The sequence below is a fragment of the Heterodontus francisci genome, chromosome 11 (genome assembly GCF_036365525.1).
Source record: "Heterodontus francisci isolate sHetFra1 chromosome 11, sHetFra1.hap1, whole genome shotgun sequence".
In the NCBI taxonomy this organism is placed as follows: domain Eukaryota; kingdom Metazoa; phylum Chordata; class Chondrichthyes; order Heterodontiformes; family Heterodontidae; genus Heterodontus; species Heterodontus francisci.
The window spans coordinates 107,217,979-107,341,853 of NC_090381.1; the positions used below are offsets into that span (position 1 = coordinate 107,217,979).

Below are 123,875 nucleotides of genomic sequence, written 5' to 3' on the forward strand. Positions count from 1 at the left end.
GTGAGGAAGAAAGACAAGTTTGGCAAGTTTCGGGAAGCTTGGATAACACGGGATATTGTGAGCCTAGTCAAAAAGGAAAAGGAAGCATTTGTAAGGGCTGGAAGGCTAGGAACAGATGAAGCACTTGAGGAATATAAAGACAGTAGGAAGGAACTTAAGCAAGGAGTTAGGAGGGCTAAAAGGGGTCATGAAAAGTCATTGGCAAACAGGATTAAGGAAAATCCCAAGGCTTTTTATACATATATAAAGAGCAAGAGGGTAACCAGGGAAAGGGTTGGCCCACTCAAGGACAGAGATGGGAATCTATGCGTGGAGCCAGAGGAAATGGGTGAGGTGCTAAATGAGTACTTTGCATCAGTATTCACCAAGGAGAAGGACTTGGTGGATGATGAGCCTAGGGAAGGGAGTGCAGATAGTCTCAGTCATCTCATTATCAAAAAGGAGGAGGTGTTGGGTGTCTTGCAAAGCATTAAGGTAGATAAGTCCCCAGGGCCTGATGGGATCTACCCTAGAATACTGAGGGAGGCAAGGGAAGAAATTGCTGGGGCCTTGACAGAAATCTTTGCATCCTCATTGGCTACAGGTGAGGTCCCAGAGGACTGGAAAATAGCCAATGTTGTTCCTTTGTTTAAGAAGTGTGGTAAGGATAATCCAGGAAATTATAGGCCGGTGAGCCTTACGTCAGTGGTAGGGAAACTATTAGAGAGGATTCTTCGGGATAGGATTTACTCCCATTTGGAAACAAACGAACTTATTAGCGAGAGACAGCATGGTTTTGTGAAAGGGAGGTCGTGTTTTACTAATTTGATTGAGTTTTTTGAGGAAGTGACGAAGATGATTGATGAGGGAAGGGCGGTGGATGTTGTCTATATGGACTTTAGTAAAGCCTTTGACAAGGTCCCGCATGGCAGACTGGTGCAAAAGGTGAAGTCACACGGGATCAGAGGTGAGCTGGCAAGATGGATACAGAACTGGCTCAGTCACAGAAGACAGAGGGTAACAGTGGATGGGTGTTTTTCTGAATGGAGGGATGTGACTAGTGGTGTTCCGCAGGGATCAGTGCTGGGACCTTTGCTGTTTGTAGTATATATAAATGATTTGGAGGAAAATGTAGCTGGTCTGATTAGTAAGTTTGCGGACGACACAAAGGTTGGTGGAGTTGCGGATAATGATGAGGATTGTCAGAGGATACAGCAGGATATAGATCGTTTGGAGACTTGGGCGGAGAAATGGCAGATGGAGTTTAATCCGGACAAATGTGAGGTGATGCATTTTGGAAGGTCTAATACAGGTGGGAAGTATACAGTAAATGGCAGAACCCTTAGGAGTATTGACAGGCAGAGAGATCTGGGCGTACAGGTCCACAGGTCACTGAAAGTGGCAACGCAGGTGGATAAGGTAGTCAAGAAGGCATACGGCATGCTTGCCTTCATCGGTCGGGGCATAGAGTATAAAAATTGGCAAGTCATGTTGCAGCTGTACAGAACCTTAGTTAGGCCACACTTAGAATATTGCGTGAAATTCTGGTCGCCACACTACCAGAAGGACGTGGAGGCTTTGGAGAGGGTACAGAGGAAGTTTGCCAGGATGTTGCCTGGTCTGGAGGGCATTAGCTATGAGGACAGGTTGGATAAACTCGGATTGTTTTCACTGGAACAACGGAGGTGGAGGGGCGACATGATAGAGGTTTACAAAGTTATGAGCGGCATGGACAGAGTGGATAGTCAGAAGCTTTTTCCCAGGGTGGAAGAGTCAGTTACTAGGGGACATAGGTTTAAGGTGCGAGGGGCAAAGTTTAGAGGGGATGTGCAAGGCAGGTTTTTTACACAGAGGGTGGTGAGTGCCTGGAACTTGCTGCCAGGGGAGGTGGTGGAAGCAGATACGATAGCGACGTTTAAGAGACATCTTGACAAATATATGAATAGGAAGGGAATAGAGGGATATGGGCCCCGGAAGTGCAGAAGGTGTTAGTTCTGGCAGGCATCAAGATCGGCCCAGGCTTGGAGGGCCGAATGGTCTGTTCCTGTGCTGTACTGTTCTTTGTTGTTCATGTTAAAGGCATTATGTAAATACAACAGACAGTTTCCAATGATTGAGAGGGCGAGAATGAGGAGTCATGTATAATATTAAATGGTAGAGATTTGGAACTTTTTTTTATTACCTACAGGCAGTGTTTCCAACTCTGAACGTATTCCTGAAGGTTTCATCACATGAGCTCCAACTGCCCCACTTGGTCAAACAGTCCTTTTTCCACCCAATCTCCAATATTTTTGTAACTAATAAAAGAAAGTGTTCAAAGAAAATGGGGGGGGGGGGGGGGGTGGGCGAGGTGGGGGAAGACACTTTCTTTTCATGTTGCTGTGATTTTTCTCTGCTTTTACTCGCAGCAATGTCCAGGAGATTGATCTTAATTCTTGCAAACTCCAGGGCAATCCTGTCGGGTTGGCAACCCTACAACACTGGGTTATGAGGCTATAGCATGAACGACTGGAGTTAGTAGCGACCAATTCAATATTGAAGAATAGGTTGGATGGGTGTATGAAGGAAAGGGAATTGAAGGGATCTAAAAATAGGGTGGGCAAAAACGACTCGGACTACGGCTTATGCAGAGGAAAAAGAGCAATGTGGACTGGATAGACTGAAGAGTCTGTCTCAGTGCTGTCATTTCCAAATAATATATTTGAGAGAATCACAGGAGCTGAGAGCAGCCAAAATAGAGATAGAGCACAGAGCTCCCCTGACTGACCTCATTAGCATATATATGAGGTCTGGGGGAACATTGCAGAGCTGAGTTCCAGCTTTTTCACAGGAAATGCATGCCAGGTCAGACTTGTTTATATCCGCTTTGAGTTATAATAAACTTGAGTATAAAGGCAAGGAATGCTGTGTTGATGCTTCCCATTTCTCAGGTGTGAAACATTAGATACCCAGAGAGATGTATCTAATCAAGTTTTTCTCTTACAATGGCAGCTTATTTCATAGTAATGCATTGAATTAAACCAGCAACAGCACTTCAAGGATAAGATGTATGGCAGTTCTATAGGACTGGCAAGCAGTTAGTTATAGAAAAGTAAAACCTTCAACTAATATAAATGATACATGATATAACCAAAGTACTGATACAGCCCAAGGAAAGGAGGAATATTCATGATCAATGCACTTGATTCCACTGCTTAAATCAAACTTTCTGTTAAATATTCATTTAAATTCAAAACAGAAAGGGACTAAGGAGATTACTGGAGAATGAAATGTTCATTCAATTGACACAAATGATAATATTCAGATTTTCCCACAGAAATTCATGCATTTTGTTAATATTTTCCTGTATTATTTTGTCCTACCCTCAGATCTGTATAAAAGGTTGAATGATTTTAAATTCTCAACTGCACAGACATCAAGTCAAATACAACTGGCTTACTGACAAAACAGTCAGTAATTAATAAAGCAAAACCATTTCAGTAAAGTTGGTTTTCAAATCGCTGAATATATTTCAGACACTGTAATTAAGAATCCTTCATCTCCTACACTACAGGTTTCTGAAATTTCCAGCATTGACTGCATAAGTCTACAGGGACAGAAAGGTCCTGAGTTAAAATTGACAGTAACACTAGAAGCTCAAAGCTTTATGAGTGTCTTTATTGATTAGGTGAAAGAAAGAATTTGCATTTAGTACCTTTCCATGGCCTCAAGATATCCTAAAGCATTTTGTAGCCAATAAAGTACTTTTTGAAGTGCAATTACTGTTGTAATATAGGAAACACAACAGCCAATTCGTGAACAGCAAGCTCCCACAAACGGCAATGAAATCATGACCAGATAATCTGTTTTTTAGGTGTTGGTTGAGGGATAAGTGTTGGCCAGGGCATTGAGAGAACGCTCCTGCTTTTCTTCTTAATACTGCCCGGAGATCTTCTACATCCACTTGAGAGGATAGACGGGGCCTCAGTTTAAGGTCTTATCTGAAAGATGGTACCTCCGACAGCGCAGCACTCCCTCAGTACCGCACTAGAGATTTGCACATCAAATCTATGGAGTGCGACCTGAATCCATAACCATCTGATACAAACTTTAAAATAGTTGTAGTGTAGAAAACCGCATTACTATGGAGAAAGAGACAGGGTAAATTGGGGAGTGGGACCAATTGGATAGCTCTTTCAAAGAACTGGCACGAGCACAAAGGGCCGAATGGTCTTTGTGCTGCATCATTCTGTAAGAAATAAAATAATACAACTTGTCATTAGGTGGCAGTAACGCTGCAGCTGTGAATCCATTAGAGAATCTCCTTTAACGGGACCACATCTCACCCCTCAGTTTTATCTCTTGTAGTTAGATTTCCACAGGGCTCTTTTCTTCCCAACACAAAATATTTCACTGCAATTTTTTTTTGACATGAATATTCTGGATCAGTGGCAAAATTGGCCACTTGTTAGATCTGGGAGAATGACTTCACAGCTGCAGTGTTGCTGCCATCTAGTGACACATTTTATTACTTTATATCTTACAGTACAGGGGGAGTCATTCAGCCCTTCGTCCCTGTGCTGGCTCTTTGAAAGAGCTATCCAATTGGTCCCACTCCCCTGACTCTGTCCCTGTAGCAATGTGATTTTCTCCCCTTTAAATATCTGAAAGTTACTACTGAATCTGTTTCCAGTGGCTTTCAGCCAGTGTATTCCACATCACCATGACTTGCTGTTGAACATTTTTTTGCCTGTTCTCCCCTCTAGTTCTTTTGCCAAAAGTGCTTAATTTTTCCATATTGCTTTATAAACAATCCATTCAGAATATTTTTTTTGAATGATCCGAGGTTAGAACTTTAGTTAGGCCACACTTAGAATATTGCGTGTAATTCTGGTCGCCACACTACCAGAAGGACGTGGAGGATTTGGAGAGGGTACAGAAGAGGTTTACTAGGATGTTGCCTGGTCTGAAGGGCATTAGTTATGAGGAGAGGTTGGATAAACTCGGATTGTTTTCACTGGAACGACGGAGGTGGAGGGGCGACATGATAGAGGTTTACAAAGTTATGAGCGGCGTGGACAGAGTGGATAGTCAGAAACTTTTTCCCAGGGTGGAAGAGTCAGTTACTAGGGGACATAGGTTTAAGGTGCGACAGGAAAAGTTTAGAGGGGATGCGCGAGGCAAGTTCTTTACACAGAGGGTGGTGAGTGCCTGGAACTTGCTGCCGGGGGAGGTGGGGGAAGCAGGTACGATAGCGACGTTTAAGAGGCATCTTGACAAATACATGAATAGGATGGGAATAGAGGGATACGGTCCCCAGAAGTGCAGAAGGTTTTAGTTTAGGCAGGCATCAAGATCGGCGCAGGCTTGGAGGGACGAATGGCCTGTTCCTGTGCTGTATTGTTCTTAGTTCTTTGTTATTTTATTAACTACTTTGAAAGTTACTTCAGGTTACTTTGTTACTTCATGTAAGGGGGAGTGGGGGTTGGGGGGTTGGTGGTTTCAGGCGCACTATTGTTGGTTCTACCACGACAGACTCAGCAATCTGACGTGAGCCAGTTTGGTTCACAATACTCCTGAGCGCTGTTGATAATGGATGGGGCGGGAATTCCTGGATGGACAATCAGGGGGGAGTCTAACGATGCCTTGTGTTGGTTAAGCCTTGATTCTTGCAGCTAAGTTCTCTGGGCTTAGGTAAGTGCCTGTGTCCCTTTAGGCATCCCTGCCAGACTGAAAGATGTTACTTTGAGGGTACATCTTCTGTCTTCAGTAATGATATTGGCCCAAGAATTTTAGTTTAGATAGCTACTGAATTAGCTTGAAATTGCACCTTGATGTGTTATTTATCAACAACAAGGTCAAAGATTGTCATAACATAGTCACTCATTTTCTTTTAACTACAGAGGACTAGATTGCTTCCTGTTTTTGATGAGTGACTAATGGAATCCAGCATGAAGTGTTTGACATTTGCCAAAGGTGAAGGAACCTCTGACACAAACACCTCCTGCTAAAACAAACAGCAACATTCTACTAACCATTCTGCTAGTCTGTTTAGAATCAAACCTTGAATATTTGCTTCATAAATGCTGGATTTTGCTGGATAAATGCATCATCCCTTTTGTTAGATTTTTGGCTTTTATCTGTAGCCACAATAGAATTTATATTCTACTTCTGAAATCTGCAGAGAAAGATAAAGGATGAATTGTAATCTTCTGAGCAAAGTAAATCCAGAAATTACATTTGGTTTAAGAAATGCCTGTCCTCATAACAGGAGAGGTGTGGTTGGACAGGCACTACAACATGGAGAGCTCATTAACTCTTAATGGTGAGCATTCAGGTCACATGCCAACTTTCGAAGGTGGAGCAAGTTTAGATCGCATGACTATACACATTGAAAAGGAAGTTATGTAAATTTTATGCAATGGCAAATATACAATTTCAAAGCTGTTAAATTAAGGCAGACTCAATTGTAATGAAAGACTTGCATTTATGTAGCATCTTTTGTGACCTCAGGACATTCCAAGGTGCTTTATAGCCGATAACGTACTTTTGAACTGGTAGTCACCGTTGTAATGTAGGGAACGTGGTAGCCAATTTGTGCAGAGTTAGTTCCCACAGATAGTAATTAAATAAATGGCCAGATAATTTGGCTTTGGCAATGTTGGTTGTGGGATAAATGTTGCCCAAAATACCCTTTTTTAAAATAGTGCCTTCGGATTTTTACATCACCTAAGAGGGCAGATGGGTCTCGGTTTAATACCTTATCTGAAAGATGGCTCCTCTGACAGCACAGCACACCCTCAGTACTGCACTGAAGTGTCAGTCTGGATTATGTGCTCAAATTTCTGGAGTGGGGCTTGAACTCATCTGATTTAGAGGCGAGAGTGATACTATACAGCCAAGGCACATCTATGGACCTCACTGGACCTGTGATAGAGAATAAAACATTCATGGAAGGTCTCACCCTGTGACCATTCTCCATTCTGACTGGAACATCCCAAACCAAAGTGGCACCAAAGTGACCATTATTAAACATAGCACACCAAGTGGTGAGGATGTGGAACTACAATTTATTATAAATTTCTAACATAATATAGTTTTGAAGATACAGTACTGCAGTTAAACATAATTACATTTTACTTTTTTGGGTCGACAAATATTGGGGGTTGGAGTAAAACAAGTTTCAATTTGCATTAGGACTTGAAAGACAGGAGTGATTGTCCTTGTCCAGCCTACAGCCATCCAAGAACTCTGCATTCTTCCCAACCTGGCTTTTGTGCATCTCTGGGGGTGGTGGGGGGGGGTGGGGGGCAGGTGAGGGGGGGCTGCTGGTGGAAGCATTCCAGATTTCCACTACCATTTGTATGAAGTGCTTCCGGACTTCACCCTTGAACGACCTAGCTCTAAGTTTAAGGTTATGCCCCTTTTTCTGAACTCTCCCAGAGGAAAGTGTTTCTATCCTATCAAATCCTTTAATCATCTTAAAGGCTGATTATTCTCAATAATGCTAATTAGAACTTCCGATTGTAAGTAAAGAATGTAGTTTAGAGACACCATATTGACCCTCACCACCCCAACAGCGCAAAGCTCAGGTCATTTTCATCAAAAGCAGATCTACCCAGTAAGGTGTCTCAAAAGTGTTGCAAAGAGATGTCAACATTCAACACGCTTGCTTGTGACGACAACAACACCAGGAGAAATGCTTAGCTCAACTAAGAACAAGCAGTGCACATTTCAGCTACATAAGCAGTGTTGTTATTCCTTACCTGTAACTAGTTGTAAGTGATTTACTGCAAAGCATATTATATCTGCCACAGAAGAAATCACAATTTTTGTTTAATCCTGTGGCATTGCTCAAGGGAAGTCAGAGGATATGTTGTTTGATATGGACAGGAGAATTATATCGTACAATGGTGAGCACAGAAACAGATGTATGCCAATCAGCTAGTGAACAGGTACAGAAAATAATTAAAAATCAGAGTTCACTTGCCAACCAATCAGCACTTTCTTCTCATGCAGTTGTTGTTTTCCCTTACATTGGTTATTCTTGTGGATTGTTCTGATGAGTGCAAGACGAAAAGCTTTGACAACATGTCTCTATTTTCAGCAATTCTCAAGTTCTGTACTGCCAAATGACTATTAAAAAGTCTATTGGAATTTAAAGATACAGCACTGAAACAGGCCCTTCGGCCCACCCAATCTGTGCCGACCAACCACCCATTTATACTAATTCTACATTAATCCCATATTCCTACCACATCCCCACCTTCCCTCAATTCCCCTACCACCTACCTATACTAGGGGCAATTTATAATGGCCAATTTACCTATCAACCTGCAAGTCTTTTGGCTTGTGGGAGGAAACCGGAGCACCCGGAGGAAACCCACGCAGACACAGGGAGAACTTGCAAACTCCACACAGGCAGTACCTGGAATCGAACCCGGGTCCCTGGAGCTGTGAGGCTGCGGTGCTAACCACTGCGCCACTATGCCGCCCATAATCTTCCATATTCAAGGGAATACAAGCCTAAAGAGTTAAGCTATTTGAAATATTTATGATTAAAGGATTTGATAGGATAGAAACAATTTCCTCTGGTAGAAGAGTTCAGAAAAAGGGGCCATAACCTTAAAATTAGCATTGGGTCATTCAAGGATGTCAGGAAGCACTTTATACAAATGGTAGTGGAAATCTGGAAATGTTCCACCACCACCCCCCAAAAAAACTGTTGAGACAAGGAGTCAATTAAAAATTTCAAGACTGAAATCAATAGATTTCTTTCTTAGGCACAGGTATTAAGGTTTACAGAACCAAGGCACAATAGGCTGAATAAACAACTTCTGTGCCAAATGATTCTAAGGCAGGTAGATGGAGTTAAGATACAGGTCAGCCATAATCTAGTTCAATGATGGAATAGGCTTGAGGTGTTGAATGGCCTAACCCTGTTCCTAGGTTCAAGTCTGATCCAACATTCAGTGAGGTTATCTTGTATCTCAACTCAATTTTCCTGCTTTACCTCCATATCCTGTGATAGCATGCCATGAAAAATACATTGATTTCAGTCTTGAAACCTTCCAATTATCCCATGTTTTGTGTGGTGTAAAAATGCAATATTCCAGCTAAAACTTATATTTATAGTGCTTTTAACATAAAATGTCCCAAGGCACTTCACAGGATTATAATAAAAACAAAATAGGACACTTAGCCACACATGGAGATATTAGATCAGATGACCAACAGCTTGGTCAAAGAGCTTAGTTTTAAGAAGTATCTTAAAGGAGGAAAGTGAGGTAGAGAGGCAGAGATGTGCTGGGAAGGAATTCCAGTGCTTGGGGGCCTAGAGAACGGAAGGCACGACAATACAATGCTGGGGTGATTAAAATCATGGATGCTCAAGAGGACAGAATTAGGTGAGCACAGAGATCTCAAGGTTGTGGTGTTGGAGGAGATTACAGAGTTAGGGAGGAGCGTCATGGAGGAATTTAAAAACAAGAATGAGAATTTTAAAATCAAGACTTTGCTTGACTGGGAGCCAGGGTAGGTCAGCAAGCATTGGGGTGATAGATGAACGGGATTTGGTGTGAGTTAAGACACAGGCAGAAGTTTGGATGACCTCAAGGTTATGGCTGGTAGAATGTGGGGGGACCAAACAGGAGTGCATCAGAAGAGTCAAGTCTAGGGGTAACAAAGGCACGAATAAGGGTTTCATCAGCAGATGAGCTGAGACAGGGCGAAGTCTGACGATGTTATGGAAGTGAAAAGACAACTGGAAGTGAAAAGACGGTTTTAGTGATGGCACAAAAAAGTAGTCGGAAGCTCATCTCAGGATAAAATATTGTGAACATATAAAAATTGTAATCATGAATGCAAATTGCACATTTCAGGATCTGACTATTTTTCCACAGAAAGGGTTTGTACATTGTGTTACATTCAAGTGGAGTGTTTTAAATTAAACCAGGCTCTCAGGTTTAGAATTCTCTTACATTATATACTGCAGCTGCTGAGGAGTTTATGTTTCAATGGATCAGAAGATGCGTTTATACAACTGAGGACAATAGGTAAATTCCTTATCTCGTTTCTGGCTTATTTATTTATTTTTTTTAATATTTTTTTTATATTTAGAGATACAGCACTGAAACAGGCCCTTCGGCCCACCGGGTCTGTGCCGACCATCAACCACCCATTTATACTAATCCTATATTCCTACCACAAACCCACCTGTCCCTGTATTTCACTACCACCTACCTATACTAGGAGCAATTTATAATAGCCAATTTACCTATCAACCTGCAAGTCTTTTGGCTGTGGGAGGAAACCGGAGCACCCGGAGAAAACCCACGCAGACACAGGGAGAACTTGCAAACTCCACACAGGCAGTACCCAGAATTGAACCCGGGTCGCTGGAGCTGTGAGGCTGCGGTGCTAACCACTGCGCCACTGTGCTTCCCACAAACATCTACACCTATTGTTCAGATGACCTACTTATTTCACTGCAGCATAGGGTATCTCCTGTGAATCCATTCTGGTGGAGGTAGTGAGTTTCATTGACAGTAAAAGGGGAAGGAAAAGCAAGACTTGCATTTATATAGTCTTTTTCATGACCGGAATGTGTCCCAAAGTGCTTTCCAGCCAATTAAAGACTTTTTTTTAAACCCTTAGTCACTAATGTAGGAAAAACCAGAGCTGATTTGCATACAGCAAGGTCCCACAAAAAGCAATGATAGCAATTTTTGTGATATTGATTGAGTTATAAATATCAGTTAGAACACTGCGGAGAACCCCCGCTCTTCCTCAAAATAGTCCTGTGGGATATAATACTCCAGAGAATACAAGTTTCAATCCAACCATGGCAGTTTGAGAATTTCAATTCAGTTTAGAAAATCTGGAAATAAATAAACTTGTATCAGCAAAAATGACCATGAAGTTGTTGGATTGTTGTAAAAACCCAACTGGTTCACCAATATCCTTTTAGGGAAGGACACCTGCCCTCCTTACTCTCATCTATGTACGACTCCAGATCCACACCAAGGTGGTTGAAACTGCCCTTTGAAACTCAGTTGTATCATAGTGTGCGTGTTCAAGAACGACATACCACTTTCTCAGGGCATCTAGGGATGGGCAGTAAATGCTGGCCTTACAAGTGATGTCCACACCCCAAGATATGAATAGGTCAGGTAGCAGCTGTGCAGAAACAGAAGTCAGTCATTGTCACAGGTCCAAGAATTGCACCAGATCCTGAGGGTCTCAGATCTGAAGCATCGAATGACTTGAACTGTTGCTCCACAGATGCTGCCTGACCTGTTGAGTATTTGTATCTTGTTCTGTTTTTATTTTCAGATTTCCAGCATTTGTAGTATTTTATTTCCTGCGATCACACCGTCTCACTGTAAACATAATCCACATCCAAAGACAAAATATTTTCCCTCCTTGCAGGCTGGCACATCCAGTCGTGAATGGTGGTGGACAGTTAAACAACTAACAGAAGGAGGAGGGGCCACAAATATCCCCATCCTCAATGATGGCGGCACAGTGGTTAGCACCGCAGCCTCACAGCTCCAGTGACCCGGGTTCAGTTCTGGGTACTGCCTGCGCGGAGTTTGCAAGTTCTCCCTGACCGTGTGGGTTTCCTCCCACAGGCAAAGACTTACAAGTTGATAGGTAAATTGGCCATTGTAAATTGCCTGTAGTGTAGGTAGGTGGTAGGAGAATTGAGGGAAGATGGGGATGTGGTAGGGGACATGGGATTAATGTAGGATTAGTATAAATGGGTAGTTGATGTTCGGCACAGACTCGGTGGGCCGAAGTGCCTGTTTCAGTGCTGTATCTCTCTATGACATCAGATCTAGCAATTAAGGAAAAAGTATTTGGGGGTTCTTATTTTAATGAATACAAGGAACACAGTGGCGCAGTGGTTAGCACCGCAGCCTCACAGCTCCAGCGACCTGGGTTCAATTCTGGGTACTGCCTGTGTGGAGTTTGCAAGTTCTCCCTGTGTCTGCGTGGGTTTTCTCCGGGTGCTCCGGTTTCCTCCCACAGCCAAAACAAAACTTGCAGGTTGGTAGGTAAATTGGCCATTATAAATTGCCCCTAGTATAGGTAGCTGGTAGGGAAATATAGTGACAGATAGGGATGTGGTAGGGATATGGAATTAGTGCAGGATTAGTATAAATGGGTGGTTGATGGTCGGCACAGATTCGGTGGGCCGAAGGGCCTGTTTCAGTGCTGTATCTCTAAAACTAAAAAAAACTAAAAACTAAATACAAAGCTGCCACTCCACTGGCCTCCAAGACATCTGCGACTTTCCATCATCACCTTCCTTAATTATTTCAGACGCAGCAGGCAGCTCACAGTGAATTGATGGTAGACAAGGAACAAAAGAGAGTTTAAGGTACGGTAAGGAATTTAATGGGGAAAAAATACAAATGCTTGGACTATGTAAAAAGAACAGCCATTGCATCTAATGAACACAGTCACAGAAATAAATACTGTCTGCAAAACAGAAACTAGAAAATTCGAGCCAGAACATCTGAAACTGATACAAAAAGCATTTTGTGTTTTATTTGCTTACCAGGAATGATTATGATGACAGCATGACAGAGGGCACTGGGCATTCTGACAGCACCCAAACACTACACTGCAGCGGAGTGCAATTTCATTGGTCTGAACATCTCATAAGTACAGGTACATGAGTAAATTGTCTTCAATGTAGGGACCCTCAATCGTCAACTAATCATCCTCAAGATTACTTAACTTTGCTCCCTCTTTCCCTTCTGCCTTAAGTTTACGGTGACAATAAGGATTTGCCTTTGCTGTCCTTTTGCTTTCTGCCTAATATACAGGATTTCTCTGCAGAGGGGTTTTGGGCAATTCATTTATTTTGCCAGCGTTATATCATTGGTTTAATATTGCGTACAGCTCGTTAATGTGCCAGCTGGATTAGTGCAGAGGGCACGGAGTTCCCGCAACCAACCAGCTGATCTGTACCAAAAGCCCAGAAATCAGAATTCTAATGGAAACCTCTTGGGCTATCAGCCTAAATCGTGCTCCTTTGAAAGGTGAGTTTCCTACAATGTCACTAAGTTCACTGAAAGACCAAGGAGGGGAGAAGTTTCCAAAGCTTGAATCGAGTCCTTCTTTGCAGCATATGGTCCAGTCACTTGGCGTTAAATATGCATTTGAGATAACTACAATTGTCTGGCATTTCACGAAGAATTGCGGAACGAGGCTGCAGCCAGTCTGTCCGTTGCCGGATATCAGTTTTATGTCGGCAGCTTTTACCCCTCTGACGCTGTCTAGATTGCCTGTCAGATAGCTGAGTTGAAGCAGTGATGGCGAAGGGGATCGAGACCAATCCCCAGTTAGGCCCTGATCAGCTGTAACACAAGGTCAATGTAAATTTCTGCACAACAGCCAGGCAAACACACTAAATGCATTAACATAGGGGGAAGTCCTTAAATGTCAACTGAAAGCAAGACTTCTTTTTACATAACGCCTCAACATTTCTCAGAAAAATTCTGAAGTGCTTGAATTGCTAAACACATTACATTAGTAAGTTGTTGTGATGTGGCTATGTTCAGCAGCCAATTGGTGGACAGCAAGATCCCACAAATGGCACTGAGGTGGACGACCAGTTAAATTCTCTTACCAGCTACGTTGGTTCAGGGAAGCATGTTGGTCACGGCACTAGGAAAACTGTACTATTCTTTGAATAGTGGGATATTTAATGTCCAACTGAAACACAGGCAGATTAACACCTAATCTCTGGCAATGCCGCACCCCACTAAATATTACAGAACCAGCCTAGATTATGTGCTCAAGTCTTGCGGTGGAGCTTGAGCATTGCTCGAGGAAGAGTCTAGCTTGGGGTTTACTCCTAGCCCAGGATATACATTGGTGTATTCAAAGCAGCACTAACAGCAGAAGCCGTGATCAATTTAACCGTTGAATCGTGTGGCTGACCCCCACATACTATGGCACTATTGGACAAAGGCCGCTGGAGCTACGACCTCTGATGTTCCTTGGTAATGTTGGTGCAAGGCATCTATGAAATGCTGAAATGGTAGCACTAAGGACGTGGCGATCTGAATTGCTCAGTGCACCTGCAGTCATTGGTGAGGCAAGGCCCACCTACAGGCAGGACAGAACAGGATGTCTGAAAGTCAAAAATTAGCAAATTAACGTGATCACATGGAAATGGAGGCCAAACCCAACTTGAATTAAAAAAATAAGTCTTTAAAACTCCATGTATTAAATTATAAGGATTGCACAAACTAGGGATGTATTCTCTGGAATTTAGAAAGTTAAAGGATAACTTCATCCAAATTTTCAAGATATTAAGGGGAACTGATAGGGTAGACAGAGAGAGAGAGAAACTATTTCCACTGGTTGGGACTCTAGGACTAGGCCTTTCAGGGGTAAAATTAGGAAGCATTTCTATGTGCAGAGAGCAGTAGAAGTTTGGAACTCTGTTCCGCAAAAGTCAATCAATGCCAGATTATTTGTTAATTTTAAATCTGAGACTGATAGATTTTTGGGAATATGGGCAAAGGAGGGTATATGGAGTTATGTCGCAGATCAGCCATGATCTCATTGAATGATAGAACAGGCACGAGGAGCTAACGGTCCTACTCCAGCTCCTATCTTTAGGCTCACAGCTTGAAATGGACCTCACTGATCTCAGGCAGTTGAACCATGGGGGTATCTCAACTGAACCCGGACATCGCGAAACTGACGGGATCATGTCCAACACTGGTTTTACCTGTGCCAACGAGCCAACCCTGCTCGATTGGCCCAATTTCACTCCCCATTGAAATCAACGAGAAGTAATATTGAGCTGAATGTAAAACAGAGATTCTACCGGATCCCTTGAGATTGCCGCCTAGCGAGTTAGGTTAAAATCACCCCATGGTTTCTGTTAGTGGCAACAAAGGAGACGACTCAGAAGGAGATACAAGGAGGGTGATTCAGGTCAATCGTCCAAAAGTCCATCAAAGGGGCAGTCGCCCCTCTGATTTTCCCGTGCAACAGATTACGGTGTCTATTAGTCAATTTTTTCCTAGTTGTACTAAGTCTCAGTGCTTTTGGTTTGTCATTTTGTTATTAATAAACCTTAATTGGATACAAAAGAAAAATGACGTAGTGGACTGCCGTTTCACCCTGGATCAGCATCAGATTTAGCACATGGCATGAAGCCTTCCTCTCTATCACTTAGTTATGCAAAAAAAAGTTTAGATTTTAGAGGAAGTATCGCCAATCACAAAATTAATAGACTGCAAACTGAAGAGAAAATGAAAAGGAATGCAGGTGCTGGAAGTAGACAGCAGACGCTTCAACATTTGTAAGGAGAAAGAAAGGGTTCACATTTCAGGTATAATTCCTGGTCAGTACACACAGTTCTGATGAAGGGCCTACACCTGAACATTACTCTTGATGCTATTAGATCTGCTGTGTATTTCCTGTTTTTACTCTAACTTACTTATCCTTATTTTCAGTCTTAACAAAAGAAAAGTCCAACCTCTGAACTTTTCTGGGATGGGGAGGATGGGAATGCTTTCAGTTTCAACCTAGAATTGGAAAGCACATTTGCTTTCTGTTCAGAAGGACGACAAATGAAGAATGAAGCTATCCAGCGATGCCTCCTTGGATCAGCAATGTGCCACACGCCAGTAACCAGCTACTGCACCCTTAAGTTAGGTCTACACTCTATAACACTTTTTAACACACCAGGCATTTTATTCTATGCGTACAGGCCAACGCAGTCTTACCAATGAAACCCTTGGGCATATTCTCCAAAAGATCTGTTCAGTTAGCCATAAAATGTTAATGACACAAAACAACTCTGTACTTGTGAGCTACAATATGGCATTTTAGGCTCAGCCCTGAACCCCTCTAGAAAATCGATTACAGGCATTGCAGTTTCAGTAGCTCTGGAATCGGGGTGTGTAGTTCTTTGCGCTGGCGTTGTCTTGTGTGGTTATCAAGTCTATGATTGCTGACAGGACGGCACAGTCTTTCGATCGATTATTCCAATCCACAGGTCGGGGTTTCTTGATCTTCTCTTGCAGAAGGGCATCTAGTTCCTTCTTCAGATCCTGTGGTGGGAGAAAGGCCTCAGCATGAATTCATGCGTACATTAAACAGTGTGAGCCTACAATACACAGTGTGCTTTTACCTACAGACCTGATTAATATTCAGCTGTATTTGGCCAGAGGAAGTTATGTTGAACTAGCTTTTCTTTCATAAGATGCAATCACTAACGAGAGGAAAAGAACTAAAGACCTTCCAGAGGTTCCTTATAGTGTCGGAAAAGCAAGCTTATGTGATTCTGCCCATGTGCTTCTTGATGAGATAGGTGCTGAGTTGTGCTGACTTCTCAGTGGCTAAGTGAGTTGCCTCTGTGTTACTGAGCCAAACAGACCAAGTCAGTCCCAGGCTGGCAAAGTCAGCTGGTCTCAAACAAGTGTTGTGTTGCGAATGCTACAATCAGCCACCATGTCGCCAGGCTAAGGAAAAGTGTGGGGAAAAGAAAGCCTCTATCCACCAAGCATTTTTAACTCCTTAACACTATCCAGTGACCCATGCAAGGACCCATGTGTGTGAATTTCAAGTGAGGATAGAAGTGGGCTTGGAGGTGACACCCCTCATAGTCAAACAGCCCACTGATGCCAAGTTTGTGAAGAATGATCAACTACGGCAAGATGTAGAGCACCTGATGAACCACATCCCAAACAAGAGTTGGGTTCAGCACCTTCAGGAGATGAAGGGAGAAAAAGGGAACAATCTGAATAAATGTAGGCATGTTGGTGTGATTGGTTGGGTCTCCTAAACATGGTTTACACAGTACAGCAATAGCAGTGATTTTGAATTTTGTTCTGTTCTCGAATCACTATCAATCCTGCTGGATTTTGGTTTCCACAAAAAAAAAAGACACAAGGGCGGCACAGTGGCGCAGTGGTTAGCACCGCAGCCTCACAGCTCCAGCGACCTGGGTTCAATTCTGGGTACTGCCTGTGTGGAGTTTGCAAGTTCTCCCTGTGTCTGCGTGGGTTTCCTCCGGGTGCTCCGGTTTCCGCCCACATGCCAAAGACTTGCAGGTTGATAGGTTAATTGGCTATTATAAATTGCCCCTAGTATAGGTAGGTGGTAGGGAAATATAGAGACAGGTGGGGATGTGGTAGAAATATGGAATTCGTGTAGGATTAGTCTAAATGGGTGGTTGATGGTCGGCAGACTCGGTGGGCCAAAGGGCCTGTTTCAGTGCTGTATCTCTAAACTAAACTAAAAAACTAAACTATGATGTAATTCCCAAAAGTTCCAGGGAAACTTCCAGCATCCCATGTAAAGACAGACAGAATTTGGCTAGTTCAGTCATTGCGACCCTGGCTGTAACACTCAACTCCAACTATAACCTTTACCAGATATGTAAAGTGCAAAGTAAAATTGACTGTTAAGGCTGAACCAGCAGCTGGCTTGAGGATTCATACATTAGGCTGGCAGCGCACATCTTACGATCAGATTGCAAAGGCTATAATTATGACGAGTACAAATCAGCTCGAATGGGACTTTGATACCTAATGAGGGATATGATTACCCATTTGTACAGTGTGCCTTTGCTTCTCATTGTTTCACACTTCAGGGATAAGTATAATTTAATTAATATAATGGAGTGTTTTTCTGTGGCCGTCACAGAGATAATGCTGTCCCATATTACATCTAGTGGAGTACTGCATTCAAATTCTGGGCACCGCACCTCGGGAACGATATATTGCCTTGGAAGGGGTGCAGCAACAATTCACCAGAATGATACTGGAGCAAAAAGGATTAATTTATGAGGACAAGCTGCATAGACTAGGCTTGTATTCCCGTGCGTATAGATGGTCTAATTGAAGTATTTCTGATGATTAAAGGAGTTGATAGAGTAGATAGACAGAAACTATTTCCTTTGGTGGGGGAAGTCCAGAACAAGGGGGCACAATCTTAAAATCAGAGCCAGGAAACAAAGGGTAGTAGTCGACAGACATTTTTGTGAATGGAAAGCTGTTTCCAGTGGTGTTCCATAGGGCTCTGTGTTGGGTTCCTTGCTGTTTGTGGTATATATTAATGATTTGGACTTAAATGTGAGAGGCATGATTGGGAAATTTGCTGATGACACAAAAATTGGCCATGTAGTTGATAGTGAAGAGGATAGCCGTAGACTCCGGAAAGATATCAATGGTTTGGTTGAGTGGGCAGCAAAGTGGAAAATGGAATTCAATCCAGAAAAGTGTGAGGTAATACATTTGGGGAGGGCAAATAAAGCAAGGGAATACAAAAGAAACGGGAGGATATTGAGAGGCATAGTAGGCCCTGAAAAGTTGGTCAAGGAACGCTTTATACCCAGCATGCTCTAAGGCAGCTAAAGATAAGTGCAGAACTTGGTGAAGTAAGCTAACAGACATGTCGAAGCTTGTGGTTAGGGATATGTGACCGTTAGACTAGACTGTTGAACAAGAACAGATAAAAGAGGTATAAATATAAGGGAGCGAATGGTGGTTATTGTAAACAAGTCTGGACTTCTGTCCAGGTGGCTAAATGGCTAATGCTTGCCAAAGATGAGATAATGCTTGAAGATTTGTGCAAAACAAGATCATGTGAGTCATGGGTTGAGCAAGGAGCTTTCAAAGAATATATAAGGGTTAACACTGGAGGATATTCTCAGCGAGAACCCGGGAACTACTCTCGATGGTAGGACCCTGAGTCTGGAGGCTCAGTGATCAACTGTGACAACAGACTGATCACCTCTGTGTTGATGGGTAGTATCTTGTACAAGAAGTGAGACGTGTACTTATTTGGTTTCTAAATAAAACCGTTGTAAGCATTTGTATGCTTTAAGTGATCTTAGTACCAATAAAGTGGTTATATGAGACTTTGGTTTTAGCGTATCTTTGTCTGTCACATCAGTTGATACTCTGCAAAGGAAAAGGGTCAACACCTTGGAGTGCATGTCCACAGGTCCCTGAAGGTGGCAGGACAGGTAGATAGAGTGGTGAAGGCGGCATATGGAATGCTTTCCTTTATTGGCCGAGGTATAGAATTCAAAAGCAGGGATGTAATGCTGGAACTGTATAAAACACTGGTTAGGCCGCAGTTGGAGCATTGCGTACAGTTCTGGTCACCACATTACAGAAAGGACATAATTGCTCTGGAGAGAGTACAGAGAAGATTTACAAGAGTGTTGCCAGGGCTCGAAAGTTACCAGCTATGAGGAAAGATTGGATAGACTAGGGTTGTTTTCCTTAGAACAGATGAGGCAGAGGGGTGACTTAATAGAGGTGTACAAAATTATGAGGGGCCTAGATAGAGTAGAGAGGAAAGACCTGTTTCCCCTAGCAGAGAGGTCAATTACCAGGGGCACAGATTTAAGGTGAGTGGCAGAAGGATTAGAGGGGACATGAGGAAAAACTTTTCACCCAGAGAGTGGTGGTGTCTGGAATTCACTGCCAGGAATGGTGGTGGAGGCAAAAGTCCTCAATTCTTTTAAAAGATACCTGGACACACACCTGAAGTCCTGTAACCGGCAAGGCTATGGATCAGGTGCTGGAAGGTGGGATTAGATTGGGTGGCTAGCTTTTTTCTTCGGCTGACACAGACACGACGGGCTGAATGGCCTCCTTCTGTGCCGTAATTTTTCTATGGTTCTATCATCCACATTTAGCTGCAGACAGATGTTTATATAACGGATCTAGATGAATTCTGTTCACTGTGATTGCAGATGGCAGGTCTGAGATTGTTTTCATGCAGAGTATTTTACTGATCGCCTCCCCTGCCTCCTTCCTGTTGGGGTTTGGTTTCACAGGCACTGAATCCCCAGAATCTCCCTCGAGTAATGTCAGCTGTTAAACTGAGGAAGAGTAGCATCGCGGCCTAAGCCCGATTATTCTTCTCACTCAATGACCAAAACACAAGCACTTGCCACAGGGAATCACTGGCTATTAATCAGGAGCAGAATCCTGCCTGATTTTCATCTTCCTAACCCAGGGCATGGTTGTGTTACTGGACTAGTATTACAAAGTATTTATGGCACAGAAACAGACCATTCAACCTAGCAGATTCACGCTAGTACTAATGCTCCTCCTACCCCTTTTCATCTAACCCCATTAATATACGCTTCTATTCCTTTCTCCCCCAAATGCTCATCAGGTTTTCCCTTAAGTTTATCTGTGCTAGTCACCTCAACTGCTCCATGGGGTACAGGGTTCTACATTTTAAACATGCTCTGGGGAAAGAAGTTTTTCCTGAATTCCCTATTGAATTATTAGTGACTATCTTATATTTATGGCCCCTAGTTCTGGTCTTGCCCGCAAATTGAGTTCTCTCTATGCCTGTTCTATCAAACCACGTTCATCATCTTCAAGGCCTCCATAAGGTCACCCTTCAGTCTTCTCTTTTCTGGAGGAAAAAAAAGAGCCTTTCCACAGAATATGGGAATGGGACTATTTGGATAGCTCGTTCAAAGAGTCAGCACAGGCAGGATAGGCCGAATGGCCTCCTTCAGTGCTGTATCATATGAAAATGAGAGTTCAAATCCCACCATGGTAGTTTGAGAATTTGACTTCAGTTGCAAAGGAACCTGGAAGTAAAACGCAGAATAATCAGTAAAAATGACAATGAAGCTGTCAGATTGTCTTAAATAACCCAACTGCTTCACTAGTGTCCTTTAGAGAAGGAAACCTACCGTCCTTCCCAGTCTGGCCCTATATGTGACTCCAGTCCAACGCCAACGTGGCTGACTCTTGTGTTCTGGTGATTTAGTGAACAAGTCAGTTGTATGAGGGCAATAAATGCAGTCCTACCAACTAAATACCCACTAAAGACCTGCTACCCGACCCGAACCCGACGACGTGTCGGATTCGGGTCGGGTCGTACTTCCGGGTCCGGCATTCGGACTCAGGTCGGACACACTCTGTCACAGGTAAGTGACTCCACAGTTAATTTAATTTTTGTACTAGAAAGGTGGTTTTATTACAGTTATTTTAAGCTTGTGCAGATCAGCAACAAAACGAAAAATGGAAGGTAGGTTAACTGATGGTCGGGTCGACTTGGGTTGGGCGCGGGAAAAAAATGGAAGGACTCAGGCCGGGTCGGGCTCGGGTAAGACGTGGTTCTGTCGGGCTCGGGTCGGGTTTTTTTTTTTTGCAGACCCGAGCAGGCCTTTAATACCCACATCCCACAATTAAGAAAAACCCGTATTACTCAGCTACCTGTAAGCTTAGGGAATTGAACAATCGGGGAGCTCCTATTTAAATTAACCATCAGTTAATAATCTCAGAATCTTGCAGCATAGAAAGAAGGTCATTCAGCCCATTGTGCCTGTGCCAGCTCTTTGAAAGAGCTATTCACTTAGTCCCACAGCCCCCCCAGAGCACTACAGGTTTTTCCTTTCCAAGTATTTATCCAATTCCCTTTTGAAAGTTACTACTGAACTTGCTTTCACTACCCTTTCAGGCAACATATTCCAGATTGTAACAACTCACTATGTTTTAAAAAAAAGTCTGATCTCTGTGGTTATTTTGCCAATTATCTTAAATCTGTGTCCTCTTTTACTAGTATTTCTACCAGTAGAAATAGGTTCTCACTACCTAGTCAATCAAAACCCCTCGTAATTAACTAATGGAGAGAGACATTTTTGAAACAAATACGAGATTTATAGGCAGCTCTCCACGAGGCTCAAAATTGTCCCTAGAACTGGATTAGATTATAAATGCGGGCTGATAAGGTTTATTAGCACAATAACTAAAATTCAAATCTACTATGTGCTTATGAACTTCTCAAATAAAACAACAAGCTGAAAACACACAGCAGGCCAGTTAGTCTCAAAAAGAGAAAGAACGATTCAAATTTCAATCCATTATCACAATACAATTCTCAATTTGTTTTTTTACCTTTACTAAATGGGCTATTCTGGATGGTGACTGGAACACAATCCATTCATCCACCGAGATGGTTTCCTGGTCCTGCTCCTTCTGTATCGAGATATCTCCTCCAAAGAACAGCAAGGAGTAAGGGGAGACCTCAGTGCAATCATATAGATAGATCTGTAAAACGATCAAAACACCAAGGTGCTAGTTAAGTACAAGCCAGCAACAGTATAGAGAAAGCCCGCCAACAGTCGTCTGTGTCTTAAATGCTGCAGAGGTGCCACAATTGGGAACCAGGTGGTCAGGTATATTCTAGTTCTAAGTGTGCAGTGTGATCTGACATGGATAGAAAGAAATCCAATGTCAATATACCTGCTGGGTCCCCAGACAGTCAAGTCATTCAAAAGCAATAATTAGCATCAAAAAAAATCTATAGGGGGTGAAACCCATTTAGGCAGAATGCCCCAGGGCAACACTGTCAGTTCTGAACGTCAGGCCCCTATGTGCTTACTTATTTTCTTTTTAAAACCTTTTTCCAATTATGAGGCGAAAAATCAATCTTGTGGGTGTGTAAGTGTGCAGCGCAAAATGGGCACTGGCTCCATTTTACACCTGCTCAATTTTTCTCTCTATTGAAGTCAACCAAGTAAAAAGAAAATTGGGCAGAGTGCAAAATGAGCAGTTGATTTCACTACTGTTCCATATTGCAGCCCAAGACCCATTCCACTCCCATAAACGTGGCGCAGTGGTTAGCACTGCAGCCTCACAGCTCCAGTGACCTGGGTTCAATTCTGGGTACTGCCTGTGTGGAGTTTGCAAGTTCTCCGTGACCGCGTGGGTTTTCGCCGGGTGCTCCGGTTTCCTCCCACCTCCAAAGACTTGCAGCTTGATAGGTAAATTGGCCATTATAAATTGCCCCTAGTGTAGGTAGGTGGTAGGAGAATGGTGGGGGAAGTGGTAGGGAATATGGGATTAGTGTAGGATTAGCATAAATGGGTGGTTGATGGTTGGCACAGACTCGGTGGGCCGAAGGGCCTGTTATAGTGCTGTATCTCTAAATAAATAAACATTTCAACTCTCAAAGCTGACCCACTGTTGCACTTGCAACATTTTTTTCATGTTATTCAGAAAACCTTAGGAGTGAGTTGTACGTCAAACACAAGTTAGTAATGTTTCCTGATTAAGCTCATTTATGCTCACGGTTTTGTTTACAAATTTGTGATGGGGAAGGAGGGATGGTGATGAGTGTCCCAAAAGGACAGACTCCAGACTCGCAGCTTTCTCTCAACTTGCCCAAACTAAGCGTGGTTAGGCTTGAACGGTCACACTGTACTTCGGGAACACTCAAAAGCTGCCCTCCAAAGACCTGGAAACATGCCTTCCACCCTCGGAAAGAACGACTTGCATTTATACAGCACTTTTCACCACCTCAGGACATCCCACAGCACTTCACTGCTATAGAGGTACTTCTGAAGTGTAGCAGTCACTGTTGTAATGAAAGGAAATGCAGCAGCCAATCTGCACACATCAAGCTCCCACAAAAAGCAATGCGATAATGCTTTGGTGATATTGGATAAATATTGTCCAGGACAATACTTGGCATCAGGTGGCAGGACTATATCTCCAACACAGAAGTCCTTGAAGCGGCCAACACCCCCAGCTTATACACACTACTGAGTCAGCGGCGCCTGAGATGGCTTGGCCATGTGAGCCGCATGGAAGATGGCAGGATCCCCAAAGACACATTGTACAGCGAGCTCGCCACTGGTATCAGACCCACCGGCCGTCCATGTCTCCGCTATAAAGACGTCTGCAAACGCGACATGAAATCGTGTGACATTGATCACAAGTCGTGGGAGTCAGTTGCCAGCATTCGCCAGAGCTGGCGGGCAGCCATAAAGACAGGGCTAAATTGTGGCGAGTCGAAGAGACTTAGTAGTTGGCAGGAAAAAAGACAGAAGCGCAAGGGAAGAGCCAACTGTGCAACAGCCCCGACAAACAAATTTCTCTGCAGCACCTGTGGAAGAGCCTGTCACTCCAGAATTGGCCTTTATAGCCACACCAGGCGCTGCTTCACAAACCACTGACCACTTCCAGGTGCGTATCCATTGTCTCTCGAGATAAGGAGGCCCAAAAGAAAAAAGAAAAAGAATTGTCCAGGACATCAGTGAGAACTCCCTTGTTATTCTTAAAAAGATCCCATGACACTCTTTTGATGTCCACCTAAGAGGAAGATGGGCCCCAGTTTAACGTCTCACCAGAAAGGCAGCACACCTCTGATGGTGCAACACTCTCTCAGCACTGCAGTAGATTTTGTGCTCAAGTCTCTGCACTCAGACTTGAACTCACATTCTTCTGACTTAGAGAGCAGAACACTACTATCAAGCTGGTACACTGGAAGGCCGAGAAGCACACGGCTCATACTGTTACAGCTGACGCAAGAGTCCTCAGAATCTCCTTGAGAAGGGCCGAGGGCCATGAGAGATGGAGATGAATGATCCACAACATTCCATGGGACCCTGCTATAATGACACTTCCTAAAGAAAGCCAATGGTTGGAATTTTTGCAGACATGAAACTTCCAAATGCAGTTTACATTAAACTGAAATAAAAGCAAAATACTGCGGATGCTGGAAATCTGAAATAAAAACAAGAAATGCTGGAACCACTCAGCAGGTCTGGCAGCATCTGTGGAAAGAGAAGCAGAGTTAACGTTTTGGGTCATTGCAACAATGGATATTTCACAAAGCCTTCAATCATAGGCGTGCTATCACAATCCAGTGTCAGGAGGGAGTGCCCGGTGAAACAAATGGATGGAAAATTCATAGGTTCAGGTTCCATGAAGGGCTGCTTCCCAGCAGGAGTGACAAATTGTGGATTCGCTCTTATACGCATAGAACTGTACCGTAACAGTTCTAAAGTGATTCAGGGGAGTAGAGAGGAAGAGAGAAAGAAGCAGGAGAGTTTTATAGGAATACTCACGCTGGTTGTCCGCATCTTCAAATGGTAGATCAGCCAATTGTGCTGAAATTCACCCTCTTCGGCATTAACAGATTTTGGGTGAATGTTGACCCTTCCGTCTGACTTGGTGAAGACTTTAACCCTGAAAGTACACAGCAGAGGGCCATGAAACACCAGCAAGTTCCCCTCCAAGCCACACACCACCCTGCTTTGGAACTATATTGCCATTCCTTCACGGTCGCTGGGTCAAAATCCTGGAACGCCCTTCCGAACAGTGCTGTGGGTATACCTGCACCCCAAGGACTGCAGCGGTTCAAGAAGGCAGCTCACCACCACCTTCTCGAGGGCAATTAGGGATGAGCAATAAATGCTGGCCTAGCCAGCGACGCTCAAATCCCACGAACGACGAAAGAAAAAGATGCTGGGCGTCTAGTTCAAGTTCTGACAGGAGTACTGGCATATGGATCACTGACAATGGGGCTGAATTTCCTCTGGGGTGGGTGTCACCTGATTGTCAGCCATAGCTTTGGGGGAAGAATTGCAAATGCTCAGGAAGCGTGCCGTTTTCTCAGGGATAGTGCGCCTCTTCCTCCTGAAGTAACAGTGGAGAGCAAGAGGGTCCCCGCAGAAATTCACCGCCAAATCTCTCACATTTTTCTACCTCCTTTTCTAAAGCACTTTCTAAATGTTCAAAATGAAAAGGTATTTAATTGCCTGGCAATGAGTAGTCTCAAAGTGCGGAGGAGGAACCAGGTAACATCCCACCCAATAGAACGCCATTGCAGAGTAAATGGTCTGGTCAGGTGAGGAAAGGGCACCACCCAGGGTGACACTAAGCCTTGCAGGACAGGAGTCCCAGGTTCAATTCCCCACCTCTGTTGAGTGATTTGATCTGAGAATAAGAGTTGCTCTCTAATAACTGACCTGGACTAGGGAGAGGGGAAGAACAATAAGCAGGGTTCTTGGCTGATATTGACTAACCTCTTCTGGACCGTGACAGTGAGCACTGAGCACAAGTATGTTACTGCATGTGAGTGTCTGATTGCGTGAGTGTGCACACTCACGCATGTGAGAATATGTGCGCATGTTTGTGAAAATGGACGTCAGGGAGACAAGACTGGGTTTTAATACCTCCTTTCTCATCATAGTCAAATGGATTGCCAACAATCAGTGTGTGACTGGCCACTAGTGCAAGTTACCCCAAGGGTGATCAGTGCCTTTAACCCCAGTAGAAATCTTATGAGCAGCCATCATGGGGAGATAGGAAATTTGGCAAAAAGGGAAGCACTCTCCTTAAACATGAAAATAGGACTGAGGGGATCACAGCCTGCTTCACTTTCCATCTTGTTCAGTGATCATTCCACAGATAAAGTAAGTGGGACAAGTACATACCATTGCCCGATACTCCATCTAGTGCAGCATCTAAGAACTGAAGGAACTCAGACAACAGAGGAAACTGACCAACCTGCACCCCTGTCAGCTCGAATTGTATTTATTGCACTTTCGTGTCCTTTCACATTTTATTTCAAAAAACCTAAACATTATAAACAGATTACATGAACACTGGCAAATATCTGACAATTAACTGCACACGTTGAACAATTATTTAAATTTCTAATCGCCAAAATGCAAAACAGCAAACTCATATTGGCTTTCATACAAATATGACACAGCATCAGAGGATAGGTTAACAGCCTAATTGCATGTATTTAACATGCTTTATGTCTGAGTTGGGCAGTGCAGCCGGACAGTAGCAATCCCATCCCTGCTTGGGTAGGGAGGAGGGTTTCCGTATGTACGTCTCAATAATACAGCAGACTTGATGGGGCAAACAAATCAGATGCAGCAAGTGTCAACTGGCTGTTAGGTGCCGGCTCAATGAGTAGCACTCTCACCTCTGGGTCAGAGGTTGTACTGGGGCTCACATCAGGACTTCAGCCTGTAGCCTAGACTGACAATTCAGCCCAGTGCTAAGAGGAGTGTTACATAGTTCGAGATGCTATCCTTCAGAAGAGATATTAAACCAAGGTCCTACCCTTTTTTCAGGTGAACTTCAAAGCTGCAATGGAAGAAGACGGGGTCGGAAATCGGAAAGAATGAAGTCAAATGGGCCAACTCGCCTGCTTCATAGACACATCCCATAATTGAAGTCGCAAGTCCTTTGTTGACCAGAGATGTTTCAGCAGGGTTTCAGAAGGTTGCCCAGTGGCATTCTTATATAGAATTTATCATACAGAAATAAGCCTATCAGCCCAAAAGGTCAATGTCTGTATTTATGCTCCACACAAGGCTCCTCCCACCCTATTTCATCTCACCCTAACAGCATATCCTTCTATTCCTTTGTCCCTCATGTACTTATCTAGCTTCCTGATAAAGATTTCTAATTTACTATGTATGGTAGCGAGTTCCACATCATAACCACTCCCGCGGTAAAGTTGTGTTTTGCCTAAATTCTCCATTGGATTTGTTAGTGTCTATCTTATATTTATAACACAGGTTCATACTGTACATGAAAAAAGTAATTTTCTCACATTTTTCTCTTCTTGCTGAAACTTGGTCGGATTTTTGCCACTTTCGGATACAAGCCCGCACAAACCACAGCTTTAATTAGTTTCTCATTGTCTGTCAGAACAGAAGAGATATTATTTCCAAAGACTAACCAGGCAACCAAAAAAAAAAGCAGAAACATTTTCATCCTGCTGAGATTTTAATGGATTTTGCTTCCGTTAATTACCTGAATTTATATTTGCCTTAGGATCTCTGGGATTCTTGCTGCTGACAAAGCCAGCCACCAGAAGGTGCTCAGCAAACTGTCCTTTCATGTTATGAAGCATCTGTAGTGACGCAATAGCAAAAGGTTATTTCAGAACATTTCTCCAGCACATTTCTGACCTTTGTTAACTGCCGTAAGAGGACTCCACTCATATGATGGGAACTGGAGCATGATCGAGCGCCCTCAATCTTCATGTACAGTACAGCAATAGCCTGGGCATGGAAGTGACAAGTGCAAAACAAATAACAAGACATCAGCAAGCTGCACAACAAAGCGACGTCTCACAGGAATATTAAGAGGAGGCCATTTGGCCCCTCACATCTGCTTTGCCATTCAATTAGATCGTGGCTAATCTGTACCATAACTCCACTTTCTTGCCTTTGCTCCACATTCCTTGATACTCTTACCTATCAAAAACATCTATTAATCTCAGTCTCAGGGCTTTGTTTTACAAAAATTGAGGGGGATGCTCAAGGACCTGCTCTCTGAAAATTGCTTCCTGAATCTCTCCACCTTTCCAGCTCCCTCGGCTCCTGTAAATACCATTTTAAACCCAATCGCTCCTTCTAACCAGTCGCACTCTGACCTAACATCTGTTTTTCATGTCCCTTTCAGGATCACAGAATCATGCAGTACAGAAGGAGGCCATTCAGCCCATTGTGCCTGTGCCTATTCGTTGAAAGAGCGATCCAATTTAGTCCCACTCCCTTGCTCTTTCCCCAGAGCCCTGCAAATTTTTACTTTCAAGTATTTATCCAATTCCCTTTTGAAAGTTACTCTTGAATCTGCTTTCACCACGCTTTCTGGCAGTGCATTCCAGGTTATAAAAAAAATATCTCATCGCTCCTTAAATCAGTGCCGACTGTTTACCAACCAAACCGCAGTTGGAACAGTTACTCCCATTCTACTCTAACCAAACCCCTCATAATTTTGAACGTTCGTAATAAATTTTCCGTTAACCTTCACTGCTCTAAGAAGAAAAATCCCAGTTTGTTAGAGGTTCATTACCTGCAGGTTGTTTGGAGAAAGGAAGTACTCCCAGCAGTAGTCTCTCTCTGACCTGAAACCTCTTCTTTTTGCTTCCTCCCAGCCCTGAAAATAGAAGCATTCATCAAACTGACGGCACACACTAAAAGGTTGTCACAGTGGGTATTGGCTCTGGTGAATCACATTTGAGATTAAAGAATCTGCCAGAGATTGTTTAAGGGTAAATACTTGAAAAAGCATTGCTCACCCTGTTAAAAGAAAAGGAAGGTCCAACATATTGGATGCATGGACAGACAGATAGAAGACCATCTAAGGCAAGGCAAGCATGATGACAGAAGTCAGAATCCAAAGATAGAGAAGAACAAGATGAAGAAGAGCACCAATGAGTCTGACAATTGCAGACAATGGAGGAGGCGGTGGCATTGTGGTTATGTCACAGGAATAGTAACCCAGAGCCCATGCTGATGCTCTGGGGACATGGGTTCGAATCCCACCACGGCAGATGGTGAAATTTGAATTCAATTAATAAATCTGGAATTAAAAGTTAGTCTAATGGTAACCATGAAACCATTTTTTGTAAAAATAAAAACCCATCTGGTTCACTAATATCCTTTAGGGAAGGAAATCTGCCATCCTTTCCTGGTCTGGCCTACAAGTAATTCCAGACCCACAGCAAAGCAGTTGACTCGAATGGCTTAGCAAGCCACTCAGTTCAAGGGCAATTAAGGATGGGCAATAAATGCTGGCCCAGTCAGCAACACCCAAATCCCACAAACAAAGAAAATAAAATAGCAGCAGTGCATTATAGGCATTAAAGATGCAGGATAAAGCCCAAGGCCATTCAGCCAAGACATGAGGGTGACACCCATAGTATGTCACTGATTGTGCACAACACTTGTTGGCACCATTTAAGATAGCGGCTCGGAGTCATTTTGGAACTTGGACTGTGACGCCAATCTCAAAAAATATTTGGCATATGTTATAAAATCCTGTGAAACCCAAAATTGAAGTTACAAAACTCTCCATGAAGCAAACCACTGACCTCTCCACTGCCCTCAGCTCAATCTTTGCGTAATGAGATCTTGGAACTGAAGGAAAAGTGATACACATCTAGTTGTACAGATAATTCTACTAACTGCTGATTTTTATTTCCCAATTCTCTCTCCTCCTGAAGATGGTATTTCATAACTGGGATTAAGGAGCACAAATCAGTCATCCGCCAGCACCTTGGATGATCGCTTTTGCTACACACACGAGTGAACATCGATAGACTATTCAACCAACGCAGGCATCACGGACAAGCCTGATCTTGTGGTGTCAAGTGCAGACATGAGCAAATTTTCCAACAGAGGTTAATCAACAGTGGTCAAGGAATGTCACCAGCTTCCCATTTTCACAGAAAAATGAGATGGAATCATGGAATGCAATCCCCAAAACACAGGGGGGAAAAGTTCCATGGAATACCAAACCGAACTAAATTTACTGAGCAAACTAACAGGCCTTGGTAATCAGGAGCGGGGAGTTTGGCTGACTTTGGGCCTCAGCACCCGAGCTGAGGGAAAAGAAAAAAAAAAAACTTGAGATTCTCCATGCTTTGTTTGATCAGAATCAGAGGAGAATCTGCGAATCTGGTTACAAACCTCACCACAAGAGGTAAAAGATCACACGCAAACCTCTTCCCCCAGAGCAAAACCATTTCCAATAAGAAGATAGAGCAGGAGTTTTGCTGTCCCCCTACGTTGCATTTTTCCAAAATTTAGGAATATGTTACCCTGTATTACTGTACCAATTATGTCCTAAGCTTCACATGTTGGCCTTGGCTCAGTGGGTTGCACTCTTACCACGAATCAGGAAGTCGTGCGTTCAAGTCGCACTTCAGATACGCAAGCACAAAACCAAAACTGACCCTTCCAGTGCACTATTAAGAAAGTGCTGCACTGTTGGAGGTGCAGCCTTTCGGATGCAACATTAAGCTGAGGTCCCATTGGCATCTCAGGTGAATGTAAAAGATCCCGTGGCACTATTTCAAAGAAGAGCAGGGGAGTTCACCGCAGTGTCCTAGCCACTATTTATCACTCAACCAACATCACTAAAAAAAAATAGATGATCTGGTCATCGTCACATTACTGTTCATGGGACCTTACTGTGCTCAAATTGGTGACCACATTTCCTACATTTCTACAGTGACTGCATCTCAGAAGTACTTCATTGGCTGTAAAGAGCTTTGGGATGCCCTGAGGTCATGAAAGGCCCTATATAAATGGGAGTCTCTTTCTTTCTTACACTTTATAGAAAAACACCAAAGAAAAAGAACGGCTGTGGACAATAATGCTAATGAGTTTTAAACAGTATTAACTTTTCGTCTAAAAATAGGAAAGAACACTAGCTCCATAGGCTTCTGACAAAGAGACAAAACTTCAAATGTTTACCAATCATTTCACCTTTCAGATGCTGACTGTCATACTGTGACTGGTCAGCATTTTATGTTTCTATTTCAGATTTTCAACATTTGCATTTTTTCTGTCGTGTATTTAAACAGTACCTACCGTAAACGCATTGACCACAGTCAGATGGTCACTCCGGGACTGCTTGGACAATTCTCGGCGTTTTGCATCTGCCAGTTTCTCTTTACCCTGCCAGCAGCACAAAAACAGGAGCGTTAAACGTGCAGCATTTATTTGCTGTAGAAGATACTTCAAACATTTTCCAAACCTCTTGCTACATACAACATTGTTAGGGAAAGAACCTTCACCCTCAAAACATTTAGCATGCCCTTGAAAATAGTTTGTGTTTTAACATTTCCTTCTATTGCTCAATTCCACTGCAGAAGTAATTCACTGTGTTTTGATAACAGGATAAGGTGTTGCGTTACTATCTCTTTCCATTCAATCTTCCTTAAAGCAGTATTGCTGTGCTTGGTGAGGAAGATGTCCAGACTATCATTGAGTAAATATAGTGGAGATATACTGACGAACACCTCTCAAAAAATAACAGTTTAAATGTATGGGTAACACATCAGCTTCCGGTCTCCGACAAATAGCTCTCTGGAGGCTCAAAGCAAATCTAATAGGAACAGGAAGGGGCCATTCAGCCCCTCGAGTCTGTTCTGCCATTCAATAAATCATGGATGGTCTACATCTTAAAGCTATCTACCTTCCTTGGTTCCATTACCCCTAATACTTTTGCTTAATAAAAATCTATCAACCTCAGTTTTGAAATTTCAACTGGCCTCAACAGTATTTGCAGGAAGAGTGTTCCAGGTTTCCACTACCCTTTGTGTGAAGAAATGCTTCCTGACATCACCCGGCCTAGTTCTAATTTTAAGGGGTTTTCCCCCTTTTCTGGACTCCATCAGAGGAAATAGTTTCTATCTACCTTATCATATCCTTTAATCATGCTTAAACACCTCAATTAAATCACCCCATCATCTTCTATATACCAGGGAATACAAGCCGAGTCTATACAACCTGTCCTCATATTTTAACCCCTTTAGCCTTGGTACCATTCTGGTCACAATCTTGACATCTTACCAATGGGATCACAAATGGATCCTTGAAACTGAGACTGGTTGCGATGGTGAGGACAGGATCCAAACAGCACAACAACGCTCCAAACAGAATCATTTTTCCAATGTGGGGCTCCACTGGCAGACGAGCTAAATGGACCCCGAGCGGAGTAAGCTCTTCATTCCTATCCAAGGCATTCTGTCAGAAAGGGAAAAGGAAATTGAAATTTCAGAAAGTTCCAGAAACACCGGACAAACTGTCACAAAATGAAAAGTAACGGAACAAAACATTCGCACCGCTATGGTCATATGGGCACAGATTTTTCAGAGATTACCCCACTTGTTTTTAGGTCACTTTTGAGATGCGCAAGTGAAAAGGAAACATGCCACTCTCTCCACCACTGGTGCATAGGGGACTATCCACAGGATTCTACTGCAGCAACTTGATAAGTCTCCTTCGACAGCACCTTCCAACCTCGCAACATCTGCCATCTAGGAGGGCAAGGGCAGTAGGGTTGCATGGGAACACCACCACCTGCGAATTCCCCTCACAGTCATACACATCATCCCAACTTGTCCATATATCAGCCATTCTTTGATCATCGTTGGGTCAAAATCCTAGAACTGTCTAGCCGAGAGTACTGTGTGAGTACTTTCACCGCACATGCTGCGGCAGTCCAAGAAAAAAAGGGACACCACCATTTTCTCAAGGGCAACCTGGGATGGGCAATAAATGCCAGCCTTGCCAGGGACATCCATATCCTGAGAATTTATTTTAAAAAATTCATTGGCCTCTGTCTCCACTTCTAGCACTTCCTGGCAAAATGATAAGGATGCTGAATAGATAAGCCCATCTTATAATTAAATGATAATGATGGAAATACATTTTTCAACATATTTTCTGTCATTTTTAAAAAAAATTCAGTCTTGGCATCAGTAGCAAGGCCTGGATTTATGGCTCATCCCTAATTGCCCTTGAGAAGGTGGTGGTGGGCCTTCTTCTTGAACCGCTGTTGTCCGTGTGGCAAAGGTGCTCCCGTGATGAAGTTCGGCAGTGAGTTCCAGGATTATGACCGAGCAAAAAAATAGTCCATAGCTGATTGATGTGTGACTTGGAGTGGAACTTGCAAGTGGTGGTGTTCCCATGAACTTGCTGTCCTTGGTCTTCTAGATGGTGGAGATCGCCAGTTTGGGCAGAGCTGCGGAAGTAGCCTAGGCGAGTTGCTGCAGTGCATCCTGCAGGTAGTATCCACTGCAGCTGCCATGTGCCATGCTGGGCAATTAGAATGTTAATTTAGAGGAAGGGGGCCAAAATTTTTAAAGGTTAACAAAGATAATCAATTGCAGGGCAATCTAAAACAATACACACAGCTCTCTATGAGAAAATAAATTTAAAACAATATTTGGCTATGCTGCCCTCTCAACACTGCGACCAAATCCTGCCCTTGCCAATGGCTCCAAGCTGCAGTGGAACAAGACTCCTACCTGCAGTGTCTCTCATTCCACTCTCCACTGTGTTCCATTGTCAATTCAGGCCACCCCGCTGGGAGGGCGCACGGTTTACAAGGCATCCTCCCCGCACGACAGAGCCGATCCCAGCTGCAGCAGGAAGAGGCCCACAATTGGCCATTAATGGGCCACTCAAGGGCTTCAGCCGGTCTCTGGGCAGGCCTTTCTTGCCCCCAGGAAGAACCCTGGGTGACGAGCCCTCCACCCTCACAACCTGTTGCTATACTCTGTGCCCCCCACCCCGCATCAGGGGACCTCAAAAAACCCCGGCCTATGATTCGGGACTTGGGCCGCGCTGATGCGGTCATTGAGGCGTCAAAGGAAAAATCACTTTGTATCAGCACCTTTACAGTCCCACAGTTAGCCAGCAGAAGGAGCTGAACTTGCCTCTGTCAGCAGACTTATCCAGTCCTTTTGCGTCAGCAAATACTTACCAGCTCTTTAAGATGGGTCACAGCCAGGTTGACAGCTTCCTTTGATGGAGGCTGCATCGCCTTCTCCAGGAAATGGGCAATTTGACCAAGATTTAAAATCTACGGCAAAATTTAAAAAATAAGCACCTGGTTAGTAAAATATATTGTCACACATCGATGAAGACAAAGATTCATCAGTCAACCTGTATTTTTTTTTCAATAAACCACCTATCAGAAAATTCTTAATTTACAACTTGGGCCTTCATTGTATTCTACTTTTATATCTTTAGAACAAAGTACAGAACTGTTATTTTACCAGTTCAAAGCCAAATGGCAGTCATTTTACATTTAAAGATAAAATTGTGAAAACATTGCACAGGATACATGGCACAGAAACAGGCCATTCGGCCCAACCAGTCCATGCAAGCGTTTATGCTCCACTTGAGCCTCCTTCCATCTTTCATCTAAATTGACCATCGGAACCCTCTACTGCTTCCCCCCTCATATGCTTGTCTAGCTTCCCCTTAAACACATCTATACTTTTTGCTCCAGCCACTTCCTGTTGTAGGGAGATCCACATTCTCACCACTCTTTGGGTAAAGAAGCTTCTTCTGAATTCCCTATTGGATTGCTTGGTGACTCATATCGATGGCCTCTAGTTATGCTCTTCCCCACAAAAGCAAGTATTCTGTCTGTATCCACTCTATCAAAACCTTTCATAACTTTAAAGACCTCGATTAAGGTCACCCCTCAACCTTCTTTTTTGAAAAAAAAGAGACCCAGCCTGTCAATCCTTTCCCGATATGTACACCACACATTTCTGGTATCATCCTTGTAAATCTTCTCTGCAACCCCTCTAGTGCCTCTATATACTTTTTATAATATGGCGACTAGAACTGCATACAGTGCTCTAAGTGTGGTCTAACCAAGGTTCAATATAGGTTTAACATAACTTCCCCACTTTTCAATTCTATTCCTCCAGAAATAAAGCCTAGTGCCTGATTTGCTTTTTTTTAAAATTTAAAAACGGTCTTATTAAACTGTGGCTCAATTTTTAGTGTTTGGCGTATTTGTCCTCCAAGATCTCTTTGTTCCTCTACTCCACCTAGACTCGCACCTTCAAAGTAATAAGTGGCCTCCCTATTCTTCCTACCAAAATGTACTACCTCACATTTATCTGTAGAAATTCAATATTTAAAATTCATTCATGGGATGTGGGTGTCGCTGGCTAGGCCAGCATTTATTGCCCATCCCTAATTGCCCTTGAAAGGTGGTGGTGAGCTGCCTTCTTGAACCGCTGTAGTCTATGTAGGGTAGGTACACCCACAATGCTGTGAGGAAGGGAGTTCCAGGATTTTGACCCAGCGACAGTGAAGGAACGACAATATAGTTCCAAGTCAGGATGGTGTGTGACTTGCAGGTGGTGGCGTTCCCATGCATTTGCTGCCCTTGTCCTTCTCGTTGGTAGAAGTTGCGGGTTTGGAAGCTGCTGTCTAAGCAGCCTTGGTGCATTGCTGCAGTGCATCTTGTAGATGGTACACACTGCTGCCACTGTGCGTCGGTGGTGGAGGAAGTGAACGTTGAAAGTGGCGGATAGGGTGCCAATCAAGCGGGCTGCTTTGTCCTGGATGGTGTCAAGCTTCCTGAGTGTTGTTGGAGCTGCACCCATCCAGGCAAGAGGAGAGTATTCCATCACATTCCTGACTTGTGCCTTGTAGATGGCTTTGGGAAGTCAGGAGATGAGTTACTCGCCGCAGGATTCCTAGCCTCTGACCTGCTCTTGTAGCCACGGCATTTATATGGCTACTCCAGTTCAGTTTCTGGTCAATGGTAGCCCCATGGATGTTGATAATGGGGGTTCAGCGATGGTAATGCCATTGAATGTCAAGGGGAGATGGTTAGATTCTCTCTTGTTGGAGATGGTCATTGCCTGGCACTTGTGTGGCGTGAATGTTACTTGCCACTTATCAGCCCAAGCCTGAATACTGTCCAAGTCTTGCTGCATTTCTACACGGACTGCTTCAGTATCTGAGGAGTCACGAATGGTGCTGAACATTATGCAATTGTCAGCGAACATCCCACTTCTGACCTTATGATTGAAGGAAGGTCATTGATGAAGCAGCTGAAGATGGTTGGGCCTAGGACACTACCCTGAGGAACTCCTGCAGTGATGTCCTGGAGCTCAGATGATTGACCTCCAACAACCACCTTCGTTTGCATTAGGTATGACTCCAACCAGCAGAGAGTTTTCCCCCCTGATTCCCATTGACTTCAGTTTTGCTAGGGCTCCTTGATGCCATACTCTGTCAAATGCTGCCCTGATGTCAAAGGCAGTCACTCTCACCTCACCTCTTGAGTGCAGCTCTTTTGTCCATGTTTGAACCAAGGCTGTAATGAGGTCAAGAGCTGAATGGCCCTGGCAGAACCCAAACTGAGCAAGCTATTGCTAAGCAAGTGCTGCTTGATGGCACTGTTGATGATACCTTCCATCACTTTACTGATGATTGAGAGTAGATTGATGGGGCGGTAATTGGCCGGGTTAGACTTGTCCTGCTTTGTGTGTACAGGACATACTTGGGCAATTTTCCAAATTGCCGGATAGATGTCAGTGTTGTAGCTGTACTGGAACAGCTTGGCTTGGGGCGCAGCAAGTTCTGGAGCACAGGTCTTCAGTACTATTGCCAGAATATTGTCAGGGCCCATAGCCTTTGCAGTATCCAGTGCCTTCAGTCGTTTCTTGATATCATGCGGGGTGAATCAAATTGGATGAAGTCTGGCATCTGTGATGCTGGGGACTTCAGGAGGAGGCCGATATGGATCATCGACTCAGCACTTCTGGCTGAAGATTGTTGCAAATGATTCAGCCTTATCTCTCGCACTGATGTGCAGGGCTCCCCCATCATTGAGGATGGGGATATTTGCGGAGCCATCTCCTCCAGTCAGTTGTTTAATTGTCCACCACCATTCACGGCTGAATTTGGCAGGACTGCAGAGCTTAGATCTGATCCGTTGGTTATGGGATCCCCTAGCTCTGTCTATTGCATGCCAAACTGCATAAGCAGCATGCAATTAGTTGTTGTAGCTTCACCAGGTTGACACCTCATTTTTAGGTATGCCTGATGCTGCTCCTGGCATGCCCACCTGCACTCTTCATTGAACCAGGGTTGGTCTCCTGGCTTGATGGTAATGGTAGAGTGGGGGATATGCCAGGCCATGAGGTTACAGATTATGGATGAGTACAATTCTGTTGCTGCTGATGGCCCACAGTGCCTCATGGATGCCCAGTTTTGCATCGCTAGATCTGTTCGAAATCTATCCCATTTAGTGCAACACAACACGATGGAGGGTATCCTCAATGTGAAAGCGGGACTGCATCTCCACAAGGACTGTTCGGTGTTCACTCCTACCAATACTGTCATATACAGATGCATCTGCGGCAGGCAGATTGGTGAGGACGAGGTCAAGTATGTTTTTCCCCTCTTGTTGGTTCCCTCACCACCTGCCGCATACCCAATCTAGCAGATATGTTCTTTAGGACTTGGCCAGCTGTGGTGCTACTGAGCCACTCTTGGTGATGGTCATTGAAGTCCCCCACCCAGAGTACATTCTGCACCCTTGCCACCCTCAGTGCTTCCTCCAAGTGGTGTTCAACATGGAGGAGTACTGACTCATCAGCTGAGGGAGGGCAGTAGGTGGAAATCAGCAGAAGGCTTCCTGGCCCATGTTTGACCTGATGCCATGAGACTTCATGGTGTCCGGAGTTGATGTTGAGGCCTCCCAGGGCAACTCCCTCCCGACTATACCACTGTGCCACCATCTCTGCTAGGTCTGTCCTGCCGATGAAACATGATGGTGATGGTGGCGTCTGGGACATTATCTGCAAGGTATGATTCTGTGAGTATGACCATGTCAGGCTGTTGCTTAACTAGTCTGTGGAACAGCTCTCCCAACTTTGGCATAAGCCCCCAGATGTTATTAAGGAGAACTTTGCAGGGTCGACAGGGCTGGGTTTGCCGTTGTTGTTCTCGGTGCCTCGGTCGATGCCGGGTGGTCCGTCCGGTTTCATTCCTTTTCATTGACTTCGTAGCGGTTAGATACAACTGAATGGCTTGATAGGCCATTTCAGAGGGCATGTCAGAGTTAACCACATTGCTGTGGGTCTGGAGTCACATGTAGGCCAGACCAGGTAAGGACAACAGATTTCCTTCCCTAAAGGACATTCGTGAACCAGATGTGTTTTTACAACAATCGACAATGTTTTCATGGCGATTAGACTAGCTTTTTAATTCCAGATTTATTAATTGAATTCGCATTCCACCTTCTGCTGTGATGGGATTCAAACCCATGTGTCCAGAGCAATACCCTGGGTCTCTGGGTTTCTAGTTCAGTAACAATACCACAACGCCACCACCAACTATTTGCTCAATCTGCTTATTGATGTCCTCCTGTAATTTGTTGCAGTCCTCCTCAGTGTTGACTATCCCCCACCACCACCCACCCCTCTCAATTTGGTACTTTTGATTCCAAAGTCTAAACCGTTAATGTAAACTGTGAATGGCAGTGGTCCCAACAATGATCCTTGTGGAACATCACTTCCACCTTCTGCCATTCTGAAAAACTACCCTTTACTCCCACTCTCTGCTTTCGATCTTGAAGCCAGCTAGCAATCTATTCTGCCACTTGTCCCCGACTCCACATTCTCTGACCTTATTCATTAGTATATTATGGGGCACCTTATGGTAAGCCTTTTGAAAATCCAGATAAATTAGATCCACTGCATTACCATTCTATCAGAAAATTCAATAAGGTTGGTCAAGCAAGATCTTCCCTTTTGAAATCCATTCATTATATTTTTTGTTTCTAGGTGTCTTCTATTCGCTCATTTAGTAGGCTTTCCATTAATTTTCCTACTAGCATTGTTAAGCTGACTGGTCTATAACTCCCTGGTATATTCTGTCCCCCTTCTTAAATAAAGGAATTACATTAGCTATTCACTAGTCCTCTGGCACTACACCATTCAGATAGCAAGTCACTAGCTGCATGGTTTGGATGTGGCCTGGACGCTAGGTGGGTATTATGGCGACGGGGCGGGGGAAGGAATGTAACCAGGACCACAGGCTGGGTATTATGGTGGTGGGTCAGGAAGTGCAGGAATGCAGCTAGAGCTGCGGTTAACTCTCAAGTCATGGTGTAAGGACGGATTCTGTCGAGGCCACAACGGGAGAGCAAAGTGGGAAAATTTGGCCTTGGGGACAAGTTAAAGGCTGGTGGGTGCTGCTATCTTGGATCAGCTGAGAGAACTGAATGGCAAGTATATACCTAGAATTTTTACAATTGGGCAGATGGATAAGGCAACTATATACACAACTCTTAATATATAATTTGTGGAACTCCCTTGGCACTGTTCATGCTAAGTCAAGTATTGGTATACCTCTGCTCTTCTGAGCCTGAGCCTCTGAGTCTCTGCCCTTATTCCACTCCACCAATGATGGCAGCTTTCATCCGTCATGGCTCTGCACTCGGAATTCCCTCGCTGAATCACTCCACCTTGTTGCATCTATCCCTACCTTCAGAAACTTTTCTCTTGAACTGCACCTTCTGCCATCTCCTGAAACCTGCTCCCAGTGCCTCGTGCTCAGTGTTCAAACTCTTCCATTCAGTAAAGTACCATGTTAAAAAAAATGTGGCTATATATGTGCATTTTGTTAGCTCAGTTGGTACGTGGGTGACCATGGCAGGGCAGTATTTATTGCCCAGTTACAAATTGCCTGAGGGCATTTAGAGTCAACTGCATATTGTGGGCCTGGAATGACACAAAGCCCAGACCAGGTAGGCTCCCTTCCCCGAGTAAGGTGGCTTTACACAACAATCCAAAAGGTTTCATGATTACTTTCAGGATTCTGATTCTATGATTACCAGATCCTTTACCATGGTAGTATTTGAATTCACAATGGCTGGGCTGCTAATCCAGCACCATAATCACCAAGCTATGAACGTACAGAAATTGGCAAGCAGGAACAGTCTGGCCCACACACTATGATGGCTGAAACATCAAAACTAACTACTTTCTTGACCCTCCCACTCCACAGCCACGTAATCTCCTGGGTTAGGCAAAAAGAGAGAAAAACCCAGGGCCAATAAGGGAAAAAATACTGTAGAAAATTCCTTTCTGACAAACACTCCCACCACCCCAGGCCACATGAGTACACGTACCCTCTGAGCCAGACGCATGGCAATGATCTGGGACAGAGACATTACACTGTCTGCCTCTTCAGGTCAACATTACTAGCTGCAATAGGAGGACAGGATCATGGATAATGAGACCAAATAGGCTTAGCATCCTTCTACATACCAAATCATGATCACAGAGGTCTTTTCTGGCATTGTACACTCCTATTCAGGAATATAAATAGATAATCCTATGTCACAGTATTCACATATAAATTGTCCCATTTTGCTGAAAATTGACAACAGGCAACTTTGAAGATTTAAACTGTTGAACAACAAGTAATTTTAACCTTTATCTGTAAGCAAAGTTCTTCAAGCGGAGTCCTCATGATTTCTGGAAGCTGATAGTCATCTAGCAGGCTCTCTCGCAATCCATTGTACAAATGGTAACAGCAACCTGGCTGCACCCTAGATGCGGACACAATAATCAAGAGTTTTAGCCAGTATTGACAAGATTATCAGACGTACACCACTAGCTGCAGGTTCTCCATCTGCAGAAGATGAGTTCACAAATTCAAGTTGCAATGTGGTTATTGGCCCATCGAGACAGTGAAATAAAATCTATTCTATGTGCCGGCCTGCAAATACAGGCAATAGACTGCACTCCAGTACTCATAATCATCAGGCTATGAACATACAACAAAACGTCAAGACACAGATTTACACTCTCAGTTGCTTACTCATTCGGCAGTCTTCATCAATAGGCATTCTTGCTTTAGTAGTTTGCAAGTACTTTAGCATATTATTATGCCAGACAATTGAACTTCTCAGTCTGGGAGACGACTTTTATAGATTCCAAGAACAAAGTGATTCCTGACAATGCAGCCAAGCACCGAAGTCATCAGCACGTTCCCAGCTGCGCGCATGTGCAGAATGGTTTCTTCCTGCCAGTATGGTGCTGCGCATGCACAGCCTATGTCATCACCCAGCTTGCCAGGACTAATTTGCACATGCACTCTAAAACGTCATCACATGTTAGAACGAGGCTGTTCACTCCCACTGCCTTCCCTCAACCACTCGCTCCCCACCTTGCTGCTCCCCGCCTCGGCTACTCGCTCCCCGCCCTTCCCTCCCTTGGCTGCTCGCTGCAGGCCTCGTCGCTTCCCGCCACGCTGCCCAAAGAAGCGGTGGAGCATGGGGAACAAGCCGCCAAAGTGGCAAGGCGTGAAGCAAGCAGCCGAGGGGTGACGGGGCAACACAGAAGCCAGTGGCCAAGAGGGGAAGTGGCGAGGCCTGAAGCACGCAGCTGTGGGGCAGGGGGGAAGCGGGGAGGACGGGAGCGAGTGGCTGAGAAGCCGCGAGCAGATAGGCGCGAGAGGGAGCAGCGAAGAGAAGCAACTTTGTTTCTATCTGAATTATAGCACAAAATCCATTTGCACTGCTGTAATTGTGCAAGAGAATAAGCCACATGAATCTATTTCCAAAACCAATATGTTAGAATAACAAGCATCATACAAAGAGCGAATTGAAAGATGCCTTACTATGAGATTATTTGGTTCTGTACTAGCACAGGTACTGTTGGGTGTGGGATGGAGGCAGCGATCGCAGCCACTGTGGGGATTTGGGTTTAATGCTGCATTTGCTCTTTGTGACAAATTGAGCAGCACCATCTTTATTACTGGCAGCTGCTGAGACTTCGCTGACAGTGACTTTCAATGGTTGAGGCTGTATTTGTGCATGTGCCACTACTGCGCGACCTAGTGGTTGCTTTGTCAGCAAACACAGCCTTCCAAGAATGGACAGGGGTTGCAGGGACAGAAAACAAGATGGGATTTTTTTTTTTTTTTTTTTTTTAAGACACTCAGCAAATTATTATGATCCAGAATGCTCTGCCTGAAAGAGTGAAGGAAGCAGATCTAATAGCAACTTTCAAAAGGGAACTTGATAAATACTTGGTGAGGAAAAATTTGCAGAGCTACAGGCAAAGGGCAGGGAAAATGGGACTAATTGGATAGCTCTTTCAAAGAACTGGGGCAGGCTTAATGGGCCGAATAGCCCCCTCTGTGCTCTGTCATGATATGATACTCCCCACGAAAGAAGGGAAAGTGGTACTCAAAGGTCATCTGGAATACTGGAACCTAGAGATGCAGTACTAAAACAAACGTGGCTAAAAGTGCATCTGACATCAGGCATTTCCCTTCCAACCCACAGAGCGGGAAAAGAACAAAATCATCTCGGGATCCTCTTCACAGATCAGAACAACAATAATTACGACAGCAGGTTCACTTGTACCCTTAGCTGGACAACTGCCTAGATAAGGGGTTCCCAAATCACAACCCTTCCTTTAAGAGACCCCAAGTGTGGGAGTCAGAAAGGTTGGAAAAAAGTTTTAAACAAGCTAGAACTATCATGTGGATTTTAGAATAACTTGGGCATTAAAACTACTGACTGTGCTCTTTTAGCTCCCGATTTCTGCAATATCTGCTAAAAAAAAATTGAGAGATGAATCATGAAAGAGTGGAAAAAAAACAAGTAAAATTATTTGCACAGCACCATAGTCCTCAGTCACACTACTCACAAACATAATTACCAAGAAATGGGATTAGCAACAGGTTTTTTTTTTTTATATAGGGAGTTAGGGTGTGTCATGTACATAATATAGCACTCACACTACAAGCGCTGTGACAGTACAAAGGGATTTTGGCTTTGCACAGATATGAACTTTGTGTATTGTACACCGGCGTTAAGGCCTAAACTGACTTGGCTTTGCTCCAGTGTCAGGTCAGGCCCCAACTCCGGATTCAGGCTATTTTTACACAGCAACTGCTTTGTCCACGTGAAGCAAAATGCCACAGTTGCAATGCAAATGCACTGTCAGTCAGCAGGCCGCACCATTGAGCCATCCTGTGCAGTTCAGGCTCCGTAGATAGCTCACTTTAAATTGTTTTTGGGAATAAAGCTTTTATTCATTTGACCATTGAGCCAGTTCCCTACAGATGGTGTTAAGACCTCAGTAAAACCGTTAATGTTAAAACACAAGATATGAACTCCCCAGAACAATTTAATGAATTACAGAAGAATTCATGTTTTAAGACTTTTATTACAACAACTAAACTAAAAAATATCCACATTAACTAAATAGTACTTTGTAAGTAGCTGATAATCCTCTACGCTGATGCTGCTGCACTAGTCGCTCACATGGAAACTCAGCTACAAAGACTCATGGTCTGTCTCGCCCATGTCTGTAACTTGTTCTCCTTAACCATACGCATCAATAAAACCGTGGTCATAGGACAGGTTGCTGCATCTCCATCCAATCACACTAAACACACCACTGGAAGTGGCTTGCAAATTCCACTACCTTGGGTTCACGATGACAGACAATCTGTCCCTTGATGCAGAGCTCGATACAAGCAGCTACCACTTTTGGCCGACTCGCCAAACACGCATGGGATAACACCAAGCTGAGCTTTAGGACCAAGCTGATGGTTTATAAGGCCTGTGTTCTTAGCACCTTGCTGTATGGCTGTGAAACATTGGCAGCTTACAGCTACCACGAAAAGAAGTTCAATAATTTTCATCCGTGCTGTCTTTGTAGCTGAGTTTCCATGTGAGCAACTAGTGCAGCAGCATCAGCGTAGAGGATTATCAACTACTTACAAAGTACTATTTAGTTAATGTGGATATTTTTTTAGTATGGGTATATCCTGGCAGGACAAAATCACTATTGCTGCAGTCCTCTCAAAGGCAGAGCTTCCAAGTCTGTTGGCATTAATCAAACAGAGGCAGCTTCGGTGGATCGGACATGTCCACAGGATGGAAGATGGTTGCATATCCAAGGACCGTCTATGATGAGGTAGCCGGGGCTGGACAACCAGTGGGGCACCCAAAGCTCCGCTTCAGGGATGCTTGCAAGCATGACATGAAGTCCCTAAACGTCGATTATCACACCTGAGAGTCACTAGCTAGCTAAAGAGGGAAACTGCGACACATCCTGTGGGCTGGCATGCATTACAATGATGACCAGCAGCTTAGCAACAGGCGCCAACTCCAAAGACAACTCACAGCATCACTTGGGAGCTTCACATGCAGCACTTGTGGCAGAACCTGCCTCTTAAGAATTGACCTTCATAGCCATCAACAGAAGTACACCAAGAGAAAACACCCCCACCTAAATGGATTGTTTGCTGCATGTCCATCATCTTTTGTAGATGGAAGGATGCCAACACATCATAATACCCCAAATTACACAGAAAGGTATTTTCTTCACTTATTAAAACACTTGAAAACCTCACACCACATTTATATACGACACAGTCCTCCTGGACAGCTAAATATTTGCAGCTAAAAGTTCCAAACTCCTCCCAGTTGCAATAAGTTGGATCTCCCGTCCTTTCTGAAAGTCACTGTCCTCTTTGCTCACTTCTTCAGAGCACTTTTGACCTGGGCATTCGTGAATAAGGTGATTTCTGGTGATCCCGTTGGTCTTTTATTTCTCTGCAAACCTCAAGTTTCAAAACAGATTCAAGTCTTCGCAGCCTTTCGCTGTATCAGTCTTCTAAGAGCAGGTGTTCCTCTCTCTCCCTCCTCTCTGAGGCTGCTACCGCTGATCTTCTCCCAGGATTCCTTACAGTCTGCCTTCCGAAAATCTGTTGAATTTATCTTGAATCAAAAGTCATGCATATTGGAAAAGACAACTGGCTAAAGTCCACAAGTCTGGCTATAGCAGAGACAACCCAAGCTTTCCGTTGTTTCCTGGTGTTAGCAATGGCTATTCACATTTACATTCTCAGAGTCACTGACTCCTTGTTTGGGATCTGCAAGCCTGGGAGGGTGAAACCCATTGTTCTTCAGGTGTTATACACAGGCAGTCTCTGCTTTTCAAAAAGGTCTTTGATCTGGGTTTTTTGTTGTCCTGGTAACCAAGATTCCGGTCTTATCTTTAAGCAGAGTTGATGTGAGGTCATCTGACTTGAGTCCATTTAAACTACACTAAAAATCACAGTTTTTAAAAACAACCATTCTACAAAGTCCAGCATTCATAATAATAGTACTAAGTGGAATCTAGGATGTTAGAATGCAGCTTATATGTGCTGCAAGAGGGGAAAGCAGAAAAATAAAATTTAAGACAGTCAACTGACAGTGATTCATCATGTTAAAAAAAGCTTCAAATTAGAACAGGAAGCAGTGGTACTGTGCAGTAGATGTAACTAATCCAGCAATGTGAATCTCTCAGATAACCTTCAATCAAAGCATAACTGATATGTTAAATACTAATGCACTGTAACATAATATTGAACACAGCTACATTATTGACCTTTATCTTGTAATCAATTAAAACAACAAGATCGTGCTTTCATACCTGGACAATGTACCAGCTAAGAAAATGTTACAAACCTTCTAATTACATCATGTGGGCTCATCCAATTAACTCATATCATATAACTGCTTAGTATATTGCTGTACTATGTAAGTAGACACACTTTTTGATTGTTTTTCTTTCAGTTGTGACCTTTCTTAAATTAATTTACATCTACGACATTCACTTGCTTCAGTCAGTTTCATCAGATATAACACAATCTTCACCATTAGTGTCTGTAGAGGAAAGGATAATGACTTGCTTTAAAAAGCAAGTATAAAATTATACTGAGAAAGGACAGGAAAGTGGGATTAAAGTTATCAGCTCCTATTGAACAGTTAACACCCACACAGGCAGGATGGGTTGAATGGCTCACGTCTATGCTGCAAACAATAAAATTCCATAAGACTTTGAGGTCACTAACTAGCCTGTGAAAGCTAAATAGACTAGCAGCTTAACCTTGACTGGCTACAACAATTTTATCCAAATAAAAAAACTATTGTGACATTCCTTTCCACTCCAGTCAATGGCCAGTGACCTTTAATTCTGCAAATATGCGCAGACTGCAGCGTACACTCCAGATAGCTTGTTGCTATGACATTTCATCTAACACAAACTGACATACAAGCTTACTTTACCTGCCGGCTCGACCTTTCCGTTGCTTGGCATTAGCTTTACTGACCCACTCTGCTGCCATTGTACTGATATTGTTTTGGGTGTCGAAGTGAGTCTCCTTTATCTTTCCTCCATCTATCACATGAACCACATCATCTATGGTGATGCTGAAAGATAAAAATTTCCACAATTTTAAACTAATCTTTCGACCACGTGAAAAAGCCAGATCAATGTACTTCAAACTATCACAATAAATTGGAAGTTTTCCTATATATCATTTTATGTATTATTTAAGTAAAAGCAGAAAATGCTGGAAATATACAGGAGGTCTGTTAAAGACGTGTTTTTATCGAGCACCTTTTCATGTCTCTTAGAGAACTCTCAGTGTTTTACATGTGCTGATTTACTTTGAAAGGCAGTGCAGGCAAACACAGCAGCCAGAAACAGAAAGATGGAATGACCCAATTAATCTATTTTTGATCATAGCTAAGGAACAAATGACAAAGTCCTTTTTTTCTTCCATGGATTCTCTGATTTCCACCAAAACCACAGCAACACAAATGTGGGGGACTGACATGATGTCCCATCTGAATAACACAACAACAACTTATATTTATATACAATTTTTAACATAATAAAGTGTCCAAAGGTGCTTCACAGGCACGTTTTCAAACAAAATTAGACACCAAGCCACATAAGGTGTTATTAGGGCAGATGGTCAAAACTTAGTCAAAGAGGTAGGTTTTAAAGGACCATCTTAAAGAAAGAAAGACAAGTAGAGAGTTGGTGAGGTTTAGGGAGGGAATTTGAGAGCTTAGGGCCGAGGCAGTTGAAGGCACAGCCATTAATCATGCAGCAATTAAAACTGGGGGTGCTCAAGAGGCCAGAATTAGATGAGCACTGATATCTCAGAGGTTTGTGGGGCTGGCGCAGATCATACCAATAAATCCCCAGTTTCAACATTTATGAAAGGCTCTCATCTGTTTCAGGTGGAGCCACTAACCGTCCACTGAGCACGATCACAGCCCTGCATTGGGCAGTATCAGCCTAGGTTTGGTGCTCAAGTCCTAGAGTGAAACTTGAATCCATGACCATCATTCTTTGTTGAGACTTCGGTTCTGACAAATTCCTTCAACCCAAAACATTAATCTAGTCCTCCCCCTTCTCAGATACTAATGGACCCACTATGAATGGAAGGAAGTTAGAGCAGGAGTAGGCCATTTGGCCTCTCAAGCCTGCTCTGACGGTGGCCTTAACTCCATTTTCCTGCCCGCTCCCCATAACCCTTTATTCCCATGAAGCTCAAAAATCTGTCTAGCTCATCCTTGAATATATTAAATGACCTAGCCTCCACTTCTCTGTGGGGTAGAAAATTCCAAAGATTAATGACCCCGAGAGGAGAAATTCTTCCTCATCTCCGTCTTAAATGGGAAACCCTTATTTTTAAAACCGTGCTCCCTAGTTCTAGGTTCTCCCCATGAGGGGAAACATTTCTGACATTTTCTATTTTTACTTCAGATTCCCAGCCTTTTCAGTTTTTACTTTCATTTACTGTGTATTAGCTTAAAAACTTCTTATACTTAATTTAAAAAACTATGTCACTCGATGTGAAGCCATCCCATTCACTTTGGTTGTCAGTTTGCACTTTTACAGAGAGAGGGCAGCAAAAAGCGAAAAATGTAGGTGCATCACTTAAAGGGACTGTACATAAATTCCAGCCTTGCTCTTTCAACCAGCAGTACGGTTAAAATCATCAGAGCTAGATTTGCATTTGGGGGGAGCTAGATAAGCACATGAGGGAGAAAGGAATAGAAGCATATCCTGATAGGATTGGATGAAGTAGGCTGGGAGGAGGCCATAAACACTGGCATAAACCAGTTGGGCCATATGATCTGTTTCAGTGCTGTACACTCGATGTAACTCAATTTGCAACACTGTCCCTTCGCAGCAGATCAGCAAGTCCTCCCAATTGCAAGCTGTCAACGCTATTAAAGCAATAACATTCTCTCACAATCATATCCCCGCCTATAAAGAACACGAAATCCAATGTACAAATCTCATATCTTCATGCTGTCAGGGAAGGCATCACACGAGAACACTCAGAGTCAGAGATGACAGAAGAACCAACTCATTTTTGCCATTTAATCACTCCTGCCCTCCACCTTATCAAAGACCCTTTTGCTCTTTCTCTGCCCCCTCCTGGCTGGGGTTTCTAGAACAAGGGGTCATCATCTCAGAAATTTCTTCACTCAAAGGATCGTGGTTCTTTGGAATTCTGTACCTCAGAAGGCTGCGAATGCTCAACCATTCAGCATATTCAAGAGAGTGCAACAGATTTTTGGATAGTCAAGGATATGGGGATAGTGCAGGAAAGTGGAGTTGAGATAAAAGATCAGCCATAATTTATTGAATGGCAGAGCAGGCTCAAAGGACAGAATGACCTGCTCCTGCTTCTTATGTTCTTTCCCTTTCCTTGATTTGCTTAAAAGCTACTCACCTCTTAATATCTTCCAGTTGTCCTAAAAACTAACTGTTGCTCTCTCCACAGATGCTGCTTGACCAGCTAAGTGTTTGACATTTTCTCTTTTTATTCTATTCAGTATATGGCAATAGTGTGTTAGAATTTTCAAGTGTATTTCCCAAATAAAGCTGAGAGAAAATCAGTCAACAGATATCTGGATAATTGACAAAACTTAAAATAATGCCAAATATCTTCCATTCTGGAGTTCACAGGTTTAACTTACTGCAGAAGCTTGGCAATTGAAATAGTCACAAGAGATCATTTCTTCCCATTTTAAAATTGAACGCAACAGAAAAAGCAGAGTTCCCTCTCTCTGAATACTGTAGCTTCAGTGCCAAGTTATTGCTGCATTATGTGGCAAACGGCAATTTCACTCAGAAGCCACAGTATGGGAGGTGTAGGAAAAAATGCCAAAGTGAAAAATGCCACACTGGTACAGTAGGGTGAGCTCTTCTGAGTTTGGGGCTTAGGTGCATGGCTGAAGTACAGCAGAGGGAGTTCTGCCCATAACTGTACCCATGAATGCATGACGATTGCACTTAGTGCCAAAAATGGGAAATGTGCCATTCCCCAGTGTCACAAGAACATAGGAGCAGGAGTAGGCCATTCAGCCACTTGTTCCTCCATTCAATTAGATTGTGACTGATCTTAAACTTAAAATCAATCTATCCATCATGGTTCCATAGCCTTTGACACCTTAGCCCAACATATTTATCAATCGCGGTTTTGAAATTTTCAAGTGACCTCCAGCCTCAACAGATTTGAGAGGAGAGAGTTCCAGATTTCTCCTACCCTTTGTGTGAAGAAGTGCTTCCTGACAACACCTCCTGAGCTGTCTGAAACGAAATGTTAGCTCAGCTTCTCTCTCCACAGATGCTGTCTGATAACAAAGCTGAATGTCAACCACAATATGTATAAAAATACCTTTCATAACAATTTACACTTAGTTTTAGTGGCAGCTGAAAGAGGAGTGTTAATCAGATTTGTAGCAAAAGGATTAAATATCAAGGGATGTAAGAATTTTGTGCTTCAACTCCAAACGTACACTTTGCAAAGAGACAGCTGGATAGTTGGATATCTCTGACGCTATTTGTATACAATTCTCAAGACGCAGTTAGCTCACTTTTTTAAATGCTACCCAATAATAACGCAAGATCAGTGGTGCCAAGATGATTACCATCCAAGGATAAATTGTTTTATTGCATCTGGTTTTTAAATCCAATGGAGAATTTTTATTTTTACACTGAGAGGCATGATCTGGAATCTGCTGCCTGAAAGGGTGGTTGAGCAGATTCAGCAGTAACTTTCAGAAGGCAATTCGGCATCTACTTAAAAAGAAAAAAAATTGCAGGTCATGGAGCAAGAATAGGGGATTGGGACTAATCAGAGTAATCAAAGCAGTCACAGGTACAATGGATCAAATGGCCTGCTGCAGTGCTATATGATTCCATGAAGGGAACTCATGTTGCACACTATACTGACCAGTTAGCATTGCTCACCATCCTAAAGTCTGGAATGTGTTGCATTTCTGATTTATAATGACTAACAGAACTATAGTGTACAATAGTGCCAAAATAAAGGACATATAGGCCCTATTACAGTATCCTTTCACACAGCAATTATCACGCATCCTGCCACAGGATAGTACAAAAATTCTTTTCATGTAATCAGATCCATTATATTGAGAAGAGATTTTTGCTTTGTATTAAACGTATCGTAAAGCTTCAGAAAAAAAGCTGCCTACACACAGGAAAGCAACATCATTTCAAAGATCTTTAGAAGAGTTTAGGAGACATTAATAGAGATAATGGATATGAATTTGAAAGAAAATTTTTTTATGGGATATGATGAGTTTCAACACAATAGTTTGTCTAATACAGATTTATAATGTAGGATTGATGCTGAATGCTAGATTTAAAAAAAAACAATTTTCTCAAAGTTACATTCCAATGCTTTTGAGCCCAGATACGGGCACATATAATTTCTAAACATGACCCTTTACAAAGAGGGAGACAGACGGAGGGCGGAACTCAAGAATCGCAGGACTCAGCCAGGTTTTGGTTTAAAATCACTGAGTTAAGGATGTATCAAGGTGTTCATTGTGAGAAGTGATAATCCATCTGCCCTTGACATCAACGCAGCATTTGACCGAGTACAGCATCAAGGAGCCCGAGCAAAACTGGAGTAAATGGGAATCGGAAGAAACTCTCCACTGGTTGGAGTCGTACCTAGTGCAAAGGAAGATGGTTGTGGTTGTTGGAGGTCAATCACCTCAGCTCCAGGACATCACTGCAGGAGCTCCTCAGGGTAGTGTCCTAGGCCCAACCATCTTCAGCTGCTTTATCAATGACCTTCTTTCAATCATAAGGTCAGAAGTGGGGATGGTTCACTGATGATTGAACAATAGTCAGCACCATTCGTGACTCCTCAGATACTGAAGCAGTCTGTGTAGAAATGCAGCAAGACCTGGACAATATCCAGGCTTGGGCTGATAAGTGACAAGTAATATTCACGCCACACAAGTGCCAGGCAATGCCCATCTCCAACAACAGAGAATCTAACCATCTCCCCTTGACATTCAATGGCATTACCATCGCTGAATCGCAGATCTGTCCATGACAATATTGGTGGGAGTGACCACCACACAGTCCTTGTGGAGACAAAGTCCCACCTTCACATTGAATATACCCTCCTTCATGTGTGTGGCACTACCACTGTGCTAAATGGGATAGATTTCGAACAGACCTAACAATGCAAAACTGGGCATCTATGAGGCGCTGTGGGCCATCAGCAGCAGCAGAATTGTATTCAACCACAATCTGTAACCTCATGGCCCGGCATATCCCCCACTCTACCATTACCATCAAGCCAGGAGACCAACCCTGGTTCAATTAAGAGTGCAGGAGGGCATGCCAGGAGCAGCAGCAGGCATACCTCAAGATGAGGGGTCAACCCGGTGAAACGACAACACAGGACTATCTGCATGCCAAACTGCATGCGTAGACAGAGCTAAGCGATCCCATGACCAACGGATCAGAACTAAGCTCTGCAGTCCTGCCACATACAGCCATGCATGGTGGTGGACAATTAAACAACTAACTGGAGGTGGTGACTCCATAAATATCCCCATCCTCAATGATGGGGGAAGCCCAGCACATTAGTGCGAAAGATAAGACTGAAGCACTTGCAACAATCTTCAGCCAGAAATGCCAAGTTGATGATCCATCTCAGCCTCCTCCTGAAGTCCCCAGCATCACAGATGCCAGACTTCAGACAATTCAATTCACTCCGCGTGATATCAAGAAATGACTGAAGGCACTGGATATTGCAAAGGCTATGGGCCCTACAATATTCCGGCAATTGTACTGAAGACCTGTGCTCCAGAACTTCCTGCGCCCCAAGCCAAGTTGTTCCAGTACAGCTACAACACTGGCATCTATCCTGCAATGTGGAAAATTGCCCAGGTATGTCCTGTACACAAAAAGCAGGACAAGTCCAACCTGGCGCATTACCGCCCCATTAGCCTACTCTCAATCATCAGTAAAGTGATGGAAGGTGTCATCAACAGTGTCATCAAGCGGCACTTGCTTAGCAATAACCTGCTCAGTGATGCTCAGTTTGGGTTCCGCCAGGGCCACTCAGCTCCTGACCTCATTACAGCCTTGGTTCAAACATGGACAAAAGAGTTGAACTCAAGAGGTGAGGTGAGAGTGACTGCCCTTGACATCAAGGCAGCATTTGATCGAGTATGGCAACAAGGAGCCCTAGAAACACTGAGGTCAATGGGAATCAGGAGGGAAACCCTCCGCTGGCTGGAGTCGTACCTAGCACAAAGGAAGATGGTTGTGGTTGTTGGAGGTCAATCATCTCAGCTCCAGCACATCACTGCAGGAGTTCCTCAGGGTAGTGTCCTAGGCCCAACCATCTTCAGCTGCTTCATCAATGACCTTCCTTCAATCATAAGGTCAGAAGTGGGATGTTCGCTGACAATTGCACAATGTTCAGCACCATTCGTGACTCCTCAGATACTGAAGCAGTCCGTGTAGAAATGCAGTAAGACTTGGACAGTATTCAGGCTTGGGCTGATAAGTGGCAAGTAACATTCGCGCCACACAAGTGCCAGGCAATGGCCATCTTCAACGAGAGAGAATCTAACCATCTCCCCATGACATTCAATTTTATTACCGTCACTGAATCCCCCACTATTAACATCCTAGGGGCTACCATTGACCAGAAACTGAACTGGACTCGCCATCTCAATACCGTGTCTCCAACAGCAGGTCAGAGGCTAGGAATCCAGCGGCGAGTAATTCACCTCCTGACTCCCCAAAGTCTGTCCAACACCTACAAGGCACAAGTCAGGCGTGTGATGGAATACTCTCCACTGACCTGGATGGGTGCAGCTCCAACAACACTCAAGATGCTCGACACCATCCAGGACAAAGCAGTCTGCTTGACTGGCACACTATTTACTCCCTCTACCACTGACTGACACACAGTGGCAGCAGTGTATACCATCTACAAGATGCACTGCAACAACTCACCAAGACTCCTTCGACAGCACCCTCCAAACCCGCGACCTCTACCATCTAGAAGGACAAAGGCAGCAGATGCATGGGATCACCACCTGCAACGTTCCCTCCAAACCACACACCAGCCTAACTTGAAACTATATCACCGTTCCTTCACTGTCACTGGATCAAAATCCTGGACTCCCTTCCTAACAGCACTGTGGGTGTACCTACCCGACATGTACTGCAGCAGCTCACCACCACCTTCTCAAGGGCAATTTGGGATGGGCAATAAATGCAGGCTGAGCCACCGATGTCCACATCCCATGAACGAAATAAAAAAACATGTATGGCACAGGATGAGGCAATTTATCCACTGCAACCATTTCTTCTTAGACAGGGCGGCACAGTGGCTAGCACCGCAGCCTCACAGCTCCAGCGACCCGGGTTCAATTCTGGGTACTGCCTCTGCAGAGTTTGCAAGTTCTCCCTGTGTCTGCGTGGGTTTCCTCCGGGTGCTCCGGTTTCCTCCCACATGCCTAAAGACTTGCAGGTTGATAGGTAAATTGGCCATTATAAATTGCCCCTAGTATAGGTAGGTGGTAGGGAAATATAGGGACAGGTGGGGATGTGGTAGGAATATGGGATTAGTGTAGGATTAGTATAAATGGGTGGTTGATGGTCGGCACAGACTCGGTGGGCCGAAGGGCCTGTTTCAGTGCTGTATCTCTAAATAAAAAAAAGATGGTATAAGTTCTTCCATTAAAGTGAACCAGTTAAATATTTTACCATTAAAAACGATGTGGCAAAAGGGCAGGGAAACAAGATTACATGGTTAACATCGGTTGAAGATCTAGCACCAGTACAGATGTAATGGCTTCACTTTATGCTGTATGTGAATTTGAAGCGAGACCAAATCTACCCCATAAAAACTCACACCAAGCAACAAGGATACACATACGTCAGTAGCTGTAAAGCTCGAGACATCCAGTTGTTGTGAAAAACACCGTCAATGAAAGTCTTTGTACCTGATGCATACTGTACAGAGATCGTCCTTTATAACATTCAACAATGCTCAAGGATTCAGTCGAACATACTGCTGCTTAAAGATTAGAATCTTAGAACGTTTAAGGCAAAGAAAGAGGCCACTTGGCCCATCATGTCTGTGCCGGCTGAGAAATTATCCACCTATTCTAATCCCACCTTCTAGCATTTGGTCTGTAGCCCTGCAGCTTACGGCACTTGAGGTGCATATCCAGACCCCTTTTGAATGAGTTGAGGGTCTCTGCCTCAACTACCCTTTCAGGCAGAGAGTTCCAGATCCCCACTACCCTCTGGGTGAAAACGTTTTCCCTCATCTCCCCTTTACTCTTTCTACCAATCATTTCTAATCTATACCCCTCGTCACTGATCTCTCTGCTAAGGTGAATAGAACCTTCATCACTCTATCCAAGCCCCTCAAAATTTTGTACATTTCAATCAGATCTCCCCTCAGCCTTCGCTGTGCCAAGGAGAACAAACCCAGCCTATCCAATCTTTCCTCATAGCTGCATTTTTCCAGTCCTAGCAACATCCTCGTAAATCTAATTGTGGCATTAGGGCAGGTTAACTGAGGAACAGTCTAGACAGAACTTCAGGAAACTCTGTACTGGAAAGTTCAGAAGCAAAACCGAAAACTTTGGAGCACACTTAAGGGAATTTTGGAGAAGTTGTCAGGGAACAGAACATCTTATTACTTCAGCCTGAGCAAATGGAATTTCAAAACAGTCATTTGCAGAACAAGTCTCCCACTGTGAGTGCAACAATGCAAGTTTCCATTACCTTGTCTCTGCAATGTTGGTAGCAATTACAATCTTGCGAACTCCTGGTGGAGGCTTCTTGAAAACCTGAGAATATAACCATTCTAAATTATACCGAGTCTCCTGCATTTCCAACAGTCAAACCATTACCCGTTGACAGCATATAATTTAAACGTAAAGTGAAGTAATCCGAAATAGGATTCACTGTTTCTGATGGGTCAATCATTTCTTCTACTAATGCTGGAAGCTCAAAGAGATGTACATTATTAGCTCGAAAATGACAGATATTGTCTTCAACTGCAGACGTTTGAGAAATGTAACAAAAGTGAGTTCAGCTGGCCAAATATATTTGTTTGGTGACTGATAAATATGCCTTTTATTCATGTTAAGACCGCGTATAACTTTCCTTCTTATTCAGAGCAGTATTTTGAATTTATACAGAAGAGGTTTCTAACAAAGGCTGGAATTTTACCTGGACACGAAACAAGTTCGGAAGCAGAGTGGTGGCCGTACAATGGGAGCCGACTGCATTTGGCTGGAAGTCCGACGTCTTTACGTCACTTCCGGATTTTACCCACTGCACCAATCATGGAGGGTGGACTTTGCGCATCGATGCAACGAGATACCAATTAAGGTATTTGAAAAGCCAATTAATTGCAATTTTAGGCACATTTTGCATTTTACTGATGGTGCACAGGGACCATGTGACTTCAGAACCTCACCTGGTTAAACGAGGCAGCAAGGGAGCCAGGACTCAGTGCTGGCTCTCTCAGGCAGCCATTGGGAGAAACAGCATGTGGAACCAGGAAGGGTGCTGCACAGAGGGCAGTGACAAACGACAGCAGCAGAGGGGAAAAGGTGTCAGTACTCAGGTGGGCGTGTTGCCAGGGTCATACAGGGGCAGTGGCACTTGGTCCAAAGAAACGACTCAGGGAAAGGTTCTGCTGGGGAGGGGGGCATGGAATCCGGATAGATGGCCTAGGAGTAAGAGAGGCCACCTTCCATGTACCTCACCCACCCAGGCTTCAGGGCCCCTGTTGAGGAGGAGGGACAGCTCAGAGTGAGGAAGATCCAAGCACTGGCAGGGGCACATCAGGAACCTCAGGACCATCAAGGAGGGCCAGGCTAAGGATAGGGAAGCCAGAAAAGGGCACAGAGGGGCATGCCAACAGCCTCCTGCGTGCAGAAGAGGCTATCCCCAGGAGGAAGTGCACTGCCTGAGGTTGACCCATCTCCAGAAGCAGTGTCAGTAAAGACTGTGGTTTCCAAGGAGGCAGTCGCTGATGTTTGTGTCATGCTACAGGACCAGCTGAGACCCAAGCGGGTTGGTGGACACCCAATACCTGTGGCCCTGAAAATCACCATGGCTTTCCACTTCTACGTCTCCAGCTCTTTCCAGGGATCCTCGTGTGGGAACTTCCAGTCTGCAGCCCATCCACGTATCAAGGCGGTGATTGATGCCACGTCCAAGAGGACCAGCAACTGCATATGCTACTATACTGATCCTGACAATCAGGCACAGAGGTCCATTGGGCCCGGGGCATTGCTGAATTCCCCATGTGCATCGAGTGCACACACGTGGCCATGAAGACTCCCACGGACCAGCTAGAAGCCTTCAAAAAGAGCTTCCATTCCATCAATGTCCAACTGGTGTGCAACAACTGAAAGTGGATCCTTCAGATGTGTGCATAGTTCCTGTGAAGCAGCCACAATGGTTACATACTTCGGCAGTCCCAGGTGCCACAGCTTTTCCTCTTCCCCATGCACCTTCAGGGATGGATACTTAGAGACAAGGGCTACCCACTAAAGACATGGCTACCCAAACCCACGTACAGATGCAGAGCAGAGGCACATCACCTGCCACGGACAACCCAAGCAATCACTGAGCAGGCCATTGGGCTTCTCAAGATGTGATTCAGATGCCTAGATCGACCCGGTGTGGCCCTTCAGTATGACCCAGCAAGGGTCTTGTGTATCATGGTGGTCTGCTGTGCTCTGCCCAATCTGGCACTGCAGAGGGTGGAGACACTGAACAATGAGATTAGCGCTGACCATGATGCCTCCTCTGATGAAGATGTGCAGGAGCCAGCTAACCATGTGATGCTGGATAAGGGTCCCCTTGGACCACAGGCAAGGCGCGATGTGATTCGCACAAGGGAGACTTGGGGCACTTTAATACATAGCCATTTCCTGTGAACACTATGCCCTTTCAGAACCATTCCAATAAAGCCTTCCCTTTAATTAGCCCTGCTGTCGCCTCCTTCATTTTGCTCTCCATCACCCTGTGCCCAGGTGCACAATGCACAGTAGCAAGGCTGAGATGCTGACCGAATGTAGCTTATTCCATCGTTTCCAGCCCATTGAGGGAGCAAGGCTATAGATGAGATCTCACAGGGTCACAAGAATTGGAATAAGAAGCAACAACAGTGAATGAAAGATTTGAGAAATGAGACTTTACATCTACATAAACTAAACACTCGTGAACCCCAGGTGCAGCTCGGTGCTTTTAACTCTCTTACGAGTGCTCCTACTTGGCGCCACCCCCAGCCCCTCCCCTCGCAGCTGAAATGGAGGCAGGCTGCTGATCGTGCTGCCTCATGGCTTGCGACGACCGTGGCAGCTGTCCTCTGGCTACCTAAGGCCTGGAAGCCCCCGGCACGCCAAGTGGCTCCAGCACAAGTGCAGGACCCTCCTCTGTCGTTGTAGCTACTTGAGGCGCTAGAATCAACGGCAGAGGGACTGAGGAGACGCTGTCCACAACAGGAGCACCCTGAAAGGAGCCCTCAGAAACAGATGTCAGTTGCTCCTCCTCCCTTGCAAGGCACACTTGTACCTCCCTGCTGACCTCAAAAGGATGAGGACCTAGTGGAGACTCCAGGCACCTCACTCCACCCTTGCCTTACTACTGCTGCGTAAAGCCCATGGACAAGGCGATGACATGCAGGTCTGCATGCATCTTCAGCATCCACTGAGCAGTCTGCTGGATCACACTCTCCATGAGGGTCAGCAATCTCTCCCTGGAGGAAGCCATGCGCACACATGCCAGAGATATGGCAGCAGTCATGGCCTGGATGGGCTCCTCCATCGTCCTTGCACGGGTGCGCGTGGCCTCTGGAAGCTCTGCAAGATGTTCCCTTATCTCTCGTTGTAGCTGCAGGCGGTGCCGTGTTGCCGATGACTCAAGAGGCAAATGAGCAACCTGGGGCTCAGCATCGGCCTGGCCTCCCACAGTCCTCCGACTGTTAACGGCCTTGGCTGTCACAGCCTCTGTCAGATGCTCGGGTTCGTCTGTGAGGTGCTCACCAGGTTGTGATCCTGAATCTAATTGCAAACGTATACCCATCGACATGAGAGTATCTATGCTGGCGGAAGGTTTGGAGGAATGATGTGTGAGACGCTGCAACCTCTAAGGATCCCTCCTCCTCATTAGTGCCAGCTGACCTCTGGTCTCTCGAGCTCTGCGTTCTTCAGCATGACCCTGACCTGCATGAGAACAGAAACATCGAGGGGTTAAGGGCTTCCCATTTTCTCATCCCAATTATGCCTGACGTGGAGCTCCATGTGTCCCAGCGGAGGACACGTGAGCACTACGCCTTGTGTGTGCCAGATGCACCATTGTGCCCCTGCACTCGTTCACTCACCGTCTTGGGTGGGTACTCCTGTCTCGCCATCAGTAATCACGCGGCCACCCTCGTGCTCTGCCATTTCCAAGCACCCCTCCTCCTTTGGGGTGCAGGGGGGGGTGGGGTGTGGAGTGGGTGGGGGGGGGGGGGGGGGAAGGGGTCATGATGTGAAGGAACGGCTGTTGTGTGCTGTCTTCTCCTGCAGTCAGGAGACTGTTAGTTTTCCCACGGAGACAAGCACAACACCTCTGCCAGTGGCAGCCCAGCGTCCCATGATGGGGGCACACGAGTGCCTCCTGCATACAGCCACTCTCAAGGGACCTTTTGGGGGTCAGCAAGGACAGACAGGCATCTCTCACCAAGATGCAGCCATGGCCTCTGACAGAATACTCTGCTTCCTGACCCCCTTGCCACTGACTGGGTGTACACTTCCTCTCTACCAAGTGCACCCCCACAGAGAAGAGGTATGGAGTACTCACCTTAGCGGACCGAAGGACGTTATTGATGCCCTTTGCAGCACAGTATCCAGTTTCAGGTGGTGACCCCATGGCTTGTGACCTCCTCTGCAATCTCCGTCCATGCTTGCTTGGTCAGGTGGGCTGCTCTCCTCTTCCCGTCTCTTGGGAAGAGGACCTCCCGCCTTGCCCTTACAGCCTGGAGGGAGGCACCGCTGAACTATGGGGTCTTCCTTTTGCCATTCTTGTTGCAGGTTTCCGGCCAACTTCTTGGTTGCAAGCACCAGTCAAGCAGCACAAGGCTGTTTGGAGGCAGCAGGCAAGTACCTGACTGTCTGCCTTGGGCCTTCAATTGGATGGCCCCCTCGTGTTCCGTGAGTTAATGAGCTGGCCGCCACAAGATCACATGCGGCCGGTTGCTGAACGCCTCAGCAGAAACTGCACCTGCTTCCAGTGACACAGCCAGGACCTGCGATCTTTCTACTAAATCCAGCCCAAAGAACCTAGGGCACATGCCTGGTTATCTACAGATCAGTGTGAGCTCTGTGCCACTTGCAAGAAAAAGGAGCAGAGATACATTTCTCAGGGAGATTTAGAGGACTAACAGGCAACCTGAAACTTTAAATCAATAATTCTGTTTATTCCAATAATCCTTTTTTCATTTTTACATTCTATGGACAAATGCCCTGTTGATCTGCATGTTAGACATGAGACACAAAGCATTTCGTCTCATTATTTCCCTGCATGTTAACAGGAAGGTGCCAAGACAGATCATTCATCATCCAATATTAAAGGGAGCTCTGAGACAATCTTCGCTGTCACTTCTAGTTTTCTATGCTTCAAATTAAAAAAGGTGCATTCTATAAGGAGAGCAAGCAGCCTGGTCCCAATATTGTTCAGGAATGGAATGTACAGTTTTTTACAGTGGAGCAAACACTGGCATTTAACATAATATGGAAACAATTTGCTTTTATTCAAACAGCCATTAACAGCTGGAGATCTGCATTTATGAGCATGTTTCAGGGCCACTTTAAGCAATGTCCCCCTGCAACGAGTAACAAACTTGCTTTGAAAGACCACTTTTCTCAGTGTGAAATGTTGTTTTACCATGTCAAGTTCCACAGTATAGGACACAGATCACTGCACAGCTACAAACTACAACACAGCACCACCCGTTTATCCAGTGGAGAACTCCTTTGAAACAGAAGTTAAGTACAAAGGAAATTCCACATGACCATACTGCAAACAAGTTTTAAGATGAATATACTTGGCGAAAAAAGCCAGACAAATTTACTCAAAACTTACAGCACAGGAAGGGAGCATTCTGCTTTTCATACCGCTGCCGGATCTTTGAAAGAGCTATCTAATTAATCCCACTCCCTTGTTTTCCCCATAGAAGAAGAGAGAAGATTAAGATAGAGGTGGTCAAGATCATGAACTGTTGATAGTTTTTCTTTATTTACTCTGTTTCTAGTAGCAGAAGGGTCAGTAGCCAGAAAACAGATTTAAGGTGACTGGCAAAAGAACCAGAGGCAACATGAGGGAACTTTTTTGTTAATTATACACACAGCGAGTTGCGAGATGATCTGGAAGGCGTTGCCTAAAAGGAATGGTGAAAGCAGATTCAATAGCTTTCAAAACGGAAATGGATACATGCTTGAAGTGGTCAAAACTGCAGGGCTGTGGCAAAGATCAGGTGGGACTGTTTGGATAGTTCTTTCATAAAGCCAACAATGGTACGATCAGCCAGACAGCAGGCTGAGGAATTATGTTTGCTCCAGCTTACATTGAATAGAGAACAGCAACAAAATGCTGGCTTTGATCAGGAAACCAGTCACAGATGGGCAAAAAAAGCAATTTATTACTAAGATGAATGGGATTTTTTAAAACCATTAAACAGTTGCTTAACTGGTGAGAAAAGCAGATATTATATGGGTCCTTTACTGTACTCTACCATACCTCTGTCTGATTCACCGAAGGCATAAGAGAGTGAAGAGGAATGATCACAAACCGATCTGGAAATGGAATAAAATATTACTGAATTAAAAAGCAATTCTCCCCAACAACAGGCATCTGTTCAAAACATACACATAAAGCTATAACACTGTGGCACTAAGACCCCTGAATGGGAGCACCAACATTTATATAGCTGACCAATGTGAAAAGGGAGCTTCTACGAGGAACTCCAACACCACCATGAACTTTCTAGAAGTTTAGGATGACATGGATTATAGGTGCATAGGAGCAAGAGGAGGCCATTCAGCCTCTCAAGTCTGTTCCGTCATTCAATGAGATCATGGCTGATCTGCATCCCAACTCCATCCATATCCCTTAATACCATGTTGTTAAATGTGTTTTACATGATAAAACCATTCTGTGTCCATGAGGAAATGCATTTCACAAACTAAGTTTACCAAACTTCGACTCAGATTTTGATCTTCAGAGTCAGGCCAGTCTTTAAATGAATACAATATAAACTGAACATGCGTTATAACTCTGTCAAAATAATGGAAGAGAAAGACGTGCTCTTTTTAAGGTTACAAAACTGACAGAATTCATGGAAACAGGATGAATTCTGTGTAATTACATTTCATCCAACCCTCTGGAGGTAGGCTTTATTCTGTAAAGGCACTGGATGATCTGCTTTAGTCATAAGAGCTGGTTAGATTTATAACACCAATCACACACAGTGAAGCATGGTTTTGGGCTGAAACATCAATCACTTTTACTGTTCTTATTCCCAAAACAGCCATTTTTTCCAAGTTGTGTTTTCATTAAGGTGGGGGACTCTGGGGAATAGGAAACAAAGAGACCAGGAGGGGAAGGGAAAGTGGAAAGCGCGGGAGCGAGAAAGGAACAGAAAGAAAGCAAGGAAAGAGAAAGAAAGAGAAAAAAAGACTTGCACTTTACAGCACTGGCTCAAGTTGTCCCAAAGCACTTTACAGCCAATGATGTATTTTGAAGTGCAGACACTGAGATATCACATTTGTTGTTACGTGAATGTTTCGAGTAAGGGACAGTATTTCATAGCAAAGAGCCGACTGCTCTAGGACTGACTCCTGTCTGAAATAGCCCTGAAGAAGTGACGTACATGGTGAGGCGTGCAGAGTGCTTTCATCTGCATTTCAGTCACATTCTGCTGTATTCATTGACAGCGCTGGACAACACAAAGCCAAAGTTATACTCCAACCAAGTGTCCAACTGCAATATCAACTGTCTGCAATGGCAGACTCTCCTCACAGTCCACAATAACTCGTTTCTGTTTGAAACCCAGGAGAGACTACAGAACTTCTACAGATAGATGCTCCAACACACATCATCTGGTTCTGCCAACATCGAAAACAGCTCATGCAAGATTTGAGAGATCCAATGAACCCTCCCTCCTTCCACAGGGATGTATTGAAACACTGCACTGGTGTGAAGTCAAAATAATGTGAACCAACTCCTGAGAAGGGGGTCTCATTAAAGGCCTGCTACCTGACACAAACCCAACGGGACCCAACGACGTGTCGGGTCCGGGTCGGGTTGGGTCGCTCTTCCAGGTCCGGCTTTCGGGCTCGGATACACACAGTATTAATTGGACTTGAAAAGTTGTTTAAAAAGATGAAGATTAGAGCCACGAAGTCAGTGATTGCTTGGTCACGAGTTAAACAGAAACCCATGGAGTTGCACCCAGACAGGTTGTGCCACATTGTACCAGTATTGCTTAAAATAAACACAGCAATTGCCCGAAGGCTCAGCAAATATCATTATACATTGCTTAGATTCCTGCTTTACAGGTTGAAATACTTACTGCAAGTTTATCTAGTGAGCAGCTGAGATGCAGAGACCAGGAAGGCCCTGAGTAATTGATTATTATAAAATATACAGTATTTATATAAAAAATATAAAATGATCACTGTCAGGACTCTATAGTCTACACACATACAGTACAGTACTCGGTTCCGATGTGGTTCTGTCAGGTTCGGGTCAGGTTTTTTTCCTGACCTGCGCATGCCTTTAGATCTCATACCGTTCATACAGGGCGGCACAGTGGCGCAGTGGTTAGCACCGCAGCCTCACAGCTCCAGGGACCCGGGTTTAATTCTGGGTACTGCCTGTGTGGATATTGCAAGTTCTCCCTGTGACCGCGTGGGTTTTCGCCGGGTGCTCCAGTTTCCTCCCAAAGCCAAAGACTTGTAGGTGATAGGTAAATTGGCCATTGTAAATTGCCCCTAGTGTAGGTAGGTGGTAGGGAATATGGGATTACTGTATAAATGGATGGTTGTTGGTCGGCGCAGACTCGGTGGGCCGAAGGGCCTGTTTCAGTGCTGTATCTCTAAATAAAAAATGTTTGGGGCATGAGATGGAGACCTAGCACTTGATTTAAATGCTGTTTTCCTGTATCCAAAATGGCATTTCATTGGCAGAATGTATTTAAGGTATAACCACACCCTAAAAATGATCTCGTCCCCCGCCACCGATATCAGAAAATGATATTGCAATATTGTTACCTGATTTGAACATGGTTTGTGCGGTTAGAAGGTCATTCAAAGTGCTAATATTGTCCCAACCAGGAAGGAAGACTAAAATGGCACCGTCCTGCAAAATACGCGGCAATTCAGATGATAGTATTGTTAGGTTAGTCATCAAATAAAAAAGGTTGCTTGACCAACATATTTTATAGTCTGCATTAGTCTTAGAAATACAGCACTTTTATCATGTTAGATCACTCGTAAAGGAGTACACATCACAAGATAAATAAATCGCTAGAGCATTTCACTCGTATATATTCACATCAGCGGACCATTGAATTGCTGCTGTTGGGAAGCTACACAATAAATACTGAGTGATTACAAGACTACATTCGTAGCCTTTATACCCATGATTTTTACTGAATATATCATTTAGCCATTCTACAGAAATGACAGGTCATTTAGCCCTGGGCCTCCTTCTGTGCAGTAACAATTCTGTGATTTAGATTCAAATTTTGTTAGTTAATGTTACACATTCTGAAATTGGCCACAATTTAAGTTTCTGAGATTATTCAGTCACAGGAAATGGATACTCAAGGCATTGTGAAATTTTAAAAGTCAATGGAAAGATGCAGAAACTGATGAAAATAAAGGTGGATCTCAATAAGAAGCCAACCTCCCACCTTTCTGCCAATGCCATATGGGTACCATCTAGTCACCAGATTTCCTATCCTCAGTTCCACACCCACAACAACACCCAGCACTTTTGGAAGAAAAGGGGAAAAAATTTTGCAGTGAAAGGGGACCAAAATAATTTCGCTTGGATTTTAGCTTCTCCACCATACTTCTCCAACCAAGAATACGAATATGAAACAGAGCAAAATCGCCCAGCTGTCTGTCTCTAATTTCTTGTTAAAAACCACCAGCATTTTCAACCATTTCACTTCATTGATTTATTGTAATTGGTTTTTGAAAGTGCACATGGAGGTTCGTGTATAATCATGGCTACAGAGTTCAAAAGTTCAACCTTTTTAATACGATACTTTAACAGTTTAACCTCTCAATAAAAATGAAAATATTGATGGGTCTTAAAGCTGCTTTGTCACAGTTATATTAATTATTGTCCAAAAATGCAGAGACTGGAGCTAAGGAGTGTTATCCATATATTTAAATAAGTGCAGAAAAGGTCATTTTGGGAAGGTGTGATCACACTGTTGAACTCTGCCCTTTACTCCTCAGCTGTTAACAACTCTCATAATCCTTGGACAAACAGGCAAATAATAAACATAATTAAAATTGGCCTTGGGTGCTAAAACTTAATTAACACCAAGAGTGAAATAATTTCCATCAACACTATTAATATATGTCAGTTTTTAATAAAATTGTAGAAATCTTAAAGCACAGAAGAACTTGATCTATTGTGCACGTCAGATCTCTGAAAGAGTCTTGTTTTCAATTTATTCTTGGGATGTGGGCGTCACTGACGAGGCTGGCATTTGGGGCCTAACCATTATTGCCCTTTTACAACTGAGTGGTCACGAGGCAACTTCAGGGGACAGTTAGGAGTCAACCAAATCGGTGTCGGACTGGAGTCACATATTGGCCCAGATCAGCTAAGGTCGCAGGTTCCCTAAAGGACATCAATAAACCAGTTGGGATTTAACAACAATCCGTCAGCTTCACGCTCAGTTTTATTAATACCAGCAATTTTTTCTTTCCAGACTTTTTTAAAAAACTGAATTCTAATTCTCACTAAGCACTAGAATTATAACTAGGGGATAAATAGAAAGATCAAATCAACTAGCACACAATGGGCATGAAAACTAACCACTGAGGACTAGTTCAGTAAATAGCAGTATAAGTGAGATAGCAATGGTCGGTTGAATCCAAGAAAAATAAATGAAATCCGTTATCTTCATTATGCAGATTCAACAGTTAAACCATCTTGGTAAAAGCAGTGGTGTACCTGATTCTGCTCTGTATCAGTATTATGATCATAGATCAATCCTTTATCCTTTTTAACAGATTTGTCTTGGACCAATATCAAGAGGATTTTTAAAAAAAAAGTGTATCAAATCCATTTATTTGAATCACAATAAGACAGTGAGGGCAGGAAGATGGCAATTATGACACGAAGAATAGATTCTAATCAAAGAACTAGAATGCACCACAGGGAGACAATCTAATACACTCAATCTTTTATTTGCAATCGGATGCCACAGTGATATCAAATAATTGGTGCGAACAGTTCATAATTTAAGTCGAGGTCTTTCTCAAAGACCGAAGTGTACCCTTATTTTTTGACAGCAAGTGAGCATGAATGATTGTATTCAGTGAAGATGAAGGCATAGGGTGTGTGCGCACACGAAGGAGGAAATACACTGCATTTTGCTTTAAATACAGTTGTAAAGGTTAATTCTGTGACACGAACCAATGCGTCAGGCACAATTTGACTGGAACATGTTTTTGAATTGACTGGGAAAATCTTTAGCTCAGTAATTGATGATATACATTTCATGAACCACTTAGCAAAATATTTGCTTTGCAATGCACTTACCCAAGATCGCAGTACTGAATGAGATAAATAATTACCTAGAGGCTACACAGGACTGCAAATATACGAGCATAATAGGGATTCCGAGAAAAAAAAGGGTGAAAGTGTTAGACCTCCAACGGATGCAACCCTCCTAGAATTTCAACACCAACCTCTTGGGAGAGGTTAAACATTAGCAAATCAAACCCAAGATTATGTCAAACACCAGCTGACGTGCACGCTATGAAAAAGCGATGATTCATTGCCAGTATTTAACTAACATGCTGTAACTAAAGCTAGGGGTTTGACTGATCTGAAAACTTGTAAAATTACAGCTGTTAATAGTGGGTCAAATAATATAAAAATTTAATAAAAGCAAAATACTGCGGATGCTGGAGATCTGAAATAAAAACAAGAAATGCTGGAACCACTCAGCAGGTCTGGCAGCATCTGTGGAAAGAGAAGCAGAGTTAACGTTTCGGGTCAGTTCCGATGAAGGGTCACTGACCTGAAACGTTAACTCTGCTTCTCTTTCCACAGATGCTGCCAGACCTGCTGAGTGGTTCCAGCATTTCTTGGTAATATAAAAATTTACGTTAGTTGGGCAGAGCTGGAGAAAGAGAAATAATCATAGTTTTAAGTGAAGTAGTACAGGCTCTTCTACATCCAACCGTGTACCTTCAAACTGTGAATCGATTACAGTTCAAAATGCATTTCATAAATTTAATTTAAAAACTTACCTCCCCATGGAAAACAATGTGTTTTATGAGAGCTACGATGAGATTAAGGTCTATTTTATCATCATCGTGCAGAATTTCCAAGGCTTCGATCGTACTGTCGGAATACCTGTGAGTACAGGAACATTATAGGAAACCAAAAAAGGCCATCAGTGCTCATGAATCATTAAGTGTGCTTCTGAAATTCATTTGCGGCACAGTTTTTTTAAATATATAGATAACTAACCAATTATTTCAATACCCTCACATCATGCACTGAATAATCGATTAAATCATAAACTGGAGCACCAAATGTCTCCCTGCAGGTTTGAGGAACCAGTTGACCAGCATTTCTCTCAAGGAATGTACAGAAATCACAGCCAACTAAATTTTTAGTGTTGTCACCAGAATTTCAGTAAGTCATAATGGTGAATGGGTGGGTGAATTTTGATAGTGTGCCCATTAGAACTGTGGAAAAACATCCAGAATCATACAAGTTTACAGCACAGAAGGAGGCCATTCACCTCATCTCAGCTCTGTTAGAATAATCCAAACTAATCAGCCTGTCCTGTTCTCTCCCCACAGGTCTGTACTTTATCCAATTTTGCTTTTAAAGATGTAATGGTCTTTGTCTCAACCACTTCCTCTGGCAAAGCATTCCTTGTTCCAACAACCCTCTATGTAAAGAAATTTCTCCTAACCGTTCTAATAATTTGCTCAGTGATAATTTTTAATTGATGAACACCCGCCATAACTGACTCTAAACTAGAGGATACAGCCTTCTACACTCCATCAAAATTCATAGTTCTAAAAGCTGAAAATAGAGACATGTTGTCAAAGCTTTTCATCTTTCACTCATCGGGACAATCAACAAGAATACCAATGTAAGGGAAAACAACAACTTTATACTGTGTGTCATACAGTACAAAGTTGTTTTTTTCTTACATTGGTATTCTTGCAGTTTGTCCTGACGAATGCAAGACGAAAAGCTTCGACAACATGTCTCTATTTTCTGCAATACTCAAGTTCTGTACTACCAAACGACTAGTTCTAAAAGCCTCAAATTTGCTCAGCCTTCTGTCCTCCAAAGGAAACAGATCCAATGCACAAAATCTCTGCTAAAAACGTTAGTTTCCTAGCTCTGACATCTTCCTGGTTAACTTATGCTCTTTGCTCTATAATGAGTTCAGCCAAAATGGCACAATACTCCATGGTCAAAAGCAATAATTAATTGAGAGACAGAGCTGTTGAAATCGTTATGGCCATATCTCATCAACAATGCTGTACCGTCATCCAGAGATGCAATAGATTCTTGACAAGACAGCATCAGATAAACCTATATGTTAATCAGTGTAGAAAGTTGTGGGGGGAAGGGATGGAGTGGTATATTTTAAACAATTTCTTATTCGTCGAGGATGTTTCCTCTGTTATTCCTGTTCGTCCCTTTTCGGAAGCTGCCTCAGCTCTCCCAGCCACACACTTCAGTGAGCTACACAAAGGGTTTCAAGCCAGTTGATGCCAGGCACACTTCCAATCCTGGATGCCATTCCTGATGCTCAAACTTAGCTGCAAGGCTCAATACCCAACAGGACTGGGGTGAAGTTTATTTCACTCTAGCAGAGGAAGGCACATTTTGGATGTTACTTCAAAAAGAAGATAAATGAACAAGATGATGGGAATCAGTTTGGTGCACCAGCGTGGATCTCCAGAGAATGGTAAAATGCAGGTGCATAGCCATAGCTTGACACGTGGACAGTTCCTGATCAGAGCCAGGCCATCAGAGAAGCATGACACCCCTAAGTAAAGGGTGAGTCATCCCGTGCCTCTTCTGCTTTCTTCTAGTAGATGGCCCCAGAAAAGATTCAGTACAGTCCTATGTTGTGTGATAGTGGGATGTCCATGGATACAACTTTACTTTGTGGGTGAGGGGAGAAGGAATTGAGGCTGAGGTCCAACCAGGACTACTGCTCAAAAGTCACAAAATTATGCGACAATCCTAGAAACCATGGAAGAGATGGCCGAAAGCACCATCACTCATCACATACACATTAAGGGAGCTCTGGTGCCAGCAAAGTGGCATCCAATATAGAAATTGACAGATTTCTAAGTACCAATGACATAAAGGGATATGGGACAGTGTGGGGAAAAAAGCATTGAAGTGGATAATCAGCCATGATCATATTGAATGGCGGAGCAGGCTTGATGGGTTGAATGGCCTCCTCCTGCTCCTATGTTCCTAATGTGCGCATAGCAGTTTAAATATGACTTTTCTGCAAAAAACCTAAATGCCATTTTGAAGCTGACAGGCAAATGAACTCTCCTTCCTGGTCAAAAATTTCACACTACCCCAGATCAGCTACCAAACTGTGTGAGGCCGCCAGCCCCCATTGCCCATGCAAAGCAAAATGTTATAGTTGCCTTAAGTCAGTTTCACTGTGTTAATGGAATCTCCAGAAAAAAAACTTCCAAGGACAACACATTGAAGCACCTTATTCTAGTTCTAGCACTTTAACTGGAATGAAAATGACTGACGATTTGGTTCTTAATGGTGCCAGGGATGGAACCCTGGTGTGAAATATAAATAATTTGACCAATTGTTACTGCATACCTTCCTTGCAACTCTCTCATATATTCTGGCCACTGCTGTTGGTATTCTTCTTCCACTCGCTCTTTCTCTGGTCGAAACATGCAACCTTGCATGAACCTTCTCCTGGAGGACGGTCTCCGGACTTCTTGGTTTTGCGGGTGATACCTGATTTGAAATGCAATAAAGGTTAAAGAAAAGGACTGGGAGATATTGTCAACTATTAGAGTGTATATTTTAACCCCTTTTCCCCTCTCTCTAGTTTTCACCAAGCTTTGCTATTTTAACACATGGAAAAATCCAATGTCCAAGGTAGTTTGTGTATCTGTCTCAAGAAAATTGTCTCTACTTCAGCTTATCTACACTTAGAGAACAGAACACACTGCACACATTTTATGGTAACAACTGCAAAAGAAAACCCATGCAGATCATTAACCAGCTGACTTACTGGAGCAACTCAATTACATCCTCCAAAATGTATTCTTTCACTGGATAGGTAAATCCTGGGATATGCAACATGGGGCATTTGCCTGTAAGAAAGCGAAGCAAAGGATAGCGTTTCTGAACAAAGAATACAAATATATTTTTACCGCAGTAATTATTTGTTGAAGTTATCGGGAGACAGTATTATTCGGAACTGTAATATTGGAATATGGCATTACAGTTACTGACCCAAACGTTCCACATGATTTCCGCCCAGACATCAGCGTAATCCAGGTGGAATCAAATGAAACATTAAACACTGTGGAATTTTAAATGCAAGTGAGTTGCGCCCATAAACACTTTACGCGAGAGTATCCACGATTTTTTACGCTGGTTCAAATGTCCATTCACCCGAAGCAGACCCCGCCCACAAAACTAGCCCCACCCTTAGGTCGGAATGGTGAGATTTAACTAACTCCACCATTCAGCAATGTTAATACATTGATCGGTGTTAAGACATTAGTAGGTTTAAACGCATGTTTATTCGGCTTCTGCTGACTTGTTCAAAAAGCATAGACTCCAGTGATGTTTTCACAATCAGTTGCTGGGTGAGGGATTTAAAGCTGCTTTAAAGCACCATTTGCTTAGGTCAGATTCTATGAGCGGTTTGCTGAAGTCAACAGGGCTAATCCCATCTCTCTTATGCCAGTGGCATAACCAAAGACAACTGTTTAACATTGGTCTCTGTCTGCTTTTATGTGCAGTGAAACCCATGCTAATGGTGCTGGATCCTGTCCTGAAGGTCTCGTGTCCTGCAAGGATGGCAGGCAACCAGGAATCTCAATTCCACCAAAAACAGTCCAATTAGGACCTTCCCTATCGCCAGACTTACTGAGTCCAGGGAGCCAGTGTCATGAGCAATGGTCTTGCACAATAAACAAACTAAAGGTTTTGCTGCTAGGATATTTTCATTCCAATTCCAGGAAAGAAACTGAGAGGATGAATCTCTTATTTGAGAGTTTAAATTTGACAGACAGAGTGATGACCCATTGGAAAGCACTTGCTGCAGATATTGTGAAAACACAGGCTGAGCAAAGGATCTGCTTATTGCTTCACTTTCATTGCTTTTACTTTTCATTCATTGTCAGGATAGGGACATCGCTAACAAGGCTGGCATTTGTTCCCCATCCCTAGTTGCCTGGAACAGATAGCAGTAGGCCTTCTTCTTGAACAGATGGGGAAGATACAACGAAGCAGCTTGCTAGGCCACAGGTCAGTTAAGAGTTAACCAAGTTTTACTCCTGTGGGGTTTTTAAAAATATGTAATGAAAGTAAAGACAGATTGCAAAATGTTCACTTAGGTGAAAGTTTATTAAGGTTCATTGGTTATGCCCTAAAATCAGACACCAAAGCTACAAAGTAGAACGTCAGCATAGAAGTTAAACACATGGCAAAAAAAAGGGGAGAAAAAAAAAAACATGATGAGAAATAGACTTAAAAGGAAACATTTTCCAGGTTTTGGGGGAAGAGAAGAGGAGTGAGACTAATTGGATAGCTCTTTTGAAGAACTGGCGCAGACCTTCTGTGCTGCATACTTCTTTGACATAATTTTGAAAAAGCAACAGTCTGAATTCACTGAAGTTTCCATTAAAAGTTATCTATCCTACTCACCAAAATAGTCAGAAAACTTTTCAGCATTTAGAGTTGCACTCATCAATATCACTTTCAGATCCGATCTGAAGGGCAGAACGTCCTTCACAATGGTCATTAGGACATCTGATTGCAAACTCCTCTCATGAACCTCATCCAAAACAAGGTGACTGACAGTCGACAAAAGACTGTGGAGAGAGATTTTTAAATCTGTTATGAAAACTGTGCCAACTGTATTATTTTGGAAAATAAATTGGAATTTGAGAGTGCGAGCAGTTGATGCTTGGAATTGGTGAGGACGCAATTAAGAATTTGTCTTGTTTAAAATTAAATATATTATAATTTACTAATTAGTTGCATACTTACGCGTCTGACTGAAGCCATTGGAGAATGATTCCTGTAGTGCAGTATAAAATGGAACCTTGTTTCCGTGGCAAGCGGCTGTGAAGCAAAACAGAAGGGTTAAAAAAAAAAAGTGGGATAGTAGAAAAATATTTGCCTTCAGACAGGTCAGAACGGAGCATTCAATGACAACCACCAGCAATTATATAGCACCTTTAATGTTTAAAAGGCCAAATACCCTTCACAAATGGAGGTAAGCCAGGAACAACCTATATTTATGTAGCACTTTAATGTAAAAAAAAAGTCTCAATACATTTCACAGGATGTAATCAGACAACAGCTGACACTGTGCTAAAGGCGAGGCTTTAGAACAGACTAGGCCACAGAGATAGATTTGAAGGAGCCTCTTAAGGAAGGAGAGAGGGGTGGACAGGCATAGAGTATTAGGGAGGGAATTCCAGAACTTAAAGCGAGACATCAATAATGAAGTGAAGGGCACGGGGTGTGGACAAGAGGCCAGAGTTGGAGGAAGGCAGAGTTCTGAGAGGATTATAGGCCTGGAGAAGTACCGGGGCAGTTGAAGGTCAAGAGAAGTGGTGGAGAACTAGGATAGGTTTCATCAAAGTACATATGGGAAAACATGACACCATGCCTGCAGAGGATATTGCCGAGAGGCAGAATGTCAAGGGTGAGTAGAGGCCCCATGGCTAGCCCTGCGGAAGACTCCAGAGGTGATGGTATGGGTGTCGGGAAGAAAAGCCTTTGATTGAAGGGTGCTGCATTCAAATAGGTTGGAGAGGAACCATGTAAGACAGCTGGATGAAAGAGCCGTCGAGTTGGAAAAGGTGATCTGGTCCAACCATATCAAGTGCTGTGGAAAGGAAAGATCGAGGAGAGATAATGCACCAGGGTCACAGGGTTGTTTTCCCTGGTTTTATCTACATTACAATGTCAAATGCTGTCTAAGGCTAAATTCAAAAAGGTGGAACACAGGATATCCTGGGCACTTTATAAACTTACTGCAAATTATTTTAATGTTTTCAAAAATCAGGCATCCCGATCTGAGCTTTCAAACATTAAAAATTCATTGGTCAGGAATGAGGCTCCACACTTTCTTTTTAGGAGCACGATATCAAGCAATCAATTATTCCAGTGATTTAAACTACAGCCGTGGCTCAGTAGGTAGCACTCTCGCCTTCACATCAGAAGCTTGTGGGTTGAAGTTGGATCTAATGCTATCTCTAATTTCCCTTGTAAGGCATGACTTGGCTACCTTTCCCATTTTACTTTTGCACCTGACAGGGATAAACAATTGTTGCAGTTCATCCATACGCTCTTTAAATGTTTGCCATTGCCTATCCACCGTCATCCCTTTAAGTAACGTTTCCCAATTAGTCATGGCCAACTCGCGCCTCATACCTTCGTAGTTTCCTTCACTAAGATTCAGGACCCTTGTCTCAGAATCAACTACGTCACTCTCCATCTTGATGAAGAATTCTATCATATTATGGTCGCTCATCCCCAAGGGGTCTCACACCACTAGATTGTCAATTATTCCACTCATTACACAATACCCAGTCTAGGATGGCCTGTTCTCTAGTTGGTTCCTCAACGTATTGTCCCAGAAAACCATTCCGTATACACTCCAATAATTCCTCCTCTGCGGTATTGTGACTAATTTGATTTGCCTAATCTATATGCAGATTAAACTCACCCATATTTACAGATGTTCCTTCACCGCATGCATCTCTAATTTCCTGTTTAATGCCATTCCCAACATCACCACTACAGTTTGGGAGTCTATATAAAACCCCCACTGCCGTTTTTTGCCCCTTAGTGTTTCCCAGCTCTACCCATACAGATTCCACATTGTCAGAGCTAATATCTTTCCTCACTATTGCGTTAATTTCCTCTTTAACCAGCAATGCAACTTCACCGCCTTTTGCCTGTCTTTGCTAAATACTGAATAGCCCTGGATGTTCATTTCCCATCCCTGCTCACCTTGCAGCCATGTAATCCCGACCATATCATACCCGTTTACATCTATTTGTGCGATTAATTCATCCACTTTATTGCGAATGCTCTGCACGTCAAGGCACAAAGCCCTAAGGCTTGTCTTTTTAACATTACTTGTCCTTTTCCCACTATTTTTCACTGTGGCCCTGTTTGATTCTAGCCCTTGATCTCTCTGCCTATCACTTTTCTTATTCCCTTACTGTCTTTTGTTCTTGTCTTTGATCCCCCCCTACTGACTCCTTGCAAAGGTTCCCATCCCCCTGCCATTTTAGTTTAAACCCTCCCCAACCACTCTAGCAAATACTCCCCCTAGGCCATCAGTCCCGGTCCTGCCCAGGTGTAACCCATCCAGTTTGTACTGGTCCCACCTCCCCCTGAAGTGGTCCCAATGCCTCAGGAATCTAAAACCCTCCCCCTCACACCATCTCTTCAGCCACGTATTCATCCGATATATCCTGTTATTTCTACTCTGACTAGCACGTGGCACTGGTAGCAATCCTGAGATCATTACCTTTGAGGTCCTACTTTTCAACTTACTTCTTAGCTCCCTATATTCTGCTTTTAGGACCCCATCCTTTTTTTTAATAAAACCTATGTCATTTGTACCAATGTGTACCATGACCATTTGCTGTTCATCCTCTCCCTTCAGAATGTCCTGTAACCGCTCTGAGACATCTAGCACCAGGGAGGCAACATACCATCCTGGAGTCTCTTTTGCAGTCACAGAAACGCTTATCTATTCCCCTTACAATTGAATCCCCTATAACTATTGCATTCCCACACTTTTTACTCCTCCCCTGTGCAGCAGAACCAACCATGGTGCAATAAATTGGGCTGTTGCTGCTTTCCCCTGATAGGCCACTCCCCCCCAACAGTATCCAAAGCAGTATACCTGTTTTGCAGGGGAATAGCCACAGGAGATTCCAGCACTGCCTGCCTAGTCCTCTTGCTCTGCCTGGTGGTCACCCATTCCCCTCCTGCCTGTGGGGTCTGAGCCTGCGGTGTGACCACCTCGCTATACCTGCTATCTACAATACTCTCCGCCTCGTGGATGCTCCATAGTGTCCCCAGCCGCCGCTCCAGCTCCGAAACCCGGGCTTCCAGGAGCTGCAGCTGGACACACTTCCTGCACACATGCTGGTCCCAGGCACTGGAAATGTTCCTGGATTTCGACATGGAGCATGAGGAGCACACCATGGCTTTGAGCTCTCCTGCCATGACTTAACTCTTTAAATTAAATTAAACCTTCTGGAAGATCTTACTGTACAATATCAGTTACTGTAGGGCCCTTCTTCCCTGGTCCTAATTACTACAGAACTGCCTTAAAAAAACCCCACTACTTACAATATTTGAAATAAACTTTAAACTTTTCTTACCTGAGATACTTACCCAGCTATTTAGAGCTATTTCCTAACAGCAGTGACTCACCAGGTAAGACCAAATAATCTGTTTTTTGCGATGTTGATTTAGAGATAAATGTTTGCCAGGACACCGGGGATAACGCCCCTGCTTTTCTTTAAAATAGTGCCTTTGGATCTTTAACGTCCACTTGAGGGAGCAGAGAGTGCCTTGATTCAATGTCTCATCTGAAAGACAGCACATCTGACAGTGCAGCACTCCCTCAATACTGCACTGGAGTGTCAGCCTGGATTTTTGTACTCAAATCTTTGGAATGGGACTTGAACCCACAACCTGATGAATTAGAGGCGACAGTGCTACCAACTGAGCCAAGGCTGACACAGGGACTGAATGAGATCAAATATGGTTCTCCATATAAAAAATCTGGTTTATATCTGATCAAATCCACTAAAAAAATGGTGCACAGGACAATTGGCTATTTTTTGCACAAAACAAGTATTTTTAGCGAGTTTATACAACTTGAATTGAGAATGTCTCTGTGACAGTTCAGCAGGAGATAATAAACTGCCAAATATAGCTTTATTAATCAATGAAATTGAGACGTCGCTCTTGGCTGACATACGTTGTCCAGGCCTCGCTGCCATAGAGCAAGGTACTGAGGACACAGGCTTGAGACACTCGGACTTTTGTGTTCCATGTCAGTGCGCCATTTTCCAACACTCTCTTGGCCAGGCTGGACATAGCAGTGGAAGCCTTACCCATGCGCTTGTTGATTTCTGCATCGAGAGACAGGTTACTGGTGATAGTTGAGCCTAGGTAGTGAACTCTTGAACCACTTCCAGAGCGTGGTCGCCAATATTGATGGATGGAGCATTTCTGATGTCCTGCCCCATGATATTCATTTTCTTGAGGCTGATGGTTAGGCCAAATTCATTGCAGGCAGCCGCAAACCTGTAGATGAGACTCTGCAGGCACTCTTCAGTGTGAGATGTTAAAGCAGCATCGCCAGCAAAGAGGAGTTCCCTGATGAGGACTTTCCGTACTTTGGACTTCGCTCTTAGACGGGCAAGGTTGAACAACCTGCCCCCTGATCTTGTGTGGAGGAAAATTCCATCTTCAGAAGACTTGAATGCATGTGAAAGCAGCAGGGAAAAGAAAATCCCAAAAAGTGTGGGTGCGAGAACACAGCCCTGTTTCACGCCACTCAGGATAGGAAAGGGGTCTGATGAGGAGCCACCATGTTGAATTGTGCCTTTCATATTGTCATGGAATGAGGTGATGATACTTAGTAGCTTTGGTGGACATCCAAGCTTTTCTAGTAGTCTGAAGAGACCACGTCTGCTGACGAGGTCAAAGGCTTTGGTGAGATCAATGAAAGCAATGTAGAGGGGCATCTGTTGTTCGCGGCATTTCTCCTGTATCTGACGAAGGGAGAACAGCATGTCAACGGTCGATCTCTCTGCACGAAAGCCACACTATGCCTCAGGGTAGACGCGCTCGGCCAGCTTCTGTTTAGAGCGACTCGAGCAAAGACATTCCCCACTATGCTGAGCAGGGAGATTCCACGGTAGCTGTTGCAGTCACCGCGGTCACCTTTGTTTTTATAGAGGGTGATGATATTGGCATCGCGCATGTCCTGAGGTACTGTTCCCTCGTCCCAGCACAGGCATAGCAGTTCATGTAGTGCTGAGAGTATAGCAGGCTTGGCACTCTTGATTATTTCAGGGGTAATGCTGTCCTTCCCAGGGGCTTTTCCGCTGGCTAGAGAATCAATGGCATCACTGAGTTCCGATTTTGTTGGCTGTACGTCCAGCTCATCCATGACTGGTAGAGGCTGGGCTGCATTGAGGGCAGTCTCAGGGTGTCCTCTGTGTCCTCAGTACCTTGCTCTATGGCAGCGAGGCCTGGACAACGTATGTCAGCCAAGAGCGACGCCTCAATTCATTCCATCTTCGCTGCCTCCGAAGAATACTTGGCATCAGGTGGCAGGACCGTATCTCCAAAACAGAACTACTGAGTCAGCGGCGCTTGAGATGGCTTGGCCATGTGAGCCGCGTGGAAGATGGCAGGACCCCCAAAGACACATTGTACAGCGAGCTCGCCACTGGTATCAGACCCACCGGCCGTCCATGTCTCCGCTTTAAAGACATCTGCAAACGCAACATGAAGTCCTGCGACATTGATCACAAGCCGTGGGAGTCAGTTGCCAGCGTTTGCCAGAGCTGGCGGGCAGCCATAAAGGCGGGACTAAAGTGTGGCGAGTCGAAGAGACTTAGTAGTTGGCAGGAAAAAAGACAGAAGCGCAAGGGGAGAGCCAACTGTGTAACAGCCCCGACAAACAAATTTTTCTGCAGCACCTGTGGAAGAACCTGTCACTCCAGGTGCTGCTCCACACACCACTGACCACCTCCAGGCGCTTACCCATTGTCTCTCGAGATAAGGAGGCCAAAGAACATAGAACATAGAACATAGAGAAAAAAAAACAAAATCAATGAAAGGTGTTATCACTGCACAGGAAGCAGAAGAGTGAAAAGTAGGAAGCTGTGTTCAGAATCCAATAATAGTTTCTATATTTGAAATGATACTGGATATAATGTTGAGCCATAATCATTCCAAGCACAGAATCATCTTTCTAATTCCTGTAATCCTTGGTGTTCTGGTTAGCATTTAACCCTCAATCAACCTAAATAAGACAGATTATCTGGTCATCATCACATCGTTGTTTGTGGGAGCTTGCTGTGCATAAAGTGGCTGCAGTATTTCCTACAAAATTACAGTGACTACATTTTTTAAAAGTACTTAATTATCTGTAAAGCACTTTGCGACGTCCTGAGGTAAAGAAAGGTGCAATATCAATGAGAGTTCTTTCTCTCTGTGTAGAATTCCAGTCTGTGATCTTCCAACAGGCAACACATTCCTGCAGTGCCAAACCAATCCAAGCAGTTCTTCCTCCCTTTCATCTGCCATTTAATTGATGTACAGATCTGTAATCAGTGAAGCAGGCGGGACAGCAACGGTGGCTGGAAGAGCAGAACCCACCCCATCTACAATGGTAATATTGTTTCTTGTTCAGTTTTGACTGTTAAGATACTGTTTTGATCCCTAAACAACAATGGAACTTGAATTTGGCCGACAGGCAAATTGAAATAATCAGATGTTCGTACATCAGTGGTGGCACAAGGATGCTTTGAAGTACAGTATTTGACTACCGAGTTCATCCCTGGCGTGCCTGGAACATTACACAAGCGCTGTTCATTGCTTATTCCAACTTCTACAAGAGTTGAGGAGGAGCCAGTACTAACCTCTGTAACCTGATCTGGTAGCCAGTACTGTTTCCATCACCGCAGACTTCAGCTCTTTCGGCTGCTACCCTCTCAGCTATCTGAAGATGCAAAAACAAACAACATTAACATACAGAAACAGGAGTAGGCCGTTCATTCCTTCAGGCCTGCTTCGCAATTCACTTCGATCATGGCTGATCTCGATCTCAACTCCATTTGTCTGCCTTTGCTCCATATCTCTTGAAACCCAACAAAAATCTATCACCTAGGTTCGGTTCTGGGTACCGCCTATGCGGAGTTTGCAAGTTTTCCCTGTCACCACGTGGGTTTCCGCCGGGTGCTCTGGTTTCCTCCCACAGCCAAAGACTTGCAGGTTGATAGGTAAATTGGCCATTGTAAATTGCCCCTAGTGTAGGTAGATGGTAGGAGAATGGTGGGGATGTGGTAGGGAATATGGGATTAATGTAGGATTAGTATAAATGGGTGGTTGTTGGTTGGCACAGACTCGGTGGGCCGAAGGGCCTGTTTCAGTGCTGTATCTCTCTATGACTCAGTCTTCAAAGTTCCAATTGACCCACAGCATCCACAACCTATGGGGGGTGGGGAAGTGTTCCAGATTTCCACTACCCTTTGTGAAGAAATGCCTCCTGATTTCCCCCTCAAATGGCTTGGCTCAAATTTTAACTATGTCCCTTTGTGCTCAATTCCCCCATCATAGGAGATTTTCTCGGTATCTATCCCTATCAAATCTTAATATTTTAAATACCTCGATCAGATCATCCCCTCAAAAGTCAAGAGAATACAAGTCAATTTTATGCAATGTGTCCTCATAATTTAATCCTCTGAATCCCAATATCATTCACATATTATCCACTGGGAAAAGTGCTTTTCTGGGTGAATTGGTACTCCAACAAGCAACATGGTCTTCCTGTTGCCACTTAAATTGGGTCGTAGAAATCCAACTTCAACTCCCTGGGAGGATCATGGCTTATGTCTGAGTATAACTACACCAAGGAAACCAGGCTTCACTTGTGAAACAAGTGATGTGATTGCAGAACAGTTCAATAAATTTCAAAGTTAACATTTCTTCTGACCCAGAAATGACGATTGAGGAAATGTGATAGTCTGCTCCACTTTTAGATACTGCTCAAGCTCGTAATTCGGGGATGTCCAAAACATCTGACTTTCTGCCCCACTTAGATGCATATCATGGGACCCAAACAAATAATTGCAACATACACAAAAACATCAAATTGAAGGATTCCTTTGTTTGAAGATGCAGCTTTCAATTGTTAGAAAATCACTTTTTAAAAATGCATTACTTATTCTCGTTATACTGGAATAGTTCTTCAAAAATCTGCATCACTTTGCTTGTCTTCATCACTTTTTTAAAAATATATGAATTGTACTGTCATTTTAAAAGTTAATTTTTAAACAGATAGCTGCTGTTTTGATTTCCATGAATATTTGTTTGTTGGGTACTGTTCCAGTATTTGCTCTGTGCTACCTGACAATAAATTTACCCAGTGGCACACAAACTAAAACGATCACTTACTGGAGCGGTGCAGAACAAATAGCTGAGATATGTGAGTAGCAAATGGACCACAAGTTGCAGTTTGGACACCCCAGCCAAAGCAGGTACTTAAAAAAAAAAAAATCAATGCTGAGACTTACAGAGATTGCGCTGATCCGACGGGGCTGGGTACACACGACCCTGCACAGAGAACCCTTTCCTCTATCAATGTAGTCGTCCAGAATGAATTGGGTCACCTGCGTGGTTTTCCCACAACCTGTTTCTCCACTTATGACAAGCACTTGATTCGCATTTATCAAGTCCACAACCTCCTGCAATTCAGATTTTGCATAAAAAGAACACAAGGTCAGTCAGGGCCTACACTGAAGATACTACAGTGCTCATGATCCAATTATCATCGTACCTGATTATCCATCAGAATTTTCATGGGATCAAGTTTCTTGCCTCTGACTGCAGCCCGTCAATGTTACTTGTATTGCTGTTTTTGTTCCCATGTCTATACCATCAGCTGTGGCTCATTAGTAGCACACTCACCTCGTAGTCAGAAGGGCTGAAGATTCAAGTCTTACTCTAAGGAGACATTGGCACAAAATCTAGGCTGATATTCCAGTGCTGTACTGAAGGAGTGCTGCGTTATCATAGGTGCTGTCTTTCAGATTAGACGTTAAACTGAGGCCCATCTACCCTTGAGTAGACGTAAAAGATTCCACGGCATCATTTGAAGAACAGCAGGAGAGTTCTCCACAGTGTCCTAGCCAATATTTATCCATCATCCAACACATCCAAAAGCAGGTGGATCTGGTTGCTGTTTGTAGGACCTGGCTGCGCACATCTTTTTGCATACAACAGTGACTACACTTCACAACTACTTCATCAGCTGTAAAGTGCTTTGGGACATCCGCAGGTTGTGAAAGCACAGTATAAATGCAAGTCCTTATTGTGTCCAACTCTGGGCAACAGACGCTAGGAAGGACATGAAGGCTTTGGAAAGAGAACGGAAGAGATTTACTAGAATGTTTCCAGCTATGCGGATAGACGAGAAGAGCTAGGGTTGTTCTCCTTGGAACAGGGAAGGCTAAGGCAAGATTTGACAGATGTTTAAAATTATAAACTATTTAGATGGAGAAACTGTTTCCAATGATTGAAGATAATAAGGGGGCACGGATTTAAGGCAGCTTGCAAAGAACGCACTGCTAGATAGGGTGGAAGATACAATTCAATAGTAGCCTTTGAAACGGATTTGAATGAATAGGGAAAAAAATGGAGTGATACAGGGAAAAGTTGGGGCAATGGTACCAAGTGGATTGCTCTTCGAAAGAACTGGCACAGACTTCATGGGTCGAATGGCCTCCTCTATGCTGTAGTAGTCTATGATTCTATTATTTTATTGCTGTGCCATATGTGCAGCCTGAAAATTCTTGATTATCCACCAATTTTCATTAACCACTATGGTGGCTTCCATACAGTACATTTCAAAATACCTCAAAGGATTCATGGACCTCATACCTCATGGACTTGATCAGTCAAATGGCCTCCTTCTGTGCCGTAATGACTCTGACTCCCTCCGCCAGCAAATGGCTCTTATTGTAAAGAGCAGACATCAGCTCAGATTTGAAATGCTACTCCCCGCAATCCAGCACAATTAAAAATTCAGTGGCACATGTCTGCCTCTGCCACTCCCTCACAGCTATCAGTGAAACAACTATTACTTCAATCCAGGATGAAAAGCTGGGAACAGTGGAGGTCCTGAGAACTAGAGGTCCATATATACAGATCACTAAAACATAGAAGCAAAGTACAAAAAATATCTAAAAAGGCTAATGGAATGTTAGCCCTTATAACTCGAGGGGTGGATCATTAAGGGAAGAAAGTTTTGCTACACCTATGCAAAGCACTGGTGAGACCACATATGAAGTACTGGGTACCTTAGAAAGGATATTTTGGCCTTGGAAGGAGTGCCGCATAGATTCATTAGAATGTTACCGAAGCTTCGAGGGTCAGATTATGAGGAGACATTCCATAAACTAAGCATGTATTCCCTGGATTACAGAATATTAAATAGTAATTTGTTTGAGGTTTTTAGGATTTTGAAAGGAATTGATTGAGTTGATGTAGGACGAAGTATACAAGTAAAAATATTGGGTGCTTGTGATAAAGGAACACAATAATCATGGGTGATTTTAATCTACATATGAACTGGAAAAATCAGATTAGCAATAGTAGCCTGGATGAATTCAAAGAATGCTTTCAAGATAGTTTCTTAGAGCAGCATGTTCTAGAACCAACCAGAGAGCAGGTTATAATAGACTTGATATTGTGTAATGCGATATTAATTAATGACCTCAGAGTAAAGGCATCTCAAGGTAGCAACGACCCCAGTATGATTGACAGACACAGATATAAATGCAAGTTTTTCTTACCAAGTTAGTTAATCGAAATCACTTTTCACTTATCAAAATCTTTCATAATGTCAAGAATCTCCATTACATCCTCTTAACTGTCTCTATTTCTATGAAAAAGCCCCAATTTTCACACCTGTCTACCTAACTAGAATCTCATATCAATCCAGTCTGCCCGGTGTCCTTGTTATGGTTCTAATAACCTTCCCAGAATGAGGTGTCTGGAACTGCAACATTCCAACTGTGGCTTCGGAAAAATAATGAATTCCACGTCACGTCCTTACTTCTGTATTTAATGTTGATATGCATAAAACCCCAAATAATATTTGCATTTCGAATAACCTTTTCTACTGTTCATTCCGACCTTTAAAGATTTATGCAACTGTACCATTAGCTATCTATGTTCTTCCACTTTTATCATCTCCCTTTTTTGAGGCCAAAATCTTTCCTTTGTCCTTTTCTAACAAAATTAACTACATCACATTTGCATCGATCTGCCCACTCTGCTAAATTCTCCCGAAGTCTATCTCACACCTTGCCTCCATGTGCAGCCAAAAACTCCAGAAATGCATCAGCAGCGACTTATGCACAAAACATGTACATCAATATGGTCGATGTAACCTTAACAGGTAACTGTTTTGTACCCAATTTGAACCGTCTATGTCTTTATCCAACACCATAAGGTAGCACAAGAGGGTAGCGCTATTACTGTAATAGCACCTATAGAATGAAAATCACGCTTTGATTTTGCAAATTCCTCAAAGTTCAGCAATTCCCCCCTCCACCGTCCCCTCCAAACAGTACTTAAGTCAGTTAATCTGCTCTGGTAGCATTTGATAAAAGGAGCATTGTTGGCCAGAGGACTGAACTCCATGCTCCACAAGTAAAGCCACAGGGTCTTTAACGTGTACTTGAATGGGCAGACAAGATTTGAACTCTCGTCTGAAGTTCGATGCTTGCATAAATGCAGCAATCCCTCAATACTGTGCAGCACTACGCTTTGCACTCAAGCCCCAATGTGGAATTTGAACCCACAACTTTCTTGCCTATCCATCTAATTTGCTGGCGAATAGTGCTCAAAATAAAACCAACTACCTGTGGGATGTTTGACTAAAATCAGTAATTATTCTTCAGAATTCAAAACAATTTCGACTGCACATTTAAGGAACCAAAAGACCCTTGCATTTATATAGCGCCTTTTACATCTCAGGACATCCCAAAGCAATTCGAAGACAATCAATTACTTTTTCAAATGTTGCTTTGTAGGTAAATGTCAGTAGCCTCTTTGAACTCAGCAAGGACCCATGAAAAGCATAAGAAGTGGCAGGAAATCTGGTGCTGTTTAAGGAGGAATACTGGCTAGGGCTTTGGGAGAAATCTCCTGCCCTTCCTCAATAAAGTGCTTTGGGACCTTTTACATCCATTTGAGCAGGCAGACAGGGTGATTAATGCTGATTCAAAAGAACGAATCTCTGAAAACACAGGTCTCCCTCAGTAGTGCACTGAAGTTGCAGCCTAGACTTGGACGTCAAGTCCTGAAGTGGGGCTTGAACCCAAAACTCTCTGACTCAAAGGCAAGAGTACGACTATTAGCCAAAACAGCACTTAATCTTGACAAACCATACCATCAAGAATAGGAAGCTAGGTAAAGGTGGAGGGGTAGCATGGTTAATCAAGGATGGCATTGGTGAAGATGAGGAATAGTAGGGAAATGAAGTCACTAGTGGGAATGATCTACAGGCCCCCTAACATTAATCACAATGTAGGACAAAGTATGCAAGAAAAGTATTGGGTGCTTGTGATGAAAGGATGACAATAATGATGGGTGATTTTAATCTACAAATAATCTGGAAAAATCAGATTGGCAATAGTAGCCTGGATGAGGAGTTCATAGAATGCTTTCGAGATAGTTTCTTAGAGCAGCATATTCTGGAACCAACCCGAGGGCAGGTTATATTCGACTTGATATTGTGTAATGTGACAGGATTAATTAATGACCTCAGAGTATAGGCACCTCGAGGTAGCAGCCACCACAATATGATTGAATTTTACATCCAGTTTGAAAGAGAGAAGAGTGGGTCTAAGACTAGTATTTTAAACTTAAATAAGGGCAACTATGTGGGCATGAAAGCTGAGTTAGCTGAAGTAAACTGGGTTACTAGACTAGGAGAGAGATCAATAGAGAGGCAATGGCAGACATTTAATGGGATATTTCAGAATACTCAGAATAAGAATATTCCTACTATAAAGAAAAATTCTAAGGGGAGGACCCACCATCCGTGGTTAACTAAAGAAGTTAAGGAAAGCATCAAACTTATGGAAAAAGCACATAAACTGCGCAAAGATGACTGGCAGGTCAAATGATTGGTCAGAATATAAATAACAACCTTTTATGACAAAGGCTAATCTGGAGAAAGAAATTAGAGTAGGAGAGGAAGCTAGCTAGAAATGTAAAAACAAGAGTTTCTACAAATATTCAAAAGGAAAATAGTAAGTAAAGTGAGTGTTGGTCCTCTAGTAAGTGAGAATGGAGAGTTAATAGTAGATAATAAGGAAATGGCAGATGAAATGAACAAATATTTTGCTTCAGTCTTCACTATAGAGGATACAAAAACACTCCAGTAATAGGTGTAAATCAGGAAGCAGAAGGAAGAGAAGAACTTGGTAAAATTACAATCACCAGGGAAGTGGTACTGACCAAACTGATGGAGCTGCAGGCTGACAAGTCCCCGGGTCCTAATGGACCTCATCCAAGGGTCTAAAAGAGGTGGCTAATGAGGTAGTAGATGTGTTGGTGTTAATTTGTCAAAATTCGCTAGACTCTGGAAAGGCTCCATCAGACTGGAAAGTAGTAAATAAAACCCCTCTATTCAAGAAGGGGGGGCAGGGAGAAAACAGGTAACTATAGGCCAGTTAGCTTGAAGTCTGTCGTGGGGAAGGTGTTAGAATCGATCATTAAGGAGGCTTTGATTGGGCATTTCGAAAAACTCAACGTGATCGGAAATAGTCAGCATGGTTTTGTGAAAGGGAAATCATGTTGAACCAATTTATTGGAGTTCTTTGAAGTAATAATATGTGCTGTGGATAAAGGGGAGCTCATTGACGTACTGTATTTGGATTTGCAGAAGGCATCTGACAAGGTGCCACACTTAGGAGCACATGGTGTAGTGGGTAACACATTAGCATGGATAGAAGATTGGCTGGCTGGCAGAAAACTGAGTATGCATAAATGGGTCTTTTTCCAATTGGCAGGATGTGATGAGTGGAGTCTGTGCTGGGGCCTCAACTTTTTACAATTTATATCAATGACTTAGACGAGGGGAGCAATGGCATGGTAGCTAAATTTGCAGATGACACAAAGATAGGTAGGAAAGTATGTTGTGAAGAGGACATAAGGAGGTTACAGACCGATATAGATAGGTTCAGTGAGTGGGCAAAAATCTGACAGATGGAGTATAATGTGGGAAAATGTGAAGTTGTTCACTTTGGCAGGAAGAATAAAAAAGCTGAGTACTGCTTAAACAGAGAACGACTGCAGAATTCTGTGGTGCAGAGGGATCCGAGTGTTCTAATGCAGGAGTCACAAAAAGTTAGTATGCACGTAAAGCAGGTAATAAAGAAGGCTAATGGCATCCTTTATGACGAGGGGAATTGAAAATAACAATAAGGATGTTATGCTTCATTTATATAGGGCATTGGAGAGACCACTGTATGCAGTTTTGGTCTCCTTATTTAAGGAAGGATGTGAATGTGTTGGAGGCGTTAAGAGGAGGTTTACTAGAGTGATAACTGGAAAGAGCGGGTTGTTTTATGAGGAAAGGTTGGACAGACTGGGCTTGTTTTCATTGGAGTTTAGAAGAGTGAGGGGAGACTTGATTGAAGTATAGAAGATCCTGAACTGTCTTGACAAGGTAGATGTGGAAAGGATGTTTCCTCGAGTCCAGAACGAGGGTGCACTGCTTAAAAATTAGCAGTCGCCCTTTTCGGATAGAGATGAGGAAACTTTTTTTCTCTGAGGGTTGTGCGACTTTGGAACTCTGCCTCAGAAGGTAGTGGAGGCGGGGTCATTGAATATTTTTTAGGCGGAGGTAGATTGATTCCCTTGCCTAACAAGAATCTAAAGCTATCAGGGGTAATTGGGAGTGTGAAACTCGAGACACAAACAAGTCAGCCATGATCTTACTGAACGGCAGAGGAGGCTTGAGGGGCCGAATGGCCTACTTCTGCTCCTACTTCCTATGATCGTATTAAATACAAGATAGCATCTTATTTTCTATCTTTGGCAAATCAATGATTTGACATTTTACATTTGTCAGTTAAGTCACATTAATAGAAGTGATTTGACACATTTAAATTACAGTAAAATTCCTTTTCTAGTCTGCATGGATCAGAAACTACATAAATGGAATCAGCACACTCGGACAAGGCTAAACTATTTACTGAAATTTTAACATTTTCAATTGAATGCCTTTTTATTTTACCATTACATAGAAGTTACAGTCCAGAAACCAGTCACTCCATCCAACTGGTTTATGCTGGTGTTCATGCTCCATACGAGTCTCCTCCCACATGTCTTCATCTAACCTTATCTGCATGTACTTCTATTCCTTACTTCCTCACATACTTATATTGCTTCCCCTTAAATTAACTTATGTTATTTGACTCAGCTCCTCCTTGTGGTAACCAGTTTCCCATTCAGTCCATTGAGTATTGCTGAAAATTGTTGACAGCTAACTGCTAGGCTTGTTCGAAATTTAAATCAAGCAGCTTGACTCTGATTGGTCAAGGCATTGCCCTGAGGAATGAACCAGCGAATGGCTGTCATTTATTTTGTTTAGCTGAAACAGGCACAATGTTTGTACATGTTCTTTCTGTCTGCAAAGAACAGGGCCCTGTGCATTACCATATGTAGCTTCCAGTACATGCAAATCCACCACACTGCGAGCCCTATTGACAATCATGGCAAACTGGTACATTCTCCATGGCAACACCTCTACCAGAGTTCACTTGCCAACCAATCAGCACTCTATTCTCACACAGTATAAAGTTGTTTTCCCTTACATTGGTATTCTTTCAGATTGTCCTGTTGAGTGCAAGACGAAAAGCTTTGACAACATGTCTCTATTTTCAGTAATACTCAAGTTCTGTACTACCAAACAACTATTCTGCCCATTCTTTGGGTAAAGAGGTTTCTCCTGAACTTCCTTTTGACTTTATTAGTTAACTGATAAATTGTTAGTTGACCAACAAATGCTACCTCCAGTGGGCCTAAAACTGGAATGCATCATAGGTAGAACGCCTTTAAGATGTCAGCATTGGCTCGGTGGCAGCACCTGCCTCTTTGAAAGTTGTGAGACTTGAGTCTTGAGTGAACTTGAACCCATACTTCAGATTGCTCCCTCAGTGCAGTACTTGAGGGAGTGCTGCACTGTTCCCCAGGGGTTGGTGTTAGGACCCCTGCTTTTCTTGATATTCATCAATAACCTAGACTTGGGTGCACAGGGCACAATTTCAAAATTTGCAGATGACACTAAATTTGAAAGTATTGTGAACTGTGAGGAAGTTATGGGGAGGCAGTGGCGTAGTGATATTGTCACTAGATGAGTAATCCAGAAACCCAGGTAATGCTCTGGGGACATGGGTGCAAATCCCACCATGGCAGATAAGGCTGAAGCATTTGCAACAATCTTCAGGCAGAAGTGCCGAGTGGATGAGCCATCGCGGCTTCCTCCTGAAGTCCCCAGCATCACAGATGCCAGTCTTCAGCCAATTCACTCCACATGATATCAAGAAACGACTGATGGCACTGGATACTGCAAAGGCTATGGGCCCTGACAACATTTCAGCAATAGTACTAAAAACCTGTGCTCCAGAATTTGCCACGCCCCTAACCAAGTTGTTCCAGTACAGCTATAACACTGGCATCTATCCGGCAATTTGGAAAATTTCCCAGCTATGTCCTGTACACAAAAAGCAGGACAAATCCAACCTGGCAATTACCATCAGTCTACTCTTGATCATCAATAAAGCACAATCATCGACAGTGCTATCAAACGGCACTTGCTTAGCAATAACCTGCTCAGTGATGCTCAGTTTGGGTTCCGCCAGGGCCACTCAGCTCCTGACCTCATTACAACCTCGGTTCAAACATGGACAAAAGAGCTGAACTCAAGAGGTGAGGTGAGAGTGACTGTCCTTGACATCAAGGTAGCATTTGACAGAGGATGGCATCAAAGAGCCCTAGTAAAACTGGAGTCAATAGGAATCGGGGGAAAACTCTCCGCTGGTTGGAGTCATACAGAGTACAAAGGTTGTGGTTGTGGTTGTTGGGAGTCAATCATCTCAGCTCCAGGAGATCACTGCAGGTGTTTCTCAGGGTAGTGCCCTTTTTATTTTTTTTAATTTATTTTTATTTAGAGATACAGCACTGAAACAGGCCCTTCGGCCCACCGAGTCTGTGCTGACCAACAACCACCCATTTATACTAACCCTACAGTAATCCCATATGCCCTACCACCTACCTACACTAGGGGCAATTTATAACAGCCAATTTACCTATCACCTGCAAGTCTTTGGCAGTGGAAGGAAACCGGAGCACCCGGAGGAAACCCACACAGACACAGGGAGAACGTGCAAACTCCGCACAGACAGTACCCAGAATTGAACCCGGGTCCCTGCAGCTGTGAGGCTGCGGTGCTAACCACTGCGCCACTGTGCCGCCCTTGGTCCAACCATCTTCAATTTCTACATCAATGACCTTCCTTCAATCATAAGGTCAAAAGTAGGGATGTTCGCTGATGATTGCATAACGTTCAGCACAATTCGCAACTCCTTAGATACTGAAGCAGTCAGAGTCCAAATGCAGCAAGACCTGGGCGAATAAGTGGCAAGCAACATTCGCACCACACAAGTGCCAGGTAATGACCACCTCCAACAAGACAGAATCCAACCAACGCCCCTTGGTATTACCATCGCTGAACCCCCCCCCCACTATCAACATCCTGAGGGTTACCATTGACCAGAAACTGAACTGGAGTAGCCATATAAATACCATGGCTACAAGAGCAGGTCAGAGTCCTGTGACAAGTAACTCACCTCCTGACTCCCCAAAAGCCTGTCCACCATCTACAAGGCACAAGTCAGGAGTGTGATGGAATACTCTCCACTTGCCTGGATGGGTGCAGCTCCAACAACACTCAAGAAGCTCGACACCATTCAGGACAAAGCAGCCCAATTGATTGGCATCTCATCCACAAACATTCACTCCCTCCACCACCGATGCACAGTGGCAGCAATGTGTACCATCTACAAGATGCATTGCAGCAACTCATCAAGGTTCCTGAGACAGCACCTTCCAAAGCAGCAACCTCTACCAAGTAGAAGGACAAGGGTAGCAGATACATGGGAACACCACCACCTGCAAGTTCCCCTCCAAGCCACAGATGATCCGGACTTGAAACTATTGCTGTTTCTTCACTGTTGCTGGGTCAAAATCCTTGAACTCCCTTCCTAACAGCACTGTGAGTGTATCTACCCCACATGGACTGCAGCAGTTCAAGAAGGCAGCTCACCACCTTCTCAAGGGCAATTAGGGATGGGCAATAAATGCTGGCCTAGCCAATGATGCCAATTTCCATGAGGACATAGGATGATGGAATGGGCGAACAAGTGGCAAATGGAATTTAATGTAGAGAAGTGTGAAGTGATTCATTTTGGTAGGAAGAATGAGGAGCGGCAATATAAAATAAAGGATACAATCCTGAAGGGGGTGCAGAAGCAGAGGGACCTGGGGGTATATGTGCACAAATCGTTGAAGGTTGCAGGACAGGTTGAGAAAGCAGTTAATAAAGCCAATAAAGCTGTGTTTCTAATGGGATCCTGGGCTTTATAAATAGGGGCATAGAGTACAAAAACAAGCAAGTTATGATAAACCTACATAAAACACTGGTTCAGCCTCAACTGGAGTACTGTGTCCAATTCTGGGCACCACACTTAGGGAAGGATGCTAAGGCATTAGGGAGGGTGCAGAAAAGATTTGCAAGAATGGTTCCAGGGATCAGGAACTTCAATTACGTGGACAGACTGGAGAAGCTGGGGCTGTTCTCCTTGGCGAAGATCGAGGAGATTCGATAGAGGTGTTCAAAATCATGAGGTGTCAGGACAGAGTAGATAGGGAGAAACTGTTCCCATTGGCAGAAGGACCCAGAACTAGAGGACACAGATTTACAGAGATTGGCAAAAGAAGCAACATGAGAAAAAGCTTTTTTACGCAGCGAGTGGTTAGGATTTGGAATGCATTGCCTGAGAGGGTGCTGGAGGCAAATTCAATCAAAGCCTTCAAAAGAGAATTAGATAATTATCTGAAGAGCACAAATTTGCAAGGCTATGGAGAAAAGGCAATAGTGAGTCTAGGTGAGTTGCTCATGCAGAGAGCCAGCAGAGACATGACAGGGTAAATGGCCTCCTTCTGTGCTGTAACCATTCCATTATTCTATTCTTCTAATTGCCCTCGAGAAGGTGGTGGTGTGCTGCCCGTGTTAGGACGGGAGTTCTAGGATTTTGACATAGTGACAGCGAAGGGACGATGATTATAGCTCCAAGTCAGAATGGTGTGTGGCTTGGAGGGGAACCTACAGGTGGTGGTGTTCGCATGCTTCTGCTACCCTTTTCCTTCTAGGTTGTAGAGGCCTCAGGTTTGGAAGGTGCTGTCAAACGATGCTTGGCGAGTTGCTGCAGTGCTTCCTGTAGATGGGACACACTACTACCAAGGTGCACTGGTGGTGAAGGGAGTGAATGTTTAAGGTGGTGGATGGGGTGCCAATTAAGCAGGCTGTTTTGCCCTGGATGGCATCAAGCTTCTTGTGTGTGGTTGGAGCTGTATTCATCCAGGCACCTATCACAATCCGGACTTGTGCCATCTCATTTCCCAGCACTCGATCCAGTAATACCTCCTACCTAGTTGGGGCAAGAACATATTGGTCAAGGAAGTTTTCCTGAACACACTTCAGAAATTCCTCCCCCCCCTTTCCCTTTACACTATCACAATTGATATTTGGGTAATTAAAGTCCCCCAATATCACCACTCCATAGTTTTTGAACATCTCTGTGATTTTCCTGCAGATTTGCTTCTCCATCTCTCCCTATTTGTGTGCCTATGGAATACCCTCACTCGTGTGATTATACCTTTCTTGCTTCTATCATCCAGGCCCCCACCTGCCAAGAATGAGGCACATTAATTTTGCCACATGGACATTTAATTTCAAATTGTCACCGGGAAGAGGAGAAGGCCTGTGACAAGGGGTTGTCAGGCCCCTGGCTAGAAAGACGTTTTTGCATATTAGCAGACAGTGCTTGAAAGGGCAAGACAATCCACAAAGCCAGAATTGGTTATACCAGTCGGTCACGTGACTACCTTGCTGGCCTACTTGGGGAGTTTTAAATTGTAGAGACAGTGTTTGAACTGGCTGAAAGCAGAATGCTCCTGGACTGAAGACGACCTCCTGCCTGTCTGCCTGTGCCCATCTCTTTCTCACGGAACTCCAAAAACCCACTGAAGACACATGAACCCCAAGAGAGAAAAGTCTCCTACAACGAACAAGGTTTAAGAAGAATACTGGGCCACGCAAGCAAGGACTCTATGGTGAGCTCCAAGACCTGTAACAAAAACTCTTCAGATATTGCCTCAATCTTTTCCACTTTTTTTCTTCTGCTCTTTCTGGCTCTAACTGCATGTGTGTATCGCATATGCATGCTAGAGTGGGTGCATCGTGTAACCGTAGGCATTAACTGAATTAGGATTTAATTTTAAGTTTAATAAATTTCACTTTTCTTCTTTAAACCTAAGAAAACCTGTGTTTGTGCTGGTTTCTTTGCCCTATAATTGGAAAGCGATGAACAAGGATTCACCAAGGGGGAGCTAAAAACATGGGGTGTTAAAAATTTAAACCCTGCAGTAAGACCAGGTGAAGGCTGAAAGGGAACCCTAGACCTCTTTCTCACCTGGTCGTAACACTTCTTCATTCTAACTAAATGGATTCTGTCCTTGCCCCTTCAAGGATATCCTCTCTTTCCAATACTGCAATATACAATGTATAATGATTTTCTCTGCCTTTATCATGAGATATAGTATTTACCAAATTAAATTCATGTTACTTGGTGTGCTTATATAGATGTAATATTAATTCACTATAAACCCCAAGATGATCCAAGGTAAAGCCAGAAAAAAAGTTAATTGATTCAAAAGTGATTTTTCATTCTGTGTCAAAAGGGAGGAACCTTAGAATGCTTTAAGATGACTTAAATGGTGAAGCTAAACCCGCATCCTTTCACTTAGGTTTTCAGTGTTACAGCAATAGTGTAGGAAAGGGAAGTCTTAATCTTGCCTCTATGTATGAATAACAGTTTGGAAACACAAATACTCAGATTGATATAAACCCACATCGAGAAGAAAGCTCATACCCTGATAAGAAACAAGTTGCCAATACACCACATACCACAGCAAAAAGATAAAGATTGGCCTACGCTCTCACTGTATTATCAACACTGTTTTGTAGAACTGAGGCAAATGCCGAAAAAAAACTATAAACAGGTAAACACCTAAAAATGCAGCTTCACCTAAACGTGCAACCTATGTATTATGTAAGCATAGGCCAAGGTTATATAATAGTATAAGAATAGAAACTATTCCCCCGCCAAGGCAGAGCATTCTCGGCGTGGTGAGGAGTCACACTGCTCCGTGGACAGCATGGAGGGATGGAGTCAATCGTTCCAGTCTTGGGAATGGAATGTGTTGTTCTCTTGGGTTGGATTGCGCTCGAGATAGCCAGAGCCTGGGAATCAGGTTGTATTATTTTCATGTATACTTGTTATTTAATGTCATATGGAAGACTGTTGTCGGTGTAATAAAACTTATTAAAAACGACCTGAGCATAAATCATGGGCAGAGTTATTGTCGCCAGACTAAGAATTTTTTGTTGCGACAGTAGCTACAGAGGAAATCAGCTGACACTATAGAACTCAAAACATTAAAAAGCCTATAAAAATATAAGCACCAATGGAGCCAAGTTACCTAGGCATTATAACCAGATTGATAAGGCTCCCAGGGAAGGAATAGGTCATTCAAGTGGACTTGCGCCCATAGATTTAAACATAGTTGCTATACAGCACACATTTCCTAAAGTACATAAATCACCACAACAGAAGAAAACTGCTTGCTCTATATACATGATTTTTTAAAAATCACTTACTTTCCTCATGCCATAGGAGGGGAGTTTTTCACGGAATCTCTGAGAAAATAAAAAGGGAAAATAGATTAAGAAAACTTACAACATTACTGTTTTCATTGAAAGACAGCAACTAAATTAAGGAAATCAGATTCTGATAAAAGTGCTCCATTGTTTTACCTATAGAATGTGAAATAAATTGTACGCTGTTAGTTAATACAATGTCGCAGTGATGTTTTACTTTGGATGACTGGATTCAGACTGTGAATGGCATTGCGGAAAACAAAAATAAAACCCACTACATTACAGAAAGGACATAATTGCTCTGCAGAGTGCGCAGAGGAGATTTACAAGAATGTTGCCAGGGCTTGAAGGTTGCAGCTATGAGGAAAGATTGGATAGGTTGGGGTTGTTTTCCCTGGAATTGAGGAGACTGTGGGTGACTTGATTGAGGTGGCCTAGACAGAGTAAATAGAAAGGACCTGTTTCCCCTGGCGGGGAGGTCAGTTACCAGGGGACACAGATTTTAGGTAATTGGTAGGAGGATTAGAGGGGACATGAGGAGAAACTCTTTTTACCCAGAGGGTGGCTGGAATTCACTGCCAGGATCGGTGGTGGAGGCAGAAACACACAATTCTTTTAAAAGGTACCTGGACATGCACCCAAGGTGCTGCAACCTGCGGGGCTATGGACCAGGTGCTGGAAGGTGGGATTTGTTTGGGCGGATAGCTTATTCAGCCAGCGCGGACATGACAAGCTGAATGGCCTCCTTCTGTCTGTATTTTGTTTCATATTCTATGAAATATGTTGGAAATACAAAGGTGATTTGGAGCGTGTTACAAGCCACTAACACTGGTTGGGACAGGAAAGGGATACAGATTACTATTTACAATCTATACCAATGACATGGATGAAGGGGCAGAATGTATGGCTGCTAAATTTGCTGATGACACAAAGATAGGCAGGAAAGCAAGCTGTGACGAGGACATAAGGAGTCTGCAAAAGGATAGAGATAGGCTAAGTGAGTGGGAAAAGATTTGGCAGATGGAGTATAATGTGGGAAAGTGTGAACTTGTCCACTTTGGCTGGAAAAATAGAAAAGCAACATATTATTTAAATGGAGAGAGATTGCAGAACTCTGAGATGAAGAGGGATCTGGGTGTCTGAGTACACGAAACACAAAAAGTTAGTACACAGGTACAGCAAGTGATTAAGAAGACAAATGCAATGCTGTCATTTATTGCAAGGGGAATGGAATATAAAAGTAGAGATGTCTTGCTACAGTTGTACAGGGCATTGGTGAGATCACATTGAGATAGAGTACTGTATACAGTTCTGGTCTCCTTACTTAAGAAAGGATATAATTGCATTGGAGGCAGTTCAAAGAAGGTTCACTCATCTGATTCCTGGGATGAGAGGGTTATCTGATGAGGAAAGGTTGGACAGGTTGCGTCTGTATTCATTGAAGTTTAGAAGGATGAGAGGTGATCTTATTGAAACATACAAGATCCTGAGGAGACTTGACAGGGTGGATGTTGAAAGGACGTTTCCCTTTGTGAGAAAGACTAAAACTAGGAGGCACAGTTTAAAAATAAGGGGTCTCCCATTTACGACGGAGAGGAGAACTTTTTGTCTCTCAGAGAGTCTTGAGTCTGTGGAACTCTCTCTTCCCTGGAGAGCGATGGAGGCAGGGCCATTGAATGTTTTTAAGGCAGAGGTAGACAAATTCTTGATAAACAAGGTAGTCAAAGGGTATCGAGGGGTAGGCAGGAACGTAAGTTGAATCCACAAACAGATCAGCCATGATCTTATAGAACGGCGGAGCAGGGTGGAGGGCCGAATAGCCTATTCCTGCTCCCAGTTCGTATGTATGTAGATGACAAATCATTAAGAGTTGGGCTTCACAGGTCAGACCTTAGTGAGATTATGCTCCCCACAGTTTATTCTTTGTGACATATTGTCATTTAGATTCACAGAACTCTCAACATCACTACCTTCATCTCCAGATATCTCGAATTAGTTGTCTTCTTCAGAAGGTCTTCCCTCAGCTCTTCATCCAAAAACACATCCTGAGTAATGGTTTCGAAGAGGTACTCCAGGTCAGCATTGGTCTCTGGTTTAATTTCCTTGTTGGTTGAAGTGGAGGGATATGTACTTCTGTGATGGGGCAAAAAAAGTAATGTTCAGGAAGGGATAACACAACCAATCAGATATAAAATAGCCTCCTCTCTCCTCACTATCCCAGGCCCCAAACACTCCTTTCAGGTGAAGCAGCGATTTACTTGTACTTCTTTCAATGTAGTATACTGTATTCGCTGCTCACAGTGTGGGCTCCTCTACATTGGGGAGACCAAGCGCAGACTGGGTGACCGCTTTGCGGAACATCTCCGCTCAGTCCGCAAGCAGGACCCTGAGCTTCCGGTTGCTTGCCATTTCAACACTCCCCCCTGCTCTCATGCTCACATCTCTGTCCTGGGATTGCTGCAGTGTTCCAGTGAACATCAACGCAAGCTCGAGGAACAGCATCTCATCTACCGATTAGCCACACTACAGCCTGCCGGACTGAACATTGAGTTCAATAATTTCAGAGCATGACAGCCCCCCATTTTACTTTCATTTTTAGTTATTTTTTTCTTCCTTTTTTTTTTACATTCTTTTTTACATTTTTTACAATCTTTTTTTGCATTTATTTCATTTCATCTTAGTTTGTTCAGTTTGCTTACCCACTGTTTTTTTCAGGTTTGCACTTGCTGCTGTTCAATATTCAGTGTATTTACACCTAATCTGTACTAATGCTTTGTCTTTCAACACACCATTAACATATTGTTTGCCTTTGCTCCGTGACCTTTTGGTCAGCTATGTGGCCTGGTCCAATCTGCACCTTCTCCTTTGTTATCTCTTGCCTATAATCTGTGACTTTTCTAATATTTGTCAGTTCCGAAGAAGGGTCACTGACCCAAAACGTTAACTCTGCTTCTCTTTCCACAGATGCTGCCAGACCTGCTGAGTGATTCCAGCATTTCTTGTTTTTGTTTCAGATTTCCAGCATCCGCAGTATTTTGCTTTTATGTTAGATATAAAATAGAATTTGCCACAGAGAGCAATGAGGTGCATACCAGTTAATCTGCTTTAGTGGTGCTGACACAAAGAAAGAACTTGCATTTATATATCACCTTCCATGACCTCAAGATATCCCAAAGCACTTAACAGCCAATTAAATCTTTTCAAGGAAAGTCACTGTTGTAGGGAAGCATACGAGGCCCACAAACAGCAAGGAGATAAATGACCACATAATCTGTTTAGGGATGCTGGTTAAGGGATAAATGTTGAACTGGATACCAGGAGAACTCCCCTGCTCATCTGTAAATTTTGCCATGGGGATCTTTTGTATTCACCTGAATAGGCAGACAGAGCACTCTGTCCAGCATCTCATCCACAAGACCGAATCTCAAACAGTGCAGTGCTCCAAACAATGCTGCACTGAAGTGCCAGCCTAGAATCATGTGCTTAAGTTCTGGAGTGGCTCAGAGGCAAGCTGTGAAGTTGGAAATATGAAGCAAGTATGCTAGTATCTGAAAAGATAGGTTAACAATTCAGACAGAAACCCTTCATCTTAAGTTAACGAGTCATTGAATCACAGAATCGTTAGTGCAGAAGGAGGCCATTCGGCCCGTCATGTCCTCACCAGCTCTCCGAAAGAGCAATTCCCTCAGTTCCAATCCCCTGCCTTCTCCCCATATCCCAGCACATTCTTCCTTTTCATATATCTGTCTAATTCCCTTTGAATGCTTCAATTGAACCTGCTTCCACCACGTTCTCAGGCAGTGCATTCCAGACCTTAACCACTCACTGTGTGAAAAAGATTTTCCTCAGGTCACTGTTGCTTCTCTTACCAAATACTTTAAAACTGTGCCCTCTCGTTATCGATCCTTTCACGTGTGGGAACACTTTCTCTCCATCTACTCTGTCTGCCTCTCGTGATTTTGAATACCTCTATCAAATCACCTCTCAGCCTTCTCTTCTCCAAGGAAAACAGTCCTAACTTATCTAATCTATCTTCTTAACTGAAATTCCTCATCCCTGGAACCATTCTCGTGAATCTTTTCTGTATTCTCTCCAATGCCCTCACGTATTTCCTAAAGTGCGCTGCCAGATCTGTATGCAATTCTCCAGCTGAGACCAAACTAGTGTCCAGTACAAGTTCAACATAACTTACAAATGAACATATGAATTAGGAGTAAGAGTAGGCCATTCGGCCCCTCCAGCCTGCTCCGCCATTCAATAGGTTCATGGCTGAACTGATTACTCCACATTTCCACCTACCCCCGATAGCCTTTCACCCTCTTGCTGATCAAGAATCTATCGACCTCTGCCTTAAAATATTCAAAGATTCTGCTTCCACTGCCTTTTGAGGAAGAGAATTCCAAAGACTCACGACCCTCTGAGAAAATATTTCTCTTCATCTCGGTCTTAAATGGGCGACCCCTTATTTTTAAACAGTAACCCCTAGTTCCAGATTCTCCCACAAGGGGAAACATCCTTTCCACATCCACCCTGTCAAGACCCCTCAGGATCTTATGTTTCAATCAAGTCATCTCTTCCTCTTCTAAATTCCAGCGGATACAAGCCTAGCCTGTCCAATCTTTCCTCGTAAGACAGCCCGCCCATTCCAGGTATTAGTCTAGTTCTGATAAAGGGTCACTGTCTTGAAACGTTACCTCTGCTTCTCTCTCCATAGATGCTGCCAGAGCTGCTGAGTATTTCCAGAATTTCTTGTTTTTATATTAGTCTAGTAAACCTTCTCTGTACTGCCTCCAACGCATTTACATCCTTCCTTAAATAAGGAGACCAATACTGTACACAATACTCCTGATGTGGTCTCACCAATGCCCTGAAGAGCAGAAGCATAACCTCCCTACTTTTGTATTCAATTCCCCTCGCAATAAACAATAACATTCTATGAGCTTTCCCAATTTCGTGCTGTACCGCCATGCTAATCTTTTGCGATTCATGCACTAGGACACCCAGATCCCTCTGCATCTGAGCTCTGCAATCTCTCACCATTTAGATAACATGCTTCTTTTTTATTCTTCCTACCAAAATGGACAATTACAAATTTTCCCACATTATACTCCATTTGCCAGGTCTTTGCCCACTCACGTAACCTATCCATATTCCTTTGTAGCCTCCTTATATCCTATTCACAAGTTAGTCGAAGAAACTGTAGTAAAATAATCATACTTGGCATGGGGAGTACTCGCAACCGACTTTTATTAACTTGTACACAAGGAGAACAAACACAGTAGAGCTCACATTGAGACTCAGTGCGATATTCTGAAGAATTTCAGTAAAGCAATGGCAATTATACTATTCTGCAACCAATAATCTTACAACAATAGTTCAATCCTTAATTTGCATTCTAAAGCACCAATAATATTACAATTCAGTTTTTGCTCTAAACGAATAAGATACAGTAATTTTCAATCCTTCGTTTACATATCTATCTCACCATTGGCCTTGCAGCTGGTTCAGCGCAATAACAGAAAGAGACATTATGCTTCAACAACACTCTTCTTATCTCATCACCCAGATATGACACATTCCTAAGGAACAGTTAGTGTGTGAAATATACTGACCAGGCAAACTCACACCCCTTGTCCGAGGGTGGCTCACCTCAGGTTCCACATTACTTTCCTACCTATCTTTGTGTCATCAGCAAATTTAGCACCCATACCTTTGGTCCCTTCATCTAAGTCATTTACATAAATTGTAAAAAGTTGAGGCCCCACCACAGATCCCTGTGGCACAACACTCGTTACATCTTGCCAACCAAAAAATGACCCATTCATGCCTACACTCTGTTTCCTGTTAGTTAGCCAATCTTCTTTCCATGCCAATATGTTGCCCCCTACATCATAAGCTGTTATTTTCTGCAATAACCTTTGATGTTGCACCTTATCAAATGCCTTCTGGAAATCTAAGTACAATACATCCACTGGTTCCCCTTTATCCACAGCACATGTAACTGCCTCAAAGAACTCCAATAAATTAGTTAAACATGATTTCCCTTTCACAAAACTGTGTTAACTCTGTCTGATTACCTTCAATTTTTCTAAATGCCCTGCTATAACATCTTTAATAATAGCTTCTAACATTTTCCCAAAGACATATGTTAAGCTAACTGGCCTGTAGTTTCCTGCTTTCTGTCTCCCTCCCTTTTTGAATAAAGGAGTTAGATTTGCTATTTTCCAATCTAACCGAATCTTCCCCGAATATAGGGAATTTTGGAAAATTAAAACTAACGCATCGACTATCTCAATAGCCACTTCTTTTAACACCCTAGGATCTGGGAACTTGTCAGCCCGCAGCTCCAACAATTTGTTCAGTACCACTTCCCCGGTGAAAACTGTAATTTTCTCGAGTTCCTCCCTCCCTTCCATTTCCTGACTTACAGCTAATACTGGGATGTTACTTGTATCCTCAATAGTGAAGACCGATGCAAAATACCTGTTCAATTCATCTGCCATCTCCTTATTATCCATTATTAATTCCCCAGACTCACTTTCTATAGGACCAACACTCACTTTAACTCTTTTCTTTTTTAAATAGCTATAGAAACGCTTACTATGTCTTTACATTTCTAGCTAGCTTTGTCTCGTACTCTAAGTTTATCTCCTTTGCTCTTTCTTTGGCCTCCTTATCCCGAAAGACAATGGGTAAGAGCCTGGAGATGGTCAGTGGTGTGTGGAACAGCGCCTGGAGTGGCTATAAAGGCCAATTCTAGAGTGACAGGCTCTTCCACAGGTGCTGCAGAAAAATTTGTTTGCCGGGGCTGTTATACAGTTGGCTCTCCCCTTGCACTTTTGTCTTTTTTCCTGCCAACTGCCAAGTCTCTTCGACTTGCCACACTTTAGCCCCGCCTTTATGGCTGCCCGCCAGCTCTGGCGAACGCTGGCAACTGACTCCCACGACTTGTGATCAATGTCACAGGATTTCATGTTGCGTTTGCAAACGTCTTTAAAGCGGAGACATGGACGGCCGGTGGGTCTGATACCAGTGGCGAGCTCGCTGTACAATGTGACTTTGGGGATCCTGCCATCATCCATGCGGCTCACATGGCCAAGCCATCTCAAGCGCCGCTGACTCAGTAGTGTGTATAAGCTGGGGATGTTGGCTGCCTCGAGGACTTCTGTGTTGGAGATACGGTCCTGCCACCTGATGCCAAGTATTCTCTGGAGGCAGCGAAGATGGAATGAATTGAGACGTCGCTCTTGGCTGACATACGTTGTCCAGGCCTCGCTGCCATAGAGCAAGGTACTGACGACACAGGCTTGATACACTCGGACTTTTGTGTTCCGTGTCAGTGCGCCATTTTCCCACACTCTCTTGGCCAGTCTGGACATAGCAGTGGAAGCCTTTCCCATGTGCTTGTTGATTTCTGCATCTACAGACAGGTTACTGGTGATAGTTGAGCCTAGGTAGGTGAACTCTTGAACCACTTCCAGAGCGTGGTCGCCAATACTGATGGATGGAGCATTTCTGACGTCCTGCCCCATGATGTTCATTTTCTTGAGGCTGTTGGTTAGGCCAAATTCATTGCAGGCAGCCGCAAACCTGTCGATGAGACTCTGCAGGCACTCTTCAGTGTGAGATGTTAAAGCAGCATCGTCAGCAAAGAGGAGTTCCCTGATGAGGACTTTCCGTACTTTGGATTTCGCTCTTAGACGGGCAAGGTTGAACAACCTGCCACCTGATCTTGTGTGGAGGAAAATTCCTTCTTCAGAAGACTTGAATGCATGTGAAAGCAGCAGCGAGAAGAAAATCCCAAACAGTGTGGGTGCGAGAACACAGCCCTGTTTCACGCCACTCAGGATAGGAAAGGGGTCTGATGAGGTGCTGCCATGTTGAATTGTGCCCTTCATATTGTCATGGAATGAGGTGATGATACTTAGTAGCTTTGGTGGACATCCAATCTTTTCTAGTAGTCTGAAGAGACCACATCTGCTGACAAGGTCAAAGGCTTTGGTGAGATCAATGAAAGCAATGTAGAGGGGCATCTGTTGCTGGCGGCATTATTTTTCGCAACAACAGATGCCCCTCCTTTGCTCTATGCCCCTATCAATAAAGCCCAGGATCCTTTATTAACCGCTTTTTCAATCTGCCCTGCCACCTTCAATGACTTATGCACATATACATCTAGGTCCCTTTGCTCCTGCACCCCCTTTAGAATTGTACCCTTCATTCTATATTGTCACTCCATGTTCTTCCTACCAAAATGAATCATTTCACAATTAGAGTCGATATGTAATTCAAACATTTGCTGTTTTTATTTCAGATTTTCAGCATTTGCCATTTTCCCCCCAAAACTCATTAGAATATCACCAACAATCCTCACTCTTGTTCAACTACTCCAAACCAGATCTCTCACCTCAACACTGACTCCCTCACAAATGTGAGCCAACTTTCCCCCAATGATTCACTGGGTAAATACAATGGAACTTTGAGCCATGCTGCCCAGGAGGGTCCAGTTTTCAAACCCTGGGGGTACTGCATTGAGTTAATTGATTTTAGCCGAGACTGTAATCAGTCCTCACAGCGTCGATGCCAGGATTAACAGAACAGATGTTCATACATACCCATCAGTACCAAGTCAGGCTAAGACTAAGCAAAGGAAGCCATGACTCACTGCACTGCAAAACAGGTCTTCCCCTAAATCAAAGCGGCACCTGTTTCTTTGTGGAAATGGTAGCGGGAAAGATTTAAACTAGATAAAGAGGGTGGTAGGGAAACATCCACACAGTAAAGTAAATGTGAGAACAAGACCAGATTAGGGGACAGTTACCCAAGTACAGTTCTGTGCATTAATGCACCTTTTTAAATAAAAAAAAATTCAATCATGGGATGTGGGCATCGCTGGTCCTTGATTGACCTTGAGAAGATGATGTTGAGCTGCTTTTTGGAACCCTTGCAGTCCATCTGGAGAATGTGCTCCCACAGTGCTGCTCGGTACAAAGAACAAAGAACAGTACAGCACAGGAACAGGCCATTCGGCCCTCCAAGCCTGTGCCGATCTTGATGCCTGCCGAAACTAACACCTTCTGCACTTCCGGGGCCCATATCCCTCTATTCCCTTCCTATTCATACATTTGTCAAGATGTCTCTTAAACGTCGCTTAGAGAATTTCAAGATTTTGACCCAGCGACGATGAAGGAATGACAATATATTTCCAAGGCAGGGTGGTATGTGATTTGTGAGCAGAACTTGCAGGTGGCAATCTCATGTGCCTGCTGCTCGTCCTTCTAGGTGGTAGAGGTCGCGGGTTTGGGAGATGCTGTCGAAGAACCCTTGATGAGTTGCTGCAGTGCATCTTGTAGATCAGGATCGTCCAACATATTGCCCATGGGCCAGGATCTGGCCCGCGGATGTATTTCAGATGTGAGAAATTTCCCATTGCCTGCTTCTTCTTTCAGACTGGCTTTTTAAAACATGGCGCTGTCAGTTTCATAGCTGACAGGTGCTGACATCGAGAACAGCAGTTTCTGAACTTTGGGCAGCTTCGGGGTTTTCCGGTGGGAGAGAGTCTGGGACATTGGCTGTTTGGTATGATTCTCTGAGTATGACTATGTCAGGCTGTTGCTTGACTAATTTGTGGGACAGCTCTCCCAATTTTGGCACAAGACCCCAATGTTAATGAGGAAGACTTTGCAGGGTCGACTGGGCTTTGTTATGTCTGATGCTTCAGTCGATGTTGGGTGGTCTATCCGGTTTCCTCCTAATTTGACTTCTTTTATAGCGGTTGATACAACTAAGAGGCTTGCTAGCAATGTTCCCTCTAAGCTGTGTGGCCGTGTAGCCACGCAGCAACCCAGAAATTACCTCGGGAAGAGGGGGCATGCAAGTTATTCGTGTGGCTGTCACTCTAGCCTGGGTATATGCTTCCAAGGAATATCTGTACTATGCTGCTGGTAGCGTTGTGATAACTTCAATCCAGAGGCCCAGACTAATGTCCCAGAGACACAAGTTCAAATCCCACCATGGCAGCAGGGGAAATTTAAATTCAATTAATGCATAAATCTGAAATAAAATGTTAGTCTCAGTAATAACGATTATGAAACTACCAGATTGTCGCAAAAACCTACCTGGTTCACCAATGTCCTTCAGGAGAGGAAATCTGCCTTCCTGATTCAGGCTGGCCTACACATGACTCTAGACCCACAGCAATCTGGCTGACTCTTAATGCCCTCTGAAATGGCCTAGCAAGCCATTCAGCTGCACCAACCTACTACAGAAAAAAAGCACTATGGGTGTAACTACATCACATGCACTACAGCAGTTCAAGGGAAATTAGAAATGGGCAATATATGCTGGCCTTGCCAGCAACACTCACATCCCAAGAACAAATTAAAAAAAGCAACGTACTAATGTGTCCGCCACAATAGAGGATGAGAGGTTGAAACACCTGTACCTCAGAGAAACACTATCAAAAAGAAAAGCTGACCAAGTTACCTCCAGTTCGCGCTAGAGTCGGCTGACACTGAGGCACGTTGGTCTTTGTAGCCACTCCGTGTCTGGACAGAATTCAGTAGTCGAGTGATGTGCTCCTCCCGTGCTTCATCCATCTGCACAACTGCCCTCTAAGAAAAGGCAAAAACAGCAGTACAGTATTTTTAATGTGTTAACTCATTTCAGCTATGGTATCTTAACTTAAATACCCTTTAAAAGAATAACTAATTCTCTGGTAATTAAAAATTACTGAACATCTTCCAGTTCTCATGAAAGGTCATATGGGGAGGTGGTGTCGTAGTGGTATGTCACTGGGCTGGTATCCAAAGCCCAGGCTAAAGCTCTTGGGTTCGAATCCCGCCACTGCAGATGGTGAAATTTGAATTCAATTACTAAATCTAGAATTAAAAGCTAGTCTAATGGTGACCATGAAACCATAGTCTATTGTTGTAAAAACCCACCTGGTTCACTAATGTCCTTTAGGGAAGCAAATCTGCCATCTTACCTGGTCTGGCCTCCATGTGACTCCAGACCCACAGTAACGTGGTTGACTCATAAAGGCCCTCTGAAATGGCCCAGCAAGCCGCTCAGTTCAAGAGCAATTAGGGATGGGCAATAAATGCTGGCCATGCTAGCGACGCCCACATCCCACAAATGAATAAAAAAACCTGAAACGTTAACTCTGTTTCTCCCTCCACAGATGCTGCTTGCCTCCTGAATGCTTTCTGTTTTTATTTCAGATTTCCAGCATTTGCAGTATTTTGATTTTGTTTTAGACAGAAATTAAATGCTCAACTTGCTAACTGCACTAATTGTCAGTAACGTATTTGATTGGGTAGGTACGGAGAAGGTGGAAAAATTAGGAACAAACAGACGGAGTCCTAAAATTAGAGCCAGGCCATACAGGAGCAAAATCAGGAAGCATTTTTGCCACACAAAGGGTAGTAGAAATCTGGAACACTCTCCTTCAAAGGGCTGTGGATGCTGGGGAACAATTGTAACTTTCAAGATTGAAGAAGGTAGATTTTGTTGGGTAAGGGCATCAAGGTATATGGAGCAAGGATGAGTAAGTGGAGTTGAGGTACAGATCAGGCCTGATCTAACTGAATGGCAGAACTGGCTTGAGGGGTTAAACAGCTAAACCTCCCATCCCTGAAAATCATAATGCAATGATTCTTAATTAGGCAGAATTTAATAAAGGATTTCTACAATTCAAATGCAATCAGTGCTGGGTACAGTCAGTCAGATCCAATTAGACCAATGGGCAAAAACCTTCTGCAAACTGTAATGGAGCGAAGCAAGAACACTATGCATGGACTCAATGGGCCGAATGGCCTCGTTCTGTGCCGTAGATGACTATGGTTTTTGCAGCAAGATCCCGGTTTCACTCAAAAGAATCTCACAGGTCTTTTAGATGACACGTTAAACCAAAGTCCCATCTGCCCTCTCAGATAAATGTAAAGATCCCATTGGAACTAGTCGAAGTAGGGCAGGGAAGGTCTCCCACTGTCCTGACCAACCTCAACCACCACTGTTAAAAAACAGATTCTCTGCTCATTTAGCTCATTACTGTTTGTAGGACCTTGCTGTGTGCAAATTGGTTGCCATGCTTCCTTACATTACAACATTGATGAGTATTCAAAAATATTTAATTCTCTGTGAGACACTTTGAGATGTCCTAGGCTCATGAAAGGTGTTGTATCAATACAACCTTTCCCTTTCTTTTCTCTCTCAGTGTCTGATGGAATTGCCACAGTGGTACAAGTAGGGAAGCAACTCTTTTCACATTGCAGTTAGGACACACATTTCCCCTATTCATGAAAAATGGGAGAATGACATTTTTTGATGCACAGTTACTAGTCTAATAACAATCATATATCTTTCAATCATGCAGTTATATTAATGAGTCGGTCAATGCCAAGGAAAACAGATTTTCCATTTTTCATCAAAATTGGACTTCAAACTATAATGGGGGTGGAGCTGGGGAGAGAGAGGGTGAGCTAAGAAGTCAGGAGGAGTTTCAATGTTTATCCAATACCTCTTTACAATTAGAAAAATGCTTCCAAATCCAAATGGAGACACGGTTACAACTACAAAAGGCTCAAAGTGGTGTATGTATAGATAGCTTCTTGTAAGTCACCAATTGTAACTTTCAATTTTTCCTGCAGATTATGCCCAGCACAAAGAAGAAATTGCAGTCAGCAAGAGCATGAATACTTTTGTAGCTCGTGAAGTCTCTACAGATAGAACTGTTGGGTCTGATTTTAAAATCTATTGTCCTGTGCACTTGAAATTCTACACCAATTTCTCCACTTTACACCATAGTAAAATTACAAACAGCTAAGCAATTTTTCTAATTTCCATGATCGACAGGCAGCATGTTCAACAATACAACTTCTCTGTACATACAACAAGTTTCAGTCAGAACAACATTCAGTCAGAATGTCAGAAAATTAAACCAGATACAGTGGAGGGATAGCTTGTCACTTATTAACAGTCCCTAACTGGCAATACCCATTTTGTGGCCACACTAGGTGTACCGGTATCCAAAACTCCCACATAAAAGCAACCATTCAGGGTAGCAGTTTCTATGATGTTGCACAGTCTTTTTTACAGCACATTCCACCTGAAATCAGCCAACCCAGCACAGAAGATCGCAATATTTTAAGCACAAATTACATCCAGAGCAAATCGCGTTTCTGCAATTTAAAAAAAAAACCATTGCCCTGGAAGCCAGCCCTGCCACCTGATCGAAGGAAACACCAAGGCGGGTTCCTGGTCATTATACCTTTTCACGAGACTTCAAAGGGTTTTTTTTTTTTTAAAAGACACAAGCACACTCGTAGGCACTTTTAAAAGCTTCTTTTTAAATTTACAAAGAAATTAACTACTGTACACCAATATAACTAGGAAAGGGTTCGGTATAGTTCGTCATTTTCAGTTACTTAAAATCAGGTTACTCCCAGGTGGTGAACCTGGAAACTGATTAAAAAGTTCTTATTTTTGAGACAACCCCATTTTCAGCTGCATTAATAAAGCTGCACCAAGTTGTCACTCTTAAATCTATCAAGGAATATTTTAAAGCAAATTTTGCTTTTGAAGTAGAGTCTTAAAATGCTGCCCAATTACACTGTTTCATGGCAGAATTTACATTCGGTAATATGTGCGAGTTTGAGAAGAAACTTGAAAAAAAAATACTTCTCAAAACTGGCACAATTTTGAACACAATTTGCACTCGGAATGCCAATTGTGCCCAAAGCTGAAACTCTTGGCCAGAATCTTTTTCTGGTTCTGTTGAAAGGTAATTGACCTGAAATGTTAACTTTATTTCTCTCTCTGCAGGCCTAAGAATTTCCAGCATTTTCTATATTTTATTATATTATTTTTTTCCCTCTAATACAGTTAGCCCTAATCTACAGCAAAAGTGATCGGGTCTGCCAGTAAGATGATATTGGGAGTACCCAGGCTGATATGTGGTATGAATGTTACTTGCCACTTAAGTGTCAGGCAATGGCCATCTCCAACAAGAGAGAATCAATCGACTTTGCCTTGACATTCTACAGCATTACCATTGCTGAACACCCCACCATCAACATCCTGGGGGTCTACACTGACCAGAAACTCAACTGGACCAGCCATATAAATACTGTGGCTACAATAGCAGATCAGAGGCTGGGAATTCTTTGGATAGTGACTCACCTACTGACACCCGAAAGCCTGTCCACCATCTACAAGGCACAGGTCAGAAGTGTGATGGAATACTCTCCACTTTCCTGGATGAATGCACCAACAACACTCATGAATTTCAACACCATCAAGGACAAAGCAGCCTGCTTGATTGATGTGTTTACTGTTTGATATAAATATTAATTCTCTGATACTTGAAGTATTTTATTATCTGATGTGTATATTAATTCCCCAATACATTCAGCATTTGTATTATTCATATCCTTATTGGGGGATTGATTGACACAGGAAATTAATACATTCAGCACATCATCAATGTATTTATTGCTTGATGTCCACATTAATTCCTAGATCATCCAGTATTTTTATTATTTATTTATATGTACATTAATTCTCTGATATTTCACTAATGGTGCACTGAATGATCTGATGCATATATTAACACTCAGGTACTCTCAGTATTGATATTATTTATATATTGATTGTTGATATATATATTCCCTCAGTATTAATATTATTGATATTAGTTAATATGTTAATTCCCTCAGTATCAATATATTATTGATGTAATTTCTGATATATTAGTTATCGCAGTATTGATGTTGATATTAACTGTCTATATTAATTCCCTCAGTATTGATATAATTCACTCAGCACTAATATAATTGTTGATATATTAATTCGCTGAGCGCTAATATAATTGTTGATATTAATTTGCTCAGTACTAATATTATAGTTGATATATTAATTCGCTCAGTACAGATATAATCGTTGATATATTAATTCACTCAGTACTAAAGTGCTTAAAGGACAAAGATGGACTGGAAATAAAGGTACTGAATTGGGGGAAGGCCAACATCAATGTGATAAAACAGAATCTGGCCAAAGTGGACTGGGAGAAGCTACTTGTAGGAAAGTCTACATCAGACTAGTGGGAAATAGTGAGAGTTCAGGGCCAACATGTTCCTGTAAAGGTGAAGGGCAAGACCAATAAGTCCAAGGAACCCTGGATGTCAAGGGATATACAGGATTGGAGAAGGAAGAAAAAATAGGCTTATGGCAGATTCACAGTGCTAAAAACAGCAGAGGCCCTAGAGGAATACAGAAAGTGTAGGGAGGGTACTTAAAAAAGTAATGAGAGCAAAGAGGAGGCATGAAAAATCACTGGCGGGCAAGATAAAAGTAAATCCCAAGGTGTTTTATAAGAATATTACGGGCAAGAGGATAACCAGGGTAAGAGTAGGGCCCATTAAGGAGCAAAGTGGCAATCTGCGTGTGGAGCAGAGGACGTAGGGGAGGTTTTAAATTATTACTTTTCATCTGTGTTCACTTTGGAGAAGGACGATGTAGGTGTAGAGATTAGGGAGGGGGATTGTGATATACTTGAACAAATTAGCATTGAAAGGGAGGAGGTATTAGTGGTTTTAGCAAGCTTAAAAGTGGATAAATCCCCAGGCCAAAATAAGAAAAATGATGAAACAACCTAAAAGAAAAAGAAAAAACTAACTGAAAATTAAAAGAGCAGTGGGGTGGGGGGGGGATGGTGGGGGGCTGTCATGCTCTGAAGTCATTGAACTCAATGTTCAGTCCAGCAGGCTGTAGTGTGCCTAACCGGTAAATGAGATGCTGTTTTCAAGCTTGTGCTGATGTTCACTGGAACACTGCAGCAAACCCAAGCCAGATATGTGGGTATGAGAGCAGGGGATGTGTTGAAATGGCAAGAAACCAGAAGCTCAGTGTCTTGCTTTCGGACTGAGCGGAGGTGTTCTGCAAAGCAGTCACCCAATCTGCGTTTGGTCTACCCAATGTAGAGGAGACCACATTGTGAGTAATGAATACAGTATACTAAATTGAAAGTACAAGAAAATCACTGCTTCACCTGAAAGGCCTTGGATAATGAGGAGAGAGGAGGTATAATTGCAGGTATTACACCTCCTGCGATTGTTTGGAAAGGTGCTGTGGAAAGGGGGCGAGGTGTTGGGGGGAATGGAGGAGTGGACCAGGGTGTCATGGAGTGAACAATCCCTTCGGAATGCTGACAGGGGAGAGGAGGGGAAGATGCGTTTGGTAGTGGCATCACACTGTATGTAGCAGAAATGGCAGAGGATGATCCTTTGGATGTGGAGGCTGGTAGGGTGGAAAGCGAGGACAAGGGGAAATCCTGTCACAGTTCTGGGAGGGAGGGGAAGAGGTGAGGGTAGAGGTGTGGAAAACGGGACGGACATGGTTGAGGGCCCTTTCAACCACAGTGGGGGGAATCCTCGGTTGAGGAAAAAGGAAGACATATCAGAAGCGCTGTCGTGGAAGGATAGTCAGCATAGCTTTGTCAGGGGGAGATCATGTCTAACAAATTTGATTGAATTTTTTGAGGAGGTGACTAGGTGTGTAGATGAGGGTAAAGCAGCTGAAGTCGTTCACATGGATTCCAGTAAGGCTTTTGAGAAGGTCCCGCATGGGAGATTGGTCAAGAAGGTAAGAGCCCATGGGATCAAGGGCAATTTGGCAAATTGGATCCAAAATTGGCTTAGTGGCAGGAGGTGATGGTCAAAGGTTGCTTTTGCGATTGGAAGCCTGTGACCAGTAGTGCACCACAGGGATCGGTGCTGGGAACCTTGCAGTTTGTAGTCTACAATAGTGATTTAGGCGTGAATATAGGAGGTATGATCAGTAAGTTCGCAGATGACGCAAAAATTGGTGGTGTCGTAAATAGTGAGGATTGCCTTAGATTATAGGACGATATAGATGGGCTGGTAAGATGGACAGAGCAGTGGCAAATGGAATTTAATCCTGAGAATTGTGAGGTGATGCATTTGGGAGGACTAACAAGGCAAGGGAACATACAATAGGTGGTAGGACCCTAGGAAGTACAGAGAGTCAGAGGGACCTTTGCATACTTGTGCATAGATCACTGAAGGCAGCAGCATAGGTAGCTAGGGTGGTTAGGAAGACACACGGGAAACTTAGCCGAGGCATAGAATATAAGAGCAGGAGGTTATGATGGCAGGAACCCTCACAACACTTAAAACATATTTAAATGAGCTTTTGAAACGCCAAGTGCTGCAAAATGGGATTAAAATAGACAGGCTTGATGGCCGGTGTGGGCACGGTGGGCCGAAGGGCCTGTTTCTGCGCTGTATAACTCTTCTCTTTGGCCTCCTTATCTCCAGAGACAATGGATAAGCGCTTGGAGGTGGTCAGTGGTTTGTGGAGCAGCGGCTGGAGTGGCTATAAAGGCCAATTCTAGAGTGACTGGCTCTTCCACAGGTGCTGCAGAAAAATTTGTTTGTCGGGGCAGTTACACAGTTGGCTCTCCCCTTGCGCCTCTGTCATTTTTCCTGCCAACTGCTAAGTCTCTTCGGCTCACCACACTTTAGTCCCACCTTTATGGCGCGGGGGGGGATGGAACAGGGGGGGGGGGGGGGGTGGAGCGGGGAGGGGGGGGGATGGAGCGGGGAATGGGGGGGGGATGGAGCGGGGAGGGGGGGGGGGAATGGAGCGGGGAGGGGGGGGGGAATGGAGCGGGGAGGGGGGGGGGGAATGGAGCGGGGAGGGGGGGGGGAATGGAGCGGGGAGGGGGGGGGGAATGGAGCGGGGAGGGGGGGGGGAATGGAGCGGGGAGGGGGGGGGGAATGGAGCGGGGAGGGGGGGGGGAATGGAGCGGGGAGGGGGGGGGGAATGGAGCGGGGAGGGGGGGGGGAATGGAGCGGGGAGGGGGGGGAATGGAGCGGGGAGGGGGGGAATGGAGCGGGGAGGGGGGGAATGGAGCGGGGGGGGGGGGGATGGAGCGGGGAGGGGGGGGGGATGGAGCGGGGAGGGGGGGGGGATGGAGCGGGGAGGGGGGGGGGGGATGGAGCGGGGAGGGGGGGGGGGATGGAGCGGGGAGGGGGGGGGGATGGAGCGGGGGGATGGAGCGGGGAGGGGGGGGGGATGGAGCGGGGAGGGGGGGGGGGATGGAGTGGGGAGGGGATGGAGTGGGGAGGGGGGGGGGGATGGAGCGGGGAGGGGGGGGGGATGGAGCGGGGAGGGGGGGGGGATGGAGCGGGGAGGGGGGGGGATGGAGCGGGGAGGGGGGGGGATGGAGCGGGGAGGGGGGGGGATGGAGCGGGGAGGGGGGGGGGATGGAGCGGGGAGGGGGGGGGGGATGGAGCGGGGAGGGGGGGGGGGATGGAGCGGGGAGGGGGGGGGGATGGAGCGGGGAGGGGGGGAGGGATGGAGCGGGGAGGGGGGGAGGGATGGAGCGGGGAGGGGGGGGGGATGGAGCGGGGAGGGGGGGGGGAATGGAGCGGGGGGGGGGATGGAGCAGGGAGGGGGGGGGGATGGAGCAGGGAGGGGGGGGGGATGGAGCAGGGAGGGGGGGGGGGATGGAGCAGGGAAGGGGGGGGGGATGGAGCGGGGAGGGGGGGGGGGATGGAGCGGGGAGGGGGGGGGGGGATGGAGCGGGGAGGGGGGGGGATGGAGCGGGGAGGGGGGAGGGGATTTACGGGGTTGTGCGAGTAGAATGATCCCCCTCCCTCACTCACCTCACTCCGCTCCTGATCCTTGCTTTTCTGGCCCTGCCGCTTGGCGTACCACAGCCCGATGTCTTTGCCTTTCAGGTGGCCGGGGTGCCGGCCCCGGCCTCTACCGCCCGCCGACCCTTCCCAACCCCCAGCGGCCGAGGAGGAGGATGAGGAGGAGCCGCCGCCCCGCCAGTCCCTCCGGTAACCCGAACTCATGGTTTTCACAGCAACGCCCGCTCCGAGCCGGGAACCAAACAACCGCCTCACCGGCAACCGAGAGCAAAACCTGCGTCGCTGCCTAATGGCGTCACAAGCAGCCGTCCACTACTGCTGACATCACAGACAGTTCTGACTACATTACATGAGGTCACCACCAACATCCCATGCAGGAATAATCCCAATAGAGAGCAGTAGAAAGGACTGGATATCCCCCCATGCAGGAATAATCCCAATAGAGAGAAGTAGAAAGGACTGGATATCCCCCCATGCAGCAATAATCCCAATAGAGAGAAGTAGAAAGGACTGGATATCCCCCCATGCAGGAATAATCCCAATAGAGAGCAGTAGAAAGGACTGGATATCCCCCCATGCAGGAATAATCCCAATAGAGAGCAGTAGAAAGGACTGGATATCCCCCCATGCAGGAATAATCCCAATAGAGAGCAGTAGAAAGGACTGGATATCCCCCCATGCAGGAATAATCCCAATAGAGAGAAGTAGAAAGGACTGGATATCCCCCCATGCAGGAATAATCCCAATAGAGAGCAGTAGAAAGGACTGGATATCCCCCCATGCAGGAATAATCCCAATAGAGAGCAGTAGAAAGGACTGGATATCCCCCCATGCAGGAATAATCCCAATAGAGAGCAGTAGAAAGGACTGGATATCCCCCCATGCAGGAATAATCCCAATAGAGAGCAGTAGAAAGGACTGGATATCCCCCCATGCAGGAATAATCCCAATAGAGAGAAGTAGAAAGGACTGGATATCCCCCCATGCAGGAATAATCCCAATAGAGAGCAGTAGAAAGGACTGGATATCCCCCCATGCAGGAATAATCCCAATAGAGAGCAGTAGAAAGGACTGGATATCCCCCCATGCAGGAATAATCCCAATAGAGAGAAGTAGAAAGGACTGGATATCCCCCCATGCAGGAATAATCCCAATAGAGAGCAGTAGAAAGGACTGGATATCCCCCCATGCAGGAATAATCCCAATAGAGAGCAGTAGAAAGGACTGGATATCCCCCCATGCAGGAATAATCCCAATAGAGAGCAGTAGAAAGGACTGGATATCCCCCATGCAGGAATAATCCCAATAGAGAGCAGTAGAAAGGACTGGATATCCCCCCATGCAGGAATAATCCCAATAGAGAGCAGTAGAAAGGACTGGATATCCCCCCCATGCAGGAATAATCCCAATAGAGAGCAGTAGAAAGGACTGGATATCCCCCCATGCAGGAATAATCCCAATAGAGAGCAGTAGAAACGACTGGATATCCCCCCATGCAGGAATAATCCCAATAGAGAGCAGTAGAAAGGACTGGATATCCCCCCATGCAGGAATAATCCCAATAGAGAGCAGTAGAAAGGACTGGATATCCCCCCATGCAGGAATAATCCCAATAGAGAGCAGTAGAAAGGACTGGATATCCCCCCATGCAGGAATAATCCCAATAGAGAGCAGTAGAAAGGACTGGATATCCCCCCATGCAGCAATAATCCCAATAGAGAGCAGTAGAAAGGACTGGATATCCCCCCATGCAGGAATAATCCCTATAGAGAGCAGTAGAAAGGACTGGATATCCCCCCATGCAGGAATAATCCCAATAGAGAGCAGTAGAAAGGACTGGATATCCCCCCATGCAGGAATAATCCCAATAGAGAGCAGTAGAAAGGACTGGATATCCCCCCATGCAGGAATAATCCCAATAGAGAGCAGTAGAAAGGACTGGATATCCCCCCATGCAGGAATAATCCCAATAGAGAGCAGTAGAAAGGACTGGATATCCCCCCATGCAGGAATAATCCCAATAGAGGGAAGTAGAAAGGACTGGATATCCCCCCATGCAGGAATAATCCCAATGGAGAGAATTAGAAAGGACTGGATATCCCCCCCATGCAGGAATAATCCCAATAGAGAGCAGTAGAAAGGACTGGATATCCCCCCATGCAGGAATAATCCCTATAGAGAGCAGTAGAAAGGACTGGATATCCCCCCATGCAGGAATAATCCCAATGGAGAGAATTAGAAAGGACTGGATATCCCCTCATGCAGGAATAATCCCAATGGAGAGAATTATAAAGGACTGGATATCCCCCCATGCAGGAATAATCCCAATAGAGAGAAGTAGAAAGGACTGGATATCCCCCCATGCAGGAATAATCCCAATGTAGAGAATTAGAAAGGACTGGATATCCCCCCATGCAGGAATAATCCCAATAGAGAGCAGTAGAAAGGACTGGATATCCCCCCATGCAGGAATAATCCCAATAGAGAGAAGTAGAAAGGACTGGATATCACCCCATGCAGGAATAATCCCAATAGAGAGCAGTATAAAGGGCTGGATATCTCCCCATGCAGGAATAATCCCAATAGAGAGCAGTATAAAGGGCTGGATATCCCCCCATGCAGGAATAATCCCAATAGAGAGCAGTATAAAGGGCTGGATATCTCCCCATGCAGGAATAATCCCGAGAGCAGTAGAAAGGACTGGATATCACCCCATGCAGGAATAATCCCAATAGAGAGCAGTAGAAAGGACTGGATATCCCCCCATGCAGGAATAATCCCAATAGAGAGAAGTAGAAAGGACTGGATATCCCCCCATGCAGGAATAATCCCAATAGAGAGCAGTAGAAAGGACTGGATATCCCCCCATGCAGGAATAATCCCAATAGAGAGCAGTAGAAAGGACTGGATATCCCCCCATGCAGGAATAATCCCAATAGAGAGCAGTAGAAAGGACTGGATATCCCCCCATGCAAGAATAATCCCAGTAGAAAGCTGTAGAAAGGACTGGATATATCCACATGTAGGAATCGTCCCAACAGCGAGCAGTAGAAAGGACTGGATATATCCACATGTAGGATCGTCCCAACAGAGAGCAGTAGAAAGGACTGGATATATTCGCATGTAGGAATTGTCCCAATAGAGACCAGTAGAAAGGACTGGATATCTCCCCATTCAGGAATAATTCCCATTAGAGACCAATGGAGAGCACTGTGGATAATTCCATCAGAGACCAGTGGAATGGACTGGATATATCCCCAGCAGCAATAATCTCTGTCGAGACCAGTAGAAAGGACTGGACATATGCCCATGCAGGAATAATCCAAGCAGAGACCAGTAGAAAAGACTGGCTCTATCCCCATGCAGGAATAATCTCTGCAGAGACCAACAGAAAGGACTGTATATATGCCCATGCTGGAATAATCCCAGCAGAGACCAGTAGAAAGGCCTGAATATACCTCCAGGCTGGAATAACTCATAAGAGATGAGTAGAGAGTACCGTATATACCACCCACCAGCTCCGGCCCCCACCTCAACTCGTCAAGTGCAGAAATACTCCCAATTCAAACCTGTAAAGAGTACTGGATATGCCCCCCCACCTTCCCCTGCCACCGCCGTCATGGAGGAACAATCCCATCAGAGACCAGTAGAAAGAACGGGATATACCCCCCATGCAGGAATAATCCCATTACAGACCAGTATTGAATACTAGTTGTACCACCCTCCGCTGCACCATCCCCCAGCCCTCACAACCCCAGTACAGGAATAATCCCTTTACAGACCAGTATAAAGCACCGGATATAGCCCCATACAGGAAAAATCCCACAATAAAACTAATATACAGCACTGATTCCATCCCCCTCCCTGGCCACTGTCTCAGGCTGAACCAGTCAGTATGCAACCAAAGCATCCTATGAGGTAAGCTTTCAACTCCATATCTTCAACATTACAAAGACCACTTACTTCCACCTGCCCATCTCTGCCTCGGCTTCAGCTCGTCTGCTGCTGAAACTCTCATCCATGTTTTTGCTACCGCCAGACTTGCCTATTTTAATGTTCTCCTGGTTGTCTTCCCGTATTGAACCCTCCATAAACTTGAGATCATCCAAAACTGCTGCCCGTATCCTAACCCACACCAAGTCTATTATACCCATCACACCGGTGCTCACTGTGCATCGTTGGTATAAAACCTACATTGGGTCCTGATCCACCAATGACTCGGTTTTAAAATTCACATCCTTGTTTTCAACTCCCTCCATTGCCTCATCCCTCCCTTTCTCTGTAACTCCTCCAGGCCTACAACCCTCTGAGATCATGGCAACTCTGATCTCTTGAGTAATTCACCACTTCTTTCATCCCACCATTGGAGTCCACGCCTTCAGCTTCCTAGACCCTAGGCTCTCCACCTCTTATCATTTACGAGGCTCCTGAAAACCTATCTCTTTGACCAGCTTTTGGTCATCTGTCCTAATATATCCTCATTTGGCTCAGTGTCAATTTTTGTCTGACAACACTCCTGTTAACTGCCTTAGTGCCTTAAAGGCATTATGTAAATGCAAGATGTTGTTGTATATGGAGGTTATTTCGGAGCTTCAGGTTTATATAGCTAAAGTATGTCCACCAGTGGTGGGATGGTACATTTCCATGGTGACAAGAGGCCAGAGCTGGAGGCATGCAGAATTCTCAGAATGCTAATGTACCAATATAAAACAGTTTATCAGACCCTGTACAGTAATAACACCATTGTATAATCCATTTGTTATACCACATAGCCTTCATTTTCCTATTCTATGAAATCAGGGCTTCACACACATGCACATTAATAAAGAAAGAGCTTGCACTGATATAATGCCTTCCGTGACCTCAGGACATCCCAAAATACTTTACAGACTATTAAGTACTTCTTGAACAGTAATCAATACTGTAATTCAGGGAAGCATGGCAGCCAATTTTTGCACAGCCAGGTCCCACTGTGGGCGGCACAGTGGCGCAGTGGTTAGCACCGCAGCCTCACAGGTCCAGGGACCCGGGTACTGCCTGTGTGGAGTTTGCAAGTTTGCCCTGTGACCATGTGGGTTTTTGCCAGGTGCTCCAGTTTCCTCCCACTGCCAAAGACTTGCAGGTGATAGGTAAATTGGCCATTGTAAATTGCCCCTAGTGTAGGTAGATGGTAGGGAATATGGGATTACTATAGGGTTAGTATAAATGGGTGGTTCTTGATCAGCACAGACTCGGTGGGCCGAAGGGCCTGTTTCAGTGCTGTATCTCTAAATAAAATAAATAAATAATGCTGATTGCATCAAAAAATATACTTTATTCATAAAATTTTGCAAAAGTACATGACATAACAGTTCAAATTTGACATTACATAAATGCGCAATACAGTTCCGTTTCTTTCAGTATAGTACATGGCACTCTGAGGTGCCTCTCTACACCTACAATTAAAATATACGCTTCATGTCAAGCATTCTCTGGTGCATACAGCCTGAGGGGTCTTCCACAGGTTCCAGCTCCTCAGTGTATTATATCAGGAGGGCCTCAGACTGTGGCCTTTCTTCATTGATCCTTTGCAGCAACAAGCCCCAAGCTTTAATGTGTCCCTCAGCACGTAGTCCTGTAAATACATGAGGGGAAAACATTTTGATGGCTATGGGAAAGAGCAGGAGATTGGGACTAATTGAATAGCTCTACCAAAGAGCCAACACAGGCACGATGGGCTGACTGGCCTTATTCTGAGCTGCATCATTCTATTATTCTATGAATGGCCAGATAATCTGTTCTGGTGACATTGGTTAAGGGGTAAGCATTGGTTAGTACACGGGGAAATCTCCCCTGTTCATCCATGGATGGAGCCTCAATTTAACATCTTCTCTGAGATGACACTTTCGGCAGTACGATGTTCCCTCAGTACTGCATTGAACTGTCAGATTATGTGCTCGAGTCTTTGGAAGGGGACTTGAATCTATGAACTTGAGTCTCAGAGGCAATAGTGTCATATTCCAATAAGCAGTTCTTCGTTGATAAAATTGTCAATCAGTGTGAGAAAAAAGCAAGAAAAAAGTAAAGCCCTTCACATTAAAAATATCAAGTACTTTTTGAACATTTCTAAGAAAGTTTAATTCTAATGAGGTGGCTACAATGATGAGCCCTGATTTGGTCAAACAAGTGACTTGTTGTTGCTCAGATCCATTCACAACGCAGCATTCTAAATGTCTCTGGGAATGTTTGTCTACATACGGTAAGATTGTCGCAAGATGTTACATAGCAGTACATAGAATCTACAGCACAGAAGCTGGCCATTCTGCTCAATTATCCTATGCCAGCATTTATGGTCCACTTAAGCCTCCTTCTGCCCTTCTTCATCTCATCCTATGAGCATGACCTCCTATTCCTTTCTCCCTCATGCATTTATGTAGCTTCTGTTTACTTACATCCACATTAACTGATCCATGTGGCTGTTCTAATATTCTGAGGGGTCATCTACGGCTTCCAGCTCCTCGGTGTACTATAGCAGGAGGGCCTTAGACTTAGATTATTCTAACATTCGAATAACTTTCTGATTAAAGAAATGTCTCCTGAATTCCTTATTGGATTTAGTAGTGACTATCTTATATTTATGATCCCTGAATTGCAACAAATCCTTTGGCTGACCAATCAATAATTTAAAAATGAAGATTAAAGTTAGAAAAATTATACTGCAGGGGTTCACTTTTAACCTTCACTCGTGTGGTGCTGAATTTATGATTGACTTTTTGAAGTCGATTTCTCTTGGGTCTAAGTCTACCTGAAACCTTTATAATTTAACCCTTTTAGCCCCATTATCTTTCTGGTGAATCTGTGCTGCACCCCCTCCAAGGCCAATGTATCCTTCCTAAGATGTAGCGCCCAGAACTGAACACAGTGCTCCAGATGCAGTCTCACCAGAGCTTTATACAACTGTAACATAACTTCTATTCCTTTGTATTCTAGCCCTCTTGACATAAAGGTCAACATTCCACTCACATTTCTCGTTATATTTGTAGTTCTTAAAGTTTTTAAAGATAAAACTTCAAAGCATATTTTCTCACTGGCCCTTTAAGTTAGATATATTTTCATCGTGTCCAGGTTGGGATGTAACAAAAAGTCAATATTGAGCTGAAATAGTGAGGTAATCCTGTCAATTTAAAAATAATTGGTGCAACCTCAATTTTGATCAGTCACCACAATATTAGAATTAGAACATTACAGCGCAGTACAGGCCCTTCGGCCCTCGATGTTGCACCGAAAGGATGTTACAATTACTGAAAGAATACAGAAGAGAGCAACCAGAATGATTGAAGGGATGGATTATAAGGAGCGATTATGTAAATTGGGCATGTTCATACTGGAAAAGAGAAGGTTGAGAGGTGATATGAATGCTGTTTTTAGAATTCTGGAGGGATTAGATATTGTAGACCATGAGAGGCTGTTTCACCTTGCTCACAACCAGAACCAGAGCACATAGCCTATGCTTGAAGGGGGTAAATTCAAAACTAATCTATGGGAACAATATTTCATTGAGTGAGTGGTCAATCAATGGAAAAGATTCCCCAGGGAGTAGGTGAAGGCAGTTCGTGTTGATCCATTAAAATGCAAATTAGATAGATTTCTTTCAGAAAATAACATTTTGGGAGGCAGTATTTGAGATTTTAAGGCTGGATTTTAAAGAGCCCGCTGCTGCTCTCGGTGGCAGGTTCAAAATATGGTAGCCCGCATGTGCAGGCCACAAGCCACAGAGTGGCTGCGATCTCCCATGCGGCGGCTCATTTAAATAGTTAGGGTGGCACCCCCCCCCCCCCCAAATCACGTGGAGGGGGCAGGCTGTCCGACACCGGGAATGGCATCAGCAGCCTGTGCACAGGCACTGATGCCATTTTTAAAGGGTAGCCAGCCCTACTGGCAAATTTAAATTTTTAAAGATACACCCCATCCCCCCCAAAAAATTTATTAAAGAAAATTCTAACACCTCTTTCCCAGCCCCCAATAACAATTACATTAACCATTTTCCCTTTCTCCCCCAAAAACATTTATCTTTTAAATCTGACCTGTCCCCCCACAGACTGCACAAAGTTTAAAGGTCACCCCTTCCCACCATCCTCTACACTCATTACATTTATTTGACCCCATCTCCCAAAAGGCAGTAAAAATCTTAACCCCTTCTCCCCGCCCCTGCCTGGCCCAATGTCATGCCTGCTTTCTCCAGATGGGGAATTGAAGGAGCGGGAGTGCCAGCTGGCACACTGAGGATCGCAGTGGGCCCGGAAGATTTAGGGTAAGTATATTTAAATGTATTAATTTCAGTGATTTACATATTGAAATGAGGGTCCCATCACCCAGCAGCAGTGTTGTGGGGGAGGGGGGGGAGGTGGCGCCATGGAGCTGTGCTGCTGTCAGGAGGATTGAGCCGGGCCCTCCTGGCATTGGCCTCCATGGCGGGCCTCTGCTGGAACCATCTTCTGGCCCCAACCCCATCAGGGAGCCCAACGTTGGGGACCCTGTAAAATTCATCCCAGCATGTGGTAGATGTAGCATGTTTGGGAGGAAAAGGATGATTTTGGACCAATGGTTCCCAGCAATCTCCACCACTGGGGTTTTCCTGGTGTCATGTCTGGGTCTGTTGTCGACTAATTGATAGAGATTGATTGCTATGATTAGTCAACAACTTCATTATTGTATCATGCAACTACAAGGATTGTAGACAGTGAACCAGATGTACCTTGGTCTTTTTTCACTTAGTATTCCGACCGAAGCTGAAGGAGTGCACTATCTTTCTCTGGTTCCACTTCTCCATGGGTTACAACATCTATTTAAATGTTTACCCAGTTACCGACATGGCGAATTATATACTCTATTTTTTCAGAATAAAATCCACCAACCAGGTTTATTTAATAAACAACAAAATTATCAATTTATTATAATTAAGGCTTATTCAGGAAAGATGCAAAGCATTAACACACAGTCTGAAATAGGAAAGGTCCTTTCTAAATTAACCCAACACAAATACACACACACACTTGTTAAAGAAAAAATAAAGAAGTTTTCTCTGTAAAGATCTCTTTACAAAAAAGACAAAAAAAGAACTTTGGCCAAATACTTCTTTATTCTTGAAGGAAAAGGAGAAGATATGGAATGATATCAGTTGCCCCTTTAATCAGGCATCCCAAATATGCGTAGATGGCTATCACTGGGATCTTTTTGGAGCACTTCTCTTCAGGCGGCGTCGAGGATTAGTCTGGCAGACTTTTCAAGAGAAAAGCAACATCAGGGGTTTCAGCTATCACACTGGATTCTCAGGGTTTCTGAAAGAGGTGGAAAAACGGTTGAGCTGATGACTTCTCTCTTTGTAGGCTTAACCGCACCCCCCCCCCCCCTCCCCAATTGATTCAAAACAATATCCCAAAATAAAATCAACTCTTGACCACCATAAATCTTGCCATGTCACTTCTTGGTAAACAACTCCCTCTAGTCACCAAGGCTTCTGCTGTTTATTTAGCTTAAGACATGTGACATCCAGTAAGGGTTGTTTTTAAACAAAAATCTCAAGTCCTTCCAGTGACCTTTTAAAAACAAACACAAGTCCAGCATCTATGAAATCTCTTCAGTTCTCCAAATGAATCCATTTCCACAATTTAAAAAAAAACTCCTCAAAAAATATTTAAAAATGGAAGCACTTTCGTAACGCTAGCAATTCCAATGTTTCTAAAGTGCAATGTTTGCTTTCTCTTTTTGTGCCCTGAGTGTTACTCCTGTCCTCTACTGAAGACTTTAACTCATGCTGGGGTTTTGTTCCATGAATGCTAGCCGTCCTCCAATATCTCAATCTAGGTGGTCATTCCTCAAGTGTGATCCCACAGAGTGAATGACAGCAGGTATTCAACCGTGGTCAAATCACAGAAGCACACAAATCTGTCCTCAAGGCTCCCACACATGCACTTTCTTGCAGTGGTCCCTGAATAGTAACCAGGACCAGGAATAGTGGCTAATTGTACATTGCAAGACCAAGGTCACTGAGATTCATTGTAGCTGCTTTCACTGTTGCCCTGAACAAGATAAGTTCTCTCAGACTGGGCTTCAAAACTTAGAAATTTCAGCCCCAATTACACACTGTCTGAGGCATCAATTGACCTCCAAACCACTCTAACTAGATTTATTTTTGCAAACGCATTAAAAATGTTATGCCAACACAGAGTATACCAGTTCAGTATTTCAGTAGAGTGAATTTAATGGTTAGAAAGTCCTATAGGATTAATTAAACAGGCATGATATGAAATGCATTGAAAAATATTCATCTATTTGCCAGAAATGAGAAAGAGTAATCACTGTATTCAGTAATAAGCACTTTAAATTTAATTTCTACTGCTCAGTTTAGCATCTACACAGTGCCACCATGTTGCGTTAATATTCTGTATGTGTATCATTGAAAGTGAAGTGAAAGCAGACAACCTAAGACAGCGTGAGGAGGAGAGAGTTCAGGGCGACAGTGTTCCTGTGCAGTATTTGAGAAGATTGATTACTCATTTTTCTTTCTTGCATGCCACGCATTTTTTCTGTTCTGTTCTGTCCTGGACCATTCCCTGATCTGTGAAAATGACTAAATTAGCTTCAGCGAGCTGTCATTCTGACTTTCACTTATGAGTAAGTTGCGTATGCAAATTATGGTGATTAACTCACTCCAATTTTATTTTAAATACTTAACTGACAAGTTTTTTGTGTGCTGATGTGCTTTTGCCAAACTGCAGCTTCACAAACTTTGAATTGATCTAGTATCACTTATTGGAAGTTTAGCAAATCCTTATAACTTCGCATGACTGTTTGGTGCAGATTTCTGCTCCCAAATTTCTTTGTGATTCAGGGCCTAAAAATGGCATGACTGGGGCAAGTGGCCTGGAAATTGGGATCGGACCAACTCATTCAAAGTTTCAAGACCTTTTTCCTGTCTGTCAGAATTTCCAACCCAGTTGAGAATGGTGCTTAATACCCTGCCTATAACAGATGAGCAAAAGCTGAGGTTTTGAAAAATGTAGATTATGAAAGGAAAGATGGAAAGATTTGTTATCAATTGAGGGAGCAACGTCAACCAATGGGATCTTTTATATCCACCTGAGATGTCAGATAGTGCCTTGGTTTAACATCTCATCATTGTTTTCAAATCCCTCTTGCCCCTGCCTATCTCTCTAACCTCCACTGATCTACAAAGCTCCAAGATCACCGCCCCGCCCCCCCCTCCAATTCTGAACACTTGTCCATCCCCAATTTACATTGCTTCAACATTGGCAGTCATGCTGCCTTGGCTCTGAGCTCTGAAATTCCCTACTTCTTTCCCTTTTTCTCCTCCTTTAAGAAGCTCCTTAAAACCTACCTCTTTGACCAAGCTTTTGGTCATCTGTCCTAGCGTTACCTTATGTGACTCAGTGTCAAATTCTGTTTGATAATGCTATTCCTAAGCTCCTTGAAACATTTTACTACATTAAAGGTGCTGTATATGTGATTGTTGCTAAACAGCATCTCTGACAATGCAACACTCCCTCAGTTCTGCACTAATTCAGTAATCTGGATTGTATGCCCTGAAGTGGGGTCTATACCTACAATCTTCT

At 43.8% G+C, this 123,875-nt stretch overlaps 1 protein-coding gene across 2 annotated transcripts; it reads right to left on the minus strand.

Moving 5' to 3' along the window:
- Nucleotides 1-12,337: 12,337 nt before the first annotated feature.
- On the minus strand, nt 12,338-112,561 carry dhx36 (DEAH (Asp-Glu-Ala-His) box polypeptide 36). Of its 2 annotated transcripts, XR_010975999.1 has the most exons (26): nt 112,273-112,561; nt 104,069-104,196; nt 95,557-95,719; nt 93,587-93,625; nt 80,082-80,252; nt 78,429-78,508; nt 71,776-71,850; nt 71,431-71,597; nt 69,785-69,866; nt 69,361-69,504; nt 66,777-66,882; nt 63,543-63,630; nt 61,009-61,064; nt 54,994-55,058; nt 46,164-46,307; nt 40,517-40,634; nt 34,020-34,118; nt 32,102-32,275; nt 31,118-31,204; nt 28,593-28,676; nt 27,546-27,645; nt 27,343-27,433; nt 24,833-24,953; nt 21,876-22,028; nt 15,720-16,046; nt 12,338-13,328 (listed from the first exon to the last, which is right to left on the minus strand). XR_010975999.1 is itself a non-coding variant. In XM_068042732.1 (25 exons), exons 1-25 carry the CDS (start codon nt 112,465-112,467, stop codon nt 15,873-15,875), a joined length of 2,904 nt encoding a protein of 967 aa, XP_067898833.1. In that variant the 5' UTR covers nt 112,468-112,561; the 3' UTR covers nt 12,338-15,872. The 2 variants fall into 2 exon arrangements, 1 of the variants encoding a protein (XP_067898833.1); XM_068042732.1 differs by having other exon boundaries at nt 12,338-16,046.
- Between the last annotated feature and the right edge of the window lie 11,314 nt (nt 112,562-123,875).

Coding starts and splice junctions, on each gene's coding strand:
- dhx36 (XM_068042732.1), bottom strand. CDS start 112,467: ATGAGTTCGGGTTACCGGAGGGACTGGCGGGGCGGCGGCTCCTCCTCA. Junction 78,509..80,081: donor GTCGGATCAGCGCAATCTCT/GTAAGTCTCAGC, acceptor TTGCATCTTCAG/ATAGCTGAGAGGGTAGCAGC. Junction 61,065..63,542: donor ACAAACCATGTTCAAATCAG/GTAACAATATTG, acceptor TTCCATTTCCAG/ATCGGTTTGTGATCATTCCT.